Raw genomic sequence first — 144,179 nt, 5'->3', positions numbered from 1 at the left:
CAAGTTCATGAACCGCTGCCTTCACCAGGGATTCTGATTCCCATTGGGATAAAATATTGACAGTCTGGTGCATTTGAATTGCAACACTATCCAGAGGTGGATTTAAAGTGATTATTTGAAATATAATTGACTGCGACATCCATATGCCAACCAGGTACGAGTAGGGAATGACTGGAGCAGGCTCTGTAGGAAGCCCATTATTGCATTTGCATTTGTAGGAAAAGAAGTGAATTCTGTTCTTGCAACAATTTACTGTTTCTTTGTTACCTTTCTAAATGTTGCCCCTGTCAAATAATGCAGATGCGATGCATCACTCTTCTATATGTATACATTTTATACTTCATTCTTAATGCTGCTGTTATTTGCCAGCTATTTTCTTCTTCTTTAACCCTTTTGCTCTGAACACAGACTATAAAAAACCGGCGCTTGTAATTTTTCATGTCTTTTTTTATTCAAATTGTTCTGAGAAGTAAAATCGCTGTGATTACGCCTGAATGTTTGAATGTTCTCTTTTTTTTTGTGTTTGGAAGAAAACCTCTTTCACAGTAGCAGTGAGGACGGAGAGAGGCTGAAATTACATTCCTCTGCAAAGTGGCGCTGGAATTTTCACACAATGATTTTCCAGCAGAAAAGCTTACGGGATCATATCAAATGAATTTTGCCATTAGAAGAAGAGATCTGTCTTCAGGTAGGGAAAATAGATTTTAATTTGACAGAAGGCTTCAAGGGACTTGGACAGAATTCATTTTGTGGCAGAGATGATGTAGGTATCAGATAATACCATATTTCCTCTCAAGAACATTGTCACCTATTTGACATAATGTGCTTTGGACCCAGATGGGATTTGGTGGAAGTGACAGTCATTTTCTTGCCAAACTGGGCCACTGGTTCTGGTTAGAAAAACCCCAGTCTCCTGCTCAAGGCCAGGAAACAATAACAGGACAGACCTTTTAGACAGGGATGAATATGGGGAATCACCAACACTTTTTGCTTTTGATGTTTTGCACCATCTTTGTCACTCCACCGCGATCACTCTGACTCTATGAATGAGAGAGCAGTTCACCTTCTGCCTCCGGTTTTCCAGAGGGAACAGCCTGTGCAGCAAGCGCTGGATAAGGGACTGGCACTCAACAGACCGTGGGGCACAAAGTGTCTGTTCCCAATAAGCTGCCAGCTCTCTGCTTCTAATGGCAACTTCCACTCACTCAGTGAGCTCAGCCCCAGCCAGACTTGTGCCTGCACTCCATGTCTGGGTGAGAATGGCTGCCGCCTGCTAAAACACAGGCTGAACTGTTCGGGAGGAGGCAGGGAGTCAACACTCCTCTGCTTTCAACAAATATCAGCTATTGCAGAAACCATGATGAAAATGTCCCTTCCAGCTGGATCTATCCCTCACTGGAGCTGTCATTGCACCTCCCTACGCACCTGCCTCGTGTTGTCTTTGTTGTTTTCCTCTGGTTTAATTCTTTTTCTCTTTTCTTTTTTCCTTTTCTTTTTTTCCCCTTTCTTTTTGTGCTTTCAAGAGCCTCATCGAGCTAATTCTGTGCTTCTGCTTCAGTTTCATTTGGAGAGGGAATGAGAGAAGCATGGGCTCATCCTCTGAATCTTTGAAATAATCTTGTCTCTGGTTAGAGGGATGGGAGTCATAAATCACCTCTTCCATTGCTGTGGGTTCTGAGAGGACCAGGGAAGTATTTTTCAACAAAGAAACAAAAAGATTACATATTTATCTAATGAAAAAATCACCCTTTGTGCATAACAGACTTCACCATGGCTATGGGAGAATATTTACAGCATCTAGGCCAGAGAACAGCAATCTGATCAATGAATCCCTATGTACAGGATCCCCAAAGCAGGAACGAGAAAACAGCAGATACTTCACAGGAAAACCCAACAGCATCACAGTGACTTCATGAGCTTTTATGTATTTGGACTGGCACACTGAAACTTCCAGGGGGAATCTTCCAGTTCAAGGGCTCAGTGTTATGTGATCCTGAGTGCTACTGCAGTATTGTGAAAGGCCCCTGGCAGCAAATCAGTGGCGGAACTAAGGGACACCTCACCAGTAAAGAAAGTAACCCAGAAATGGAGGGTCAGAGGCTGCGAGCCCTGAGGACATTGGGATGGGGGAAGATTCCTACATGACTGCAAATGGAGGTGCCACCCAACAATCTCCAGGTGCTGGTGATGAGAATAAGCACATCTGCCACCAGTGCTGAGCTGTGCCAAGCCTTGGCCATAGGGACATCTGGCCCACACCTGGAGGAACATGTGAAGATGAAGAACCCCTGGAATTGTGACATGCTAGAAGCTCAAGTTGGCTTCTGAGTGATGCTGGATGCTTTCATCTCCTTGTCTGGCAGGGCTTTCAGACGGGGTAAATTCAGAATTGTTCTATACCTGATAGCAATGCAAATTTACATCAGCTCAATATGGCCTACGAGCAGCACGTGGTCCCCTCAGAGGAGGAATTCAATACTGTTGAGGATTGGGGTCTTGGAGGAGTGAAGGCAAAAGTCAAGAGGAGCTCCACTGGCTGGTGTGATTTCAACTGCTTAATAAAGAGGGCTGCAGCCATAGACAGAAAGAGGAAAACTACTGTAAATTTCAATTCCTCGCTTGTCAGTGGTGAAGAAAGAAAAGAGGTTGGTGAAGGAGACTTAAGAGCAAAGGCTGAGGCACCAGCCCCTTGTCTTCAGCAGATTAGCTTGGCAGTTGGGCATCTGCTCAGCCTTGATGAAAGGGAGAGCTCAAAATCAATGTGTGCCCATTATGCTGCTGAATTGGAATGCAGAAAACACATGAAATATGAAGTGAAAGTTCAGGCGAGTGCGTGAGCCGAGTGCACGTCTGCTGGGCTGCAATTAGCTAATTAACAGTCCTCTGCTCGGCTGCACTGGAATCTGTAATCAATGTCACATGGAATGTCCTGTAATGAACCTGTAATGGGATTCTAAACATCCACCATCACTTGTTAGGCACAGACAAGCGTGCGTGTGGAAGTCGATGGGCTCTAAGCAGCAGGAACCAGGTTCTTAGGCAGCACAGACTGGCCGGGTTCTGAGTTCCAAGTGAGGGCAACCATCTCCTTTAGCCCTGAGGACACCTCTGCTCAGATCATACGCACACTAGTGGAAAGCAAGGAGGCTGCAGAAGCAGTTGACACAGAATTGAAGGTATAAACCTCCCTATCTACATTAAGTGCCTTTTAATTCACACAGGGGTTCATTCTGTGAGGACTGAATTTGCCTTGATGGAGTCTCTGCAGGAGCAGCCCATGTGACATACAGCTAAGAGGTTATTTAAAGGTTTTCTTGCTAATATTCTTTAAATGTGCTTTTCCTACCCCACATCTTCCCTTGTTCAGTGTTTCAGTTGTGCCAATACAAGCGTTTTGGGGACTGCAGTGCAAACAACCATTGCAACAACCCGGTTGAAATTCAAACTGAAAGTTAGAGGGAACAAGAACACTTTATTTCTAACTTGCACTATTTCAGCAGTCTGGTTCCCAGGCAATCCTCTAGGTGATTCTAGTGGCACAAGTGAGCAAGGCCTGGGAGTGACAACCTTCACCCAGGAATGACAGTTCTCCAAGGCGTTCTGCTGCTGGAGAAGCTGTCAGCACCGAGCACCCTCCGACAACACCTATGGATGTGTTTCTCTCAGTGCAGCACACTGACTGTATGCACCGATTAGTGTTTCCTCAGAAATCGAAACGACACAAATCAAAATAGAACATCACACTGCAATATTAATGAAGAGCAAATTGATCCATCTATCCTTCCACTTCACGTTCACCACTGCTTTGGCACCTAAGCACCAATGGCAAAGTCATCGCTTATTCCTGTTGCTTCCCATCAGCTCCTGGCTTTTTAAGCAATGCCTTTGGGAACACTGCTACTGCTGCAGCCATCTGATTAATTAAAAGGAAAAAACAAAAGACAGTAACTTTATTCAGAGGCACAACAGCTTTAGCAATAGAGTCTTATTATTTGTCTATTTTTTTAATTTAGTTCTTCCAGCGAGCCTTCATTTTCATATTAATGTGGCAGGAGAACTCTCCTCTGCTACATGCCGCTGGGACCACCATAATTAATGTATCTAATGTGAAAGTTTAAGGTTCATTAGGTTTGGAATTTAGGCAGGTTTTTAATCAAGCATGTTACAGCAAATCATTAAAAGCTAAACACAATTTGTACAACACCGCAGTGCTGCTGAGCTGTGAGTTGGCTCTGGGGCAGAGGAGGTGGCTCTGAGAAACACTTTGCACCTTTGAGACCTGTCGAACCAACCCAGACAGAGGCAGACAACACAAACTGATCTTCTCTTTTGGCAGGGAACAGAAGAACCTGGGAAAGGGTCGATTTCCCTAATAATAGTAGCAATTAAGAGGACAGCTGAGTTAAAGCCAATTGTGGTAACAGTGATATCCTCTCCCTGCCATTACCATGTCACTCATGTGAGAAGAAGCAGGTCCTATGCAGTCAGGCCCCACATGCTGTTTGCTGGTATACCCAAGAGCTCAGGTCCACCCTGCAAGAGGTGCTGAGCATTCACAATTAACATTCCTGCAATCAAAGCAGGCCAGAGAGGCTGAGTAGGGATTGCTGTCCCTACTTCTATAGTGGGAATGAAGCACTTCAGTGGGAGGTCAGACACAATGTGATGCCCTCAGCAACGTCAGATGTTACTAAGCTGAAGGTTTGGATCATATTTTCAAGTTCCAGGTGAGTATGGCACTGAGCGATAACTCTGAAAGACTGTGACAGGATACAGACACATGGCTCCTAAAACATCAGGCTCTGCCAGCATTAATACCAAAGACACACACATGAGGTCTGCAACTGTGAGGAATTCTGTCACCCTGAAAAAATCATAGGCATGTGTGAAACCTTTAGTAGAGTGCTGATAACCCTGATAAAAGAGACTTCCATACACCTCCCAATTCCAATTATCTCCTCCCTTTGTTCTCTGCCTTGTTTTACTTAAGCTTCCTTTAAGCTTATAAGGTTATTTTCTTCCTTCTTTTCTTATCCTTTTTCTTTTCTCTTTAAATAAGAAAGCTCTTGGCAAGCAGGATTTACCAGGCTTCAGCGGCTTCAATTCCATTCCAAGGAAGAACGTTAACAACACAACAAGACTGAGACAGCTCGGATGGGCAACAGCAGGAACAAAGGAAAGGTTAGAAAGTGAATGTCACTCAATTGGAGGTGTCATTAATTAACTTCCAGCTACCCGTTGCAATTCCTTCCCCATGTGATCCATCAGTGGAGGCTCCAGCGCTCAGACACACCTCTATCTCCATGCTGAGATCTAAAATGCCTGGAAAGAGAATGGTTACTCTGGCTATCAAAAGGGCACACGAGGAGACACGGTGGAGAAGATTCATTGAACATTCTCTGAATTTTAAAGGTGAGAGAAGGGCAAAGCTGATGGGCTGGCTGGCAGCCCTGGAGCTAACACCATTGGGAGAGTGTTCAAGGCCAGGCTGGACGGGGCTTGGAGCAACCTAGTAGAAGGTGCTCTGTCCATGACAGGGGCTAGAACCGGATGAGCTTTAAGTCCCTTCCAATCTGAAACATTCTATGACTCTATAGCATCCACATAGTGCATCCTTCCAAGGGCTTTAAGCTACTAAGGTGCTTGCTGCTGAATCTGCAGTGGAACTAGTGAGAATCAGCCTCTTGTACACCTTCTCCCTTCCCTTCAAAGGCTCAACAGTGCTCCAAGCACCACAATCTCAGTGTGCATGCCTACACAGGAGACAGCCTGCAGCTTCTCAAACCTGCCTGTGAGGACTTCGCTGATAACCTCCAGTGCCTGATTTTTGTCCTGCATCCTCATAACTGTTTCCAATTGCGTGCTTTGATTCCTTAGGCAGTTTTTGGTGGCAGATGTTAAGTTTCAGTCAAATAGGTTTTGCAACATTTGATCTTCATTTCATCAAGTTGCTTTATTCTTCCCTGTCTCCTGCACATATTGTCATCCATCTGCTGAAACCTGGATCATTCGGATTAGAGTGCAAGTTAAACTCTAAATCTGATTGCATCAGTCCCTTTTGCCACTAGAATTTCTGGGACAATTAACCAGGCACAACAGATAACCCCTGCTTGCGCCAGACACTTGGAGTTTTAATGCTTAACATCAGCATTTGGGTTTAGAAGCAAGGTAATTATATTGGGTGGCTAATGCTTAACAACAGCATTTAGGTTTTATAAGCAGGGTAATTTTAATGCGGTGTGTCTTCGTTCTCCACCTACAGCATTTCATCTTTCAACACAAGAGTGAAAAAGAAAAGACTTAAAAGAAACTTTTTTGCCAGCTCTACTTATAAGCAAAAGCCTCTTTTCCTCATTGCTCCCTCTGCTTCTACATCTAGACCTTTCCAATACCTTTCAGTGGCCCTGACAACATCCTGAATATGCCTTTTAAACTGTGTTTCTTTCTCATCCAACTCAAAACCAAACGTGAGTTTGTTAGAAGTAGATGAGATTTGCAAAGGATCTTTCAGAAGCTGACCGTGCAGATAACGCTGATCTTATTTTATTAGTCCCCTAGAGACCACAGGCCTCTTACGTGTTTCTTTAATGCCACAAAAAGTTACAAAATGGGTTTAATCCCTGTTTTAGATGTAAATTACACTCAGGATTTCATCACCGCTCAGCAGAAAGCCTCTACCTGGCTGTGTGCACATGGTTCCAACTCCCTGCGACAGCAAAGTGAAGCCATAAAGATGTTTGTACGACTCGGGTTTACTCTGTTCGCAAGGAACGAGGAATGCACTATCAGTTACTGGAACATGGGCAAAGAGTGGTAACTGCTACCTGATGTAACTTCTAAAAGTCACACTTATTCAGCCTCTGATTATGCCACAGACTTAGAAGCGTTAAAACCAAATTCACACATTTTTGGAGCTTAATTCTTCTCAAAACAGGATCGTGTCCCATTACATATCAAAAGCACATTGCCCAGAGGGTGACCAAATGTCAGCTTTGTACACTGCCATCACCAATGTTGGTGAGGATTCCTTCCTCACTCAGAAATTGCACAATACAGAGCTCCTTCTCCCCAAGCCCACACAGCGCCTTGGTAAAAAGAGAACTACAGGCAGTGACTTAGAGCATACTTTAACCATTTGATACCGTGTTGAGCATCTGTTCTTTAATGTGTACTTCAGTACCAAGGAAATTTAACTTTAACAGTCTCTGTAGCATTTCCAAGGTCTTCTGCACCATTAAAGAGGGGAGAATTCCTTAAACTTTGACAATTTTCTTGTGATTAGTTCCATTGCTTCAATATATCTGAAAGAGCAGATTTCTGGAAGAAAAAGATCTGATTCATTATGGGGCACAGATCAGACAGGAGCAATTAGGTCATTTGTCCTGCCACAATGGTTGTTCCACCTCTAATTGCACAGTATTAACTTGACTAACAATAAAACACTTTCTCCTCCTATAATGCTGTACATACTTAACACTGGACCTCTTCAGTTCAGCCCAGAAAGACGAAAACACACAATGCCAAGAGCAGGGAAGAGAAAGACTTATGAATCTGAAGGTTATTTTTCTGCTCTCCTGTGGGACAACACTAAAAGCCAGGATTAGAAAGAATACAGCCCTAAAGAAACACTTTTAAAAGATCTGACCTGAAGCAGCTACTTATTTTGTGGAGCTGTTTGCTGCTTGCTGACACTCCGGTCAGGAATGTGGCTGGAGCTCACCATGCTTTGTGTGAGCTAATATAACAGATAACACCAAGAGGGACAGAAAGCGTGTTCCAGGAGCAAGGGGCAGCACAGAAGAGCATCTAATGATCTAATCTACTCAGCTTCTCAGCTTGGCACAAATGTGCCTTCCTTGAGTGACTTTTTACTGTTCCTTATCTATTATCTTCTTCCCAGAGGGAGAGCTGCTTACAGCAAAGTACTTACAAAGGCATTGGGGCTGAAAGATGTGCTGCGCTGATGGGTCTGACTGCCAGAGGACATGCTGGATACGTCTTCCCCACAGCTAGGCCAAGGTTCTCAATGGCACTTAAGCCTGAAGACAGCTGGTGACGTTAGAGCAAAGTTGAGCTCCTGCATGAACTCCTTTCTCCCAGCAGACCAGCCCAAACAGCAGAGTAATCTGTGACAGGCAACCAGGTAAACCTCATGTCCCTGAGCTACCAAGATACCATGAAACAAATACCCAAAGCAAAGGCACACCAGAGAACCACCCTGCTGAATACATGGGAAGCCAGAAATCTCCTGTCCCCAGCACCAAATCTTTAACTGCAAAGACAGCTCTCTTGTGAGAACACAGAGGTGAGAAACTGCTCACGGATGTTAAGACTGGAGCTGGATCAAGTGTCCCTGTCATCTCACGGCAAGACTTCCCCTCTTGTACACTGCACATATCACAGTCAGTTTTCCAGGTCTAGTTCTGAACCTGAAACTCTCCAGGTTTTGAAGTGGGAAGGAAGATCCTGGCTTTTTTCTTTCCACGCTGCCATATTTCACTACAAAACTCTGTATTTCACTCGCTTTAGAATCTTTTAACTAACTTCCAAACAAATACAGACTGAGCATTATTTTCCTGTAGGGGTTATGAAACACTTTATAAAATATGAATTGCCATGTACAATGCCATATGTCTTATGCAATTCAAATGCTTCTCACCCTCCTGGGCATAATTACAGGGAAGAAGGAAAAGAGGTTGCTTGAAACCATGCAATAGTTACATCCCAAGCCCCTCCTGGTGCAAATAAAAGCAATTTTGTCACTATTTCAGTTCTGATAAACACAGAGCAGATCAGAAACCAATCGGCACAAGGTTTGCTCATCTATGAGATGATTCCAGAGTGACATTACCTTGGTAAGGAGCTGCTATGCGGCACACATGAACTCAAGTTGGCTATCAAAGCCCTGGTACAAAACAGGCACATCTCTCAAACCCAACTCCAGTGTTGTGTCCCTTTCTCACTGGAGTGACATGGATTTGCAAAGTGAGACAGACTCATCTGAGTTCATTCCTGCTGATGCATTTCAGATCACCCTGGGGTTGCAAGCACAAAACCTGACAAGCAAAACATGCAGTCATCTACTTAAGTCTAGGCATGATCCAAGAGTGGAGAGATAATCCTTGGCTTCATATTAATCCTGCCAGTTCTGGATTGATGAACACTGAGACGAAGGCCCTTTCAGGGCAAGTTCATAGCTTCAGGAGTACAGCAAGGACATACATCCTTTCATGTGGAACCACAGGCAGTGTGTGATTTAATCAAGGGGTGGCAGTTCTGAGTGGTGGCTTGATGGTCAAAAGACCAATCTGACACCAAAAGAGAAAAACCCTGCCAAAAGGCATTTGTTGTTCATTATTTTTTACATCAGCTTGGCCATTTCACTGCTCTGAGTCACCAAGGACAGGAACAAGTGGAAGGACCAAGGTGCTGGAGGGAAAAATCTGACACTGCTTTCAAAGACTACACGAAAAACTGTCCTGGTTTCAGGATGAAACGCACAGCCTGAGGTCCATAAAACCTGGATTAATGTGAGCTGGGCCAGGCTGGGGTCTGGTCTCAGCCTCTTTTGGTCTTTTGTACCACCCAACCTTTTATTTTGTGAGCACTGGTAGTCAGTGACATTCCCTTCTGTCACCGTATACTGCATCTGCTATGATGAAGCTCTGCTGTGATGCCTTTGATATACAAAGGTGTATGATCTCCTCTCTTGAAGGCTTTGATACCTTCTGCAGCATGTGAAAAAGGCAGAGTGAGGCCATGAGGTACCCAAATGAGCAGCTCTCATGAGGTATCACCACTGCATCTCCAAAAGAAAATGTGTATTTTGTCATTCAAAATTACTCACTTTTCATATTCCCACCCACATTTTGTTTGAATGTTCAACTCCTCTTACACCTATTCTGTGACTATTCTGAACTTGTGTGATTTGGTCCTACCTAGTAAGAGACAATCACATCTGGGAATCTTGAAGGCTGCTGCTGACAGAACTGTCATCCACTTGTCCTTATGAGTTAAGGGTACTGAGAACGAGACCTGAACTCTGTAAACGGCTCATCACTCCCTCTTGCCACAGCCCCGATCTGCAGATCCAGACATGAAGAGTTTGAGGGTATGTCGTGGTTTAAGCCCAGGCCGTAAATCAGAACCACGCAGTCCACTTCCCCCCCCACCTTTCTTCCCTCCGCTCCTGGAGGGACGGGGAGGAGAATCAAAAGAATGCAACTCCCATGGGTTGAGATAAGAACAGTTTAATAACTAAGGTATAACACAAATCACTACTGCTACCACTAATAGTAATAATGATAAAGGAAATAACAAGGAAGAGAATACAACCGCTCACCAACTGGTACCTGGCCCCCACCCCACAGTGATCTCACCCTTCCGGGAACTCTCAGTTCTACATCCTGGGCATGACGTGCTGTGGTATGGAATACCTCTTTGGCTAGTTTGGGTCAGGTGTCCTGTCCCTGCTTCCTCCCACCTTCTCCTCCTCCCTGGCAGAGCATGAGACTCACAAAGTCCTTGGTCAGTCTAAACATCGGTGATATCAGCCCTGTTCCCAGGCTGAAAGTCAAAAACACAGTCCTGCAACAGCTACTAAGAAGGAGGAAAAATGACTGCTACTGCTGAACCCAGGACAGGGTACAAGTGAGGTGATCGCTAAGTTTTCAGGTGTCCTGGCACCCATGAAAACAGTTCGATGCACACATGGAACTCACAGTAAATGGTTTGAAGTGAGCAGCCCAGAGGAAGGGGTAATTACTTATGGAAAGTCCTGGTCTCCATCCTACCTTCAGCAACACTAACACTGATAAACCATCTTTCCAGGATGCTCCAGCTTAGTTTTTCTTGTTTGCTTGGTGCCAATAGTAAAGGTGAGCTCTTTGGGTCTCTCCAAGTAACTGATTCGGTCACTCCAAAGGGCTGATGAGGTCTAGTGAACTAAGTAGCCTTAACAGCAATGCTTTACTTCTCACTTTCTTCAGTAATGCTCCCTCCTCCCTGTTCTTAAAACCTCTTTAGCCATTTAAAACTCAGGACCATTTTTCTCTTCTTGTCAGGTTATTCACTTTAACCTCTTTAGTGTACTTCTGTGAAGCAAGTCATAACTTATCAAAGCTTTAGATCTCCTCTCTATGAAGCTGTGCTTGTATTTACAACCAGTGGGTCAAAAATAACAGCTGAAAGCACTGTTCTTCTTAGCTAACCAGTCTGGAGAACCTGACAGCCACCAGGATTTGCTGGAGGCTGGGGTGAAATTCAGGCTGAGGTACCCCAGTGAGACAGGGAGGATGGCACAGGCAAAGGAGACGTACCAGTACACCAGCCCCAAGCAGAGGGACTAAGGGACCTGCTCATGAGGAAACAGATGTGGGTGGGAAGTGACCCTACACTGTTTTCTTCATGTTATCACAGAGCACCTATTACGAAGTCTGTAGCTTAGAGCAGGACTAAAGAGCTACAAGATCTTGACAAATAAAAGCTCCCAGTGAAGGGAGTTACAGCTACAATTGTTTCAGATCATTTCCATAACATGGTATTAGCTGATGGGCCAGTCCTAGCTACTGTGGGAAAGGAAACCACAGGTTCTCTAAACTAGAGAAATCCAGCCAATGCACAGTGGAGGTCAGTTCTCAGCAGAAATAGGACAAGTAAAAGAACTATTGCTGCCTAAAAGCAAACACACAGTGCCCAGCATGCAGCTCCCTGTTACAGAGCACATCTGTATCCTGTACAGAGCTCCATGCTTCCCAGTGCAAAACAAGACCACAACCAAAACGTGTCAGGAGTTAGAATGCATTTGGGTGGGGTTGTCTCCACCTGACAATTCATAACCGAGTTTGGCCGTTTGGGTTTATTTCAGCTCCATTTGGCAGTTTTGTTACTCTTCTAAGTGTCATCAGGTCCAACGGTCCAATCTAGATTTAAATGAAAAAGATTTACATTATCAAAGTCCTACAGATCAATTCCATTTATCTCTGTGGTGATTTGTGCTTCTCCTATAGATACACCCATCTGACAAAGACTCCGGGGTTAACTACATCCTTTCTCAAGATTACAGCCTGCCTTTGGTGGAGTGGTCCAGCCCATCCTCTGGGGCAAAGCACAAACCATTCTTTTCAGCTTCTTTGTCACTTTTTAGCTTGATGTGGAAAGAGTTTTGATAGCCCCTGCAAACTTGCCATTACAAAGGCTGCCTAGGAATCTATTCAGTGACTATGTGCATCTAGTGAATTTTGCTGACATTCCCCCCCTTTTCCTTTAGATGACTGGCACTGCAGTGATGTAGCTTGGAAATGCACACAAGTGCAGCTGATTTTCAGGCTTGGCTGGAAAATCTACTCTTTCAGCTGGAGTTTTGAGGGTTTTGTTTTATTTTACTTGATTTTTTAATATCTCCCAACTAACATGAAGCAGCTTTTGAAGAGCTTTGATGTGGAAGACAGATTAAATAAGAATAGACACCTACTAAACACTGCCAGAATAGACTCTGTAGATGCAGTTATTGGATGAAGAATAAGAAAAGGTCAGATTGATGCTGGCTCTGCAATCAGTGAAACAGGTTTCTTGAAGACTAAATTATTAAAGGTCCTTTAGCACATCAGGATATTAAATTATTTTATAAACTCTTGTCCTACATTTGAATGCAACACATGACCAGTCTTTTACCCAGCTATTTGAATGGAAAAAGAAATGTCACCTTTGTCTGAGATTTCCTGCATCCCAAACCAGGCTGCCTGATGCCAGAACTCCTGCACAAAGCACCACTGTTCATACTCAGATCAGCTGTGTGCTGGGGGCCTGATGCATCCAGGGCACATCCGCTCCACTGAGCTGAGTGTGCTGACTGCTTTCCCCATTTTCCACCTGAAATGTGTGAGCATTGCTTTATCATGTAATATCTGAGCATGCAGACAAGCTACCGGGGGGAGAGCTCACAGGTAATTCTAGAGCAGTAGCTGGAGAGCAGAACTACTCGATCTGCATTTGCTTCCAAACCAGGCAATTTTACCCATTAATTCTGTTGCTTCAACTGTCCCATTTTTATCCCCTCTTTCCTGAGGGGTGAGGGAGTACCTGGCCAGGAAGCCTCCAGCTCACCTCAAACGCTGGGATTTGCAGTTTGGGTGGGTTGTGTGGGCTCCTTCTATCATCAGCAGAGATCAGCACTTCCAGGAGGGTAACTCATGCCCTTCTTCTATCACCTGCAGATGGTGCTGTGATCACTCACCTGGACAACATTTAAAGAGCTAACATTTGGTAAGAAATGTCCTCCCTCTGGCTCTGGACTAATGAACATTGTCATCCCACAACACTGCTCTCTCTATGCTATTAGCATGTATTATATTCCTATATCCCTAGTGATGACTCAGAGAAAACAGTTCTTCCTCCTCCCCTGACAGTGTTCAAGGCCAGGTGGGACACAGGGGCTTGGAGCAAGCTGCTCTAGTGGAAGGTGTCCCTGCTTGTGGCAGGGGTTGGAACTGGAGGAGCTTTAAGGTCCTTTCTAACCCAAATCATTCCATGCTTCTTCCCCTTCTGTCTTATTCCACATCCTGTCAGTGTAATCTCAAGATTGCTGCATATGAACCAAGGCTGACACACAATACCATCATCCGAGCTGAAACACTAATATAAATAAGGTTTACTATAATGACAAAATGACACTTGGAAGAATAAAGCACAACATTGTTCTAATGTCTCTTAGCCAGGCAGATCTCACCTACAATGACTGGGTTTTGTGCAGTGATTAAATATGTAAGGGGATTGTTTCAGTTCTTCCTATCTTAACTCCTGTCTTTACTCAGCATTAGATCTGCTGTGTGGATCCATTTCTCAGAAGCAGGTATCTTCTCCTAAGAATGTATCCCCTAGAACACCTCTTCTGTAGAACAATAACTACTCGAGAACAAGGAGGGGTGTTGGGTATGGGCTGGTGTAACACTCATGCTGAGTAGTGCTACCATCCTGGACTGGGGCCAGTATCTTCCATTCTGCTCCAGGGGAGAGTGGAGCTGGGTAAGAGCAAACTGAATTTGACAAACTGTGTTCTTAATTAATTTACATCCAATTAGGATTAATTAATTGCTGACTAAAGTATCAACCCATGTAATTATGTATCAAAATAAATAATCTTAAGCACTAAATGAGGCGGCTGGTTAGAAAGTGGTGAGACACCAGTGCTCACACAGCCCCGCTTCCCGCAGAGCCTGGGCTGTGCTGCCGAAGGGAGTCAAAGCAGGGAGGTGCCTCCAGTTGGAAATGGGCTGATTTTCACTTACAGCTCACAATGAGTATCCAACACCCTACTGCCTCTCCCCAAAGAGGGAATGATCTGAAGGGCAGGACCAGATCCTGCCCCTTGAGCCAGCGAGTAGCCAAACCACAGAGATCAGGTGACCATCAGATCTTCTGACAACCCCCTGACCCAAGCCAAACCTGATTCTGGAATTACTGCCTTTGCTCTTTGGAGATAAGTGGAAGTTTTCTCCAACTGCAAGCAAACGCAGAGGCATTTACACTGAGAAGAGTTAAATCTTCTGGCTTTCTATATGTGGCAACAAACATGTACTAAGATTTCACATGCTGGGGGTGTATGACGGACAGAAGGCTTGTCTCACACAGCTAGCTATCAGTGGGCTATCAGTCTGAGGCAGAGGTATAAGGGTAATGCAATGCAAGAGGCGTGTACACAAACAGGGCAACAGAAACAGGAATAACAGGAAAAAAGCCTCCTCTGGAAGGAATAAAGTAAGAAATGAAATACCATCTTAGGATGGTTTCCCTATCTAGCTTTAGCACTTCACTCTCCAGCTCACTGGTAGATACACACTGTTCGACTGAGCAAATTTAGTGTGACACTCACAGAGAAGTCGCTCATGAAAAATGGGGAGATTTTTGTCAGGTTGTATAAATGAATTAGCCAAAGTGACACTGCATAGGAGACACAACCATCTGAAGAAGAACAAAATAACCTATTTCTTACAAGGTCTAGATTTCTCCTTAAATTCAAATGCCAATTGGAAGTGGCATTGAGGGTAATGGACTTTGTGAGATGTTAAATGAAAAAGCACAGGCAGGATAAATAATCTGGAAGTGCCTGTGTTGTCAATACAGCAACAGTAAAAGCCAGGAGCTGTGAGATGCAGAAGGACAGGACTGGATGCAGAGCAGTTAGAAGCTTCTTTTTAATATCTCAAAAATGCAAGTTTGAGTCATACTTCAAGTGTCTGCTAAAAGATGACCCCAGCTTAACTTTACAGAGTTGGATAGCTAAAACCGATCAGGTCTGATCAAGCCATAGTGTTCCTCTGTGACTACTAAACTAAGGTTGCCTTAACACTGCTGCGCAGGTGGGATGGTATCTGATCCCTCTTCTGTGGGGCACAGGCCTCACACTGAGAGGAGCTGGAGGCAGAACAAGGTTGTGGGTTATTCCCTCAGAGCCCATTTCATGTGCCTGCCCTTATTTGCAAGGATGGACCCCAGTGAGCTGGACAAAGTGAGACTCAATCTCTTCAATCTCTCAGTCCCTTCAGCCCTGTGACCTTACAGTGATGGAAACCCAAGATGCCCTTTGCAAACAGCAGATAGTTCACACCATGCATGATGATATCCTGGGAGTCAAGAAACCAGATTTTGCTGCTGTCTCTAGAGCACATGTACGGAGTCTTTCCACCCAGCCACACTACTTCCCAGTTTCCCCTAGAGGTGATGCAAGCAACCTCCATCTGCTGTGCTCTGAGATCCGTGGAAGGAACTCTGTTTGCTTTAAAGCAACAGGACAAATGCAAGGCTGTGCTCTGCTCCTCTTAAACTCAACAAACAGCTCCAACCTTGCCCATGCATTTTGCTCAGCAGTGAATACCACTCTACAGGAATAATGCCTCGCCTGAATGCCTGGTTCTTTCTGTGAAATCCAATTCTATGAAAGGGGAGAAATATGCCTTGAAAATATATTTACATCTAAGTGTTCTGAAGAGCCCTGTTGTAGATACGAGGAATTTGCGTAGGCCCAGCTCTCCTAACAGTGACCATGCAATCTCCCTGTTATCATCTAAATACCTAATACTTGTTTAAACAGATCTAAAATTACTCACAGTTCTCATACAGAAGAGGATGTCATCCCTGTTCTACCTAGGAAAATAAGCACTTGAAGCAGAAGAGAAAGGGAACACAGCAAGATCCCCTGTAGTTCCTCCTGAATTAACCACAGGTAGTGTCTGAGTACATTCTCTATTGTGCCTCAGCTGCCGCTCACCTCTGTTTAGCTTCATTTCCTTCTTTCATTGCCTGGGTGCTCTATGTTTTGTCTGATTCACTCAGTCTGCATCCCTGCCTGGTCTGTGCAATTTAGCTTCAGAAAGTCTCCAGAGCGCCTGCTGCGAGGTGGTCCTTGGCAGTTCGTTTTCTTCCCGATTTGTAGTTTGAGTATCACTGCTGCAAACTGCATCGTGTAGTCCATTGCTCTCCAGGCCAGATTTCCAAAACTATTCAGGCACCTAAGAAGGAGCAGAGCAAGCACTGGGCTTCTCAGAACTGCAGGCAAAGCTGAATGCTGCCACCGCAAGGCTGAAGGCATTCCTGGCCCCAAAGAGACAACCTTATCCTCTAACAGGGAGGAAAAAAGGTGCAGGGATGCAAAAGAATTTCTCAATCCTTATCTCATTGATAGGAAAAGGCTACAAAAACTTCCTTTCCAAAACCCAGAGGGAATGGCAGAGCCTAGGCTTGGCTTACACACAGCAGGGCTGTGCCTCCCTGTGATGGGCCTGAAGAGCTCACACAGCCTCAGCATGGTGGCCCTGCCAGGGAGGAAGTTTGAGGAAATCATTCCTTCACTACCAGCTTTTTAGTTCCCTTCTCCATACAGCAGTCATGTGCCAGGCCTAAGGCGGGAATTAAGTGTCCAGCATGCTTACATGCTCAGGAAAATCTGTCCCTTTACTTCTTGCCTTGGGTCCCACATTTTCTGCTTGTATGAACCACAGTTCTCATCTCTCTTTTCTTTTTTTCTATGGCAATACCACTTCTTTTCCTCATTTCATTCTTTCCCATGCTTTGAAAGCATTAAGGACTGTTAAGAGGCCATCACACCTCGGGATTTCATCTGTCCTCATGATGGAGGCCTCTCCGGGCTCCGGAAAGACACTTCCTCTGGCAGCAAGGAGCTAAGGACACTGCCGAGGCTGGCAGAGTGGGAGTAAACTGATGGAGCTCAGTAACTTCAGCGCACCTAAAGTTTCCAGCATCAGCCAGGGGATCTGACCCAGGACTGGCAGAGCTGAATGCAAGGGCAGGAGCTGTACAGTGCTATCTCTGCCTCAGCAGCACTCTTCATAGCTCCTCACATCCAGAGCACAGCAGTGTGAGTGGCCCCTGGAGAAGCAAACAGGACAGTTTGGATCCATAATATCCTGTATTAAAGCCTCTACTGTAGAAACATTTGTTCTCTAACAGCATCATCAGCTACTTATGAGACAGAGAAGAGCAAAAGCTTTTTCACCTACTTGTTACTTTTTTAGCTTTAGTAGGAGGCATTCATCTCGCCCTGGCTCTCTGTCAGGTATGAAATGAGAATGTGCAGAGAGACTTCTTCTTGAGGTAAATTACCTACATCCTTCAATAAAAACAACTAGAAAGGACCCTCTGAATCAGTCCCTGGCAATCACAGGAACAGGTATCTAAAAATTCCACTTCATCTTACCACCACAACATATATTGCTCTGAATTAAGATTAAATTGTTTCATATCCCAAGGCCAAGAGCTATTTAAACTACAGTGTGCCATGCGAGGAGAGCATGGAAGACTGTCTGAATTTACTTTACTTTGTTACTACCTATAGAAGAAAACTGATGTTGCCCCACAAAGTACTGGGCTATAACTCTTTGCACTATGAATTCACTACTTTATATGTAGGTTTGTTTCCAATTAAATCATTCCTTGTTCATGAAATGCAAAGATCCAACACACAGGCACAGGTTTTGCTCTCAGGCATTGATTCAGATGGGGAAGAAATTAGCTGTGAGCACAAAACGCATGATACTGCCTTCTACCAAGGCTAAGTCCTTGCTACAAAGGAATGGCATAAACACAACCAAGGCTGACATTTTTCTCTGGTGGATGGGCTGCAGGTTATTCCCAGGGCTGGAGAGGTAACACTTTCACTGCTGATCAAATCACTGTTACAAACCAGCTCCTAGGACCAGCCCCAGGCTGGGCAGATATTAAGAAAAGGAGATTTATTTCCCTTCTCAACCTAGAAATTCATCCATGTCCTAGGAAAGAAAGAAGAATCTCTGCTTGAAATGCACCAGAAATCCTTCTTGACAAGGCAGCTGAAGCCAGGCTATCTCTGCCAGGCTCTGGGACTGAATAGCAGCAACACTACGTCACCTCAGTCAAAAACTTTTCCACATCTTACCACAGACAGATGCTGCTGTTGATCTAGAGAAGCAGTTCCTGACCTCTCAGCACAGACTACAAATCTCTTTTCCAGAGTTTCACAATATTTACCAAAGTACCTTTGCTTTTGTTTTAGGAAGAAAAATGTTTCTTGGCCTCTGGGTAGCACAGAAAGAAAACCTGTCAAACGTAAACAGCTGCAGTAGTTGTCCAAAGAACTCCTGATTCCTATTTTCAGCTCGCTGCATGACTTTGGGCAAATCATGTTGTCTCTGCATGGTACCAGTTTAGCAAAACACGAAAGCACGTGCCTATATCCCGTGGAGCTTTAGTGCTGAGCTGAATCACAGCCAGTCTGCTCCAGTTTCCCCCCTCATCATATGAGAGCAATGATGCCACCTCTCTGCATAAAGCAGCCTTGGGACTTGGAGATTAACTTTTCCCTAAGGAGAAAACATTCATGTTAATCTGGCTCCAGCTGTGATTACTTCAAAGGTAAAGGTATAGCTCCAGAAATATTTGTTTCACTGTAGCCTGACTTGTGGTCCCACTTTAGTGGAACAGATCAAAAGAGATGCCTTCAAAATTGACAGAGCAGTAATAGCACATAAAACTGCTGCGAACCAGACTTGGTCCCAGTAGTGCAAATCAGAACTACATGAGCAGAACACCCAGCACTTCCCACAAAGAGGAGCATCATGAAGGTAGTACTGCTGGAAGTCACTGGGCACCACCAAGCTGCTTGAAACCCTCACACATAGAGCTGCATTCAGGATTTGGGCTTCAAGTACAGACCTCTGCCACAACTAAACCAACATCTTGAAAAGGTGTCCTTAAGTAAAACACAGCTGTGCGCTCTCTGGAAGAGTACACTCTTCCTTGCCCATGATTTGGGCTGAAGTATGGCAGGGATGCCTCCAACATCACTCTATTAACCAACACCTCTCCTGTCTCTTGATTTATTCCTCGTTTGCCAAAATAAACCTCCAAAACAAACTATGGAGATTATTTCTCCAATACACAGAGTTAACTTCAGCCTTGTTCTGCATTAAATCATGCAGCATACGGAGATGCAATTCCAAACCATCTGGATTATCATTAGCCATCAGGTGTTGTGCTCATTACACCTGTTAGAAAGAAAAAGGATAATTAAATGGGGGGGGCATATTCTGCTCACAACATTCCTGCATTTTATCAACACCTCCTCCCTGTCCCTTTTGCCTGTAGGACCAAAGCACTTTTTCTGCAGTCTGCAAAATAAAAACCATTTGCATGAAGCAGAAATAAAGATAAGTGAACCTTCTTAGCCTGAGCAGATGTTTTACATTAGAAAATAATTTGTCAAAAGGTAGAGAGACTCATGCAACTAATTTTCAGAACAGCTTCTTTCACTTTGGAGGGTAACTAGACTCAATTTAATTGCAAATGGGCTGCATGGTCCCCAGAATAAGGAAGGGAAAAGCAACAAGAACATGTGCTATTTTTTTAATCAAAATCACTCCCATAATAATTTGTGTCCTATTTTCCCTGGGACAATTGTTGATTTCTGATTCAGCCTCACAGCTACTGGATAGCCATCTTCTCAGATAAAGCAACAGTTTAAGGCACTAAAGAGAAATGACATGAAGAACTTTACTGCACCCATTTTATAAGTCCATGAGCTAAAAGATGGCTATTAATCCTGGAGAAGAGACAGTACATTTTAAGAAGAAATGGAGACTACACTGGGCAGAGACAGAACAAGCTTCCACATGGAGAGGTACAGATTCTGATCCTGCTTCTCATCTGCTGGGTGACATGGGACCAAGTTGGTCCCCTGCTTACCACCCTCTGGTATCATTAGCTTGTGAGCTGCTCAGAGGCAATGGTGGTCTCTTCCAGGGAACATCTGACACAATAAAACACTCTTCTCCATTAGATTCCCTCAGCAACAGCAAAAATGCAAGTATTAATAATTGATCCAGCACAATCAGCAGCTGGCAGATAGGAGCAAAACTAACACGAGGGAATTTGGAATCTAAAACTATGTTTCAGAGCTAAGCCCTGTGGACAGACCTGTATTTATGTGTACCATGCAAACACCTCACCTAATTTTGGTGGTGTACACCCCTTGTGCTGAGAAATGCTGGCACTGGTGGGCACAAGTTTGTTTAGCTGTGTGTGCCAACCTGTAAACCTGTACAAACACATCTATGTATGTGTATGTGACTTCTCTGTTCCCAAAGGAGTACACAACCATATACATAGTGTAAGCACTTGCTCTGTGCATTTGCTGATTCACAACAGTGCCAGGCCAGGGGCTGGTGTTTCTTCTCCTTGGTCAGCTACATAGAAATCAAATGCCAACAAAAAGAGCCAACCCAAAGACACAAGCACTCTGAGCTGAAGTCAAGGAACTGGGTGTAGATGGAAAGGACTAAGACTACGGCAACTGCTGGAAAGTCCAAGTCCCTGCTGCTCATCCACATGGAGATTTCTTCTTTCCTGAAACCAAAGACTGTGTGACCTCCATCCATAACAAGCCATTAAAGTCCCCACCAATTGTGGTGACAACCTTGACAGGCTTGAGCTGTCACAGGCTCACTGTATAACCCATCAGGGATGATTCTTCCTTCTTAAAATCACGAGATGGAGATAACAAGTCTCCCACTGACTTCCAGGAGCCAGGATTTCACTTCAGAACATTTTCAGGACATTTTTACACTGCAAAAGAAAGCACACCACTTGTACCAATAGAGACATGTACAACATCATCCCTGGTATGATTACAGCCCAATCTTGTGCATATGTTTCATCAGATGACAGCTATTCCAATGGAAAATGAGCATAACTCACCTGCTATTCTGCAGTTCTACTGTGGGATGAGCTTGTTCACCTTAAGCGGGTCTAGTTATAGCAGTACAGAAATAAAAGCACACAAGTCACTATTGCTCAGCTCAATAAAAAGTCATTATCCTTATCATCATTCTGCAGATTAGGAAACACGTATGTTGTCTGTGCCCCTGTTACAAGCAGCTTTTCTTTCCCATAGGATGCAAGTTCCTGTTGAAACAGAACAGAGCATGTGTCATCTGTCCACATCATTCTGCACAGCTGCACCTGCAATCATCAACATTGCAAAGGTAACAACAAATCTGTGATTTAAATGGCACTGGTTGCTCAAAGAGATGTTCTTTTAATAACAGCAGCTAAATATATTTGGGGATCCTTGCTGACCAAGGTAATCTGTAAAACAAAAAAGTACTGCTTGGACTTTCAGAGAATAATTCCAGTTTTCAATGAAGCTTCACATCAAAGCACATTGCATTGGTTGTTTATTATTAAAGGTGTGTGGGTATGCTTATTTTTAAAGGCTTTATCTTATAGTTTCAGAGATTTCTTCTGTTTTCTTATATTAACTTCTGAAGCTAGAGGTACACTTCAGGATGGGTTATTTACTCTAAAGGTGCAGGTTCTATTTCAGCATTTTATTTGAAAATGAGAATGTGTGTTAAAGAGGCATGAATTTTGTAAAGCAAACAAGAAACAGATAATTAGGGGAAACAGTGAAAAACGAAGCTTTCTGCATTTGTTGAATCTCCCCAGACCTGTCACGATGCCTCTGCAAACCGGTGTTTGCTGCTTCATCAACTCAGGGAGGTTTGGCAGGTCTGCAAAAGTGGGCCAGAAATCTCAAGAGCAAGTGACTCCTTATTGACATTTCTGTTTGAGTCTGGCTTGATGCAAGAACAGAGCTGCACAGAGAACTGACAGGGGAACAAAAACCCTCTGAACATTCCCCACCACTGCTAAAGTTCCATTTAAATCTGTACCCAGGTCTGAATTTCAAACTTCCTAAAAATCAGAGGTATTCAAATCATCTCATTATATATTTAACTTTTCTGCCATGTGTGAGAAAAACAACCAAAGCCATGTTTATAATGTCCAGGGGGCCTTCTTGGAAATGAACACAAAGCATCGAGATCTCAGAAAGAGTTTTAGTCTCATCCCAGCCCTGGGAATATGAAATAACTCCTCTTAATCCAGTCTTAGCAGACAGTTCTTTCCCTTTTCATGAAGGCTCCTGAGTCTAATTAGGGAAATAAACAGAGGAGCTTTTACTGTGAGATGGGGAAGGCTGGCACCAGGGCTGACACCTGGTCAGACCCTGAGCTCTGCCAGCCATCCCCACACTGTCAGTCAGCATGGCCTGACACCAGGCAGAGATCACCTTAACTCCCCCACCGCAGGATCCCTGGCTGCTCTGCTGTGCTGGGTGGTCCTTCCTGGGGCAATGCAGATGAGACCCTGTTTATATGGCTATAAATCAGGTATTTTTCTGTAAGCTATATATACACATAAGAAAGAAAAAGTTCTGTGAGGGTGCTGAGATGCTGGCACAGGGTGCCCAGAGAAGCTGTGGCTGCCCCATCCCTGGCAGTGTTCAAGGCCAGGTTGGACACAGGGGCTTGGAGCAAGCTGCTCTAGTGGAAGGTGTCCCTGCTCGTGGGAGCAGCTGGAATTGGAGGAGCTTTAAGGTCCCTCCCAACCCAAACGAGGCTGGAATTCTTTGATAAGTATAAAAGTAAATACATATACATGCACAGGTACAGAAGCATGGTATGTCCTAGACATAGACAGTATTTTTCTCCAAATCACTTTTGCACCTGTAGCTTCTTTAATTCTAAATTTACCTCCTCTGCTGCCCATTTCCTTCCTATTTCTGTGACTGCTGTCCTGTCCTCATTCTGCAAACCATTTCTGTCCCAATAGCTGCACTTTCTCTTACTTTGGTGAGGGTTATAGAAAGTTACGGATGAAGTTCGAAGAAACAGTTTTAAAGTGAGAGCAGGTTGAGTTCAAGCTATCAGGTTCTTACCTGTCTTACCCTGACCAGCTCCCTGACTTGCAGCTTACTGCATATGTATCACGCAGTGCACAATTTTCGGGAAGTTGGCTTTTTTTATCAGAGTCAATAGGCAAGCAACCAAACCCTACTGAAATCAAATGGATGTTGGCACCTGAGTTCCTTTGAGATGAATGTCAGTGCCTAGGAGTGAGGAAGCTGTGAGTAAGCCAACATCAGTCTGACCAAGAGCAGCATATGGAGAACTGCTTCCCAACCAACACTTACACCTCACTGCTGCAGCCCTCAAGAAACATCACTGCTCCCAGATGTTCTTTCTGCACATCCTCATTTCTTTCCAACTCTTGCAATACTTTCTTCAGCCCCTTTTGATGTGCCTACCCTGGCACTGAAACCCACACGGGTTGCCAGTGACATTTCTTATTGATTTTTAAAAAGCTTCTGCTTGCCTACACAATAGTGCTGGAATAGCACTGGAACTTCTTTATGATTTACTTTCTATGTCCCCGGCTGTTCTTGATGCACATCCTTCTAACTTATAACTTTGTCCTCCCAAAAATAAAATAAAATGGAAAACATTTGTAGCTGGAACTGTCAGTATTTATGCCTCACAGTTGGCAGATCTCCTTCTGATTGCTATTCAATGGTTTGAATCTCTTCAGAGACGTGTAGTAGAATTTCATTTTTAATCAGGTTGGAACTGCAAAGCATCCTAGGACATCACTGGCCAGATGCCCCCACAGAAGTATTTATGTTGTAAGACCATAATCATCCATCAAACACTAGATGTTAATAATAACACTAATTTGAAAATGGAGGTTTGCTTTTATGTTATTTCTGTGTGCTTTATGCAAACAGGAAAGGCCAATTATCTCCATTTAAGAGAGACAGAAACAGAGGACACTTTGCAGAGCAGGGATTTGAGCCTCACTCTGATCTTTGCTCACTGCCTGGCAGGAGCAAACCGTGTTTACTTCAGACAGAACAGACATCAAATGGCACCTCCAATTGTGAAACCTAGCCCCAGCTCTGCCACTGGGAGCTTCAGCAAGCCACACCACCTCAGCATTTCTCAACCAAAGCGGGCAGTAGTGCAGGGGAGATGGTACAAACAGCACCTTTTTGGTAGGTAAATAAACACTGCACCTACTGTGTTCATTTTAACTGCAACACTCATCTTTTAAGCACAATCTTTACAGCCTATTTATTTGTTTTCCCTCTTTAGCTTTTCTACATGGACACAGCATGGCCTCAAACCTTCCTGTTGCTGACTCCAATATTGGGTTTTTATGGTGATATCTTACTGCCCCTCCTGCTTTGGAGGGGCTAAAGCGTCTTCTCCTCCCTTAAGTATTTTCTGTAGTGCTGTAACGCTTCCTCTCCAACTCCAAACCTTCCTAAGCTGCTTTTGCTTCAACAGTGAGGAGAAAAGGATTAGCTGTCATCTGGAGGAATGGCTGCACCCAAGGTTTTGTGCAGCTGCAGCAGCAGGAGACAGCAAAGCTGGATTAAGAAATCTTGGCAATTTTTATTCTAGCTTCTTTTAGACTCAGATACAAAAATAAAAAGTAGCATCTCAACAAAAGAGAGCTCCTAAGGCTGCTACTGACTGCATGGTGTGAACTGGCTCCAAGACAGTCACGCTATTAAAACAAGTATTACAATTAATGAGGCCAAATCACCCAGAAGAACTGGACAGGGAGATACTTAATGATAAATCCCCATTTTCTAAAACCATTTGTACCCATGTATTTGGGAAAAGTGCAGAAGTGGTGTGTGCATGCATGTGTACAGCCAGCTGTGTATGACTGTGAATGACTTCAGGTGCAACTGCGTAGTGAGGATCAGCAAAAAACAGGAGCAATTTGCATTAGGTTCCTGCTCCTGTCCCAGAACAGCATGAGCTCTGCACACCATTCCTGCCAGGTATTTGTTTAACCTGCAGAATTCACTCCCTCCCTCCTCCTCCTCCTTTTTCCAGGGCTTTTAATACCTCTTCCACAAAAGTTTGCTTTATGTTTCACTTGGATCTTCCTTGTTGCAGACTGTGCCTGTGATTTCTTAGCAGCAGCAGATACGAAGAAGGCATCATTCCCCTTCTTGCACCTCCTTTTGTGTGTTATGGCTATTACCACTCTGTTTTCTCTTCTCTAAGCTATACAACCCAATTATTTCTCTCTATACTGCCAGCCACAACTTTACAGACCTCTTGATCATTTTATCAGTCTCCTCTGCAGTTTCCTCAGTTAATTGGTCTCCATCCCTGCTGAAGTTCAGTGCCCCAAACTGGACACAATATCCAGCTGGAGTCTCCCAGTCCTTAGTGAAGCAGAAGGCCAACTCCACACTCCTTGCAAGCTGCACTCGGGTTTTAGTCTGCCAGTAGAAGTCTTCAGAGAGTGGCAGCTGCATTTGGCCTGACCAGCTGCAAACCCAGCTTCAGGAGAGCTTGAATCATCCAGAAATTGCATCATATCAGAATTTCTGATGAGACTTTGAAGAGACTTCACAGAAGCTGCACTGCACTGAACCCTGTCAAACATCTTGGGAACTTGTTTCTCCCCAGAGTCTAAATCTGGTGTTTCAAACACAGTACCTCTGGGGCGAGATGTGCATTTTGGGATTCCTCCACTTCTGGAATATTGTTCTATTGCAGTAGCTCACCCAACCTCTACACATACTGATACAACATAGATCTGGATAGAAGCATCCAAGAGTCTTGGCCCATGGGAGGACTGCTGGATCACACTGCACCAAGTATTTAATAAGAGAAAAACAAAGACAAGCTTCCCTAAGGTTACTCAAAAGACACATGGCACTGTCCCCCTCTGTGTCACTGCACTGCCCAAACAGAGCTGGTTTATCAGCTAAAAAAGGATAGGAGCTGTTTCAGTGACTTCAAACTCCAAAGAATATGCCCTTAAGGTGTTTTGATCATTTCAGAGCAGCAGGGCCTGGCTATGGGAGTGGATGAGCTGAGTTAATGAACAGGATTTTCCCATCTTCACTTCTCTCTGACCCCCAGCTGATGAAATTAGAGGACATTTCAACACTGAAACCTAGAGCCCTACGTTGTTTAAATAAAGACTCTGCTTAGCATTCAAGCCATTGCTAAGGGATAGTGTTTATTTTATTCTAGAGTTTAATTGAATCCCCAGAAGACTGTTCCTAGGCAAACTCACCTGAGAGCAAGACTAAAAATAGCAAGTGTTGGGAAACATTTAGGACAAGCATTAGGAGAAGGTGACTTTTCAGAGCTAGAAACCCTATCCTCACACCCATCCCAAGCATAAGGGTCTGCATTACAGTGCTCCTGTAATGGCAGGACTCCTTTCATGCATCTATTCACACTTTCAACAGAGAAGCACAGACTGATTTTGACAGTCTTCCATTCATTTCACATCATTAATGCTATCAAACTTGGAAGAATCACTTCTGGCTTGTATCAGCAGAACAGAATTCAGTATCCCACAGTGCTGGTCATTATCATGATTATTCCATCTGGCTTAACATGGCCAGTAAAGGCTGGCTGATGGAAGAGGCTGTGCTTTGGAGGGGCTGGAAATCCCAAGCCAGCTATCATTCACCAAAAGCCCATGGGATTTTCTTTCTAAACTGGCTTGCAGTAGAAGACTGCTGATCAAATCCTAAAAGTGGTCCATGCAGAGACCTCCTAGCAGAGGCTGAAACTTGTTCAGGCCCCTGTGTGAATGCTCTCATTCAAGATTGAAGCACTTCATTCAACCCACACCCATTACTCAAGCCTGAAAACATGCATATCCATACTCTTCAATTTATAAAAGATAAATTGTTTTTTCACTTCTTTGCCTGACCTGCAATGACTGGCCTGGAGATCGTCCTTCAGAGGGGACCCCCAAACTAACAACACTTCCAGCTGGGAATTGTGACTTGATCAGGATTGTCCACTACATAAACAACTAATGACCCCAAGGCACATCAGATGCATCAGGAGCTCCAAGACCCCATGTCTGAGAGCTTAGGCAAAGGATTGCAGCCTCTTCCTGCAACGATCCCACAGAGTTAATTCCTGCCACAGACCTGGCAACAGCCCTGGGCTTTTTCTTGCCAAGCACCAGTCATTGCATTGTAACTGACTAGCTAATGGCCTGGCAGGATGCCATGAGCAGACCTGGGGTTAATGAAGACTTCCATCAAACACCCTTTGCATGGTGAAGGCGACAGGGAGATTTAACACACTGTATTTGTTTGGAAGGGGCTGACGATAACTAAAAATTAAATGAGCTTTCTCCATTCTGCATTCATTATTGACAGCTCTGTAGTAACCAGAGATTTCAATTAATAGTTCTTTACTAATGCAACTTTTCTAGCAGCTAAACATATCAGAGCTCATCGCTAACACCCCTTCTATCCTCTATCTCCATGTACTTTCAGTCTGCAGCAGAATTCCAGCCATTTCAGAGGATGCTCTTGCTTAGAAACACTTCGTAGAAAAGCAGCAGAATGCTTCAAATAAAATATTCCTGCCTCTGTCCCAGTCCATCTTTGTGTTCCTTAAAGAACAGAACTAACAGAAACCAAGATTATTCTTTCCTCTACAACCACAGGACAAACTGCCGCCATGATTCTTTCACAGAGCCTCACATACATGCTAACTCAGTTCAACTCTTTTGTTAGGTATCTTAACACTGCTTTCAAGCTTTACTGATCAAGTTGCTATTGTTGTTAACATTATTTATAGCTGCAGCCTAATCCTGAACCAGATGAAGCACCTGGTGACCCTGCTGTGTTTCACAAATGCTTACTAGTTTGTTTATTCGAAACAAAAAGAACCCCCACAAAAATACTTATGGAAACCTTTGAAATAAACATTTCCCAGTTTTTACACCACTTTTACTTGGATATTGCCATCACTTTTACTTCACAGACTTTTGAGATGGGCAAAAACACACAGTGCTTAAAGAAATGTTCCAATGTGCATTAAACAAAAGTTCTGAAGGACTAGAACCATCTCCTTTCCCTTCCACCAGCCACTGCAATAAACCCCAAGCATCTATTTTTCATGCCACAAGTGACTTTGCTCCTAAGGTCATTCTATTTGGATTGCCTGTGTAGACAGTTTGTTTCCCTCTTACATGCAGCACTCTTGGGTGCTACGGGCCAGGAAAGACCGGCACAGTGAGATCCAAGCCCAGGTCAGGGCAAGTGCTGGTGCAATAGCTATTTCATAGTCGATCACAAAGACCTTTCTTTTCCGAACACTACAACAGGTTAAGGGTGTTCGGCCAAGCACCCTTGGACAACGTTAAAGCATCCCACCGGGCCCATCAAGAAATCTCAAATACATAGAAACTCCCCACTTTTGCAAGAGAACTTGTTCTATCAGCAGTTCCGCAGCCACCCTGGGTAAATGCCATGTTCCCCAGTGGCAGCTAACAGAAACTCACAAAAATGGTAACACTGGTTCAGACTCCAGCTCTGCCCTTCAATAGGAAAAAACAAGAGTGGGGTAACCCGAGATGATGCCTTCCATACTAATTCACCAGCCTCCTGACTTCTTCAGCTGAGAGTATTTTCTGCATCACTATATGTTCCCCACTTCTAAATACCTACTATGGTATAAGCCCTTAATGGGCCCGCCAGGCAGCCCCACCACCATTCAAAATAAATGAGAGAAAAGTGATTGCTGAACACTGCTGCAATGCACTGACAGACTCGAGTAACTGTGCACACTCCTCTTGCTAGCAATGACACTTCAGATGCAAGCGGAACCCAAGCACTCACCTAAACACTGGCATCATGACTTTCCCTAACAGGAAGCCAACTGCAAGTCACCTCCATCACTCCCCACACTGGAAATGGCAGTGTCCGAGGACTCCTCTGCTGTGGTTTGCAATGAAGAGTACCTCAAACTAAACCATCATCAGAGACATGGTGAAGGCCCTGTGCTAGGTGAAACAACAGCTCTGGAGGGCAACATGTCCTCTTCACTCTCTATGGCAGCAACTGGCAACTCTCCAAACCAGCACTGCTCAGGTCTGTTCTTCTCTCCAGGCATGTGTAACTCCTGCTAAATTATTATAATAATAACACAAAACATTTGTAAAGTGTCCTTCATAAAATGGTCCCAAGGAGATTTCTTATTCAGGCATAATTAAACAAGCAGTGAACACAAGCCTCTTCCATTCAGAATTAACAGCAAAAGCAGATGGGGCTGTTCCCCTGTATCAATCCATATCAGACTGCACGTCAGGGATGTGGGGAAGCTGCACTGGGAAAGGAAAAGCAGAACTGGGGGTGTTGAGGACAGGTTTGGGGATTGCCTTTCTCTGCTGACCTGATTCTTCAGGAAAAAAAAAAAGAAAATGCTTTGAGGTTAGTTCTGCATCTGAAAAATATCAACCAAAACAGAGCCATGTGGAGCACAAAGGCCATGAGACATAGCCAGGGGGAGAGGAGGCCTGAAGGAGAGCAGAGAAGGGATAGAGGAAACAATGATTACAAGAAACATCCTTTTTCCCTTGAGCCAGGGATAGCCTTGCTCTGTGGTCACTGCGGCATGAGCACAGACAGAACCAAACTAGCTTTAATCAACCTTTAGAATGCCTTTACCCTTAATCTATCTTTAATTCCCAAGCCAACAGCAAGACACTTGCTTCATCATGAATTTCCCACTGTTATGGTTCCCAGTTCATCCCAGGGCCTCAGGTGGCTCAGAGAGGCTGCTATGACTACACAACTATTCATACCCTGAATAAAAGTGAGCTTCAGTACTACAAATGCTGCAGCCAAACCTCTGCTTGCACAGAGAGATACATCTCATCTGTTTGTTCAGGACCTGGCACACAAGCGTTGTGCATCTGACCTGCTTTACAGGGTTTAAAAAATGGTGTTCACAGGCAGTATTTTGCCCATGAAATGGCAAAGGCAGTGGGAAAAGTGCTGGAACACTGAAAAGGCTTAGAAACATACACAGAAACAGAGTGAGAGTCACAGGCCTGAGGTTTTAAGAGGTCCATAATCCTTCCAGAGAGTGGGAGTCTTGGTTTCTGTTGCTGTTGACACAAGGAGTGGGAAGAAAGGCTATTTACACCTTTTACTTAAGGTCATATGCGACTTCAGTCTCCAAGCACTGACATTTCAGTGCTTGTATTTCCTCCACCCACAGAAGGTGACTCAGGGAGTGAGCTCAAATATTTTGCTCAGTGTAAACAAACCAAGTGAGCTGAATTGATATGGGACCCCAAATATCCCCAGAGAGCACTCAGCAACACAGATATTTCAGGAGCAGGGATGAGAGGAGAGAGCTGGCATCTTATTCCTCCGGATTTCAAGGATAAAAGAAAAAGAGGCCCAGCCCCATCACAGAAAGAGGGACCAAGGCACTGAGAAACTAAGTGACACTACCAAGGTCAAACAGGACATCGACAGCAAAGGCAAGAGTTCAAACCCAGAAGCCAGGTCTCACCCCTCCCACCAGCCTCCTCTGTCTGGTATAGCACATCCTACACTCACACGGGCCCTGCAAAAGCCCAGACCATCTTTTTGGCCAAGCAGACAGCAAGATCCCTTTTGTTTCCAAGACATGAAGGGAAAGATGTACAATGCTATTCTGAAACTTCTTACTTCCACTGGAGAATATAAAGTTTGTATCTGCTAGCTGAGTAGCCTTCGATCAAATCCCTCATCATCCGTAATGCAGTTACTGACTGAGGCTTTCTGTTTAAACCCTGTACAACTCTGCAGTATACAACCTACCTACACCTCAGAAAAGCTATACACACATTACAGTAAGTGGAAAACTCAAGTGCAATACTGAATATCACACCTTAGCTATGCCAGAAGGATGATATTCCCCATAAGGAGATAAGTCTATCACCATCAGGAGAATTTATCGTACTTATTATGACTAAATAAATTAACATAACATTATTATTTTAATAAATTATTTTTATTGAAGTAAACTGGGTCAGAAGACATGTACAAGCTACCACTAAATTAAGCAGCTCTTAAGAGGTGGGTGCTCAAGATCATGCTGAATTTATTGCGTATAACCTAAAGAATCACAAGACAAAGACACCAGCACTAAAAATAAGCGTATGAAAAGCATCGATTCTAAAAAGAAAAAACATTAACCAAGTGGTAAAAAAGAAAGCCACAGCTACATAATAATATATTATTTTATATGACTGCTTCTAACATACTAAGCATAAACTACTAGTAAGGTGGCACTACACAGCCTGTAATTTACTTCTTCATGGTTTTTTGGACTCTTTTTTTCCCCTGCTGCCCTCTCTCCATATAAAAAGCCAGTGATACACATGCCTGGCAGAGCAATTCATTTAGGGATATCTTTGAAAGCCATTTTCCAGTCTTTGCTTCCAAACAGCTCCACAACCCCAGCAGTCAGGAAAACCTTCCAACAGGAGGTCCCAGCAAGCCGCTGAGAACTTTCAGTTTCTCTCTTGTCCTTTCACCCATCAAACCTCCATTGCCCTCTGCACCTTCCTAACTGCTGGGCACCCTTGGGGTGGGCGCCCACCCAAGGGAGGCCATGGCCCGAGTTTCCACGGCTTTTGAGAACCATCTAGTGGCCCTCGGCCGGATTGCAGCAGAGGACTCGGCAGAAATAACACCCGGGGCAGACAATACCTCCTGTGTTTCCTCATCAGACCGGGACGACATCGCAGGCTATGGTGTCATTCTTGCCGTAGTGCGGCTCCTCAAAGCAAGCTGAGATTCCTACTATTTTCACTGCAATGAATATTCCATGTCCCCATTCTCCCCCTGCCACTTCACACTCCAGTGTGTGGACACAAGATACAAGGCACGCAGCAGCCGGGCAGCTCCTCTAGGTGAAAACATGGCAGCAAGACCCTCAGTCCTGGAGGCACCGGCAGCTGCCTTAATGCAAAAGTCCACAGACAAAGCCTGCTTGATGCTCACAGCCATTCCCCACCTTTAAAGCCACCATCTCGCACACCATCTAGGTAGGTTTTCTTGCTGTCCTTGTAACTTAAGTTAGACCCCACACAAGCACCATGCCATCCCCTCAAAGAGAACAAATGAGCACTGCTCTATCAAGGTCTGGGGAGTCCTCGTGTCCAGCTGAGGAAACGACCTCACGGCAAGATTCGTTGGAAAAATAGAACAAACTCCCCTTTGCACGGTAACGGAGGGGCCAGGTGTCCTAGCACAACAATCTCAACCAGAGGAATTTTCAGTTCATCTAATTTATTGCCAATTAGCACCAAATTCTGATGACTTGACTCGCGAAGGGAACATCCATTATTAACGCTTAGTGAAGCGCCTTTCCATCCCCCTCCCCAGGCTCAGCCTCACTCACGGAGCTTCGCTCCCGCCTCCCCAGCCTCACCCCTGCCTCCCCCGGCCCTTCACCCCTCACGGGCCGGCTCCTTACCGTGTGCTCACAGCAGCTCCGCGCCTCTCGGGGGTCCCTCCCCAGCGGGTGTGGTGCAGGCGGTGGACTCTCGGTGCGGGGGGACTGCTCCAGGGTTGGATGCTGCTGGATACGGTCCCTCAAGGGCCATCCCTGCCTCGGCGAGGGACCCCCGCCGGTGTCCCTGCCCCCGGGGCACCCACAGGCTCAGGTAGGGCGCTCTCTGCCAGTGGCGCGGCGGCGGCCGGCCCCGACCACCCCCTCAGCGCCGGCTTCCCTCAGAACCTTTCCCCGCACTCCTCCCCTCAGGCGGTCAAAGGCGGCCGGAACCGATTCCAACCGACCCGGGGCGGTTGACGCCGCCTCACACACAGGTGCTGCGGGGGGCTTTTTGGCCGCCATTTCGCGGCCACGGCCCTGCAGAAGCCCCTTTTACAGGCCTCTGGGCTTTTATTGCTTTTTGCTGTTGCTGGTGGTACTAATGATCAACAGGTTGGAAGTGTGAACGTGTTCCTGATGGACCCAATTAAGAGAAAGAGCTCAACTGGGCTTAGTTTACACACGATCATGTAATCACAGACAGGTTTGGGTTGGAAGGGACCTTAAAGATGGTCCAGTTCCAGCCCCCAAGGTAGCTTGAGATGTAGGGGAGTATAATTCAGTATGATTCAGGTACAAAGCCTTCATTGGGATGAGAAGTGCTGTAAATGCTGCAGACTGCTTGTCGGGGATGGAAGACGTACAGTGGGCAAACTGAAGTCTGAAGACATTAAAAACACTTGGATGGTTTGGGTGCCTCTTTCAGGGGACCCAAATTGCAGGAGATGCTGTGGCATTTGCTCACAGACAATGGTGGCACCTCTGAGGTGGTGTCAAAACGTCCTTGTGGCGGAAGGGAGGGATAATCCGATGGGATCTCCGGAGATTGCCTGCTCCCACCTCCTGCTCGGAGGCATTCAGCTGAGGCTGTGTTGCTCCGGCTTTGCCTGGTTGCGTCTGGAAGTTGCTTTAAGATAAAGATGTTCACGGCTAAAATGAGCTGTTGGAAAAACACACAAAATGGCCTGATCCAAAGTTAGTTTTGCCCCTTTGCATTCAATTTCCTGGAGCTTCCCAGAAGAGTGCATTGTTCCAGCAGGATTAGTTTCCCTGCTTTGGAGGGGAAAGAGGAGAATTTTACTGGGTCAGAAAATCTCTTTTCCAGCCGGTCCCACTTCTGGTAGGGGCTGGGCATGGTGCAGGAGTGACCCAACACCAGCTAAATGTCTTGAGGTGGTTTATACTGAGGGTGCTGGATCTGCCCTTGGAAGCGGCAGGGCTCTGCTGCCACCCAGGGCTCTGCTCAGCTCCTAGCACTCCCCATCCTCCTCTGGGAAACTGCAGGATGCAAAGCAAAGGAATAAAAGTGCTGCCCCTTCCAGTCTCCTTTAATTGTTTTCTTTTGGCTGAGATGATTGATGATTCATGATGGCAGCGGGTGTGCCAGCCTGCAGCATTAAATACTCTGAGCTGATGGAGGTGTGCTGCTCCACGGGCAGCCCAGCTGCTCTCTGCTCTGGGGTTACCATGAGCACACGAACATTCAGGCTTCTTATGCCTGAGCACCTCGGTGAACAGACATGGCTCAGGGCAGCCCTGTCCTGTCCTGAGGATGCTCAGCCAAATCCAGATTCTGGATCAGAAGAGCCAGAATCTCATCTCACGTGCTGTGCTATTGTTATAACTGTGGAAGTGTTCAAGGCCAGGTTGGATGGGGCTTTGAGCAACCTGGTCTTGTGGATGGTATCCATGCCTGTGGCAGGGGGTCCCTTCCAACCCACCCATTTTTTAATTACATGAGAGTATATGAAGGCCCAACCGTGATCAGAGATATTTTATGCCAGATGCTATCTGCATTCATACACTGTGACATGATAATCTCCACCTTGAAGACTTCAAAAGACTGTGAGACCCAGTGTCATATCTTGCAGTACCAATATACTGGGAAGAAGTTGCATTTAGAGACCAGAGATTCTCCGTACTGGATTAACACTTCAGAGGAGTAAACATGGAAAGGCAATACCATTCATCTTAGCAGCTTCTCACTAACCATGTACAAAATCCTATTGAAAGTGGGCATAGCCAGGGAAAAAGAAGTAGTGCATATTATGCAGCCATAACACAGGGCATGGGACAAATCACCCAACCTGGACAGTGTCAAAGACATGTTCTGTGAAAGCCCATTCTTAACAGGAGGAACTTTCTTCTTTGAATATAACTTTGGAGGAATTCTTTGCAGCCAGTACAAAAGCAGCTGTCCTTAAGCTGCAAAGCTGCCTAGAGGTCTTGCACATTGTATTTATAGCTTCTAACCCCATGGCTAGTACTCATCCTGCAAAGCATCTGTCTTAAAAACAAGCGGAGGAGTTTGGAAGGAGCTTTGAGTTGGATTCCCAACTGTTTCACAGTGTGCTACATTTCTTCTTAAATCTTGAAAGGTAAGAAGTGGGTGACCCCATTAGACTTCAAGAGAGATGATGCAAACTGTTATCCCCATAGTCACTCTGACCTGAAGCTCAATTCTTTTGGAGGATTGGAGAGGTTCAGATCATCTTTTCCCCTTCACATTTCTCATGCTTCCGAAGAGCAGTACTGAAGCACAAGCCTGGAAAACAGGATGCCTGCATTTACCTTTAACTGCTGGCAAAGACCAAATATGCAGCCTCCTGCCAGTCCCAGAGGCAAAGGGAGGAAGGGTTGTCTTCTCCTGGGCCTGCCCAGTGGAAATCACCCTTTCTCAGATGGAGAAATGTCTCTAACTGCTGTAAGGAGGTCCCACTCTTCCCCTCCTTCAGCTATGAGGAGATAGGGAGGTTCTGCCCCGGGGCTGCGGATACAGGGAACGGTGTTAGCAAGGGATTAAGGGTAAAGAAAAGCCCCTCTCCAGGTTGTGTCCCGGGTAAAAACACTGAATCAGAACCACAGTCTGGTTTGGGTTGAAGGGACCTTAAAGCTCATCCAGTTCCAACCCCTACCACGGGCAGGGACCCCTTCCACTAGAGCAGCTTGCTCCAAGCCCCTGTGTCCAACCTGGCCTTGAGCACTGCCAGGGATGGGGCAGCCTCAGCAGGGTACCTGGAGCTGCGAGGAGGTAATGCACCCAGAAAGCCAAAATGTTTGCCTTTAGTTTGGTGTGGGAGGAAAACTGGTGTATCCTTTAACTGCCAGTCAGCAACAGTGGCTGGTTTATAAGCTCCAAAGAGCTAACAAACATGATCTGTGGCTGTGTTAATGATGTCTGAGGCAAACTGGTAGTTATGCTATAGTGAGGACGAGGGAGCTGGAAAGCTTCCAGGAAGACACAACCCTGCTGAGCAGAGGTCCTGGGCAAACCAGCAAATGTTACCGAAAAGATCCCACAAAGCTTGTTAGACTCACCCAGCCTCCAGCGCTTTGACTGCCACAGCACATTGTTCTGTGAGATGGATGAAAACCTTCATGTCCCAGAGCACCAGCATCATACCAAAGCAGAGAGGCTTTTGCCTGAAAAAGAAATGGAAAACGTAACTGATATTTTGCCTCTTTGGGAACTTTTGTGAGTGGTTTTTTGGCTGGGTTTCATCCAGGGCTGTGAAGTTACACGTAGTGATGTGTTTGTGGCTGTTCAGGCTGCATTCTGCACCAAATGTTAATTGAATCCTGTGGTCCCTCGCATGCCCTTGCAACACCAGCAACAGAAACATGTGGCAGAGCCAGCAGAGGTGCATCACAGCCCTGGGTCCAGCAGCAATTAAAAAGAGGAAGGGAGGGAGGGAAGGGAAAAAGCCAATTACTTGTAATTGGATTCAGTAAACTGAATTATCTCACTATTAAAGCAGTGCTTGTTTTTGAGATAGTGGGACATTCAGACTATCAAAAGCATTAATTGATTCATCCCTTTTTTCAAGTGCTTTCTCAACAGTACCTCTATTCGAGAGCTGCAACCTTTTGTTCACATGGGGAATGTGAATTATACAGACCATGTTTATATCTTGGTGAATCTATTCATTCTGACTTTTTTGTCATGTTGGTGTTTTAACTCAAAAATGAGCTGACAGTCCTGCAAAACATAATAGAAGGTTTATTTCTTCTTTTGTGGTGCCTTCACTGCTGCTAGAGGTGTAATTTAACCAGGGAGAAAGGGAGAGGAATGTTTGGAATCTCAGTCATTCAGGCCTCAGACCTGGGAGCTAGGTAGATGAGTAGGAAGCCAAGAGAAACCAGAAGCCTTCTCTGGTGATGTGCAGCTTGGCACATGCATGTTCTCCACAGTGCCAGGGCTGCACTAGGGCAGACTGTTTTCCCTATGCCCTCTACAGCCACCTTTCAATGAAGGATGATCAATGCCCAAAGGATTTCTGGGCCACAGCTGACCCCAAGGGCTCAGAGCAGTGCAAGGAGGAGATCCTTATGCCCATTGTCATTCACCAAAGAGAGGGTGTCTCCATTGGTAGGGATGCCAAGAGATTGTTCTGTGCCTACATGGTACATTTGTCACTGTACCCGACTGAGGACGAGGCCCCTACATCTTTCTTTCTGCCTTACTAAGTGGATACTGAACGCTGGGAAAGGCAGCATGAGAATAAGTCAGCTCCAATGAGTTGTTCAGGCAAATTGAAGGCATTATGTCAATGTGATGGGCAGCGTTTCAGGCCAGAACGGTACTATTGGCATTTTCTTCCTTCTGAATCAATAACTCCTAAAGGATTACAATTTAATTTTTAAAGGGTAATTCAATCAAGCATTTGAAAACAGAGGCCAGTCTTAAAATTAAACTTTAATCACATTTATTTATTTTTAAAAATTGTACTTGCAGAGAAAGAAGAGCCATTTCTGAACAGTCCTTCACCTTGGGCTTAAAGGGGAAGGTTTTTCTTATATCCCTGGTAGGAATCTGTCCCTTTGCTTACCTTCAGTTGCTCTTGTCTATTGCCAGTTCTATTCAGACATGTTTCCATTAATGTCCTGAGGAGACATCTTCCAAAAAACCCAGAGATGTGGCTCAGTTTTTCATTGGTGTCTGCCACCAGCATCAACTGATTTCTCTGCATCTGAGTCTCCCCACAGAAGTTGGACTGTCTGCCAGAAAAGCCCATTTGTTATGTGACAGTATTCCTCCTCTTTTCTATCTTCTACTGCCTCTTTGTCTGCAAGCTAAGAGCCAGTACTCCAAATAAATGCAGTTTCAGGAGGGACCTGGTGTCCAGGATTAACTACCTTCTGTTCACTTAGTTTTGTCAAAGGAGATTATTTGGATTTTTGGATAGAGCTGCTGATCAGAGGCAGCTGAGCATCAAACCCATCTAGACCTATAGAAATCCTGGGCCTGATCCCTTCAGCCCAGTCTTCAAACAAATTTAAGGCTTCTCTGGACAATGCAATAGTTTGAAAGCCACATAAGCAGTGCAAGAGTCAGGCAAACACTTGGATTGCTGAAGGTTCTAAGCAGGTCTGAATATCTGTGGTTTAATTCCTGTCTTACAGCTCTGCTGGGTACCTCAAAGTTTAGATCCCCAAATCATTGATCTGTAGGTGCCTAAGCCACGAAGCGCCAGAAGTCTTCAGATACCAAAGTGTGCCTTGACCTCCTTGGTCCCTCTTGATTCAGAGCAGCCCACGCCCAGAAGCATCCCTGCCTTCAAGTTCTACTTGGCCTGCTTTAGTACTGTGAGAGCACAGCTTGTAGGTGCAGGGCTTTTGGGGAGTTGTTTTGCACCTCAGCATCTTTGCTATTGGTGCTACACTTCTGCTAGTGAAATCCTCGTAGTTCCTAAATAGCAGATGTAAGGCTGCTGCAGCATCACAGCTGCTGAGCAGGGACACTCACACAAACTCCCACAGGAACCCATCCTCCTCTTGTGCATCCCTCCCGTTGGGCCTGTGCCAGTAACAGGCAGTTCCAGCCAGCTCTGAAACAGATTAGAACAACCCATTGCATGCCAGAACCTCAGCCAGGCACAGGAGCACAAGGTGCCTCTGCAGAAATATTTAGGAAAGAGTGGCAGCTCCTGGGGGAGTGACACAAAAGGAGATGTGTGGAGAGAGGACACATGGGATGACACAGTGAAGAGATGAAGAAACACATTAAGAGATGTGAGAGGAGAAAATGGAGAAATGGAGGGGATCTGTGCAAGGAGACACTGTTGGTGATCAGCTGATTATATCCTTTCAGAAGGAGGCACCCCATGTAAGAGGAGGTTCCTCTAAGGGGAGGAGGACCCTTGTCAGAGCAGGTACACCTCCAAAGCCATATGTGCTGTGCCTCCTTCAGTGACAGGGGAAATTGGATTAGGAAGTATCTGGATGGGGGCTTTAAGCACTTTACTAGTGCTCAATTGTGGGATTTAGGTCCTGAAAGTAGCAAAGAGCATTTACTGAGTATTTAATCTGCATCTATAGGCATCTAACTATGGTTCAAATGCCAAGGCTGTGAAGACATCTGATTGGTGAGCTCTTGACTTTAGCCGAGCTAAATGTGTATTAGAGCACTCACTGGGGATGAGAAGCAGTTGCGCAGTGAGCCCTTAGCAGTCGAATATGAGCTGCTGTGTCTTGACAGATGATGCAGTCAGGACTCAGGGGACGCTGATCTCATAGGAGTGTATGACATAGAAATGGCAAAGAGCAGTCCAGTTCTGGGAAGTGAAACTTTCCAGATCAGCCTGATCAGTTCTTCTCCAGGTCTTTCTATGACATTTTCATCAAGTGTTTCTTCTAATATTTTTCATAACTTGCTTCTCAGGCCCTCGTCCTGCTCCCCTCTGAGATTAAGAATCTCTGTCCATTCAGTGACAGTAAATCTGAAATCAAATGACTGACAATCACTACAGCTTTTCATATTGCAAAAGTCGCCGTGACAGTGCAGAAAGCAGCGGGTGATAAAATGCTGCTGCAGAATGCCCTCATCTCAGTGCAGCAAGATGTATTGTTTCAGAAACAATCCCTCCTTCAGATTTCATTAGAAAGCCCCATTAGGAGGACCCTCCACTAAATAATGTTCCTGGCACTTTTTGTTATGCAGCCACCCAGCGATCAAGGACACTTTTGGTGGAATAGTGCAGGAGGGTGACACACAGCACAAAGCAATGGTAGTGAAGATAATTATGAAGATAAGGTCCCTTTGGGAGACCATTGTACTAAATGCCTCAGAAAATCGCAGCTACCCAGAGGTTTTCCCATAAGCCCTCTTTTCATGGAGAAGTACTGACAGCCCCCAGAACACCAAGGTTAAAAATGCTTCCTCCTCATTATAGTAAGACAATGGTTTTCTTTGAAACTATTGTTTATGGACCAGATGGGCCATTGATGCTTTGCTTGAAATAGAGAGAATTGTGTGATTATAAAATGCAATAAAACCCCCAAACACCTCTCTGACTGAAATGTGATCAGCAGTAGTTTTTGTTTAAGGTGACATCTAAAGCCTGAAAAACTTGCTGTAATTAACAATGGAGGGGAAAAAAAAAAACCCCAAATGACACTGCATGTATTTTTTCAGGATTTGATGCTCCTACAATCTGAATTCAAACTGTAGAATAAGAAACAGATGGAACAGAATTCTTTTGCTAAACTAAGGGAAGAGAGTGGTCAAGCATTAGAGAGGACTTTGCCATAGTCACGAAAGACAGAGGAAAATGTCAGTGCCTTGCAGCAAGATCCAAGAAGAGAAGTACAGGCTTAGGTGGAATGAAGCCCACGAGAGTGAGCCAGAAGATGTTTGCCCCCGCAGCCACAAAACGCCACATGCAGCAGAATGATGCCTGTCTCCATACACTCAATTCCTGACTCCTTTCTGGTTTCTCCACTGAGTTGAACACTCTTCAGTAGGAGTGTCCTGGGTTTCTGCACTTCCTCATGTAAATATATCCAGAAACCATTCCCTACACATAAAAAAATAATAATTAAAAAATACATATTAGGATGAGGGAAGGGAAGGCCCCTCTGGAGCCAGGCTGAGAAAGTTGGGGCTCTTCAGCCTGGAGAAGAAGAAGGCTGCATGGCTTCCAGTATCTGAAGGGGGCTACAAGGATGCTGAAGGGGGGCTCTTCAGTACGCACTGTAATGATAGGACAAGGGGTGATGGGTTCAAACTGAAACAGGGGAGATTCAGGTTAAATATAGGGAAGAAGTTCTTTACTGTGAGGGTGGTGAGGCGCTGGCACAGGTTGCCCAAAGCAGTGGTAAATGCCCCATCCCTGGCAGTGTTCAAGGCCAGGTTGGACAGAGCCTTGGGTGCCATGGTCTAGTGTGCGGCATCCCTGCCCATGGTAGAGGATTGGAACTGGATGCTCATAAGGTCCTTTCCAACCCAAACCATTCTATGATTCTGATTTTTCTAATTATAAAGAAATGAAATTTTCAGCTCTGATTCTCTTTTTGCTTCATGTACTTGGCATTTATTATCTGCTAGGAAAGAAAGAATCATATATAGTAGTGATGTCTTTCTTGTCCATTTCTGCCTCTTCCTGATATCATAGTGTGGTGTCAATTTCTTGCTGCAGGCACTGTTTTGTCATAATCTTTTTAGAATAAGAAAACTAAAAAAAACCCCCCAAGAACAACACAATCTGAATTTCAATGATCTCTCCTTTTCAGTTAATGCCTCAAACAAGCATTTGATTTACATTTGTGGAGACACTTGCTGCAGGCTCATTAAAAATAACGTATTGGTGGCACATCATTTATTGAGAGAAAACAAATTGACAAAAGATAAATGAAGTCGCTGTGTAATTAACTAAAAACAAATCCACAGCTGAAATAGGAAATTAATATATACATGTATCAATATCTCACCCAGGACTGAATAACACAGTTTAAATCTCCCTGTAAAAAATAGGCAACAAGAAGATGTGTCTGAAATAATGTTTTAATTAGACCGTGACTTCCATTTGCATGCACTGGTGCAAGTGAGCCACAGCACTGCAAGCTTTCATGTCCTGAGACCTTGAACTTGTCAGACCAAGGTCTTCTCTGCTGCCCAGTACCAGATGTTTCAAGGAAGGGTTGCGGAAGGTGGTCAGTGAGCAACCTTCCTCCTGGAAATCTTCCTCCTGAATCCTAATAGTTTTCCTCTTGCATTCGTGAGGAATGAGGGTCTAGAGCCACTCCCCAAGTTGTTTTAAGAGGGTTTTAAGTGCAGTCAGTGGCAATTCTTAATACTTCCATTACATGGATGAAATGCCCACTCATTTAATTTTGTATGCATTTCAGTGCTGTCCTCATCACTGCAATATCCATGGATAATATTGTTTTGTATTAAGCCATATGATTAAAAATTGTCAAAAGTTTCCTTTATCTGTTTGATAGGAATTCATTAAAATTATCAGATATTTGACCAGGAAATCTGTCCAAGGGAAGACTCAATGCTGTGCATTATAATGAATTTGGCATGAGAGACATTGGGTGGAACAGTTCCACTATTGGCGTATTAATACAGCAATAATTACAATAGGATTGCTCAGCCTGAGGAAGGAGAAGCTCCTGTGCTGTGTGTCTGTGCACTTGAGATATACAGGGCTAAACTTAACTGAAATTCTCTGTGTCATGAAAAGAGGAGTAACATCAATCCCAGGAATCAGGTTAGGGAGGATTAGCAATAGCCAGACACAAACTGTGCAGCAGCTTAGAATCAGACAGCCCTGAGCAGGCCTTATGGTTAGGATCTGATGAAAGCAGCCCTTGGTGCTTCATGCCCAGTCTGTATTTTCATGGCTTAGAAAGGAGAAAACAGTATTTAGAAGCTGGATTTCCAGATCTACATAAGGAGGTTCTATCAGCATTGGTATTTGGATAGGATAGTCTCCCACCTTGTCCACTGAACAGAACATGAGCTTTGAATATCATATCAAACCTTTTCTGCTTCATTGAGCTTCTCTTTTATGCTCTGTTGCTTTCCTTTGGCTTTTCAAGGCATGGCCATTACTGAAACAGAATAATAACGAGTACCAGGGGTCCCACTTCAATTGCACATTCACACAAAAGCCATTGCTTTGCTCTTGGCAATTGTGTATAATTTGGAGAAAAATAAAAAAGAGGAAGAGAAAAATAATTTGTTATACTTCAGCAGGCAAATGAGAGGGTCCAAATGAGAGTGGCTTCCTAACAGCGTGACAGCTAACTTGGGAACTACTCATGAAGCCGATTGGGAATGGGCTGTCCCAGCAAGGTAGTGTTGTGTGCTGACCTCAGTCATTCACATAGGAGAGCTTTATTGCTGAACTCAGTGGGAGTATAAATGGCAGTGGATGGCAATGCTGCCAGCAGAGCCCCTCTGGCTGAGGAGATCAGCTCGAGAATAATTTGGGTGGGAATTTGAAGAGTGCCATGGGAGTACAAAACTGATTCCTGCTTTCAACTGCAAATGAAAGGAAAATACAGAGAGTTAGTAAAAATACCGCATACGTGAGTGCAAAGAGGGAGAACGTGGATGAGGATGGAGTTCTCTGGTATTCTGGCTAGCATTAAAAATTCATGCCAGTAACTTGTCAGCAAAGCCTGGCTCTGTGCTGAGCCTCCCACTGCATCCATAGTGCAAAGTGCACGTTTGGGGATTTTTTGTCCCTCCCAGGACAGAATGCCCCTAAACCTGTCAGCCCCACCCGTGCCTCCATGTGGAATCTGGGCCATGGAGTGTTCTTTGCCTTAGTTTCTGAGTTTTCTCATGCATTTCTTTTTGAAGATGAAATTATTGTTGTATTCCTTCTCCTTTTTCTCTTGGGAGGTCTGAGCTCAGCTGTTTATCCAAACTGAGCAGAGTCTGGGTTATTGTAAGGATCTGGAGGGAGAAAAGTAGTTGAATTTTGTAAAAACCACCCTATGTCGAACTAGCTGATTCTGGTACAACCCTACATCATTTTCTCAACCATCAACTCCACCATCCTCTCATAGACTCATAGAATCAACCAGGTTGGAAAAGACCTTGAAGATCAGCCCTGTCTCTGTTTTCAGAAACAGGAAACAGTATGTTTGTGGCAGAAAAGTTTTGGTTTGTTGGAGGGGGAAGATGGATTTTACTGTTTCAAACTGGTTTTTCTACTAAAAAAGAGCTTTGGAGTACTGAAAGAGAAACATACTTTAAAATAATTTTTTTTTTCAAGACTAAAAATATTTCAAGAAAATGTCAGTTTTGCTTGAAAATGCAGTTCTTATCAAGAAAAAGAGAGATTCAGTGGAGAATTCAGCTGAGTCCATTTGCTCTTGATCCTAGCTGTGAAATGTTGACAGTCTATGCCTACCCAATGGGTTTGATCCATCTGTTTCCATGTTCTTCATCCTCTGCACCTGGTATTTCCTACTGGCTATATCAGTGTGAAGGTTTAGAAACACCACAAATCAGGAAGCCAAACTGGACATTGCAGCTTTAGTCTAAGTCTAATGGTGCCATATGTCTCTGGGAATTTATATAAGCCTTATTCCCTTTCTGTGACTCATTCATCAGACTGACTCATCCTTTAGGCTTTTTTCCCTGTGGAAAACACAGCTTGTTTTCATCCAGAGCCCTACCTTCCATTTTATTTAGGGTCAATCTTAGCCTCTTTTTATCCTGGACCAAGAACACAGCATCTGGTTTTGCAGCTGTCCTTCCTCTAACACAGCTGAGCAGTTACCCTCCCTTGGGTACTGTTACAGCCACAGGCAAATGTCACTTATCCCACTGCTGATGCCTTTGGGTCTTTTCCATTCACTTGGTGTTTAGTCTCTTAGCTCTGCCAATATTCACTCCATCCTATGTCACTCAAAGCCTGTATCTCTCATTCAGAGGGACCCATTTCTGAGATAGAGAGGAATGAATCAGCTGTAGCTTCATGAGGTGCCATCCCTAGAACAGCAGAGCATGGAGCTCTTCTGCCCGCTCTGACTGGAGTTGACTAGCAAGTTGCCCAAGACAAAGTAGTCTTGAAGAGAACAATAGTGTTGTGCTGGGATCAAGACGTGGATATTAATCCAAGGGGCTGTTCCAGGGTCCAGGTGGACTCTGGGGATGTCAGGAAAAAGAAAGGATCAACTACTGTTGTGTCTCTTAAATAGGGGATGGAGTCACAAGGGTAATGTGTACGGGAGTGTGTAATCAGAAGTAAACACACCAAGCCCTACAACTTCCCTGTTCTGCTGCTGGTAGCTTGAGTATGGCATGACAGAGATGAGCAAGGTTGGAGCCACACTCAGGTAACAAACTTGCAGGGAGCCTGCCTCAGTGATTTCTTAGCATGTACTGTTACAGTGTGATTGACAACGTACCAGTGTGTGGAGAAACTCAGTGACCCAACACTGAGGGAAAGATCTACTGGCCTTGGTGATGCTGGTATTTCTTCCCTGTATCTGGAGAACTGTTCTCAAGGACTTTTTCTGGGGAAGAAAATAAACAAGCAAAGCATACAGTATACAGTCAAGAGAGCATTTCATTAGTATGATGATTAGATTGGGGCTGAAATCCTGATGGAAGCAGATCTTGAGAAGAGCTAGAAATTAAATCCCTGCAGCAGTTTTGTAATACAAGTATTTGAGGAGACCAAATAGCTCCAGGCAGCAGAGGCATGGCTATGATGAATTTAATAAGCAGTGGGAACTTTGTTTATATGAGCTATAGAGGGAACAGCCCAAAGCCAGGTTGCTGCACTGTATTGTTGTAGTACATTATTTATTATTGAGTGCTATATCAGAAAGAATTTTCTTCAGATCCTCCCTTTGCTCCTCATTTTAGTGTTCTCTCAACTGTTCAGCTCTCCTTGATGTTTGATACATTTTTCATCCTCTGCCTTTACTGGACTTTGCCTTTCTACCTCTTTTCCAAAGATTTCCTGGGTGGGCATGGTCCCTTGGACTTGGGGTTCTCACTGAGGCTTTGATGCAGGGGCATTTGAAGGTCTTGCTCAGCCTCTAAGAAGTCCATCCCACAGCAAACCATTAGGTTCAGTGGGACTCTGATAGTGCATGTGCCTTGAGCTAAATTTCTCTGAAAGGCCAAGTTCCTCCATCCTGAATCCCCGTAGAAGCTTCAGAGACTTTTTATATGAGTAGGAAAAAGATAATAGTAAAGAAATGTTACTGTTGGAGCGTTCAGGTCCACTTCAGAACTCAACCAAGGTTCTCCTCAAGATTCCCAGGAAGGAATATAAAATATTTTGGCTTTTAGGAATGGTGTCTTATTAGAGTCAATTATAACAGTGAACTTAGGAGTGGCTCTATTAGGAAGCTCACAGAAATTGTGACTATTTCTCACTTCATTTAGGGAGCACTAGCAACATGATAAGCACATTGCCCAAACACCGTGCTTTCAGCCTGCCTGCTGGTCTAAGCATATTTTATCCTGAAACCGTGGAGGCCTTTTGAACTCTGGATTTGGGAAAGACATCTCAAACTAATGGCCACTCTGGTCAATATTGGCAGCAGGTCATTGAGAGCTGTGCACTCTGGAAAACTTTGGTTTCCATCTACCATAGCCAAAGACTTTGAGCTGTTATAAATGTCTCCACAGTTCAGCACAATAAAGCCTTCATGCTGAAGCAACCAAAAGCTATATCCAAGTCACTCAAGAATCTATGAGATATAAAGTCTTTGCATGCTGGTAACATTTGCTGTGGATGGAAATCTGCAGTAAAGGTTAATACTAGGACAAATCCATCTACTTATGTACCAAAGAGGTACTCTTCCTAGAAACTAGTGTTCATGTCAAGAAATCACTTCTCTAAATTGCAACTCCAAGTGACATTTGGCCCATTAATACGCAGAGAGTTAAAAGCTGACTATGATCATTCTTTTATTACATTCTCTGGCCTCTAATATCTTTTAGTACTTTCAGTACTCTGACTATAACTGTGCCAGGGGCCAGCAATATAACCCTGCTATTACATCCTGGCATCAACAAGAAAGGGGCAGAAGACAGCAGCTGCATGAAAATGTGCTTTTTGCAATACAGAAGGACAGCTGGCATGTTACCAGTCTTCTATACGATTAAGAGTGGGCTTGAATCCAGATTTAATTTTGTCTGGCTACATGAGCATTATGGGTTCTGTCCCTGTTGCTAGCAGCTAGTACAACTGTGTCTTGGGCTGAAATAATTCACATGGAGATTTGGAAGAGTCCAACTTGGAGCATCTGGTGATGGACTGTGCAACTGCACTACTTGTGCTGGGTCCTGTACAAGCTGCCTAAATCAGATCTTTGACTTACCTCAGCACTCACCTTGCCCAAGAGCTTTCCCTGCAATTCAGGCTGAGCCGATCTCTCAATGCAGGCTTGTGGTCTTGTAATGTGAGTAATGGATCAATTGGTTTGATTTGGAGTGGGTTGGACTTCACTAACATTATCAATGAGTCTGATCATCTGATGACCTTCACCCAGCCCCACTGGCTCTTCTCTGCAGAAGAGCCTCGTGGCTGCTAGAGCCAGCACCCTGCGCACAACACATGGCTGTTTCCATGCAAGGGCATCATGAAGCAGGAGAGCACAGGGCCTCATGGCTTTTCCTGCTCCATCAGCAGGCTCCAGTAGTCACTGCAGGTCTGCAGGGAGAAGAGGAACAGGCTCAGCGCTGGGCTGCAGCAGTAGAGGTCAGGTCTTTGCTGTAGGTACATCCTCTGGGATTAATTTAGATAGGTGTAACAAGGCTAGCTCCAAGGCCTCTTGACCTGATACCTTTCCCACAGGGCAGGTGCCCTGCCGTTGCCTAAAGAGAAAAGATGAGATTTGTTCTTCTTTTGAAAGAGACTATTTCAAATCCGCTTCCAACACGCAGAGCCTTTATACTAAAGGCTATAAATAGCAATAATAGCCCAAAGATGTAGGAGACCCAGGTCTGATTCTCTCTGCTTCCCAAAAAGATTAAAACTCACTGTCTCTTAAGAGAGCAGCCTGGCTGCTGTAGAGATGTGGTGCATATGGAAGATCTCTGTCTGTTTTTAAGTCTGCATTTAGGCATTGACATTTCATTTACATGGGCCCTACTTTAGCTGATTAGTCTTCGTTTCGATATGGTACTTGTCCTACATCCTTTTTGCCTCAAGAGCTCCCATGGTCCATTAAAGAGTCCTTCTGTTTGTATCCTTTCAGCCAAGGCTTTGCTCCACCCCAAGTTTCCATCTCATTTCCTGCTGGGAGGTATCAACACAGCCATTAGGAAGTGAAGGTCATTTGTATAGCATGGTCCTGTCTGCAGCAGCAGTTGGGTATAACTGCAGACATTTGGGAGAGCATGGGAGAAATGACTGTAGTGGAAAATGAGCTTCAAAAGCTCTGAGCAGTTTATGTGAGAATGCCTTGTTGCTATTAGTGAAATAGATTTGTTATGACGTTGTAAGTCTTAGCTGTGATACCTGCAATATTTCCTTGGAATATCTGGCAGCTGTATCACTGCTTAATATATCTATTAAATACCACATCTAGATGTAGGAGCAACCAGTAAAACTTGTTTATTTATCTTTGAAACCTTTGACTGAGTAAAGCGTATCACTCTCTAGATAGATTCCCCCGTTCAAATCTACTCGATACTTGAAATGGCAGCAATAAAAGAAGAAACTATAGATTTTCTTTCCAGCTCTGCAGTTACTGTGGACAAAACAAAGATGATCAAAATGCATTTATTTATTTACCTATTGCTGCTCTCTTTTGAATGCACCAAAAGTAAAACTCAAGAGTTCCCTGATGTGCTTGCACAATTGCATAAAGTATCCAAGAGGGACCAATAATCACTGTCTTTACAGAGGGTTCTCTGAAATCAATCATCAGAAGAGATCCAGCATTTTGGTTTTATTGGCATTCATGGTCATATTTATTGTCCCTCTGCTGGGACAACTCCGGGCTTTCTTGGCTGGTGTGTGCATGTGCACACACATTCCTTCCAACGCCTTTCAACTATCAATTCACAAAGATTGCTTTCAATTCTGAAACTATACCATTTCAAACAAGGGCAGCTGAAATAAAACAGAACATTAAAGCAGCCTCGTGGGTTCAGGCAAGTGCACGGCAACCGGGCAAGCCAAAAAGAGGAATCTTTTTGCTTTCCCACTTGATGAAGGTTACAGTCTCCTCGTGACTTGTTTTCTTAACTTTAATATCATTTGATATTTTTCCAGCCCGGTTATAGCCAGAGCTTTAGACACTTGAAATAGCTTGTGCATCAGGAGGAGCAAAGGGCAGCTCGACCTTGTCTCCTGTCACTTCTCCGTCTGCCCAGCTGGAGCCAACACGCTATGTTAAATCACTGAAGTTTGGAACAAGATAAATCAAGGTGGAGGCTGGGAAAAAGAAGAGAGATAAAAAGCAAGTGTGTACTCCTGGTGATTCCCTTCAATCTCTCCAAATAACTGAAGAAACGCACGAACAAGGGAAGATTTGGTCTTTTTTTTTCATGACAAACAGAAAAGAGATTGTGATCTTCCCCAGGTAATGCTGTTAATACAGTGGCTAGATGAACCGGGCTTACTTCTGATCTGCAGCACTGAAGAAGCAGCTTATATTAAGACCTGAAATTGTTTCTTATTTATTCTCCCTCCTGGTCTTGTTTGTTTGTGTGATTTTACAAGGTGACTGCAGAAGGAAAGTTCACAGTGCAGCAGAGCCGAGGAGGCAGCGGGAAGGGGCTCCTCGTGTGGACCTGTAATGAGTAATAACCTTCCCAAGTGTGTCTCTCCAAGTAATTAGGCAGCATTAATTACCACTTCAGGCTTTGGACATGCTACATGTGTACATGTGCTCATTTACATGAGCAAAACTGCCATGTACATGGTAATTTTATAAAAGGGGAGTGAGAGGGAGTTTAGGTGTGATTCAGAAGAGAGAAAAATCTGTTTCTACATTTTTTTTCTTGTGATGATTAGTCTATAGAGTTCACAGAATAGCTATGTGAGTGTATATCCATTATACATCCTTACAGATCATATCATTGCATAATCAATACCTGGGAGTCATTTTAGCAACGTGCTTTGATAATTCCCATTTTGGAAGTCAATTTTATAATGAGAATGGCAATGAAGACAAAGTCGGTTTTATAGTAAGACTGAACGGAGACCAAGATGAACATGCTCAATCTATGTTATAAAGACTTAGAGATAGTAAGTCCAATAGAAGCTTCTGGATGAGATAATCACAGAAATTCCCTGAACAAACTCCACTGTTCCTCTAAAATGTTTCAGCAGGCATGAATGAGTTTAAGCAATAGCTCAAGTGTAAGCCACCCAATGCCCTGTTGAGATGCTGTTCCGCTTGCTGACATGGCAAATCTCCCCACAGGGCAGTGAGGCCACCACTGAGCTCTGAGGCTCTCCATACCTCCAGCAGTCTGGATTTGGATTGGAAAATGGGGGCAAATGCTGGGGAGAGAAGATCCAACTTTTCATTTATCGTGGTTTAAGCCCAGCCGGTAACTCAGAACCACACAGCCGCTCGCTCACTCACCTAAATTAGCAGGAGAACTGAACAGTTCTTAATAAAACTATTAGCTGTAGGCTGTAGACTATGGTTACTCTTTAGGGGCCAGATAGAGATCTCCATTAGAAGCTGAAATAATTTCCTGGCTCTCACAGGGCTTACTCTGGCTTACAACTAATACAAGCCCGAACTTCTTCACAAAGCATCGTGGTCACATTAACTTTTACAATTTACATCAGTCAAGGAGTTGACTCTCAGCATTTTAGGGTTTGGCCAAGAGAGAAGGAATACAATTGAGTTGGGGCTCTGTTTTTGAAACCAATTTCTAACTAATAGTTTTTTTCCCCTTCATTTTAATACATGATCCTCTCTTGTACCTATATCTGATTGAATGAAATATTACTGTGCTGTGTAATATCATTGCCTAGCCCCCTGGGTCATGCAGAAGGCATGTTACTGCATTTTCCACAATATGGGTACAACCTACCTCCCTGCACAGCCTGGAGGCTGAATCCCACAAGACAGGATGATGAGTGAGAGAGGACTACTCTTTAAAGCTTCTCTTTTAATAAGATATGGTAATTTTGAATTCAGCCCTGGGAAAGCAATAAATGAAGTGAGATTCATGGTGGTGTAGCTGTTTGGCGCTACAGAGGAGACAGTAAAGGTGCTTACACTGATGGTAGGAAAGGGAGATGCCTCTGCTGCTGATAGAGGTGCAGTGACAGCAGATTCACGGAGAATAAGCAATGTTTGCACTGGTAGTTTCTAATCTACTCCGTATGCAGAAGCAAATTGGTCAGGGTGCTCAGAGAGACACCATCATGCACAGCGCCCCTGAGACTGGTTTGCAGCTGGGAATGAAGTGGGGACCATGATGATGGTGGGAGCAATGGGTGCAATATTCTGTGGGAAGCAGGGTAATGGAAAAGCTGAAAGCTGGGTTCTAGAAAGGATCTTCAAGCCTCTTACGGAGACCACTAACAATTTGCTCTCCCTCTAGGGAAATGGGGATATAGGGCCCAAACTGTGATGCTAAGGGGTCCTTTCCCTTAAAGCCTAATTCTCTGTTCACAATGCCACATCTAAGTTAAAACTTTCGCCCAGACTGAATGAAGCAACTTGTTTTCTGGTGAACTTCTACCTGAGTCAGGACTTTTGATCCTGGAAACAAAGATTTGTGAGGAAATGTACTTCATTTTAAAGTCAATTTTGAGATTAAAACTCTCACCATAAAGTGAAAAGTAACTTCAAACTGGAGAATGAAAAGGTTGTATTAAAATAAAAGCAGCTTTAAAAGTGATATGTCAGTATTTTTGGATTTTTTTTGTAAGGTAAAATACTGATGATACCAACAGAATTCTGCATAATTTTCTATCCTGATGGGATTGCAGATCTGGACACAGTTTGCCTGTGTGAAGTTTTGTCAGCTGTCTCTGTATTTTAGCTGTTATATCTTTATTGAGCCCCTTGAAAATCATGCCATTCATTTTGATGCAAAAATGACAACTGTGCGGTTCTGAAATGCTGATGCTTAAAGGAGAAGGATGTTCCTCGTACCTGAGCCTGGCAGGTGTATCTATCATGTCTTCATGAGTCTCTATGGATTGCTTTAGGGACCAGACTGCTATAGGAAAGACTTCTTTGTACATGACTGCCACATTCAAACCGTGCTCTCTTTTCCCTTGTTTACAGTGCATTTGGGGTTTGTGGTGCTTTTTAATGTGAAACACCTTTAATGCTTTAAGCAGTGTTGACATGTGAGTCTTGTCACTTTATGAGGTGGAAAACAGTCACTGTCACCGACAAGTGAATAATAATAGAGATGAAAAATTAGCCATGAAGAGCAGGGCCTATACATTACTGTGCTAACAACAAACACGGGCACATTCATACATCAGGATTAATCTCTAATAGAAAGCGGGCAACGCTCTGTTGCATTTGTCACTGCAATGAGGGATATAGAAGCAGGGAAATCATCACCTACTGCTTTCTTAAAGCAAGTGGATTAAGAAATAGGTGAATAGGATTTGATTGCCATGATGCAAACCTTTCATTTTGGGCTGTGTCTGGAGCAAGAAACCTCTGCAGAGGGCAAACTGGGCAGCAACCCCATTTAAAGTCATCTTTTATCTATATCCTTTTGTTTCAAAGCGCAGAAGTGCGTGCATCTGAAAATCCTCATTCTGACCAGGTTGGCAGGGTGGAGATGGGAAAATGAGTGTGAGTTTCAGCTCTACTCTTTTCATTTTCTGGCCAGGTTAAAGATAATTATTTATGAATCTGACCCAACTTTGACAAATGCTTTTGGGCAAAAGGGAGAAAGGGAGAACAAAAAAAAAAGGGATAAAATAATACGTAAGAACTATAAAAGTCAGTTTCTACACTGGCAAAGTGAATACTCTGCCTTGGCTGAAATGATGTTTTCCTTTGATATTGACCTAAATTTTAACTTTTCAAAAGGTTTAAAGGGATACAGGAACCTCCAACCTGAGCTGCTTCATTTCAGTATAAGCCCAGGATACTTTCTGATCTATCAGGTTGTACTCAACGCTTGTCTCATTCCATCTAGAAGGTAAGCAACACTTTAAGTGACAACTTAATCATAAATCTGTTTCAGAGGTTTCTTCTTAGGACAGGAATAGGAGGAGGCTAAAGGCCAGGAATTGTCTTCCATGGGAACAATGTGCTATGCAGAATTACCAAGCTTACATGTGCTAAGGGGTGAAGAGCTTAGTGCAGGTCCCAGTTCGCACAACTCAATCTCTTGGATCAGAAGAATGGCTACAATAGTAAAAATCATCAAAATCCTCTTACCCCTGAATTTGACATCATTAGTGATTTTCTGGTGAGTAATAACAAGAAACAAAAGAAGAGAGAGGAAGAGCATTAATGTGAACTGGTGCAGGTTTCCCATTAGCTACAGATAATCAAACAGACAGAGCCCTTAAAGGTAATTATTGGAGCCAGCTGGAAATGTTTGCTGGAAATTGCATTCTGAGTAAAACCCGAGGCTCTTGCTGTATTTTTTGATTTGGGGGAAAAAATAAAAGTGCCTTAGTTTCAATTAGTCTTTGCCAGCATCAGCACAACTGCAGAGCTCCAGACCAAAAAGCCCAAATAAGCAGTTTCATTTGGAAGGATGGTGGTATCTGACTAACAGCTCTGTAAAACCTGCCTGATTCCCTTGACAGACAACGTAAAGTGAAGATACACTCAGAGTGGAAGGAGAACCGGCTGCAGAGGGGGACCCTGAGGACCCCCAGATGAAAGCAGTTCCTTGGGTGGATGTGGCAACGATTCATGCTTCAGCCCCAGAAGGCGGCTGCCCCACCAAAGGCTGCTGATACATTTGTTGTCAGACAAATGCTCTGTCATCACTGCATGTGATTTAAATTAATCACTTTTCTCACATGTCCTGAGGCAAACCTGTTCCCAACATAGGAATGGAGCTTTAAATCAGGGACTGCCTGCGATAACTGACAGCCTTCACTCAAACAGGGATTCAGGACATACAAGCAAGCACTGGAGAAAAGGAGAGGGAATTACAGGTGAGAGGATCACCAGGCTGTATTAAGCACTTCTGTCTGAACTCGAGGTATCATCATGATTTTCAGACCAGAGCCTGTGGGGTGGGTTTCTGCCTCTTCTAGTGTTAATGAAAACAATTCCATCACACGTAGCTGCCAAATACTACCTTGTGTTTGTATCTTGTGTACCAAATGGAAAAAAATTGACAGCTTGGATTCAGAAAGGGAAACATCTAATTGGCATTTGATGTAATTCTTGCATTCCCTGAATTGTGTCGACACTGGGGGAAGACTATTTGAAAATTACTGCCTTTATCGTTGTTCCTGGAAACAAGGATAAGATGGCAGACATCAAGGGAGATGCATTAAAACCACAAAGTTGCACCTAACCTTCCAGTTTGGCCTTCTCTGAGCCAGAGCCCAAAGGTTGCTCAGGCATTGGAACAGGCTGCCCAGGCCAGTGCTGGAGTCACCATCCCTGCAAGTGTTCACACATGGTGTAGACGAGGCCTCAGTGCCATGGGTTAGTGGTGGCCTTGGCAGTGGTGGGGAGTGGTTGGACCTGATGAACTTAAAGGTCTTTTCCAACCTGTGTGATTTTGTGGTTCTATGATTCTATGGTCATGGAAGGCACTGGATGAGCTGAGTAGCACTTCCGTATGCAACAAATTGGCAGGCCCTTGCAGACATTTACTAAGGCTTTAGTTCAGACTAGGTGCAGTACTAAAGCCCAGACTCAGTTTTAATCACTCAGCATCAGGAAGAAAGCTCTTACTCAGCACTTTGTCCAAACCCCTCCCTGGATCAGACGTTGTGGTGGAAGGTGAGGAGGAGTTTGGGCCTCTCTGCATGGTGGTAATTACAGTATGCTGACATGGTTGATCACACTGCAGCAAGAGCATCTGAAAACCCTCCCTTTGTACTGCTCTTCCAGCGAGGCCCTTGATAGCGTAAACGCCCAGGTGAGAGCTTGCTCATCAATTTGATATGCTACATGTCTGATCCATCTGCCCTATACAGACTCTCTGATCCTTGACCCTGCTTTCCTTTCATCGCTGCCTGTGCTTACAAGATAGCAGCTATCTCTTTTCAACATTGGTCTGTTACACTTCCCGTCAAAGCTTTGCTTGCTAACATCTTCCAGTGCTGAAGAGACTGGGGGAAACACTGACAACTTGCAAATGCTCTCTGTATTCTGCAAGAGCAAGACAGGCCTTTTCTTTCCCCAGGCTGCAGCAGTGCACTTCTGGAAACATCACGTTGGGGCAGGAGGCTCTCATGGTATAAGAAGTCTGAACTTCCACAAAAAAAACCCCTCTTGTCATTACATGCTTGAGCAAAACAAAGCAAAACTCTGCATGAATATTCTGGCAAGTACCAGAAGGGCAAGATTGATGCTGCCTTCACCCTCCCTGGCTTCTCATCACCCATGTAATTAATACTCACCACCCCATGATAGATGGGAAATTCAGTGCCAATTGTGAATACTAAACAGAGAGGGTGGGTAGGTGCCCCCTCCTCTCCCAAATTGACCTACTTAAAGGTATTCTCTGATGACCTGGGTAACTAGGAGCTTCTTGAGCTAGAGACAGGATAATGAGGTGCGTATCCACAAGCTTTATCGATCTGCACTGCCTGGGTAACCACAAAGCCCTGGTAAAGGCTTCACATCCCCTCTCCCAGCATGCAGTGGGAGCAAGATAAAACTCAAAAGGGATTGTCTGCAGACAGCATCTTCTTTGTATGTTTAAAGCCTGGTTAAGAATCTGCAAGGGTATTTCAAATGAAAGGAAAGAGAGATGTTCAAACCCTCCCATGAGCTGTGCGTTAGGAATGGAGTCAGAAGTGCAGGACAGGCAGTACAAAGTACTTGTCTTTAGTGCAGGAGGGGAGATTTCAGGAAGAAGAAGGTTTTCCAGGTGGAATAGGCACAGGAAGTGTGCAGTAGTCCAAATAGCATAGAACTGCTGGGCAGGTTTTGATCCAAGCCATGGAACAGAGGGCTTCATGGTGGCAGCACTGGCAGGCAGCTTTCACTTTATGTTTGGGTTTGGGGTTTTTTCCCCCCAAAAAAAGCTGTTTTTTTCCTGCAAACATTTCAGACCAATGCTGAGATCTAAACAGATTTTCAGGTGTAGAAATGTGGAGTTGAGTTGATGTTTGACTCTTTCAAAGTGCTCCCTAGGAAAGAACAACAAAAACCAGTATTTGGAAGCTGTAGCAAGAGAGATGAGCAAGATAACACAGGAGCATTGTGAATGATCAACCGCTGAAACAAGCAGTGGTTTGAAACAAGCAGTTTCGAATGAAAATGTGGCGATTAATCTGGAAGGTGCTACTCAAGCATCTGTCAGGTGTCCATCATTTGGCCCAAAATAAAGCTATGCAAGAGATCAGGCTTCTTTTAAAGCCTACGTTACCTTCGCTACTTGATTTCAGTCTATCTGGGAACTCACAAGGTCTGCAAGCAAGAATTTCTGAGCAATGCTGAAGACATAAGAACATATGAACAGGGAATCAACTCAGTTCTCCAAGCCCAATTCTTCCATATGGGTTGTTCGTGTGGGATCTGGACCTTTTCAACAGGTTGTGTTCTAGTGCCATTACAACTGAACATGACAAAGCATCAAGACTAAATCAAGCTGTTATTGCTCCTCCAAGACATATTTTTACCCTTGGAAGTGGGTTTTTGTGTAGCCACAGCAAACTCTATGGAATGTCTAACAGATGTGAACTTCTCAGGGTTCCAGCATCCTTGGTGGGATATGTCCCTTTGAACAAATGACAAAGTGCTCCATCTGTGCTAAGTGGATTGAAATGTCAGCCCCATGGTTGGGGTAAGCGAGCAGGATTTGTGTTTAAGCATTTCACAAGTATATTTGCTTAGCAGTTACCCTGTTCTGGTTTTAAATTCACCTTTTTTCTTACTGCTGCAGGATGCAATATTCATGTACTGTTAAATCAAATACTCCATTAACAGCCCCAGAGATAAATACTGAATTAATGGAATAATGCAGGTTAATAGTAGATTCACAGGATAATGCTGGAGAATACTGTGTATGAATTATGCTAGCAGCTGAATCACTGCCCCTTGCTGTGCTGTGACTGCAGGTGCAATAAAAATAGCCCCAAAATGCTAAGCTATCTGAGATTAAAATATTTACTGGGAGTGGGCAATAGGTCAGGGATGTGGGCAGATGCTTGGATGAAACTAGGACTGCCCATAAGCACTGAATGTTTCAGCCTCTCCCTTCCTGCTGAGAAGTAACAGAATGCACTGGTCGTCCTGATGTGCTGTTTACTAACTGGGCAGCGCTGGATGCAGTGCAAGTGACTGTCCCTTCCTGCCTGTGACAAAACCCAAGGGCACTCAGAGCCCACCAACAACTGAGTGGAAGGGTAAGGAGAGCCTACCAGGATGTGCTTTTAAATTGTCCTCATGGCTCTGTTCTTAATTTTCCTTTTGGACAAGCCTGTCGAGGCAGTTACTGTATTTTTATGCCTGGCTTCATGAATATTTCAAGTAGGAAACTCATCCTGAATTTGTTTCTTTTTTGTCTCTTCTTCCAGGAAATGGATGTGTGCAAACTCGCCCTAATTTATGTAAATACGGAGGCGGAAGAGTTTCACTTCATTGTTACAAATTAAAAGTTCCCTGACATTTCCAATTAGCTGGAGAGAAAAGCAACACAACTATAAATACATCACAAAGCTGCAAAGTCTGCTCTGGCATGAGCAGCACGCTCCCATCGCGACACCCAACGGTGAGGCTTTTGCCGCAGAGATTAATGGCCTGGTGACCCATTGCCCTGGGGAGGTAATAGAGAAATTGTGGCAGGGAACAGCTGAAAACTTGGACACAAGGGCAAGGAAAATGACGTTAGGGCTAAACCTGACTCAGTGTTGCTCCTCTTGGCTGATCCGAGGCTTAAGTGGGGAGAGGAGTAGGTTTAGGATATCAGCATGGTGATGTTTGACAGGCTTCCAAGGCAAAGTTGCTGAAATGCCCTTTCCTGTGACCTGCAAAGCTGCTGCTGTCAGGGTCAAGCTTACTGTGAACATCTCTGCCTGAAACACATGTGGGTGAGACAGGCAACTGCACTGAAGCAAAGAGATGGAGGCGGGTGGGTGGAATCCTGAAATGAGGGCAGGAATAGGACCACTGCCTTCCCACAGGAGCCCAACACCCCTGGTTTACCCCTTCCTTGAAATCCATCTTTATCTGGACTAGGGAGGGACCAGGAAAGGGTAGAAAGATGGACAAGTCTTTTTTACCCTGTGGTTTCTCCATACAGGAACCTGTCCTTAGCATGGATGATCATGGGGGGTGATCCCAGCAGATAGTGTAGTCTGTGCTAACCAAGCTCTGGAAGAATATATGGCACCCTCCCCACCCCAGAGTAAAAAGGGTGCAGGAATCGTATCAGTGGTGTAACCGCAGTTTTCCCTCTGCCCTCCTGGTTCAGTGTCTTCTACAAGGCACCTGCCTGCGTCACCGGACTCAGAGGCATAGCTACGGCTGGTGGGGAGGGGGTCAGGATAAAGTGAGGCAACAAGCAGGTGAGTAGTATAAATCTAACCCTGCATGATGGGTTTGATTGCTTTACACCCTTTGAGGTGGTAACGTGAAACATCTCATGCCTGATTGCCCAGCTTGGAGATCTACCTGGCTTCCCTGGGCATTAGGATGCCTGGGAATGGGCATTGGGATGCTCGGCATCCCCATCAGTACCCCTTCAAATGCAAAAAGCCATCGTTGAGGATTAATTCTCATAGTTCATGCTGCCTTGTTTCCCAGCAAAGGGCATCCTGCTTTTTGGTGCTGGATGCCTAAAATTCCAGCAACATCATTTCCCTTTTTACAAATCCATCAGGCTGCAGACACAGCCGGGTACAATGTGTTCAGACATCCAGTGCAAGGAAAACTAATAATAATACTGATGCTTTTTATTGGCTTCACACACCATAGCTTGTACTTCTTCTCCCCAGGGCCAAATAAAAGTTTTGTGGTGTTATTTAAGCAAAAGCCCATTTTGGCATCAGAGCTGGCAGAAATACCGAGAGCTTCATTTCTCCCCCTTCCCCTCCTTTTCCTCCTCTTGTAATCTTTGATAAAGAAAAAAGTGTGCTCCAAAAAAGGTATGTTAATTAACAATTAATTCTTTTATCTTATAGCACTGAGACTTTAAGACCTGAAAGAGATGTAAAGTAAAATGAGTGGTAATTAGCTTTTTAGAGCATTAAATAAACAGTGACATGAACGACAGAGAATTAATGTTATGCATTTATTTTTAACAATATTTATATAGGCAGTTTTTGAACAGGGCCCTGTGGCAATAGTTTCCACTAATACAGGCAAAACAACACTGAGAAATAATTACATTTAGCCTGCATTAAGACAGCAATATGCAAATCAAAGGAATAATGAAGAGAAGCCTGTTAATAGGGTTTTTGGAGACTCTATACTTGCATATAATATTGGGCTTTGTTTTCCTCTGAAGAATGCAGAAATTACCACCCTCCATCATCCCAAGCCCCAGGCCTGTGGCTCTGTGTGAATAGCACTGATACAGATGGGAGCTCCCAGCCAAGGTGAAGGTTCCTGAAGTGGTGCTTTGGGCTGAGCTGTTTGCTTCAGAGGGCACCCACTTGCAGGAAGCAGTGAGCAGAGAAGGATGCACTGGTCAGCTCCCCCTGCTCCCTTCACAAGCCAGCCCCAGCCTTGCAAAATGGGGCACAACTCAAGTCCCCTCCCCAGTCCCTGTTGAAACACCTGAATGAGGTGCCCTGATTTCCAGAGGGATTAACCCTGTAAATGAAGAGTGCAAAAAGGCTCAAGAACATGAATTTCAGCACTAACAAACCCCTTTTTTCTGACTGAATGTATTTATTCTTTGCTATTGCTGTTTTAATCTTTTGGGGCACCTCTGGGAGCTATTCTTCCCCATGTTAACATGCTCGGCGTGTGCTAACTGCCATCCAAACCACTTCATTAGTGACCCCTCTGCATGCACAGGCTTCACTTGCCAGGGTCATTGGCATAGAGGAAACCTCCCTTATCTGGACATTCATAACGCTCAGAAAGGGACAAAGAAAACAAAACTTTGGCTCCTAATCAGCTGGAACACCCACGGATCATCCATCTTCCATTATCGCTCCAGCAAATGTAGAAGGAAATGGGAAGATCTGTAAAAGCTTGTTTGTGTTACTCAGTTTTACTGCTAATAGGGTGTGCTAATTAAGAAAGGAGCCACAGCACATGAATCCTTGAAACAGTTTTTAATTAACACTCTTTCTAAAGTCACAGTCAGAGGGGAGAGAGGGGTGAGGCATCCTCCTCTGCTCTGCCTGCCCAGCACCAGGAGCCCAGTGCTGCCTGGTCCACAGGCTGATTTCCAACCTGCCTTCAGAAATGCCTGTCTTAATTAAAGGAGAAAAGGCATCACTGACAGTCTTCAATCAAGCGTTTAACGAATTGCTGACAGGGCACTTAATGCCATCAGTCTGTTGTCAGTCAATGAAGTGACAGCAGGACATATATTAATATCATAACCTTCATTTCAGGATCCACTGCGGGATGCTGAAACCTCCTGTCAAGGTTTTACAGGGCTTGGCATCAGGTATAAATCACAGGGTTTGAGTTATGCAAGGTCTGTGGGTGACTCACGGCAGAACAGGGACACCCCTGAGGGACTGTGGCTGCGGGCAACCCATGCTGGGACAGGGATACCCCCGAGGGGTTGTGGCCATGGATGACCAACGTTTGAGTGGAGGAATACCAGTAAAAACCAAACAGCATCATCAGCCTCCTGCCTACAGACTCAGATGCGGCTGGGGGAAAAGGAGGAAAGGGGGTTTAGCTGAGCCATGGGAAATGGGAGGTAATTTGTTTCCTTAAGTGGTTTTTAATTGTGTTCTCTGATCTGTTTTTTTGCTCAATACCCAAATCAGGCATCAGAAGTTGGTGTTAATTGGCAAGAAATCAAATTAAGCAAAAATTCCCCAAGTTGAGGCTGGTTTGCCTGCAGCAAACCTCCATTCGCTGCCACACAGCATGTGCTGGGCTCTTGCTCTGTCCTCCACCCAACTCAGCCCTTAGTCCCTTAGGCTATCAGCTCATGTACGTGCAATGGGAACTGGTTCTTACCACTCTTACTAACCTGTTTGCTCCTTCAGTTCAAATGGGAACATTCCTGGGCTCCTGGGTTTGCCCATGTAGATTGGGTTACAAGGCAATAAGGTTGTAATATCTGATGGTACATGATCACACCTCCTAAAGCTGATCACTCCCTGGTGTGACCATTGGTCACAGATGGGAAAACAGCAAAGTAAGGGCTCAGGGTGGGTGCATTTATATGTTAGCACTGCACTGAGACGTTTCTTCACTCTCCTTTTCCTGCAGGGTAAGTTTTATTCCCTGATGGACAGTCTGTAATGATACACCCCTTGCAGAGTGATTGCAAGGTACGTGATGACAGTTCAAACCCTTGCCTTGCTCTGCTGGTCTCCTGACATCATCAATGGGACTGCCAAGAGGGCGTGACAGTGTTCTTCACTCTCCACAACCCATTCAGAGCCAGCCTTCCCATGGAGCCGATCCCACAGCCCTACTTAGGCTCTAGTGGTTGTGATGACTATGGTGTTGCTGCTTGTCCTTTATCTTCAAACCCACCTGTCTCACTCCCATCTGGATCATTTGGTAGGAATTACAATCCTGTGACCTGTTGGTTGTGGGAGATAAAAAGGCCTATTTCTTCCAGCAAGGCAGAGCTCATAAAACACTCAATTCATGTTCATTTAGAGGCTCATTCAGGGAAATAGAGCTGTAGGTGAGACTCAGCTATATCACAAACAGAAATCAGATGGCAGAACCAGGCAGGCAGAGAAGCCTTTGTAGTGCCCTTTTCTCAGAAGAAATGCTGAATCACGGGGTGCCACTTAGGTCCTTGAACTGAATCAACTCTATTTTTTAACAGCCACAGCCTGAGGAGGAGAAATTAGGATGATGTGTCCATTCCTCATCTTGGAACAGCTATATTCAGCAGTATCGGATACAAGTTGCTGTGGAGAGGAGACTGAAAACCACTGTGCTCTCACCCACAGGTAAGGCAGGCTGAAGTCCTCATCCAGGGAGGAAAAGGTTTCCTCAACCCACTTTCCCTGATCTCTTTTTGCAAAACTTTTTAATCTCTCTTACACATTTCTCTGATTGATTCCTTCTTTCTTCCTACATGGTAAAGTTTGCTTCCTATCTCCCACCTGCAGCTGTGTGGCTGCACTTCTGCCAAGATCGCACATAAAACAGAATTAGGGAAGGAGAGATCAGCTAAGAAGCAGTTGGTATTCATTATGGGAAATTACAGCTTTCGTGTCTTCATAGGGTAAACTCCTGTCAGCTCTAAACTGGGGACCTGTTGCATCTAAATACCTTGCTGAAGTGGGTGGATAGGTTGAAATGCACTCCAAATCATTCCTCCTTTTAGCAGGAATTGCTGCTTCTGTCCTCAGTGGCTGGGAGTGGTAGGGGAAGGTGGACAGGACATGTTGTCCTCTGCTCTGTTTGCTTGCATTGTGACCTGTGGTGCCTGGTTGTTAGATCTTATATGGCACTGCCAGGAAGTGGCTTTCTCTGAACCTCCCCCTCATCTTCACCAGTGAGCAGCAAACACCTTGAGGTCCATTCTAATCCAGGGGAGCAACATTTTCGGTGTAGTGATGGAAAACAGAACACAGAGCTCAAACTGGATCACTCCAAAGCTCATATAACCTACATCAGCCATGGAGCAAAATCCCAAGAGCTCCAAAGCACATGGCTCAAATCTTGGGAGGGCTGAATGCTGTGGCTGTGGTTTCTCCCCAACTCCAAAGCATCACCCCCCCTGCAGAGATGGCTGCAGGACACGGATCCAACCACAGCATGTGATAATTCATTAGCCAAGGTTCCCAGTTTGGACTGACACACTTCATGCCTGGCTTCTCACCTAAGGCAATGCCACATCATCACAGCTTTTGGCCAGTGTCTCCTGTTCACCCACTGGGGCAGAACTAAACAGAACATTGTCAAAAACAAGGGCCCAGGTGATGCTGGCAAACATCAATTGTCTCTAACATAATGTAAAGCAGCCCAGCATCCCCAGGATGCTTGCTTCTATGTTTTGGCGCTCACACAGTGACTGAGGGAGAGTAGACAGTATACTAGGAGGGGTAGCTGTTGCTATGGTGCCCTAATTACCTTCTGGAGGTTACCATAGAGAAAAGCCCAGAGCTGTCTTTAGAAACAATAGCGCTCCAACTTTGTTTACACAGACTTTCCAGTTTCTAAATCAAACTTTACAAGAGCCAGAAATTGAGCCTTCAGCCCACTGCAGAGCAGGGAGGATTTTATCACTGCAGAGACGAAACAAATAGCTCAACATTTGTTTCTCTATTTCATATTGCACTGAAGCAACAGGACTGGGGGGAAGGTTGTTTGGTTGCTGGCTAGTGAATTGGTTTATAGGTTTTATTTTTTCCCATTGAGAAACCAGAGAAGTTGAGAGTTGCATCTAGGAAGAGACAGTAACAGTTTGGGTGATGGGCAGAGACAGTCTCTGCTGCAAGGACTCAGTTATAGAAATGGGAAAGCTCCAACAGAAGTGCATGAGCAAGGTCACACATCCAGAGCAGGTGACATGCTGGCAGCAAGAGCATTTTCCTGGAGCACAGAAGATACAAGTGCTATATATATACTGCATATAGTCATGACACAGCAGGGTGGCTTTTTTGGTGGAAATAACTTACCTTTACTGCATTAAAAATCCTTTTGTACTGAAGAAGGGGCATAAAGAGTTGTAGCAGTTAGAAGAGAGAGCCAGGTCCCATCTCTTAGTAATGGGTGGTTTCATTGTGCATGTTGTTAGGTTGGAAGGGAATTGAAGATGCCACTTGCGACCAGATGGCTGTGGAATTCTCCAAAAGGCATCTTGGGATCACTAAGCACCTCATCACCATAGTCAGAGGCTGCATCCCCACATCACTGTACCCATGGGCTGACACATGTAGGTTCTGAGACTCACCTTGTCCAAAACCTGGCTATCTAAAGGGTTGGCACCAGGATAAGCTAGTCATGCTGTCTCCCCTCACTTCCACCCCTCACCCACTGCATAAGAAGGTAGCATGGGTGACCTTCTGAAAGTACTGAGGTTGCACAGCAAGGGGCCTTTCTCCAGTTCCATGTAGACATTTGCAGTGCAGGCTGCTCTGATGCAGATCTGGTTGGGTAGAGTCAGTGCTGCCTGGGGTGTGTTTTATCTTGTCTTGCAATAGATGTCTATACTGGTTAGAAGAATTGCTCCTCACAGTGCCTGTCTCTCTTCACTGACTTTGAAAGGAGTCTGTAGGGTCTCTTTCAGCTGGAGCAGCACACTTACACTGATTTTTGTCTGAGTAAGATGAATCCTATCCTGAAGCGCTACCTTGAATTTGTTTTAAGATCTAAAGTGACAGTTCCTGTTAGCGATGAGGCAAACATGGAAACCCCACCATTCGACCTCCTTATTTGACCTCAGCACTACCACTGACAGTAGAAACTGAGGGATGTACATAGGTTTCAGCATTTTGAGAACAGCCAGATGGGGATGGCCACAGAGTTAGTAATGAGCTAAGAATTAAGGACTGATTCCCACAGAGCATCACTTCTTACAGCTTGGTACAAGAGGAAGTCCACAAGAACTCCTCCTGCTGGTGCAATGGTCTCTAGACCTTTTCAGAGCGCTGTCAGAAAGACAGAGAGTCCCATTCCCATTTTTGTTGGCATCAATAATATAATAGTTTATTAATTCTGCAGTAGCACAAGTTAATTGGCTGGGAATAAATTATGACTGTAGCAGGAGGCAGGGAAGGTCTGTATTCCTCTCACAATATTAATACATAGCAAGATTAAAGCAATTGCCATCTGATTCATGGCTCCTGCTTTCCCTGAAGACAAGTGAGGTGGACAAAATTGTCACTTTCTGCTTCAAGACTCAAGTATTTCCATCAACTCTGCACTTGCTTTCTGTCCGAATGAAGAGAGGACCAACAGTTTCTGCTACCACCCAAACCCAGCCATAGGTGCTTGGAAAAGCAAGAATCGACTCAGCAATCGTGGCATTGCTTTGGGAAAACCTGCTGTAGCATCTTATCTTAGTGGATCCGGTTTTAACAAAGGACAGAGATAAAATTTCTCATATAGGCTTTTTATATAATCTACATGTTAAAAAAGGTGTAAAAAAAGGAATAAAGCCCTTGGGACACATGGAGCTGACTTAAGGACTGCTGGTGAATAAAAGAGCACTGGTGCTGTTTTACGCTGTGTGCTGGCATTGAAATGCTAAATAACCTGCAGACAAGTGACACTTCCAAGATGCCCTAATCAGAGAGGCCATTAGCCCTTTTCAGAAATCAAAGGAGCAATTCAATTTGCAAACAAGCTGGAAAAGTTGGAAAGCAGAAGACCAAGGAGATCACAGGGGAAACCAACAAGCAAGCAGAGTCCTTTCTGCCCAAAAGAATGCATCCTATGGGGAGGCACCTTCTTTCAAATGGGGCAGAGATGGCAGCAGAAGAGAAAGGATCATTTTCCAACACTGGAAAAATGAAAAGCTATTCAGGCTTCCCAGAAAAATCCATGGTTTCCAGAGCACTGGAGGCAGTGCAGGATCACCTGCAGATGGGAGCAGATGTGAGGATATCGGGGGCTGCTGGTGATTCAGCTAGGTCAGTGGTCCCTTTCACCTGGGTTTGATAATAATGCATTCATTTTGCTCATTATTTGAGAGATATGGACCTGAATTAGGTGGTGCTGGCTTAGAGTGTGGTAGTATCTCCGTCTAGTAACTGCCCCTGGCAATGAGAATTGCCTCCAAGCTGTTTTGTTCTATTAAGTGATTTTTCCATTTCCCCGTAAGTACAGAACACTGGCTTTCACCCTGAGAATATTTGCTTTGATTCATACTGTCTATGCATCTCCTGTATGCCTCACTGCACCAATGTATCCCTGACTGCAGTGCATAATAATGTGTAGCAGTAGTCCTGGCCACTAAAGGAAAAATGTACATTGGATGGGAGCAAGAAGGCTCCAGCTCCATCTGTCCTGAGCTCACTGTTGTAGTTTACACAAGTAAACACGAGAACAAGGGAAATGTGAGTCATTCCACTCTGATTCAGAAGGGTTTTACACCCTGCCTGCGTGAATGGAAATGCCCCCAAAGAGCATCAGACTTAAGGTCTACCAGCCAGCCCACCAGCTATATAAATGCATACATCAGGTTCTCTCTCCATGTGTTTTTTTTGTAACACTTCACCCCAATTTCCTTTTCATAGCTCTGCAATGACCAGTGCTCAAAAGCTAGTAATTTTTTTGTCCTAAATGGTACCAATTGTTCTAATAGAAGCAGTTACTGCTCCCTGCAAACCTTGTCTCTGTGGAATCCTTTGACCATCACGGTCAAAGCACCACTACCATTTTCTCCTCTTGCACATCTTTCTTATTAGCACTCTTCCATCATACAGGTGCCTCACCACATTGTCCTCCAGGAGACTTCCAACAGCCCTTATCTGCAGACCTGTCTGCCCCTACTTTCTGCTGGCTCATAGTGGGTATCATTCACTGTCACATTTCCCTCCTCTATAGCCTGTGAAAGAGTATGACATTTTGTACAAAACTGCATATAAAGTCTGCTCCTGTACCTGCACTGTTCCCTCTATAGAATCCCAGACTGATTAAGGTTCGAAGGGACCTTAAAGCTCATCCAGCTCCAACCCCTGCCATGGGCAGGGACACCTTCCACTGGAGCAGCTGCTCCAAGCCCCTGTGTCCAGCCTGGCCTTGAACACTGCCAGGGATGGGGCAGCCACAGCTTCTCTGGGCACCCTGGGCCAGCGCCTCAGCACCCTCACAGGGAAGAGCTTCTGCCTAAGAGCTCATCTCAGTCTCTCCTCTGGCAGGTTAAAGCCATTCCCCTTGGCCTGTCCCTACAGGCCCTTGTCCAAAGCCCCTCTCCAGGTTTCCTGCAGCCCCTTTAGGCCCTGGAGCTGCTCTGAGGTCTCCTCTTCAAGAGCCTTCTCTTCTCCAGGCTGCCCCAGCCCAGCTCTCTCAGCCTGGCTCCAGAGCAGAGCTGCTCCAGCCCTCGCAGCATCTCCATGGCTTCCTCTGGCCTCACTCCAACAGCTCCACATCCGTCTCGTGCTGTTGCCACAGAGCTGGATCAGGACTGCAGGGGAGGTCTCCCCAGAGAGCAGCAGAGGGGCAGGATCCCCTTTCTCGACTGCTGCTCACACTCTCGGGGTGCTGCCGCTGCTATATTCCCCCCTAGAATTCACAAGGTCCCTTTGGTGCCCAGAGGTAAGTGAGCAGCTGCAATCTCTGCACCAAGGCCACCCAGGTGCAGCAACATTTGTCTGATTTTGCACTTTTCTTTAATCTTGTACCAGCAAAGAATATGCTTTTAGACACGAGATCTCAGCTCCAGCTACTCACACTGGCAGAGGCATTGTTACAATCAAATTCAAAGACATCTGCCCATGCTCACCACATGAGTTTGTTTTATTTTCTTCTAAAACCAGGAATCAGAGCAGTCAATGTTTCTCTGCGGAGCTGTAAATTGGAACTAAAGGGTAGATTGAAAAGGAGCCGCTTGTACTGTATAAACCAGTGACCTTCCCGAAGAACTTTAATGTTGGAAACATCCTAAAATTTGTTTTGAATCAATTCAATATCACCTCAGCACAAGGCAATCTTGAGATGTGAAAAAGGCTTCAAGGAAGAACAAGCTTGTCTAAGCCAGACTGGCAGTGTTGCAGGTTGGATTTTGATTACAGGACTGTAGATACCACTTCTGCTTAATGGGATTGATTAAAAGCTTCAAATGTATTATCCTTTATGTGGGGTCACTTTTAGCTAAGGCTATGCTTTTTTTCCCCCACTTCACAGGTGCAGGTTCATCACTTCTGCTGATGCTAATGGAAATCACACGTTCCTTTTGGCAACAGGGCCACTGAAAGTTACACAAATCCTTTTACCCTCAGGTTGGAAATGGCTTTGTCCAGGATTACAGAATGCATGTATCAGAAAATGCCCTCATCTAAAGAGGCTCTTGTGGTATGTTGGAGAGAATCCTGTGCTGAAAGAGGCCCATGGTGATTTAGGGTGAGTCATTTAGCCTTTGCACTGCAGGGGTTTTTACCTGTAAAACTGAACAACCCCTTTTTTTCCCTGCCCCTCTTTTCCTTTTAGCCATTTGTACTCTTCACCACAGGAGTCAGCTCTTTCAAGTGATTTGAATTGTACCTGATGCAAATCTGAGTCTTTCCAGCATCTCCACCCTCCAAGAACAAGCAGGACCTGCGCTATTTAGAGTTTTACAGCACGGACTAGTGCTCAGATATGATTTCTCAGGCATGACACCAGTATTAAAGAGCGCCCTGAATGGAAGCTCTGCCAGTCATGCTGATGCCCAGATTAAGTTTCCCAGTACACAACCAGCAACAGGGGTTTCTATAGGCCTGTACCAGTGGCTGCAAGATGCCATGATGTACATAGACCCTAAACTTGCACTGACACCAATGAGCTGATGGCCTGAGGTCACCAGGGCTGTTGCAGATGGATGCCATCCATGTCCCAGATGTCACTTATCCCAGTCACTGGGGAGCCAGCGCTGTCTGCAGACCCGGGTGACATGTTAAGAGTGGCTGTGCTCCTGTAATTTCCCCCTGCAAAGACAACCTCATGTTTTCCATTTTGCTTGCAGTAAACTTAAGCTGATTTTCTTCCTCTGCCAGGGAACATTTGGAGATCTTTGATTTCTGACCCTTGCCCATACCTGGATGATTTGTTCTTCCCTTGTACTTCCTGACAGCTTCCTCTTTTTGAGTCTGCTTCTGCCCTAGGCTACATCATTCTCCCCTTGGGCATCTCGGTGCAGAGGTGATGGGGTAGGAATCACTGATGATTAAACAGATCAGTATGAACACTTCTCTCCTTGTTCTTACTCTAGGTACCCCGATAGCTATCACCCTCATGAGCCAGGCATCCTCCATTCCCAGTCAGGCCTGTACTCTGGGTGATGGATCACCCCTCCAGGCAGCTAAACAAAGTCCTCCATTAGCTGCCAGAGCCATGGTAGTGGAAGAACTGTCAAACCGAGTACGTGGTCCCTGAGGCTGCTCTATGGATAGACTTCACAAGCAGCAAGGCAAGGGATGCCCTCGTGCTTGGAGGATGCTCTCCAGGATGGCAGATGGGAGGGGGGGGATTTGATTAATAAAAGAAGCAATTCTCACTCCCCCGCTCTCCTCTCATTACTGGCATTTGAAAGCTAGGATTCACATTTCTTCTGAGCTCTGGTGCTGTGTACAGATGTGAAGCTGTGTGTCTCGGGAGTGCTTCTGCCAGCAGAATTCAGATGGGAGGAAATGGGCTGGTGACACCCAGCAGACAATAATCTATTGGAAAGTATCCTCTGCAGATGTGCTTCTTCTTCATCAGCACTTACTATTATCAATAAGATTCCTTCCCTTCTGCCCCACGCTAAAAACTGATATTTTATCTTTTTTCTTTCTTTTTTTTCTCTTTTCCCAACAGGATGAAACAAATGAATGAAAGAAAAGAAAGAAAAAGTATTCTGGGTGGGACTGACTCCCATGCAGTGAAGATGAATGCAGACACTTCTGGGTCACCCTAGTTCCACTGAAGCCCAGACCCTAGCTTTGCTAGGAGACATCTCTGTCTCTTCTCCTTGCCCTGATTGCAGCTGACTCCTCTCCTTTGCATTTTGTAGCTGCTCTTCCACCACCACCCCTATTTCCAGAGGGACCACCCCTATTTCCAGAGGGATCACCCCAACCTCCTCAAGATGGAGATGGTGGCAGAAGGTGCTGGTGAGCAGTTGGGAACGGCTGCTGCAGCGCCCCCCCTCAGACCCCAATGTGAAGGACACCCATGGGAGAAGACACCAACCTGATGCTGAGCCGGTGCAGAGGAGAGGAACAGCACCCAGCCCTCTGCAGCCACCCACTCCACATGCACCAGGCCAGGGGGATGCTGCAGCCACCCCAATAGACGGTAATGGTCCATCCCCATCAAAAAGCAGGCGTAGGCAGAAAGAGCCAGAAAGCAGAAATAGGTTATAGCTTCGTATAGGAGTTAGTAACTGTGTTGTAGGTGTTGAAATAGGTTATAGGTTAACATAGGAGTAAGTAACTATATTGTTCTAAGTGTTGGAATAGCTGAGGTCCTGCAGCATGAGACCTTAATTCAAAGGCAATTCACAGTGCTAATCTTTATAACCAGTTCTCCTTTAGTGTCTGTAAGAAACCCTTACCCTGGTAGAGTTGTGGAGAGGATGATGGGCAGAAGGTGGGAAAGGCAGAGCTCTGCTGCCCTCGGAGATGCTTGAGCTGTGATAGAGCTCCTCTGCAAACTACCACCTTTCCCACAGAAAATGAGGCAGGAAAACCTTTTGTTGGAGATGTTTGAAGTGAGAGGGGTTATTTTGTTGGACTCTATTTCATTTTATTAAATGGGAGGAAAATGAAACTTTGGGGGAAAAAAAAAAGGAAAAACAAACCTAAAACTCCAAATGGAAACATTTGGCTGTTTCGACACATGGAAACGATGCTTTTTGTTTCTTTCAACCTAATCTGAGAATCTTCTAAAGCAAACCCCATTTTTCTGTGCTAATGTTCCTGCCTGGGGCCTTCCTCCCCACTGTCCTGCATTTACTGTATTTTTGTCTGCAGAAAACGCTGTTTTCCCCATTCCACAATCCCAAAGAAACCAGAGAGTTACATTCATTTCAGTCCAGAATTGTTTTCTGATGGTCCTTTTTAGGAAGTGGGTTTTTTGTTTTGTAGAAGAGTTCAACTATTTTCAGGGAAAAACAATGGCAAAAATTCTTTTTTAATAGAGAGATCCTTTTTATAAATACTTCATTGAAGAAACGTGTCTGGTGTGGTTTGATTTCACTGCATCTAATTTAATGGATTAAACCTTCTGAGCACTGTCTTTCATTTAAATGACCTTTTTTCTTTATTTGATTCAAGGAGGATTAGTGGGAAAAAACCTCCAGATTCTTTTTTGAGGGAAAAACTGCAGGAAAAGGTTTCTTTCTTGAGCAGAAGGAGATTCTGAATGCTCTTCCCCACCCAGGGAGTTCTGGAAAAGCTTTAAAAAGAACCCCAAAACAAAACAGGAAAAGAGCCAATCTCAGCTAGTTGTTTCTGTTTGAAATGGTTTGGTTCAGTTTGGTTTGGTTTGGTTTGGTTCTCCCCTGAAACAATACCAAGCCTCTGGCTGCCCAGACTACCAGGGCAGTCCTCATGTTTACAACAAATCAGCGCTGTCTCTGACTTTTGGAAGCTCCAGGAATCTGGGAAGGCCATGAAGACATAGAGAGGTCCTGAAGCGGAGTGAAGGGATACACTGGCTCCAGCTCTGAGAAGCTGGAAACCCTGGGGGTGCTGCCGAATGTGCATCCCCTTGGGTACCACATCCCCTTGGGTACCGCATCCGCTTGGGTACCGCATCCGCTTGGGTACCGCATCCCCTTGGGTACCGCATCCCCTTGGGTACCGCATCCCCTTGGGTACCACATTCCTTTGGGTGCCATGCTCCATGCTGGGGAGATGTAGGGCTTTAAACAGGACTCCACAGCTCTGGGTCCACAGCCCCAGCCTTTCTCCAGGGTTCTTACCTCTGGTACATTCAGCTGAGAGCTGCTCTGCACTTGAGCTCTGGGCCATTACTTGTTTCACACGGGCCAAAAGGCATGAACCATGTGCGTGGGACCCTGCTTCAAGTGGCCAAATTACCCGAGACAGGAAAGCTGGATTTTCTTCTCCAGTCTTTGTCCTCCTCTAAACCTCTTCACTCCTCTGCTCATCCACCTCGGCTTAAAGTACTTAGGTATTTCTACCCAAGACCAAGCAGATGATCCCCAGCAAGCTGAGCTCTAGCCTCACCACCATGTAATCCCTAGATGTGAGCCAGACACAGGCGGGTGACCTGGAGGTGAATGAGTTTGAATGCAACCCACGGTGCCAAGGAGCTCTCTCCTTCCTATTGATATTTTCCTATTTCTCATGCTGCTCGGGACGAAACAAAACAAACCAAAATGAGCCAAGCTGCTTGATTCTGCAATCTCCATAGATGTTGGAGGCAGAGACGGACGCAGAATAAAGATATCCTGTTCAGAGGAAATAAATAAGATGTTGATTGGCAAGCTAAATCCTCCACAGTGCCACTGCCTGTATGACTGGAATCCCAAATGAGTCAAACTGCAACACACGCGATGCTGTTTCTGCACTCCAAATGCTTTTTTCAATCTATTTCCTTAAGCCGGCAGGACCACTGTCTCAAATTCCACGTCCCATTTCTCCACTTGGACAGAAACACTAAATACAAGCTCTCCTTAGCGACAGCACCTTTCATTTCGTTTCTCAGATTTCTAAGCACATCAGAAGGGTTAGCATGTGTTAACAGAACCATTGTCATGAGATAATGGCCTGCTATTAGAGCATCTTCTTTTTTTTCCCCTTTCTGATGGCTGTGGGCGATTTTCCTGTGATGTGAGAAATGATGTCTTGCAGTTCCTGGACATATTACGGGATGAGCCTTGTCACACAGCCCAGTCACTTCTGTGATCTCTCTTTTGAGAGCCAAAGAGGAAAAATGTCCCCGTGGGACATTGTGTGCTAGCATGACAAAACCAGGCCGCTGAAGACGGAATGGCTGATCCCAGGCTGAATAAACCCTTAGCCCCAAGCAGAGCACTCGGCAAGAGAAGTGGGAGGTCTGCCGTGGAGTCACCCTCTGCCTTTAAACCAGAGCCTGTGTCCAAGGGATATAAAGCTACTTGCCCTCCTTTGCACAGCCAGGAGAAAGAGAGAGCATCGGCCTATACTGAGGTCAAAGTCAAAGGATGAGAACAGGGAAGGAGCTTGTCCCTACGGAGAAAAGAGTCTGTCCAGCAAGAATCCAACCTCTTCCCTTGAGGTCTTTCTTGTGCACTGCAGTTAAGGGTGCAGACAGGGAGATGAGGAGCCCTCCTGAAGCCTGAGAGGAGAGAATCTGGTTTTGGACCCAAAGCCTGCTGGCTCTGGTTTAGGTCAGGACGCAGTGCCTGCAGGGGATGCTGTAATGCCATTTGTCTTGTGAGGACACACTGCAGAGTGGTAGCAGCCACTGGGTAACATCAGGATCAGGCAGCAGTGTCCAGACTGCTGCCTCATAGGAACAGAGCCAGGAAGGGGTCTGGAGGAGGGATGTAGGACACAGTGGTTTGGATGGGAGGGCACCTCTGGAAGTCTCTGGGTCTGCACTTTGCTCAGAGCAGGACAAGCACAGAACGGGTTCAAGGCTGTGTCCAGCTGAGCTCTGAAGTGTCCCTCCCCTGACTCCTGCTGCTGAGCCTCTGAGGACTGAAAACCTCACATCCATCCTTTACCCATGGCCACCTCATGCTGTTTAGTTTCAATCCCTCCTTCCCTGGTACAGGCTACATCTCCCTCTGGCCATCCTTCTTTCCTACCTCTAAAACAGCTGTAGGGAATTCACACCACTTCTGCGCCCTCCTTTCCCTCACCTGGAGCTAAGATAACCCTGATTAACCTCAGGGTTCATTAATGCCCCTATAGCATAAGAGGTGAGATGGGATCTCTTGGTTTGGTGCAGTGCTTTTTCAGCAAGGAAGCAGCATCTTTTCCTTCCTGTTCCCCCTGAGAAGGCAGCAAAGGTAAGAGTCCCATCAGCCTGGTGGCGCACAGAGGATGGGGTAATAGAGCAGGGTGCATCAAACTGCAGCCAAGGAGTAAGCACAACCTCGGTGCAACCTTCCATGTTACCCAGAGCTGCTGTGGATTCCTCCTTGGGTGCTGCGCACCCCGCAGAGGTGCTTGTTTGTTTATTTAGCTGCTCTTTGACGCAAAGGTTAACCAAATCAAACAGCACTGATGCGGTGCAAGTGACAGAGGGCTAAGTGGTGTCCTCTTTAATCACTGTCGGTGTCAAGGAGGACACCCGGGTAGCGGGGGTGCAGGTCTGGCTCGGTGGGAGATGCCAGCTCGGAATTCGTATTCAGATGGGGCCATCTAGTGGCCGCGGGACATATTGCAAGGGTATGGAGCAACAGCATCAGCCCGAGCGGATAAATGTTGAGGTCAAAATCTAAGGATTAATCAGCTCCGGTTATGGTCTGCACTTGCCTCTCCTTAAGGAAATAAAGCAGCTTAAATGACCTGGAAATATTAAGTGGGAGATAAGCAGCCAGGTAGAACAAGACAGAGGAGGTGGAAAGAGGTTCATGGACACTGAGCATCCCTGCATGGTGTGATGGTTCCCTGGAGATAGGGAAGAGATGGGCTTGGTCCTGGTTCAGCATAATTGCCACCACCCCTCGCAGCCCAGAGCAGCACTTGGAGGGCTCAGGTGGTCCATTTTAAGCAGATGGAGTTTTGCTGGTTTAATGTCAGTCTCCCCCTTTCCTCCCCTTAACTCTGATTTTGGGGACCTTGAGACATGCAAACCCCCATCTTCCGGTCTGTACCTTTTCTCTGTGAGCTTTCTCACTTAGTTCAGTTATTACTAGAAGAAAATGGTGTGTGGATTTGGGAAGTTTCCATCACTCTCTTACATGGTAAAATGATTGCGCTTCAGTTCTGAATAGGCTTCCACTTCTGCTGTTGCACCTCACTTTCCACCGTCTACCTTAACTTTTCTTTCCCCTTACACCTGCTGCTATCAAGATCTCCTTCATATACATTTGAAATGAATCCTTTATTTCCCAAAGCAGCGCTTGCTATCGGCTCTAGTGGCGGTGCCAGTAATTGCTTCCTTCCTACTCCTATTAGTTGATGAGACACAGTGGCTAATTTGTGGGTACGCTGATATAAACCAGAATTGGTTTATATCAATCAGGTGATTACATTGAAGTTGATGCGTGAAAGGTCAGGAAGTGATTTCCCCCAGGGAGGTGCTTTTATTAATTTTATGCCTTTCTGATAGTGTAGCAAGAGTCCCTGAGACTCCTGGATCCCTGACACATCCCAGTGCAACTACTGCCATACCCATCCGTGTTCCTTGCTGTCTGCAGGTATCCTGTATGCATTAATTCACCAGGAGCTCTGGCACAGGACATGCCCATGCTACCTGTTGACAACCATGTAAGGTTGACCTGTGGTGCCAAAAACCCCATTTCCAGCTGACTGGTGGATGGATGTGGAGAAATTGCCCCTAACTCCTATACCCACTATATCAGAGGCTTCTTCCCTTGCTGTGCCTGCTTGCAAGGCAGTGGAAGTGCCTTGGGCATCCCGAGGCAGGATGGAGAATCAAAGGTGTGTGAGTAGGAAGTAATGCACCTCATTGCTCAGCTGTAAAATTACCCCTGTGCCTTGTCCTTCATGTGCCTCAGGTCAGCCCTGGAGAGCAAGGACTCTCCCTCCTCCTCCCTGCAGCACCTTCTACTGTAGCCCAAGCACTTCATGATGCTGCCTGCTCTACATCATGAGGGTTCACTTTGTCCACCCAGACAAAAGGGAGAGCAATCTGATCCCCACCAAAGAACACAGCCCCACCTGATAACGGATGAACTGATAACCATAAATGCTCAACAGTTTATCTGTTATCTCCAGTCTCATCTACACAGGGTGTAATAGTAGGGATAGGCCACAGAGCAGTAAACCACCACCACAACTGTAAAACTTGCAAACCACTTCCTGCCGAGGTGGGTGATTAAAAGATAAATAAATCCCAATGGCTATGTGAAGTATAAACCCACTTACAATTTATTGCCAGAGCTCTGATCCTAAGCAAGTTCATCACTAAGGAGATCGCATGGGGTAGTGTGCTCTGCCTTGGTGAAGCCTCTTCCCAAGTTGAACATAAAATGACAAATAATAGCACGCACACCATAAGTTTACCGGCACCTTAAACCTGTCTGTTCACTGATTTACCTGAGAGCACGGGAGCTGTTCACAAGGAACAGTAAATTCATAAAGCCCGAGACAGGTTTTGCTGCCTGATGTTGCTTGGAGAAAGATCATAATAATAACTGGTCTGCTACCTACTCATTCATTAGCAGCAATTATGCTGTATTAGTGGTGCAATTTGCTATTGAAAGCTGTTACCAAGCTAGAAGCCCTCAGTTTAATTGAAAGCACTTTTTTATTTGATTATTAATGGCCCTGTGTTATAATATCAGTGACCTGCATGAGGAAATTGCTTCCCCAGAGGGATCTGCTGGAAGATGGAGCTTCCCTCCTGCCCTTAGGAGCAGTGGAGGTTTCCATCTTTCCATGGAAGCCTCCCAGCACCCAAGGGGAGGCAAGGAAAAAATGGTCCAGGATTTTTTCCATTCCCAAAGGACAGCGTTTTGGCAGAAGATCTAAAGGAACTTGGAAATTGGTGGCAAACAAGAGAAGGGCTGGTGATGTGTAGGGTGCTGCAGCAAAGAGAGGGTGAAGAAGCTCCATGTCTATAGAAGGGTCATTTTAAAACCTCCAGGAAGGAGGCTTTCACTGTAAGCCCATCACTCCATAACTGGGGATATATGAGTGTTTGGAGGGGCTTTCATTGTGTGCAGCAGCTTTTGTTTCCAAGATAAGGATGTAATTAGGTGAAAGGAAATGCAGAGAGAGGCTCATCACAGGCTTCCATCTTGCTGCCATTGGCGATCCATTAATGAAGTCTAATTACAGCGTCAAAAGCCTGTGTTCTAGCCCAGTGACTAATTGACTTTGGAGATGCAAAAGCTCTGTTGTTGTTTTAAGCCAGGGGAAGGGAGGGAAATGAATTGTTAATTAGTTTAGTTCTGCTTTATCTGCAACACAAACCAAAATATTAGTTACAGCAGCAGTTCTCTGCCTGATGACAGATCTTGGCCCTCCTCCTAGTGCAGAGCGCTGGAAAAGCAGTCTGTTTATACCTGCAACAGTCCTACATTGTGTTCCTTGTGGAGGGCTCTACTGTGTGAAGTAGGCCTGGAGAAGGCAAAAGGTTTGCTTTGGATTGAGGCTTCAATGAGTAAGGACCATAGTGTAGAGGAATACAGAGATTGCTGCTTGACTGATTGGATGGATGGGCAGGAAAGATAGCTTGGGAAAGACAGATACAATGGTATGATCTCCATAAAAACTGAAGAGAAGAGCTGCTTTGTCTGCATGCACGGGTATTTCTTTGCAGCATCCAGGAGTATTGCTCTGAAACGAGCAACTTGGTGATTTAGACACCGTGTCTCCTAGGTCCTTCCTCAAAGTGGCTTGCTGAGGTTTGAAGGGCTTGGTGCACCAGCCCTTCACATCCCAGTTGGGGTCACGAAGTCCCTAGGCATAGTCCTACCTGGATAAGCCTCCCCAGAAAGGGCTGAGGATTGCTTTGCTCCTCAAAGAAATGAACAGCACTGAGTTTTATGGGAGTTGTTGGGTTAAAGTGGAGACGGGCAAGGGTAGGCTCAATGGATCCAGTTTCCTTGTGGAGGTGAAGATCCAGCCCTCACTTTAGATGAATCTATCCCATTACCAGAAAAAGCCAGGTAAATGGCTTAAACTGCAGAATGACAATAGCAATCTCTTATCATGTAGACATTTCCATGGGTGCCATGACAGGAATTAAAATCCAATCCATCTCTTAGTTCCCAAGACTATTAAATTTTACTTTCAAGGCATTTAAAGAATAAATAGGCATGGAAGAAAATGAGCTCCAGGAGCTCATTGCCATCATTGGCAAACTGATTATACTTGGGGAAAAAAAACCCATAAAAATAATGCTGTCATCATCGTATCAGATGGAAGTGAATTGCCTCTGATCAGCTGTTAAATTGAAGAGCCATAGGAAAAAATGGGAAATGAGAAAGCCAGAGTGAAGAATAAGCCCAGAAATATGTCAGGGAACCTGGATATTGTATTCCATGAGGACCAGATGAGTACTAGGCTGATGGAACATGGCAGAAACAGCAACTTTACTGGCCATAAAGTTATCTTGTCACAGAAGAGAACCATCTCAGCCTAGCTGAGAGTGATAAATGAGGCTCCCAGCTATCCCCATGGCTTCATCCCCACCTCAGGGTGGAGATGAGCCTGAGAAGCAGTGAGGTTTCCAGCCCCTGAGCTCTGTTTTCATGGATGTGTTTCTCAAAGCCCAGTTGCTTCCTGGATTTTCCTCTGCCCAGGAATTTTTATCACAGTATCACACATGATCTTAAGGTCCTTTCCAACCCTAACTTCGATAATTCTATGACTCTTCCCACGGTACTGGAAGGGGTTTTGAGCCCAGTGAAGCCATGGGGACAATTGTTTAATATTTCCATCATCTTTGATGTTTTCTGGGCTATGCTTGACCCCTGGTTTCAAACAGGGAGAGACAACAGGATCAACAGCAGGAAGGGTCTCAGGTTTCTCTAGGGACTGGAATGAAAGGTTATGCCAGAGAGGGGCTCTTCATCAGGGACTGTAGCGATAGGACAAGGGGTGCTGGGTTTAAACCGAAACAGGAGAAGTTCAGGTTGGAGATAAGGCACAAGTTCCTCCCTGTGAGGGTGCTGAGGCGCTGGCACAGGGTGCCCAGAGAAGCTGTGGCTGCCCCATCCCTGGCAGTGCTCAAGGCCAGGTTGGACACAGGGGCTTGGAGCAAGCTGCTCCAGTGGAAGGGGTCCCTGCCTGTGGCAGGGGGTTGGAGCTGGATGCTCTTCAAGTTCTTTCCAACCCAAACCATTCTATGAAACGAGATGGAGGATTTCCTACCACTGTCAAGCCGAAGGAGAGGTGTTGTTGTGAGGCAGCTACCTCAATGCTTACACAAAGAAAGAAGTTAAATTCCCTTTTACAACTTTCAGCAAACGTTTAATGCTGACCTGTGCTGTGGTGACAGCTCTGACCAGGCCAAGTCATCCTCAAAAGCTGTTCACATGGCTCAAGTATAAATATTTTGATACAAAAAATAAAGACAAACCCCTCCAAACCCAAGCCCTTGTGCTTGCGGTCAGTGATGCTCCATCGGGCCATCAATGAACACGGCCTCTTCCCTTCACCCTTAGCCAGGCTACAGCTGTAGAAGACAGGCAGCGTTGGATGCTTCCAGTCCACTTTGCTTTCTTGCCTTGCCAGTGCTGGGAATCCAGGAGCAGAAGAAGAGTCTGCAAGTTCTTGAGATGAACTTACTGGCTTTGAAGGTGCTTAGAGGTGAGGGATGAGGAAGGAGCTAGGGAGCCTCAGGTCAACACAGTGATGAGGGCACCACATCCACCAGCAGCAGTTCCCTGTGTTTTAGGTGCTCCTGATGTTTTGCAGCTCCAGTTGAGGATGTAGAGACCAGAGAGTTGAAGAGCAGGGGCACATCTCCTGGGGTTGGTGTTGACAGCACTGCCTTGTGCTGCACAGAGCCACGGCTGCTGGCTCATTGCACATTATCAGGACTTACCTAGAACAGGTCTAGCTCGGGTGCCAGCTCACTGAGACGTTGTGAGACCATTGGCAAGGGAAGCTGAGCTTTTCTTCTTCCTATATTGTACAGCAGCTATGGATAAGCCCACCTAGCAGCAGCACCCTACCCTATGTTGTCTGCAATGCACACTCAGAGCTTGTTACTATATTTCACCTACTGACAAATGCATCATGCTTACAATAAGAAGCTGATCAGCGGCTCTGGCATTTTACACTCAGCATCTGAGTTGATTTTAAAGTCACTTTGACTTTTAAATTAAATTATCTCATATCTCATGCATAGAAACAAAAGATGCAGAGGAACACTGCAAGGATTCACAGAACTCGTAATCAAGTACTTATTAACATATATATATTAAGCTTTAAATCAAAACCAAATCTTTCCACTTTTTAATATACGAATTCTATATGATGTAACACACATTAGCATGGTCTAGCTCTCAGTCACACACAGTGCTCTGCCTGTTATACAATGTCTGCTCTACTGTCCTACTTCTGCCCTTTTAAACAAATGCAGGTAGACTAGACTCTTTAAAGGAATAGAAGCTGCCATAGCACTGTGGCTGAGCTGCTGCCCGTTATGTCTTGAAGGAGTTCTAGTCTTCATCCATTAGGAAGGAGGGAAATAGAGTGTTTTGGGATCTTAGATGATCTTGTTCTCCAGGGCTTCGATCCTTTTTGCCACAGCTTCCAGTGAGCAAGAGTTAAGGGATAAGAAGGAGAGTGCACAGCAGTGATTCATTGCTCAAGTCATCCCCTGGCTTGCACAACAGGTAACCAATGGAGCTGCCTTGCTGGGAGCAGGTAGCACAGGGATGCTGCCAGCATCTGCTCTGGCATTTCCAGAGATGATGAGGCTGATGAACTTTTATTGAAGGTAGAAGTTCCTGTGTGCACAAACACTCACTTGCACCTCTACATTTACTATGAAAGGAGGAGTAAAAATGGTGAGCCTGATTGGAGTGTGTTTTGAGTGGTTGACAGAGAATTCCTGACCTTGAGCAGCATGGGTTGTGTGATGAGTGGAGCAGGGAGCTTTTCTTAGAGCTCTATGGTGTGTCACAATTTTCTGCTCTTTTCACTAATTGCTTTTCATGATGTGCCTGGGAGCAGCAACCCACTGAGTGAGAACTACTGATTTACTCTGACCTTTTGCATAACATAAGTCGTGGATTTCACTCAGCTTGAGTAAAGAGGAGAAAATACACAGAAATGTGTGAATACATTAAAACACTGCTTTTAAAATCTTATTCTTTCCTTATTCTCAGTAATGGAAAATCTCCCCAGCCCTGTGTGAGCCAGCCTCAGGGTTCACTAATTCCTCTCCCTGTGAGAACTTAGAATCTTATCTCAAGTTTTCCTCTTTTCCTTGTTTCTTATTCATGGTCTTTGTGCAATGTGACAGGACCCAGCACGCAGAATGCAGCCCCACCAGCTCAGGTCAGATGGGATCCAACTCACCTCAGTGGCCCTCTCCACCGGGCTATATCCAGACCACCACCAGTCAGAGGTGGTTTGCTGTAGAAGACCCTCCTTCTCTCCAGTGGTGTGCAGGGATTTAGGCAGCCAGCTCAGATGTTTGCATTGTAGACATTAACCATCATAAACAGGATCCCACCCATGGGGCTTTAATGACTGGGTGATCAGCTGCATGCGTGCACCAGTGGTTGGTCTGCTCACAGCCCAGTGTTAGCTCTCAGCCCTCACATTCCAGCCTGCTTCACAGGACAGGCAGCTTGCAGAGGGAGCAGCAGCATCCCGTGCATGATTAAGCATCTGCCTAAAACCTGACCTAGGTCTTGGTGCCTACAGCTCATTGCTGCCTTCCAGTGGTTTGCCATATTCTCCTTTGGGTCTACTTCTTTTTGGTCTACTTATTCTGTGTCAGACCATTCAGTCTGGTGCAGGGACTCTTGTTGTATGCGTTCATAACCTAAGTAAGTGCCTTGTTTCCCAGCTTCCTGAACACCCAACCTCCTTCCTCCATGAGTAGACTTCCCTCACTGGTCCCTCCAGAAGGCCCATCCCAACCCGCTGAATTCTGACCAAACACAGCTTCCAAAGGATATATTTCCTCTGCAATGAATTTATGAGGTCTTCTACTTTTGTCTGGAACTTCACAATGGATTTACATTCACATGGGTCTTCCTCTGTGGATCACAATATCAAGAAGATGAGTTAAGTGGCAGAGAAAAGGGATTAGATCAAAATCACTGAGGCATGTGAAATAAAGCAATTTGTGTTTTCTTTATCAGAAGCAGGAAGGAAATCATAAGGTTATTCCTGTTATTTGAGTGATCACTTCTGGCTTTAACCTCATATGACTGGAAAATACCACATTTTCTTGTTATATAGGCCAGAAATATTGCTACGTTGTTATATAGTGCAGAAATCATCCTTCCTGGATTTCCATATTCCCAAAATCCCACGGAGTTCTACCACTGATGCTTAACGTTTGCCCCCAACATTTGAATCGGAGCAGATAGAGTGCTCAAAGCAACCTCTGTCCTCTCAATAGCATCACCGTGGTGGGCCATACCCTTAGCCCTGTTTGCCATTTGATAGTCAAGACTTGTTTGAGCTTTGCTCTCAGTACTCCATCTCTTTAGCCGGCAGAGCAATGTGCATGCATCAGTTTGCTAATCTAGGTCAATAATTTGCATATACTCTTCAAGGCAAATTAACTTAAACTGGAATAGAAGCAAAAAGGGGTACGGGGATGACTGGGAAAGGAGAGGAGATGTTTACAAGACCACAGTGAGTCAGCCCAACTGCTTAGCAAATGGAAGGAGGAAATAGGAGAAGGACTTTTTGAGGGAAAGGACATGACTTGCACAAAAGCACAACAGGATTAAGCCAGTTATGAATAAACTAAAGCTGGATATTAACAGGAGATTTCTAGCCATCTGTTGATAAATACGAGCTGGCACTGGAAATCAAACATACACAAGTATTTCCTTTCCTTCCTTTTTTTTAACTCAAATGTTAAGCTCTTCACCAAAACTGATCTTTTGGCAAACAAACACTTTCCCCAAACTTTATTTTAATTATTTATTCATTTATTTGTGTGAATGCTGAAGCCTTGAATGTATTTGCTTCCTCAAAGGACATTTAAATGCAATACGTTGGGGGGTTTTCATATAGCTCCCATCATCTTGTTCTTGGGTCCACTCCTACTCTTTAAAGCAGCCATGGCAAAGAGAGGTTCTATCTTGCAAGCCTGGCTTCCAGGCTCTGCAGACACAGCACCCCGGAGGGTGTTGTCCCTCAGCGTTCCCCAGGAGGAAAGGGAGGTCCCATCTTTAGGGATCTGAAGAACAGGGGATGTGCCCAGCATGGCCCAGCCCATCTGTAAGGGTGTAAGGGGCAGAATCCGATTTTCCTGAGGCAAGGCCCCTCACTTCCCAAGTGCTTTTTCTCTCTGTCATACACTTAAGGACAAACCCAGATGAGTCACCTACTGCTACCCACTAATATTTACATGGATATCGCTTGGCTTTGGCACAAATAACACTGTTAGAAATAGCAAAAAAGAAAAGGGAAAAAGGGGAGTAACATTGGGCAATGTTTATCGTTGGATCTGATTGATGTTGTAGCGTGTCTCCATATCCCATGACAGCAGCTCATAGGGGCCTATGGGGCACTCAAGCAGGTCTACACACTCATGGGAGCTAGAGCTGAGCTTGGCAGAGCTCTCTTGGGAACTGAATGAGCCCCATCAGAGCTGGGTGCAATAAATCTTGCTGGAAACTGGAAGGCAACGTTTGCCTTGCAGGATAAAACACTCGGAGCACCTGGACTTGATGAATGAGTGCCAGCTTCCTGGTGGGCCTGGCAGCAGAGCTCTCAGAAACGCTGCAAGGTATTCAATGCCTGGCATGAAGCTGGGGTGTTTGGATTCGCTATGATCTGCCTGATTGAGCAGATGCATTGCAAAGGGCCAATATTTCATAGGAGGCATCTGATTCCTTCAAAACAAAAATATAACTGGTAGTTCTTTTTAAAACCATTTTTAGACTCAAGTTATTTACAGGTCAACACTCCTTAAATGTTAAGTTATTCTTTACCTCCTCTTGTCACGCCTGGCTCCCACTCAGTCCTCTCTCAGCCTTTGTTTCACTCGGCTGTCCAAATGTGAGCAATGTAGCATTCATCTTACCCAAATCTATACACCTACAAGTCGTGTGGAAGATATTAGATGCTTATTGCAAGTTGAAATGTGTCACGCCTGGGGTGCCTGTTTGACTGCAGAAGCAGCCAGTGGCTGGTGAGCTGCAGCTCAGATGTCCGATTTTGTGATGATCTTCAAATTAAGCCGGAATAAGTCAACCCTTAGCTTCTCTTTTAAGAGCATCTCTCCTTTCCTTAGGTCATTTTTGGCTGTTCTCTGGCCCTGCTACATTCTGAATTCATAATTTCTGAATAAGGGAGAGAGGGGAAGGAAAGTAGAGAAAAAGGGAAGGAGAAGGCAGTTTGTGAGAGGGGGAGATGGTTGAGGTGCAGGAGTGGCTGTGGTTCAGGTACCCGCCTGAACTGTTGATGTCTCATGGTTCCATGTACCCTGCCAACTCTACACTGAGAACAGAATGCTTTTTCCAACATCCATCTGAAGGGGCATTTTTGTCCTCCTGCTGCCAGCCTTTCCATGCTGGGACTAAACCCCCCTTCTCCCCAATCCCCCACTCTCACCAATGCAGATTTTCATTTGTAGCTTCTTCCCGATATTGCTGATGGTTCTGAAGTCAGCTGTGTAGAAGTAGTGCTCAGCTACTGGTTCTGAAGCAATTTCCCTCAGCTCATCCTCGACGGCGTTGCCAACTCCTACGGCAAACATCCTAAAGCCTGGAAGCAATGGGAACCTGTCAGTTGGACACCTAAGGAGCATCTTGCTGCTGCGGTACCCAGTTTGTGCATCCTTGCTCGCCTTCTGGACCCCTGGTCTCCACACAGCTCTAACTGGAAATCACCCCCTTTACCCTCTACTATCATAGGTTGCTTTCACCTGGGGTTTCAAAGTAGTTTTGCAGGCAAAGTCTTATCAGAATTATCTGGACAATGACCACTATCAGCACAAGAACAATGTTTTGGAGCTACAAGGCAGGACAGATGATCATAACGCCCTGACAGGATCATCCATCCAGCTCGTATGGAAGCAATAACACAGCAAAAGTAAAGAGTGGAAGTTTTCAAAGCAGCCTGCAGCCACCATTCATCAGCCCGTGCAGCTCCATCCCCTGTGCCACAGAGACCTTTGGGTCAGCAGAATTGCAGCTGAATCTCCTTCTGAAATTGCAACTTATGGTGTATGTCAAGAGCGACCCAATACTGCGAGGTGAGAACATGCTTCACTGCCAAGAAACTGGTTGGCCACCTCTGCCTTAAGCTTGTTTCTGCTGAGCTGAACTGCAGTTTTCCCATTGATTTGAATGGTGATACAGGTTAACCCCTGTTTTGAAGTATTTTCTCCACTTGTCCATGTCTAGACACGGGTCATGCTTTCCCCTCCTCCCCTTTTTGCCTTGTTTTTCTGCCTCTGGGTATATACAGCAGTTATTTTTTCCCCTAAAGTTCTACCTAATGAACATGTTTGCAGTCTCATTATAAGCATCTTATTATTCATCCCCCTCAAAGAACTTCGGAACACATTGGAGATTTCTGTGTAGGAACATGAGAGGAGGAATCAAAAAGGCATAAAGTTTTATCATCACGGGGGCCTGAATTCTATAGATACAGTTGATAAGGACCTTTTGTTTTGTAAGAGCTGAACATCCACATAACACATCAGCTTGCTTTGTAAACAGCAGCTTTTCATGAGCTTGCACCTGAGCTTTGTTATCACATGCTAGCCCTTAGTCCCATCTAGTGGTAGAGCCCAGAGTTAAAGGGAAATAAAGGATTTAGCAATTCATGGGCTGCATCCATTTACCACAGAGATGTCAGAAGACTGGGAACTTGCTCAGCAGGTCAGCAAAGGGGCAAATCTCAAGCTATTTATACTTCACTCTGTTTAGACATATAAATACATCAATATGTGGCCACTGTGCACTTTTAGTATTCCAGCGGAAGCTGCAGAAAGGTCCTCGAGTCCATGGATACCCTCTTAATCCATGTTTCTGCTTTGTTTATTATTTCATCTCTTCTTTTCCTTTTCCTTCAGGCTGATACAGCCGAGCCACACTTGGCCCTACAACTCCCATTGTTCTCTAAGGGATTCTCTGATGGTTGGCTTTGCCTCACCACGAGTGCCGCTGCTGCTGACCTGGCTTTCATTACCAGCATCAGACAAATCCTCCGCTTCTCCCTGCGGTTTCCTTCACATCTGTGTGAGGCATGCTAGGCCAGTCTGCATCCCATAGCAAATGTGTGCAACTCCATCCTGCCCAGCACAGAGACCTCCAGCAGGCTTGGATTGAAGACACAGAGGGGCTCTGGGAACAAAAACAGCTGCTGGCAAATCAGGATTAGCCTGAACCCCAGTCAGAGTTGCTCCAAGTTCTATATGAACATGCAACCACAGTCAGGCAGCATCTCGACTAAGTCACTATTTAGTAACATGCTTCTATCCTAAGACATATCTCCAGAGAAAGAGTCATACCTAGCATTATACTAGGTGCAATACCTGATCCAAGAGAGAAACAAGACACTGAGAATTCAAGACACCTACCTAAGTCTTTGGCTTTCTTAGCAGCATCAGTGATGTAATCTTGCGATCGTCCATCAGTGAAGACTATGCCCACCTTTGGGACCCCGGGCCTGGCTCCATTGATGATGGAAAAGGAACTGTCAATGAGATACTTCAGAGCCTGGCCCGTCATCGTTCCTTTCTCCATGTAGGCCATTTTCTTGACTGCTGCTTTGATGTCCTTCTTGTTCTTGAACTGCCCCAGTGGGAACTCCTGTCTGACAGAACTGGAGTACTGAACCAGGCCAACTTGAGCCTGTTTGTCCGACACCTCCAGCGAGTCCACAATTTGGTTGATGAATTTCTTCACCAGCTCAAAGTTCTCAGGCCGCACACTCTTGGAGCCATCGATCAGGAAAACGAGATCCAGAGCAGATCCTGACCCACCGCTGCAAGCTGAGAAGAGGGCAAAAGAAAACAGCAACCAAGACCCCAATTAATTATGCAGGAAGATATTACCTGAGTGTCATTTTATTGCTAATGGAATAGGTTGAATGAATCAGAACTCAAACCACAGTTCATACTCATGGTTTCAAAAGAATTCTTGGTTATAAGTGAACAGAACATGTCTACCCTGTCCCAGGTCTGTCCCCACCATAGCATTGCAGATCACAGCTCGGCTCCATGCGAATGGAAATGATTACATACCACTGCAGGTCTTTCCATCGTTGTTCAGTGTGAAACCTTCTTTACAGGCACAAGTGTATGCTCCTGGGGTGCTGATGCAGATCTGCTCACAGTCGTGGTCTCCAGTGGCGCACAGGTCTGACACCACTATAAGCAAAGGTGGAGATTAAAATCAGAGACCATGCCAAGGCTTCTCAACCCAGCTCATGCACAAAGCATGATATTTGTCTGTACACTAAGGATAACTCAATCCTTTCTGCAGCAAGACAAAACAGCAGAGGAGAGTGACTGAGATACAAGGAGTAGTTTACAGAAGTCTCCTGACTAAAAGGCATAGCCAGGACTCCATTCTGAGGGCAAAACCCATCTGTCTGTTGAGCATATCACAATATACTTCACTCTCCAGAGCTACTGAATGAGGTTTGCTACCATCTGGGCTGGCCAATACCCATTTTTTCCAGCTATGCCATACAAATATGATTGGTGAGATCAGCCCTGTGTACAGTTGTCTTTCCTGGATGGGATCCACATGCAAATATTCACTTCCGAGCCACCCTCACACGTGCAGCTTTCAGATTCACTCTACAATCACTTCTCCTGCTGATCTTAACCTGGATCTGACTCCTGAGATGCTGAGCAAACAGAAGCTGGATCGCAGCAGTCTGAGCCAGCAGCATTCTGCGACTGACAACACTGTCACAGCTACCTCAATGGTGATGGAAAACAAACTCAGAAGTAAACAGGTCTGGTTGAAGCAAGTTCATTTACAAATACCAGGGAAATCTGTGCAGAAAAGCGAGCATTGAGGCCTATCAAAAGTCAAGGGGCTTCTCTTCATTATTTCAAGTTGTTTGTGTTTTACTCTGCATGTGTTTTGTACTTCTTCTGGCCTTCCCAATCCACGTGTCTGCAGATTGTGCCAGGGCTGGTAGATCTTTCCTGCATATATGGAGCTCGTATCCTTAGGAATATCACTAACCACGCAGATGGCTGTAATGCTGGCCTCTCAGGTTGAGTTCTCTGAAGCCTACAGAGATCTTATTAGTCAAACTAGTGATTAGATTGCCAATGGTCTCCCTTTTTCCCCATGTGTTTGTTGAGCACTATGGGAAAGAGCTCGGATTTTGCAGCACAGTCCTTCCTGCTGTCAGTACCCACAAACCGTGCTTTGCAATAGCAGGTGGTGTTTGGGTACATCTCCAAGGATGGTTTCATGCAGCTGCTTGCATAGCACGATAACAGCCCACTTGGCAGCTAATGTGCTGCTCTTCTTTGTTAGCTGTAATAATCCTTAGTGCAGCGCTTCCCTTGGATGCACCTCTGAGGGTTTTTACCATGGGGAGCACTTTGTCGTCTGCACGTTAGGAACTGGAACAGCAAGGCACAGAAAGGGGTTTTTTCCTCTTTATCTTTTGGAAAGGCATCAGTGCCAGAGCTTCAAAACACTTTGCCAGCCCTCTCTGTCTCAGGCTGACTCCAGGGCAGCCAACACAAACTCCCGCGAATACTCATGGCCTGGATCCCACCTTCTGAAACTTCGTCTCTATCCCTGTAGTATGAAGTATTTGTTCCCCTCTTTCATGAGCTGCTGCTGCAGTGACACCTGATTGCAACACACGACTCACTTTATAAGCAGAAGTTTCCTCCTTCCTGCAGAGGAGGAAATTTTCCTCCACAAGAAGCTGCTCCCCCCCCATCATTTCCAGCCTGAATCGTGAGATCTTACACCTCTGGAAGGAGCTGGAGTTTCCCAGGTCCATCTGTGTGGATGTGTTTGCAATGCCTTGCCATAGGCACCCTGGGGTATCACACCTTTTAAGAGGTGTTGCCACACGAGATGGGCGTGCGAACCCCCCCAGGCCTCTCTTGCTGACACATTAAATGGATATTTATAGGCCACCTCCTACAGCCTTGTGGGTACATTTGAAAGTAATAAAGCTTTCTCACTCCGTTCCCTGGTTTATGTAGGAGTGAATGTGTTTGCAGGAGAGCCAGGCTCTTTATATGCTGTGCAGAAAGGCGTTAGGTACTGCACCAGCCAGGAGAGTCTCCTGCCTCCCAAGGCTTGCAAAGCCAATAGCGTAGTCAGCAAAGGCAGTTCAGCCTCTAGCAGGGAAATGAAACCATTCCTTGCTGAAGTGGGAATTCCAAAGACAATACTGGTGGGGAAATTACAAGCCAGATTCTCAGAACTGCCCAGATAGGCTTAAACATGAGGCCAATTATTTTAGCTCTATAAAGAACGTGTTTTCCAGGTTCTTTTTCAATGCCTCAAGGAGCATGTGGGTCAAGTTTACAAACTGGAGACTTCCTTAACTAAACCAGGCAATTCCCTAACCCAAACCTGAAATACTTGAAAGGCAACTTCAAAGGTCATCGGTCTTTCATGCTGCTTCTTGCTCCTGCAGACCCAAGTCCTGGGAACAAGGAAGCAGATGGATGAAGAATGGTCACCCCTACAACTCCCATGTGAAAAGCTTACAGCCCCTCGCAGCTCTTGGCTAAGAACGCAAGGGTTGTGTGGCAAGGACTTACCACAGAAAGCTTCTTGAAACTTGTGGGTCAGCTTCTCTATCACGCTGTAGCTCTCCACGTAGTCCACGTGGTCATCCTGGGGCTGGCTGGCTATTTGCCGCAGCGTGTGCATGTCCACCCGGCCAACCCCGATGGCAAAGATCTCGATGCCGGCTGCTCTGGCCCTCGCTGCCACATCCCGCACTCCGTCCTGGGGACGCCCGTCGGTCACAACGATCGCCACCTACACAGAGGAGGGCAGAGGCAAGGTGGGTGCTCGAACAGGCGTTGATGGCGCTATTGCTTGTGGAACAGGCGGGGTTAGGAAAGAAGGTTTCTGTTTCTAAAAGTAAGGAGAAAGGAAATGCCACCCTCTCCTCCTCCTCTTCCCGTTCTTCCCGAGATCACACAAGTCATTCTTCTATGTGGGATTTGTTTCTTTTTGAGCTGGAAAGGTTAAGCTGCCAGGGACCCGGCTGATTTAGCTAAGGGATAACTGGTGCATCTCGCCCCTAAGGAAACTAAAGTAAAGGTTACGTTCTTCAGTGGCAAGCAAATGCTCAAGCCAAACTCTAACTATCTTCATGACCCCCCTGCTGACCTAAGGACAACTTTAACTCAGTGTGGGGCTTTAAAGGATCTCGGGAAATGTCATGGAAGCATCATGAGATGAGGACTTTTTCCCATTTTATACATGGAGAAGCTGAAGCAGATGAAGGGGAAGAGATCCGCCTACGGTCCTGCTGTGTGTCAGTGCCCAGATATCTTGTTCTGCAGTAAATAACAGATGGAATCCTACCTATACTAACATCAGCATTAAAGTGACAACTGGTTTAAGTGGAAACTAGTTTTCACCTTGGATTAGTCAGAGCCCTGAACCAGTGGGAAACCTCCAAGAGTCCTGCTCCTGTTGCTTGTTTGTCCATTTTCCTCTTTCTTTTTCTTCTGATACGTGACATTGTCACAAAACCTTGATTTTTGTTCTTTGCCAATTCATCTGCTCCTGCCCCTTTTCCTCACAACTCTTTTACTGTGACACCGCTGCCAACCCCAAAGGCAGTGATTGGGCTGTAAGGCAGTGTGGAGAAATAGAACCAGCAGGAGCAGGTGAGCTGCTGAGCAGAAAAAAAAGCTCCACATTCCAGGCAAATACCCTCAGAAATACAGAAAGTAAAGAAAAATGAAATGCAAAATCCAACTGGCAGCAACAGTGAGTTCAAGTGAGCCATCATCTGGTCATTAAGGTGGTATTTGCTGTTCTCCTCTATATAAATCAGACCCACCAGCTGCTCAGTGTCATGGCTGGTTTACATCCTCAGGTGGATGGTCAGGAGTGGGGTTCCCTGCCCTACTCATCCAAGGGGTAATGACTCTGCAGGTGAAGTGGCCTCTTTCCCTCTCTGCCTACCCTTCTGCTGAGGGACGGATGATGGATGGATGGATGGATGGATGGATGGATGGATGCTGCAGTCATCTGTACGAAAGTACCACTGCAATACTAATCTGGTACCCAGTTCAGATCTTTTCTTCTATGCAAAACCTGGGTGAAACAGGAAAAATGTAGAGCTTTTCAGTCTGGTGCAGGGCTCTAAGTTCAGGTGTGTATCTGTGCATCCTAAAGGCTACAAAAGCAAGAATTCCTAGTAGGATCACAGTTCTGTAACTAGCTGATTCCAAGGGAATCAAGAAATACACTCAAGTATTTCTCTTCTGCTTGTGGCCAAAATAAGGAGAAGCGTCACCTGTGGCAGATGGGAGTGTGTGATGTAAAGGTGGAACGAGAATCAGACCAAAAGAAGCGCTGGGGTTGATCCTGGACCATCAGCCAAGCCAAGGAGCAGAGCCCGCCATGCAATCATGCTTTCTGCCAGGAGAGGGAGCCCTCGACTCAGCAGCTCTGCTGCCTGCATGCACCCAGCAGCTCCGAGATCGGGGCTGCGGATTAGAGCTTATCAAAAACCGACCTGTCAGGAAACAAGATGTATTATCAAGCAGCTTCTGCGAGCAACACCGCCCTGTGAACAGGTTTCTGTCAGTAGCTGCGTATCTTCCTTGTGGTGTTTGTCACAGGATGAGGCGTTGCATGTCCTTCTCTGTCTAAACAAAGCGATTCTCCAGGTTTAACCAGTTCCTTTCATTCTTCCCATGAGGGCGGCATCTTCACATAGGCCTGACCCTCAGATATGACCCAGGTGTCTGGTAGCAGCATCCACATGTGGGTCGGATGGAAAAGATCTTCATAATTCATCCATGTGGAAATCTGCTATAGAACACTCAGAATTCATGTTGCTGTTGGGGAAAACAGAACTTCTGGGTACAAAGAGTCTGGATCAGGCATCAGGAGTTCATCAGTGAACCCATGGCTATAACGAATGGAATAGTGATGCAGAGCAAGCACCAACCAGCCAGGGAGCCTGCCTGTGACCAGGCACTGGTGCTTACAGAGTAAGAAACAGAACAGGGACAACGTGATCTTGTTTTCATTTGTAGTAATCTTGATAACCAGGAAATCCTGATTTTTCCCTAGCATTCCCCCTGCAGACACCTGCCCTCCCTGCCCGCCTGAGGCAGGGAGTTCTAGTGTGGAAAACCCCAACATCCTGGGGTTTTCTAACCTACCTCCAAACCCTCTGCAGTCACAGGATTTGTGTAGTTCTCTCTGTTGTGACCTTGTCTCATTTAAAAAGCTGAGAGTCCTGGAATGTGCCTGGTTTGGTGAAGAGAAAAGGAGCAACCGCTGCACCCTGGAGAGGCTGACTCTGCTCTGCAGCAGGGGGCTTGTGCTGGCCTCAGCAGGTAGCCATGGGAGAGGAATCAAGAAAGGGAGAACACGTTTGTTCTCTCAATGAGCTGAACAGGATCTGCAGTTTTTCCCTAAGGAAACTCTTAGCATTTTGCTTTTCAAGGTCAAAGCTTTTGCTCATGTTAACCACCACCTTTCCGTTTCCCTTCAGTCCCTATCTAGATCCTTCATGTATTACTTCTGTCATAGAGCAATCCCCCATGGTCTCATGACACAATTTATTCTTGGTTAACTAAGACACCAGAGTATTCCCAGGCATCCCTAGGTATTCATATTCCAGGGTAGGCAACCAAACAGCTAATGAGCTAGCTGTGTCTCATTACGCAGTGTGTAATGTGAATGGTGCAGCAGCACTGAAAGGAGATTTGGGCAGAAAGTTGAATAAGTCCTTGATTTTCTCAGCAATTTGACAACCTATTTGCTGTTCTTCCTAAAGAAAGATAAAGGTATTTGGGCACCCCTGTAGTTTTTGTTGGGAGTGTGAACAACCTCTGCTCTGAGCTCCTACAGAGAGAAATGGTGCTTTTCCTTGTCCTGGGATGACATTTGCCACACGGAACACAGCAAGATCAGATGAGGATCTTGTGATGTTTTGACCAGTGTCCCACATGGTTGACAAACATGATTTTCACAAGGTCTTGCTGGATTTCTGCTGGGTGAAAGAGCAAGAACCATGTCCAGTGCTTCTGGAAGCTTCATCTCCCTCAATTACTGCATGACCCCAGGCAGACAACTGAGTCACCTTGGGCAGCATGAGGATGACAGAAGGGAAAAGTTTGCTGGACTTCAAGACATGGAAAAAGGCAAAAAATAACCAGGGAACCAAGGAATGCAAGTGGCTGTGGAGGCTTCCACCTTGGAGACACCCAAAAGCCATCTCAACAAGATCCTAGGCAACCAGCTCTAGGTTGGCCTGCTTGAGCATGGTCACTATGACTCCAGAGGTCCCTTTCTGTGATTCTGTCTCTTGGATCAGCTTCAAAGTGGAAGGGAAGAGGGAGAAGCAAATAGTGATTTTATTTGCTTCTTCTTTAATGCCTAAGATAAACCAAACCTCCACTATTCTGCTTTCTCAGATGTCCGGGAAGTAAGGTTTTAGGGAGAGAAAGCAACTTCAGAGATCTTTGTACCACCGTCCACACAAGCATTGATGCTTTAGCCATCCACAGAATAAATGAGATTTGGGTTTTTAAGAGTTCAGATACTTAAGCTAAAGGCTTGTTTGATATATTAGTAGGACGTAGCAGCTCTTATGTGCATTGAGAGGACAGGAAACAGCAAGGATTGAAGGAGCATGTTGGATGAGCTGTCTGGCAGCCCAGTTGAAGAGTAGACAAGAGCAGGAAGACAGTACATGAGGAAATGGTTGCTTAAATGGTGTGGAAGAGATGAGTTAGATAAAGATCCAGACATTTGCATAGACAGCTCAGTGAAAACGTCTTCAACCTACCTGCATGGAAGGGGTCAGACTGTATTAAGAAAAGAAGTATTAAAAGACTATTGTATAAATCAGGACTGTGCCCAGTCCTGACCTAAACGTGATCTCCTTGTCTTAAAATGGACGTTGGGGAATTAGGTGAAGACAGGAGAGGATAAAGAAATATGGTGAGAGGGGCATGAATGGATTGCGTAGTGGTCCTAAAAGAAACTGGACCAAAAAGATCTCATTTGAAAGATAAACAATAAGAAAACCAGTGAAGTCAATGGGAGCAACAGGACTGGAGGTCAGACCCCTCCTTTAGGATCCTTCATTCATGACCCAGGTACTATCCTAGGCACAATGACTGGCCACAGGTTTCCTGTCTCTTGCCTTCCCTCATCTACTGAGTTAGGAGATCAGCTCAGTAGAGGATTCTGGGGGTGTTGCAGGAGCTGAGTCAGGGTTGTGATTGATGTGGGATAACTGCTGCCATGGAGGCCACTGGAATTACTGGAATATTGAAAAGAACAGCTGGTTTTCCCTACCAGTAAATCTTCTGCATGGATGAGGGTGGAAGGGATGGAGCCTGGGAAAGAACTACCTGGAGTTGTCAGATCCCACTTAAAGGCAAATTAGCAACAGCCTGAGATTTCTGCTGATGTGCAGTCCTGCAACAACTCCCAGCTTTTGGAATAAAGCCTTTGTGCACTAATTGGCACCCTTCAAGCACCGTTATCCACTGATTTCTTTCAGTGAACCTCAAAGAATTTGACCAAACAACGTTGCTCCTTTTGAATAAAACCCATGGCAATTAGGTCTGAGTTACCCTGCAAGAGCTGAGCTGATAGATTTTGCACCAGGTGACTCCTAAGCTAATGATGTGATCATGATGGCTCATCAGAAGAGCTTATCTTTCTGGACCTGATTGTCAAGGAGACTTAGTAGAAGTTTCTTGGAGTGTTTTTTTCTCCTATTATTACTCTTGTTTTTCTTCCTATTGCATCAAACCAGATTTAGGCTAAAATTCAGAGAATTTTCCCCACTGTGAGCTCCGCAATAAGAGACCATATGAGGATGGAATCATTTGTATTTGCAAGTTGCTGATAGTTCAGCACGGTGAGGGGGCACACAAGACCTAGTCTAGTGGAAGTTGTCCCTGCCAGTGGCAGGGGGTTTGGAACTGAATGTTCTTAAGGTCCTTTCCAACTTTAACCATTCTACGATTCTAAGACGTGCATTGATAACCCTGCATGTTCGTGCCTAGCTTCTCCCCCAAAGAATGTTGAGCTTGGTTTTCAAGAAGGGTTGGGAGGTTTCCACCTTCCAAAGGTTTGCCACCTTTGTCAATTATCCCCGTCTTGTCCCCACACAGCCAAAGCACAGAGAAAACCTCCTTTTCCCAGCTGCTCCATGATGAGGCACAATCAAAAAGGAGCTTCCAAGGAGCAGATCATTTTCTCACCTTATTAAAATTGGGAGACCTCACCCTGGCCCCTTCGGAGTCACTGAAAGCCCGGCTGATGGCAAACTGGATAGCCAGGCCAGTCATCGTCCCAGTGGAGAGCGGCTCTATCCTTCGGACCGCCTGCAGGAGCGCGGCTTTGGTTTGGTAGGTCTTGAGGGAGAACTCGTTCTTGACAGCGCTGGCATAGTTGATCACACCCACCCGTGTGGAGTTGGGGCCCACGTCCAGCCCCTCAATCACTCGGGACATGAAGACTTTGACCTTCTCAAACTCGTGCGGGCGCACGCTGCGGGAGCTGTCGATGATGAACACCAGGTCGGTGGGTTTGGTTCTACACAGGGAGCCTGGAAAGGAGAAGGAGGGAGGAGAAAAATGAAAGAAAAAAGAAGAGGAAAGGATCCTAGGAGGGAAAGAATGGTCTTGTCAGTGGGGAGAGGACCTGAGAGCTTCAATCCTTTCTCTGCCTGTCTCAGAGAGGCCAACTGAGTCCACTTTAACCTAATAATCCTAAATGTTCTTTTTCCTGTCATAGAAAAGCATCTGTAAGAAAAGCACAGTTACTGGTTGACAACGTGTGCTTCTGAGGGAGCGAGGTGATGAGATCCTGACACTGCACTTGCGGGAGTGGGTTACTCACTTGTCACCCCAGGCTATTGCTAATGTCTACATGAAACTTAGTTCACTTACAGCAGCACGGAGGGAGGAATAAAGCTGTGAACTGAAGCCTGTGTGTGCACTTTGTCATCAAACAGCATCTAAAAAGGAGTTATCACATTTCAGTCATAGATAAGCAATCCCCATGGATATTAATTAATGAGATTATATCTTCATCATGCATGACCAGAAGCAGGCATGGAACTCAGCCGTTCAGATTCAGCCGTGGATTGAGATACCCAGATTAACTAACCACCATACCATGAACCGGTCTCATTGTTCAGCTGTGGACTGGTAAATACTGTAACACAGCAAAGACCAGCACTGTTTTGTTTCTGTGAGCTGGTGAGGGACAATACAATAGAGAGATGTAGAACCACGTAATTGATAGTTAATCTCTACAACCCCATAATAAGACATGAATATCCGCTGTAAAAAGTAAACGGCACAAACAGGAAGCATTAGCATTGCAAAACGCTGAGTGATTTTATTTTGGTTTTAATTTCTCATTTTCATGCTGTTTCCATCTTAATTTTCAACTGTGGCAAAGCATAAAAAGGACTGGTATTTTTTATGCTTTTCTAAATGAATTGCCCCATTTCCCCCCCCAAATCTATAGCATTCTGTTCTTTTCATTTCTTTCTGTCATTTAGCTTGTCTCTGTAGGGGCATCGAGTGTTCTGTTAATATCTGATTTCTGCAGAGGGGGACGATATAGGTTAGATCATAAAGGAGATTTCTGCGGACAGATTTTTAAATGTGAGCTTTTGGGCCAACAAATCTGTTCCAAATGATGACATAAATATTACAGCTGGTCCTCGGTGTGAGATGTAATGGAGCTTTCAGTCTTTCAGACAGATAAAAATAAATACCCTGTGATAGCTCCATAAAGGATATAATCAGGTTAGTTTCCTGCGAGACACTAATGCTGAATGTGCTTCTGGCTCCCAGAAAGGTCTCTCTCAAAGATGCTGTGTGGGGAAGGGATGCAGGCAGTGCTTACTTCGTCAGATGCTCTAGTTTCCCTTAAAATGCAATATAACCTTTTCCCATGTGGGTGACTTCCACTTTGCCACCGTAATTCGTTGCAGAGGAAGGGAAAACTCAGTTGGCAATCTATCTGCAGCATTGCAAATCCCTTTACCAGGGGTTGCTTATGCCTATTTTACAGGTGAGAAATGAAGGTACAGAGAAAGGCTCAAAGTCTTGCAATCAGTTCTGTCAGAAATAAAGGGCAGATTCCCCTTTGCCACTGTAACTAATGAATCTCCTCTGGTTTTAGTGACAAACCAAGTAAGAAAAGTTGGTGGTTTTTTCCTAAGGAACATTGGGATCCAATAGAAGTTTTCCAGATTTATTATTTTTCTTTATGGAAGCTCAGTGATTTTGCCCTAAATAACTTTTTTAACCTCTTTTTATGAGAGTGAAGTTTATCTCAGGGCAATGAAGAGAAAAGAAGAGATATCAGATGGCAGCTTTGGGATTTCAGCCTGTCTGGTCAGAGCCCCAGTGCACACATCAGGTCTGCAGAACAGGCCTTGGTTATCTCCAGGAGGTGACAAGCACTCTTGCTCTGGTTGACATCTTGACTCAGCAGAGTTGATCTTGAATTAAACCAGAAAGAAAATGCTCCTCTATTTTTAACAACGTCCACACTTGGAGTAATTCAGGAGTAACTGAATTTCATGCACTGATTTAGCAGAAAATCTCTCCTAGGGCATCTCTGCCGTATTCATTAAAAGAACAGGAAACCTGCCTGGTAAGTCAGAATTAGAAGGTGTTTATTCTAGGAGCAGTGATTGCTGACGGTAGGGCTGAGTTGAATGACCAGTCTGTTTAGTTTCCTGCCTTCAGTAGTGCTTAATGGCTCTGCAGCAAAGATAACTCTCCCCTTCCAAATTACTGAGGAGAAACTGCTCAGTATGTCAGAAAACTCCCCTTCAAGAGCAACAGCTAACGCCGCAGTCACTGTCATGCCTGTTTTACAGTTGTCAAGCTGCCCAGGTGTATGCATTACGCATCATCATAAGATCATTCAAACAGTTTTAGAACCCAGCAGTAACTTTTGCCTTGGCCTCCTCTCCTGCACTGAGCTCCCCAGGCTGGCTGGAGCGCCGGCAGCATCCTGCTCCTGGCAGAAGGGAGATGCTTCCTCACCACCAGACCCTCCAGCCTTTCCCATTGTGTTTGGTGCTTCCTGATGCTAATCGCAGATGAGGAGTCAGAGACTGTGCGAACTACAGAGCAGGCAGCTCTTCTCCCATCTGGCTTCCCCACACCCCACTTGGAAAGACAAACAGAGCAGGATTTTGCTCAAGAACGGATGAGGGGAAACCTCGGGAAGGCCCATCCTCAGCAGCCTGACCCAGACCTTCCTGCTCAGTGAGGTTAACCAGAGCCCGGGATGTGGGGCCAACTCCTCCTCAAGCTCCAGGCAAAACCAGCCCTCTGCAGAGCTGTGTGGAGGAGAAGCAGCTTTGGAAGGCAGAGGAGAGCCCTTCTCCTGTCTAAGCCTCCTACAGCTCAGAGGCTGCTGCTATGCTGGGGGCTAAGGCTGACCTGCTGCCCCCTTTGCTGTGCCTCTGTGTAGACCTCCCACTATTCCCCTAAAGCAGTGTAAGGGATGGAAGCAAACCCATCTCCAGCTTTTGCTGCCTTGGGAAAACACTTGAGAAAGCTCCTTTGCTTCCTTGACTGATGTTGGGTGTTTCTTCTTCCTTCACCTCCTTGCCGGTCCCAAAGCAGGCTGGTGGCAGGGAGGTAGAGGACTGACACCGTGCATCCCACTGCTGAGCTCCCCACTTACCTCTCTGCTGTGGAGGTGTCCCACAAACTCCATAGCTCTGGAGGAGAAGCAGCAAAGAGAGCAGCAAGGCAGAGAAAATCCTGTCCATGGCTGCGGAGGAGCCAGTGCCTGGATGCAGAGTAGCAAGCACAAGCCTTGGCCCAGAGGTATTAACCTGCCCTTCCTCGGGGAGGCATGGGGCCAGCCCCTGACACGTGTGAAAGGCTGGGGGAGGCACCGAGGGGAGAGGGACAAGCAAGGAGGACTAGGAAATATTGCATGAAGATGGGGAAAAGGGGGGGAATGTCCAGCCCTGCCGGCCCCCATCCCCTCCACAATGGCTTCATTGCTGGTGAAGGGGATGGGAAGCTATAAAGAGACCCGCAACAGTATGGTATGTGGGGAATCTGGGACCGTAACAGTGGGAGCAGTGAAACCAGCCCTGGGGAACTGGGGTTAACCTGTCAATCACCAGCTCCCGCCTGCAAACCCTGGGCTTTGCCACTGTAAGCAAACTGCAGTGTGTCAGGCTCGTGTCCTTCCTCCGGCAAAGCCCAGGGAGGGGTGATGGTGGGAAGGGGGGCACGGGAATAGCATCACACAAATCATCCCTTTGCCAAGCGCAGGGCTGGAAACCAGCGTGAGGGACCAGGGGACTTCACTGCCTTGGCATAGGTTGCAGGCAAATCGTTGTAGGAGGAGGGGAGAGGAAGAGGAGAGCAAGGCTTGGGGAGGAGGCACGAGCAACGGCGTTGGATGCAGAACAAATTCCTTCCTGCGGGAAACAGTTACTTCTCTATGATGCTGTGCCCCTGTGCGGCGGAGGAGGGAGGGTGAGAAAGAACTCAGTAGCCTAAACTAGATAAATAGACAAGAAACTCAGCATAGACAAACAGATTAGAAGTTTGATTTATTTCTCACAGCCTAGCTTTTGGGTCTCTGAACATGAGGGAGATACAGCTCCTGCCACAGAAAGCCAATAATCTAAGCCAACAAATAAGACTGATGATGCTGCAAGTGAGCAGAAATCCAATGTTTTCTCTATGGCAGAGCAGCAGGGAGATTTGGTACCAGAATTTAATGATGGGTTCATCACAAAGCAGTGCATCTATTTTTTTTCTGAGTACCATATTACAGTATTGTCAGTTGATTGAAGCCCTTCTAAAGATGGATTAGTCTTTGCTCACCTTTCCAGCCACACACCCTTGGAGCACTCATCCGTTTAATCTGCATTGTGTTAGTGCAGTGCTGTGGCAAACTACCTTTAATTCAAAGCCCAGTTTCTCTTCCCGTATCCAGATTCACTCTTTACTCCCAAAGTGCTTCAACCGAGACTGAGCGCTCCTGTGAAGAAGAGCCCTTTGATTAGGAAAAGAAGGGACCTGTCCTTAGTGAAGCTGCCAGGTATTCTTAACTCTTTTAACAGTAAAAGTGTTAATGAAAATATGAAATGTAGCTATGTTCTCATGCAAAATCAGCACAGATTTGTCCCACTGCTATCTTCCCAGGTACCCACCATCAATCACAGGCCTTCATCTGTCTCTGGAGCTAGCTGGACATTTTTAGCCAGAAGGAGAAAATGGTCCAGATAAGAGGGTTTTTTTGCTCCCATTTCACCTCTTTCTGGTTTTGAGCCCCTTTTCCCAAGCTTTGTGGCATCTTACCTATTTGCTTATTATTTCAGAGCCCCTGGGATTAAAAGGGCTGCCATGAATGATGTGAAAGTTGCAGCTATGGTCATGGAGTAGCATAGAACACACACCCCCCCGCCTTCATTTGTACCTGTGCATGCACGAAGAAAGAGCTCAGAAAGAAAAAACTTCATCTATAAACTCTTATGCCTGTGAATGGATGCATAAATATATACACGTGACCATACACACACATAAACATGATTGCATATGTGTTTCTCTATATAAGTATGTATGTGTGCACATACATGCAGACATATAACTTTCCTCTATGCGTGCTTATCATGGATGTGTTTCTATATGCAATGGATGCAGGTGAGTGCTAAGATGCATAAATACTATTCACCGATATTCTTGTGCGCTTATATGCACATAGATGCATTTGCTCCTCCGATATCTAGAACAACCACGCTGGTACATTTACAACCATTAGGGAACAACATGAAATAAAAACATAAAATCAGGGAGATTTTACCTCCAGCCCTGTCTGCGATGGGGTTTCTCCTGTTGCTCTGCCATGCATACAAGGATCTATTGGTGCAGACAGTACTCGCTCGCCATGAATAGGGATCATTCAGAGCTCTCCATAAATGAAGTCTCTATGGCTGTTCTCGCGGAGGAAAATATAGAGTTTCTCTGTGTCATTTTGCTGTTAATTAGCAAAGGAAGATAAATACATTTCAGGTGAATATTTTCACTAGCAGAGCTTGTGGCACACAAGCAACATTAAGGCTTTGAGGAGGCGGCGAGAGGCGAAGGTGTGCTGGATACCAGAGCTCTGCATTTACGCCTCTGTAAAAGCCCTGTTTGTTTTGAAAATATGAAACATAATTTTTCCCCAGGCCTCTGAAAATGAAAACACCGAATTCAATATTTCGAGAGGAAAATATGCATTGAAAGCTCTTCCCGAGCCTGCTTGCACCGTAAACAGACAAACCATTAATGGCTGATGCTGGCCCCAGAGCAGCCCTGTCATTCTGCAGAGCCACTAGTGCTGGCTTCACACGTCCTGGCACAAGAAGGGTCTGCATTTCCCTCCAACGCAGTCCCATCCACACTTCCTTACTAAAAAAGGGCTTGTTTTAAATACTAGATCCCCTCTTCCCTTCCACAGTGGACAGGTCTAGCAGAAGACTCCACTGTGAAGCCGCTAGGCGCGGTTTATCCTCCCCAGCATGACCCGTTGGGGAAGCATCATCCGCTGGTACCCAGGCAAGAGAGAGGTTTTCCTTGTTTACTGTGCTGCATCCTCCTTTGGATCCTTCCTTGTCTTTCTAAAACTGTTTCCTGGTTTGTAAAATCCCGATGTTAAAATGCCCTCTGCTCGATGCCTTCATTCTTTGGACAGTCGAATCTGCCAGCCTTGGGATGGGCCAGGAAAGAGCAAAGCCCAGTTTGAGCGCTAAAAGTACTAAAAAGCAAGCACATCCATAATATGCATTACAATTGAGAGAGGTGGTAACTTCTTATTTGTCATAAACCAAGCAAGTCTGATAGCATAAACTGTACAAATAGAGATTATTTCTCTATCACTACATGCATAACATTTCACAGGAATCAGATGGGAAAAGCCAAGAAAAATGACATTTTAATTTCAACAGCGCAGACATGCTTTGTTTTGATTTGGCATTTTCCTTTTCCAATTTGCTTTGCTCGAGTTTTATTTTAAACCAGTATATTTGGTTTATATTTATGTATTTCCAATAAACATATCATGATTCCGTTTAATAGCTTAGGCTACATTTCACACTGCAGCCAACTCAAATGATAACATCAAAGTGAATCAGTCCCCCCGGCACATCCATATGAATGACCCAGAAGAATGTGATGGTTTTCTGGGGAAAAAAGGGAAATCAGACTTCAGAGATCTCAAGACATTTCCAGACTTCGAATAGAGTTCAAAATGAAGCACAGTGCTTGTAGCCCTGGACCATTCTTAGAAGCGACGGAGAGATGTTGGCCAAGTCACACCGGTTGAGGCAGCAGAGCAAGAAGAGGTTTGGGATGGGACAAGCAGCCAAATGCTGAGTAGTTTACTACTGTGTAAGATGTGTATGTCATTCTAAACAAACCTGGTTTAGCTCTAACAGCTTTCTCACCCTCCAGCCACCAGCAAACTCCAGGGTTTAGCAAAACGCTCAGTAACTTTCTTGTCTTTCTCTTTGATGTACCCAGGTGAGTGTTTCAGAGCTGGATTCACAGCCTCCATTCTTCAAATGCTCAGAGAAATGGTGACAAAAGCTGCCATTTAGTCAAAGCTCCAATTCTCATATTTTATCCCCATGGTGTTTCTATTTCAGGTTGTTACAGGGAGTGCAGGAGTCCCTCCCTGCCTGCTTCATTACCAGAAATGATATTTACTGTGCCACCACTATATAGCGAAAGTGGTATTTACAGCAGCAGGACCAGTGCAAAGCATAAAAGAAATGATGTAAAGGGAAAAAGACTGGGGAGGAATGAATGGCTTTAAATATAACCTTTTTGACAACTCGGGATCAAAAGAACTGCTGTTTATCCTTTGAGCTGCAAATGGCTGGCAAATATCCTTGTGCTTTGATGCTGTAAATAGTAAATGCTGTTTATGGGTAGGCAATGTTTATGCATTTTATGGGTCACATTTATTTCAGAGGGATCATTTTTTATTTGCTGTGTTAACCTTGCCCACATCTTCCCCTTGGGACTGAGTTGCCTCCTGGACGCTATTCCTGGCTCTCCTGTTGACCACCTGCAAAACCTTGGGCAGCTCATGTCCTCCCTCTGTGTCTTGATTTCTCCACCAACAATGCTGGCCTGGACCAGAAATCCTTAAGGTTATATCTGACCTACTAAATTGCTTGAATGAAACAGCAATATAAGGCTTACCACTTGTAAAGATCATGGGATCGCAGTATCATAGAATGGTTGTGGTTGGAAGGGACCTTAAAGATGATCTCTTGATTCTGTCAAGAGATGAAGGTCACTATGCAGGCAGCTCTTTTCTCTAAGGTGAATGAGCCAACATACCTGCTGGATGTAAGCAGCCATACAAAAGGGGGTATGGGTAGAAAGATGCAGCAATAAAGACTCTGGAATCATCCAAGAAGAGGAACTTCTTTGTAAAATAACTTCCACAGGCAGAAATGTTACAGGAATCCTATGGGCAGACACAGGGATGAGAGACCCACAGCTGGAGTCCCTGGGGGCATCTGGCCTGATGGTTGGGTGTGCAGACAGAAAGCAAACAGGAACAAAAGGATTTGGGCTGATGCATGACCATCCTGCCAGTTTCTGTCATTCTGGGCCCACCACTGGGAACAGCAGTTGCAGTGACTTCATTTGACTGGTACAAGTGAATAATCATCTTAATGAAGTGTCTGCAGGAAAGCTGAAATAAAACATGCCTTTTCTAATGATGTTTGATTTATGCAAGTATCATGGTGCCTGTCCCAGGCTCCAGGCACAGAATCCTGGAAGGTTTATAGGTGTCATTCAAGCCAAACCAGCAGGAGCCAAGGCAGCAAGAAAACCAAGAAGGGCAGCATTGTCCCTGTGGTGCAGGACAGCCTGCAGTGACAGGCTCCTGGAGAAATGCCACACATCCATCACCAGGGATTCCCTCTGCTGCTCCAGGGCCAGTCGGGATGTTGGCTTACATCAGCTCAAGAAGATGCCAGGGAATGCTGCCAAGTTGCTGTCTTTGCCCTCTTCAAGGTCTATTTATACCCAGTCATGGACATCAGAATACCCTTGGGGTAGGAGAGACCTTTCCATCATAGTGGATGCGATGACTTGATCCGCCTGGTTTTGAGCACTGTTGTTCCTGTTGCATTATGCATTCCTTTTGCCAAGTTGCTAGCAGCTCCATCATGTTTCTGGATGCCATTTCAAAGCCTGATAGAAGCCGGCACCAGAAAAACGCTTCCGATCCTCCCCGGGCTTTACTGACACTGTTCTCTGTCAGCCTCGGTGCTGTTTAACATCCAGGAGGATTTGTAGAATAAGGAATTTTATGGAGTTTCCATGTCAAAAAGCGTCTTACAAAAAGGTGTGGCCTGGGTTGCTGGAGCAATCCATGCTGGTTACCTCCACCAGGAAACATTGCCCATCAATGGACAGGTTTATCTAACAGTTGACTAAAGGCTGTGAATGGTGCACGGGAGCACTTCCAGCATGTAACTGGGGTTTGTAGCGTTGCTCAACACTGAGAGAAGGAGCCTCGAGCAGGCTTTCCTGTGTCAATAAAGTGAAACACTTCTGCAATGGCATAGAGCATCCATCTCATCCAAGTGTGAGGAATACCTACCAGTCCCTAGGGATTTCCTTAGACCTTTAGAAGTTTTTCTTGCCTGGTTTTGAGACAAGACCAGGATCATTCTCACCATTTCTGCAACTTCCTTCCCTTTTTTGACTGGTTCCATGATATTCTATGAGTTGTTTCCTTTTCCTTCATGCCTCAGTTTCCCTTCATCAAAGACTAGCTGCTCATTTCTCATCCGCATTGCAAAAGTAAAAGCAATGTGTGGACCAGCATTAAGCATATTTGTGTGAATTGGTTCTCAAGCCTGTATTGGAGAAATCAGTAAATCAGTTTAGAGAGAACAGTATAACAGTAGCATATTAAAAGAGTCTTTTATCAGTCTGAAAACCAGCATTGATAGCACCATCATCTGACTTATTAACAGGCTTGGAACAGCTTGTGCTCAGTTTGTGTTGGCCATATCATCTAACATTGCAGAAAACCAAAACCACTTCCCGTCTAGAACTCGGCCCCTGACCTGGCTGGAAACTCACAATAAATCTATACATTTTATCAGATTTCAGGGGCTTTTGAGCCAAACTTCCACAGCAAACTGTTCTGAGTCCTGGAGAGAAAACACCGCATGAAGCAGAAGGATCGTCTGGCTTAAGAAACACGAAACATCAGGTTCATTTAGAAGATCAGGTGTGTACCCGAAGGCTTGACTCCTCATACACATTGAAACAAACCCCATCGCTGCAAGCCAGGTGTTGAAAGTACTTTAGCTGTATTATCATAGTCAATTAAAACAAGAGGCTTAAGGAATGTTTAACCCTGCTGCAGTAATTAAATAGCCAAGAGCATTATTAATGGCAATTTAATAGGAGGTTGAATTTGAACCATTTAAAAGAGATGAAAATGGATTTTAAACACAATTCAGTTGGCTTAGACTGAGTAACCCTCTTCTGGTTAGAAGTGAACTAGATGCCCTCTAAGGTCCCTTCCAACCCAAACCTACCTATGATTCTAAGGCAGCAAGGAGAGCATCGTTCAGAAATAACACAGCAAAGCATTGAAGCCATTAACTTCTTTTTAATTAAAACTCATCTTTCAAGTCACACTAAAAGCAAAAAATAGAGGCAAGCACTCAGGTATAAAATGGCAGAGCAATACTGCGACAATCCCAGCTTCTTGTTGCGTACTCTGGAGTACGCACTATTAATCATCATCATAAGCAGACAGGATGAGAGCTGCATCATCGTTCATTTGAAATCTTCATTCTTTTGCTGATCCATTTCCCATAGGGTCCTCGTTAAAGGATGCTGGTTAGCATAGCTTCAGGGTAGGACTATCTCAGTGAAAAGCTTCTTGCTTGTTTTCCCCCCATTACACATCTTTAATGTCTCAGCTGCTGATTTAGATGTGAGACAGATGAGAAACAGCATCTTGCTGGCATAAAGCAAGGCTGACAAGGGATTCAGGCCAGTGCCTACACTTCACATTAGCCAGATGTCAGAGGCCAGTGATGGGAACCCCTGTGGTGCCTGGTGCCAAGTTAGTTAAAATTAGCACTGCAACTTGATAGTACCAAGTCAAAACTGCCAGTGTAGAACAAGTCACCAACTCCAGTGGGTCACCATCACTCTCTGTAGGCTCATAAAGAGAGCTGGACTGTAATAAGCATGGTATTGCTATAAAGTGAGGACTTTTCAATGAGACTGACTATCTGACAGAAGGGGTAAGAGCCACCAACAGCAATGCAGATGTCATCTCCTCTTCATGAGTGAAGCTTAGATTGCTGCATAGGGTGGTGGGGATTCCTTGGAAGGCAGCTCTAAGACTTCCTCATACGAGGGCAGCACAGCCTGAAAGAGAAGACCATTTGTTGTGGGGATCACATGAAGGGATTCAACAAGCGATATATTCCCATTTATCTGCTTTTCCTGAAGCCTGAGTTTCAGGTTCCTTGAAGATACCATTGGCATTGAAAGACTTTATACAAAAGTTAAAGGAATATAATACAATTGGAAACGGATTATAATTGGAAACCTATTAATGCACATTTGAAGGGCTGCACAATCTCTCAGATAGCTAAAGAAGCAAAAATAAGGACCATCATATATCTCATCAGTCTAAACCATGCCCTTTCATGATGTAAATCTGAAGCAGTCTTTACTCACCTTTTCAACTGCTTGTGGGTCAACTTTTACCTCCTCTCTCTTGCTGGCTTTAATGTACTTAAAGCAGCTCAGGACGCATTTGAACATATAGGCCTGGAAAGGAAAGGAAAGTCTGCCATCACATTGCACAGCAACAAGAGCATTTCTACTTTTGCCATCAGCCTGCTATTGTCCTGCTCTCTTCTCTGGAGGTAGAAGCGTGGGACCATGTGTCTCAGGACCTTAAGAGAGTTTCTCTTGATCCTTCACTAGAAGGATGACAACTCCATCTATTCAGAACAATACACTGGTGTGGGAAGTCAAGAGGACTGGTAATACCATTAAGTATAAAGCAAGACCTCTAGGAGTGCAATGTCATCAAGTAGGAAAGGGAAGCGTGTCTTTCATGTTATTGGATGTCTCAGAAAAGCACCCTGGGCACAACATTCACCTCCCAGAGATCCAAGGCTCCCTGGTCAACTAAGACTGACTTGAAAGGTCAGCTCATTCAACAAAATCCTATATATATCCTACCTTATACTTGCAAGAGTTACACTTTCCTGACAAGGCTGCCTTGCACCTCCCCGATGCAATAAATAGAGCTTTTCTGAGAGAAATGAATCGATTGACAGATTGCGGCAGAAGAAAATAAGCAAGGCCTGTGAAACACACCATATTGAATAAATATTTTCCCAACTCTGTGCAGCGAGGCAGAGTCGTGTGCCTCTTGTTTTCATTGGCCTAAGAGCCTGCTTTAAAAACAGTTGGCATTTTCAAAGGAACATAGGGAGTTATGCCCCGAGAGCAAGCCATAAAGCTCAGGACTTCTTAGAACAATGAGGACTGTTTGTCTTGACACAAAGCCAAGATAAAGAATGAGAACAAGGAATGAAGTATCTGAGCTGAAGGAATCCATCTCTCAAACAAACTTCCAGAGATGAGGAGGTAAATCCAAGTTTTGACCACCATTAGGGAATACTGCAGAACCCTTCCCTGTTCCAGAAGCCTCTCTGTATAGAGAGCGAGCTATTTCAGAAGTAATTATGCTAAAGCCTTGCTTTCATTTCTCATCAGAAAATGTTTTTTTCCCCTTGGTTTCTGCATTCTTACCACCATGGAGGGGGGTGGGTTTATGATATTCAGGTGAGATAAGGATGATGTGTGGATACACGGATCAGAAAGGGAAACCGCCCTAAAGGTGCTTTGTAAGCATCACTCCATCACTCTCTCTGCCCTGTGAATACTTTGCATCTCCAAGGAACTTAGACTTGAACAACTGATTGTATCACCATTAGGGATCTACAAGTAAATATACACCCAGCTACCACACTGGTAAGGAGCTCTGAAGTTGCATGGAGAGACTTCCACGTTGCAAAAAGGGTGGTGAAATGATGAAAGAAATGAGGAAGAGGAGCATTGCCATCCCCCTAGCACCATCAGAGAATCTTCTTCTAAAAGGGACAGCCAAGCCTTGCAGGTTTCATGCAAGGTCACTGGCAGGGGCGCTCAGTGAGGCAGGTGCCCCATCACTTCTCCATCTGACAGACCACCTTCTAGCTGAATTATGCTAAGGTAGTGGATGCAGAGAACTATTTGGGGACAGTAATTACCAGTTGGCAGGCAAACAGCACCAGATACACAGAAACAGCAATTTAGTGTTCGAGCAATAAATGCTTGTGATAGGTCATTAAACAAGTCAATTTATGCAGAGAGATCCTGGGCTAGTCCAACATATTTACATACCACCTTGGTGTGGGCATTGAATTGAAACCAATGTGCCCTAAATTGGCCAAATGGCCTTTTTAGGTCTCAAATGTTTTAGGTTGTTGCCACATTCCTCATCAGATCTTTATCACTTGGAAGGAACTCTCCAATGAAAAAGGTTTTGCTACACATGGAAGAGGGGAGGAATTGTCACTGAATTTAAGGGATGGGGTTCCTAATGACTTGTTTCAGGGAGTACTTACACTTGTCCATTGTTTCTTTTATTATCCTCCCCTCATCCCTTCTCCTGCAAACTCCAGCACAAGAAGCCATTGCGAGTTAAGCGGTCTTATAGCTAATGCTGTGGAAAATTCAAATCAACCAATTTGCCAGGTCAGAGGGATTTGTGCTGAAGACCCATGGTGCCAGCTGGGTTTCAGGGTTATCTCCACTCCTACTGCGCAGTTTATGCAAATATTAAACGATGCTAAAGTAACATCTGTGGTGCAATCATGCAAGACATTCCACTCCACCCTGCCTTGTCTGACCGCCTGGGAAGAGTCTGAATAAAATTGCTTTCCATCTAAAAAGTAGCATTTTTCACTGTGACAGAATCTGCTCAAGTACCTGGAAAGATCTGGTTTTCATACCTGGTCTGAAACCCCTCAGTGAAAACCCCGTTCTCTAATCCATTGAAGCAAGAAGAATAGAAACCATCTCACCAGTGGAGTTTCCAGAGATGTAAGCAGAAGCCAGCAGCTCGTGGGTTTTAATTAAATTTCAGGATATCAGTGTGCATCACTCTGCTTACATCAGTGCGGAAACAGCGACTTATCCAAGTGGAAGATCTAACCTGCTGCTTAATGATCTAATTTATTTTGGCACATGGTAGCAGAAGAGTTTCTTATATTTGTTTTCAAACATCCTGTTAGAGATGAATGGATGGGAACTTGCATCTGCAGAAGCATAAAACCAGTGATTTGAATATTAGACCTGCCTCAGATAATATGCTGAGGCATAGCTCCTATTATACCCAGGGAGAGATCAACAAGGCTTTCCAATGCCCTGGCAGATTTAAGAGAGAAGACCAGTTCTTCCTATCCCCCAGGCAAGAGAGCTTCATTTCAGCCTCACCAGACCCTGCATCCATTTACCTTCAGGAAGAGGACAGCAATGAACGCAATGGTGAAGGTGACCATCACTTTGGCGTATTCCTCTGTTGGTAACTTCTCCACAGCTGGCAATAAGCTCTGTGAAAAAAAGGAGAGGGACTCAGTAATAAATGCTTGTTCCCTCTACCAGGGTTACACAGCATGGTGGAGATCTCAGCAGGTTTCTCAGCCTGCCTCTCAGAAAGGTGGGACAGGCCACCTTCTTCTCCTCATTGGAAAAAGCAGGGATATTTTTTATCTCCTGCTGTTCACACTCCTTTGGCAAAGGTTTTCAGGAGACTATTTAAATGAGAACTCAAAGTATGACTGTTTAATAAAGATGAAAATTTTATGCATTTTCAATGCGTGCTTGCAGGCTCCATCCAAATCGTTTTGCTCTGCAATTTGCATCCATAAGATTCTCAAGAGAAAAACAAGGTGTACTTTTAAGAAACACCGGCAAGAGCAAGCTGTCAGTCAAGAACACGGTGTTGGTGAGAATATACAGAAAAATCTTCTTTTGTCATCAAACAGAGCAGTTCTGGGTATACCATATAGATCAGAGAAAGTTTACTCTGTCTTCACAGCCACTGAAAGGAACTTCATACGAGTTCTCAGCATGAAAACCCAGCTGAGCTTGCTCATAACCTACGTCACTGTCTGAAGACTTGAGGCTGAGATAGGTGGGGACCTCCATGTAAGAGCTGCAGAGAGTGAGAATACTCAGGCAGAAGTCCAGCAGCTGCAGAGCCAGGAAAGGGATCTTCGAGTGTCCCTGCTGCAAGAAGGGAACAGGAATTCGGTTATCGCTACGAGATTGTGACACTTCTATAGATCCTCCACGTTTTACACAGGGCCTGTGCTTTGCTCACATTGAACCTAAGCTATTTAATTTACCCAAAATGATGAGCAAACCATCTTGGTGGGCTGATTGATGCAAGCTCCACAGAAGAGGCCTCTAGCTGGGTGGTGATAATCCCTGCTTATCTTCAGAAATCCCTTCTTAGCATGGGCACATCCAGAATGACCTTCCCAAAGCCATGAGACACACAATAAAATCATCAGGAAGATTCCCAGACATGGGAAGCTGAACAATGTCCCAGCTGTCACTAGCTCTCCTTACACACCCTGGAGCCCCCAAGGACTGAATCCTGCCTCCAGCCAGTATAGAAACTACCTTGCCATGAAAAACCATGGCCTAAGATAATGATCCTTCATTCCTACATTATGCATTAGCTTCCATCTAAAAGAGAACAGATAAAACCACCTCGGAATTGAGCTGTTACCTACCACGCGGCTAAGGGAGGACACAGAAATGATCGCAGGGACTTGTATGTAGGAACTGAACATTGTTAGGAGGCTGAGGAGAAAGTCCATGACTTGTAGAGCAAGGAATGGGATCAGGAGACGTTCCCTCTTCTGAGAAAGAAAAGCAATGCCAGTTATTTCTATTCCGAATGGGAGAATGAGACCAGCTATCAATAAGTGAAAGGACATGTATATTAAAGCACTCCAAAAATAAAGTTTCCTGGAATTCTGCATCTAATCCCACATACTGTGGTGGCAACAGATTAGGAAAAAATGAAGGCCACCAACACTGAATTTTTTAATCCCCTTGGAGAGTTTATGTGAATTTTCACTATATGACATTAGCAATTGTTCCCATCAGCTGTCATTCAGCTGCCCCCAAAGTTCACTATGACAGAGAAGGCTGGGTTCCTACACCAATGCAGGGTTTCTTCTCCTGACATGGGGAATGAATCCCCAATGCAAGAGGGGAGTTAGAGTGCCCCTGAAGGATCCAACTTGGATCCTGACAGCAAGGAAATGAGGCAATAAAACATCACTTCGAAATCATAACCTTTCCATTCCTTAATGTGAAAAATAGTCTGGATGGAAGCATCACCCAGATTTGGTCAATCTGGCAGTTAGCAGCCTTGTAGAGGAGCTTGAGACTGCGAACCAGCCACCTTCCCCCTCTATAAAAGAGCAGATATATTACCTGCTTTTCTGATCATTCTTCAGCATTTCCAGTGAGCATCCTCTAGTCCCCTCCTCTAACACCTGCTAACTCAAAGAGGCCTCAGCCAGCAGCTAAATGCCATTGTGGAGAACATACCTTCACCACACCGAGGAGGAGGTTGAAGCTGATGATAAACAGCAGGATGATCAACAGGAAACTGGTGACAACATCAGCTAAAAGTAATAAAAGTAATTAGCACATTAGTAAAAGCTTATTATGACCATTATACTGCTAAGGAAGAGCTAAAGTGTGATTGCATATAGAATCATAGAATGGTTTGTGTTGGAAGGGATCTTAAAGCTCATCCAGTTCCAACTCCTCTGCTGTGGGTAGGAACACCTTCCACTAGACCATATCGCCCCAGCTTCCTCCTGAGGAGTTCCCAGGAGGCAGTTTTCCCTCTTAGTATTGCAGACTGCCCTGATGATGACTACCAAAGCCTTGTGTGCACTGTGCAGTATACTTACACATTTGGTCTTTGTAAGGGTCTAGACAGTGTGAGGAGTTTTGTAAAGCTGGATTGCTGCTTAAGAAAACGGGGCAGCTCAAAGCAAAGGCAAAATACTGCTATTCTCTTTATCTGCCTCTGCAGAACATGGAGTCTGTCACAGTGCTTCCTCCAGCTCACTCTCCAATTTATTTCTTATTGCTTTACCCGAACTTAAAACAGCAACTTGGGGGTCTCCAACTCCCAAGTGCTTGAATAAAGAGTACAATTTTATTAGAAAAAGAGCCAAATTTTTAGCTTTTCTGATATTTCTTAAGGCAACCGATGCCTTCCATAGGTACATTTCTCAAGGATCAGAGGTATTTGATTATTGGCTTGCTCTCCCTCCCTGCCAGTTTATCCCATGGCTATTAAATAAATCTAGTGCCTATTTTGTCCATTACCCCTTTTGCTTGCTTTCATAAAGAAATTGTGCTTTAGCCTGTTGGATTCCCGATATATTCCAGCTGCTCTGATATCCTTCACTGCTCCATATTGCCCATTTTTTCCCCATGAAAATGCCCCTCCGTTTCCCCAGCTTTGAGTGAGCATAAGAAGCCTCTTCCTTTCTGGGGCTCAAGCGAAAACCCCTTTGAGGAGGCTGCATCCCTCAAAGAGGATAGAGAACAGCTTATCTCAAGAGAGGGAGCAGCACTGCATGGGTTGATGCACATGGAGGTGTCAGACATTCAAGACTTAAGAGAGTGACCAAAAGCACCCAACACTTAACCTACATCAGGAAAAAAGAGACTAGAAAATAGCTTGTACTTATAGCCCCCACAAATACAGGATCCATTTAGCACAAAATAATGAGAATTGAAATGCAGGAGTGGAAGAGGTCTTGGGCCACAGCAAAGACAGAAAACCCAAATCCAGCAACCCCCGAATGGGAACAGAGAGGGCAACAGAGGTAGGGCTTTACGGCAGAAGAGGCTGCTCATAGCTTTGCAGCTCGTGAGGGTCATGGGAAGAGCTTCTTTCAAGGCAGACAAACCAAACACACCTTTCAGAAGCAGGAGGGTAGAGGCAAGGCTGAGATCTGGCTCACAAACCCCCACAGTTCAATAAAACAAAAACAGAGCTTAACAAAGACAGACTCAGCCTTTGCAGGAACCACTATAAAGGGAAACACTCCCATTAAACCCCAAACTGCCCAAAGCCATTTTCCCTGCTTTTCCTCCCAGAACCAACCAGCAGAAGCTTCCCCATGAGAGGATTTATCGCCTTAGCATATTGTTTCCTCCAATTCAACGCAGCTGTGTTTCTCTGTCTCTTCCTACATGCTCTCCTGCTCCAGCTCTCTAGGCAGGCTTGCTAATTAATAGGGCAACTGGCTGTTGCTTCTGCAGGCTAATTGCAGCAGAACCCAGCTGAACTGTCCAAGCAGAACCTACATTAAACCCCCCCAACCAAACTAACGAAGAAACAAAAGCCCACAACCCTCCAGACATGAAGGGATGGGGAGAAAAGGAAAACCAAGAGCAAACAACTTTCCATGCTCTCTCTACCTCCTATTGGGTCACAGCAATCGCAGTCAGCCTTTCTGCTGGCAGCAGATCTCACCCTTCCAGGGATGTTTTAGTACCAATGGATTTGATCTCAGTAATCAAAGAGTTCACTGAAACATAATGACTTCTTCCTTCATGGGAGCACAGTCAGCAGATGGGCTAGAAGGGGTGACTCCCTTTCATAGTGGAACCTTCTGGCTCTTTGTGCAAAGCCTCCATGAGATGGGAACGCAGTTCATGTTATAGAGAGGCCAAATGCATACGTTTCAGGCGGAGTGGCAAGAAAGCTTCAAGAACCAGCCAGTGTTCCCTGAAGTGGGAGGCCACAGCAGACCCTAGAGACTGTATTACTGCGACTAACAGGCTCTTTCCATGCCCAGCATCTGTTGTCCAAATATATAAGAACTTCATTTTTAAGTCTCTTCAGTATCTCCCTTCATGCTTAGTTGGCCTTTGCAGGATGAATGTTTCTCTCTTTTGGACTTAAAAACCCCCAGAAAAGAGCAAAATTTGGGAATATGGAACCAAGCTTGAACACCTGTGTGATCTCAAACACAGGGGCATCAGTCCACTGTTTCCCCCTCTGTTCTTCCTGCACATCCATCTGGGTGCCTGTCTCCATATTTTTTCTTCTAGAGCACCTTAAAAAGTACCAGAGTATTCAGGGTTTGTCTTTGTATAAGATGTGTGGGCTCCTTAAGGGCTGCTATTTCAAGACAAGAGGCAATTGTCAGAATAAAGGAAATTCGACATAGAAGGAAGGAAAAAACATACAGTAAGTGATGCGGTCTCGAGCAGGGATGCAGAGAGGTTGTGGAATTCCAATTTGGAGGAATCTGCAAACCTCAACTGGACAAAGCCATGAGCAAACTGCCCCAACTTTGGAGTCAGCCCTGTGTCAAGCAGGAGGTTGGACTGGAGATTCCCAGGGATCCACCTTACCTTTGCTCGGTGCTTACAGAATCAGGCAGGGAGGAAATGTTGCTCCTCACAAGGTCTGTTTCATTCCCATAGCCCTGGAATGTCCTACCTACAAGAACAGTTCTGTTCCACAGCCCCCTCCATGCTGGCAGTGGTACTTTACTGCTGGCAATGTGTGGTGAGATGTAGACCCCTTTGAGGTACACCTTTTCCCAAAAGCTTATAGGAATGAACAGGAGCAACAAATAAAGATGCTGGCTCTTAGGCTTCTTCTTATCTAATTCCTCTGAGACCACCTGAGTCTCCCAGAGACCCCAGGGAATTTAATGAGCAGGAATATAGATGTGCCGTGAAGTAAATGCCATTTTCCTTGGGGAGGTGGTGTAACCAGAATAGGGGCATATGACAGAGGCTCCGCAGAGCTGCACTAGATACTTGCAATGCTAGCAAGTAGTCCCCCGAAAACCCACCCATCCAACAGGAAAAGAGAGCATTGATTTGCCAAATGTCTGTTTTTTATTAACTTCGCACCAGGGTTTTTGCCCTGAATGTAGCCAGGGGGGACATTGAATGAGTCCTAATATTTCTCATGAATGCAAAGAAACCCTTTCTGTTTTATAGCCCAATAAACTGGCATGGGAAATACAAACAGGGCTCGTAAAGCTGCGGTATAACAGTTGCATTCACAGATTGTCAAGCATGGCAGTGTTTGATTCAGTGCTGCTGATAAGCTGCAGGGAGTTATTTCTGGACAGCCGCATTCAAACGATGGGCAGGACCAGCAAGGGAATGAAGCATCCCAGTCCCTTCAACCAGATTTGGTTTTCAGCAGAGAAGGAGGCAATATCTTTTGCATAGGCAATGGTATGCATAGGATATGGTATATGCTGTGCACACAGGTCTTCAGGCATAACTGAGGTGTTGTTCTTGGCTGGCTGGGCAGAAATTGGAACAACTTTTCCAGTTGTACTTTGTCCACAGCCTCCATTTTTATAGTCATTAATGAAAAATAAAAGTGATTAACATTGTGCATGGGCATGAATTGAAGACATCCTACAGAGCTGACCTACAGCAAGCAGTGGGGTGTAACGTTTTCAAGGCAGAAACCCATTCATGTTAGCAGCTTAGAATGGGTAAGGAGGCATTACTTGAAGTGTTTTTGAGGGGATTGCTTTTGGGGTTTATTTTTTCAGCTGGAAAAACTAGTCAAAGCTCATGGGCTTTAGGAATGAAGCACTGCCAGGAAGGCTTTTGCTAGGCAGACTTCTCACCTTCTCAGGGTGGGATTTCTCATAGACTGGAAATGGGAGAGGCTGCATGGCAAATGCTCATCCAGATTCCTGCTGTATACGATATACAGCATAGAGATGCGAACTGAATGCTTTCAAATTGCAACAGAATGCCCCCAATTAACCATGCAGCAGAGTCTGCCTGCTGCTCTCTCTGCTTGGCCAAACTAATCTTGTGTTATTTCTTAAATAGCAGTTAGGTGATAAATTTAGATCGACTTTAGATCAGCCAGCACCTTGGCATTGGCCCCACGAGGGCTGGGTAAATCATCTTCAAGGCTCCCAGAGAGAAAGAGGAACATGGGTCGCCTTCCCAATTTAATCCAGCTTTTTCAGCAGGCCTTATGTGAATTTCTTGGTCAGCTTTCATTGAGAAGCAGATTTCAGAGGAGCACTCTCAGTCCTGTGCTGCCTATGGCCTCTTGTAGCCAAGATGTGAGGAACAGCAGGCTGCAAGGGACAGAGCATCACTCTTCTGCTCTTCCAGTCACCCTTCCCATTACCCCAGCAGTCACAAAACCCTACAATCCCAATTCTCCTTCACATCCCTGACCATACCTGTGGAAGTCGAGGCGCATCCCATACCCTCTTTTTAAGGCAGCAAAACTTACTGCTGAGAAATCTTGAGGGAGCTCTGATTCCTTATAAAGGACTCCTAGATGTATTTTTTCCCTACTGTATCACGTGCAAAGCATTTTCCCATAAACCTTGTCTTGTTTATGTTCTTGGGCCATGCTTACAGTGTTAGCATTCTATATTCTGAGAGGTGCTTTAATCTGGCAGGATCTACAAATAGAGCAGCAGATGCTGAGGGCATCGACAGAACCTCTCCCCGAATTGTTCTCCAACTCATCCATCTGGGTTTTGAAGTCAAATTGAACTTTTTCTACTGATTTGCTGTATTGCTTCCCTGCTAGTTGCTGGGAATAGAAGGGTTGCACTGTGCTTATTCCAACTATAATCAGAAAATACAATCTCCCTTAGCAGAGCCTTTTGAAATGCTTGGCAAGAGAAGCCAAGTGGAAGTGCTGGGGATTTCATTAGAAAATGTTCCTTGTTGTGTAGGAGGCAATGGAAGAGGGGGGAGGGGGAAGACTTGTCATTTTGATTGTGTGGGAAGAGGGGGGGTGTTAAAAATGAGGCCAATTTCATTCCCAACAGTTTTATTCTTAAAGAAAACCTTCCAGATTCACATATCTTGCTTAGAAAGCGTCTAATGGCTTTCTATGGAAATGGTCTGAAAAATCTGTCTCAACAATTGGGTTTCTTTTTAGTTTAAAGAAGATTTTACTCAGATACTTGAAGAAAAGTAAAAATTATTGCCCTTGGATGATCTTTCTGCAGAAAAATAATGAAAAACAATTGTCATTTTTACATAACTGCTTCTGTAGGCAAGTAGACTGACTTGCAAATGTAATGGTTGGTTTTCAGCAGTTCAGATCGGTGCATTAGTCAGAATGCATGTGCAGACTCCATCACCAGGAAAAACTGTTTCCAGCTATGCCCATGGCCCAGTCAGGTACCAACAAAAAGCCAACCCCAAAAGAAGGCAGGAAGAGCTCAAGGTCACATTTGAATCATGTTCTTCAGTTTTCATCTGTAAAATTCAAACTAGAAGTGTATTTTACAGGAATGGAAAAGTGGCTTCTCCTATGTTGTGAGGATTCCAGACACCAGGAAAACAGCCGGGTTCTAGAGCCTGTTTGTGTATTGCATGTTGCCCTAACGGGAATGCTCCATAGAAAGCATTTTCCAAAGCAGTCATCATGGGTGCTGAGTTGAGCCACAGCTGCAGAATGACCTCTGTGGACCAGACCTAAGCAAAGTAACCTCCAACCCACCCAGACTGGAATACTTTGAAAGTAATGCCCCATGTGAAAGATGACGGCAGATCCTTGCTTGGTGTCCTACTGGGAGGACTCACCCAGATTTCCATTTTCTGCTCACTGTTGATGCCTTTTGAAACACCCTTGGTGGATCACAGTGGTGCCTCTTAAAACCCAGCTGGGCTCTTTTGAAGACTGCGAACCCATCTGTTAGCAATAACATCACCCAGACAGTGCCTGGTTTGGTTCTTTCTACTATGTCTAACTCCCACCCTGCGGACAAGTGAGATCTGCTACACTTGGTTTCCTTTTCCTCCACTTACAGGTCTCTTTGTGCATCCTGAAAGCCTGGGGAAGGACACACTGAGAAAGCAGGGAACAGGCAAGTCCTTACTGCTGTGAGTTGCATTTTTCTCTGTGAGCCTTCTCTGTAGGGAAGAGACAATGCAGGGTGTGGGAGCCTGGTTTCCGCCTTTCTGCATGCAGCAGAGACGGGTTGTCTCAGCTTGTGGTTTTATATTGAAAAGTGACTCAGAAAAGGGAAAAGTACCCTGTGTTTGTTGCTTCCAAACAGCTTCACACAGAATCAGCCTGGTTAAGTAATATTTGAGGTTTGGGGAGTTATATTATTTTAAACGGCACCCCACGTGAGTTATCTGCCAGGTCTATGAAAGCTAAGCTCGATCCTTCCAAGCTCAAGCCATAGGAATTCAATCAACCATGAAGAATGTGATGCCTGTGACTGTTTATGGGCTATGAAACAGCCTGGCTGCTTCATTCAGACAAGCAATGCTCTGCAAAAACACCAGGGGTTGGGAAAATCTGGCATGGGAGCCGAAGGGACAAAGGGGAAAAGGAGGTGGGTTGATGGGGTTCTCTGAAGTGCCTTCAGCTGTGAGGTGGGAGACCTCTGCATGGCATGATAGATAAGAGAATGGCTCTATGGCATATAGGGCAGGGCAGTGGCAATGTCAGGAAGCCCATTCACCTATGGGATATAGTGTGGGACTGTGATTCCTCCTCACTTCAGGACTCTCAGTCAGACTTGGTCCATTGAGGAGCTGGTCAGAAACTTCAGTGTTTTGCTGGAAAATGCCCAGTATGTGAAGGCAGTCATCAGTGTGTGTAAGGCTTAAATGGTCTACAGTTGGTGAAAAGAAAGAGAAGGGAAAACAAAGATTGTCAGATTAATGCAAAGTATATTGCAGAGGAAGTGGGAAGCTGAAGGAGTATGAGGGTATTGGAGAGTCTGAATGAAAGACAACTTCTCTGAGCTCCTTACTGGTCTCCAAAAAGCCAACACAGCCAAAGCCTAAAACAAAATCCAGATCTTTAGAGCCTAAATTTTGTCTCTGGGTCTGAGCTTTTGCCCATCTGTTGTGAATACCAGTTTCCAATTTTCTTTGATGAAAAAGAAAGAGGGACCAATGCAGGACCTTGGGCTCCCTCTCAACCCCATGGACCCTTGCTGCTTTCCAGCATCCCGGTAACCTACCAATTCTGTAGTAATCCTTGTCCAGGTCTTTGCAAAAGCCTTTTCCACTCGCCACCTCCAGAGAGTACTCAATCAGCAGCAAAACACTCATAACCTAGGAGGACAAAAGCAAAAGACACAATTCAGTGGGCCTTGGGCCAACTTCCTATCATCAGATTTGTTTCCAGGGAGCACACAGTGGCCACAGTCCTAAATGCAGGATGGGTTTCCAAGTGAGGCAGACACGAAGGGTTTCAAATCCTGTACAAGAAAATACTAAGGCAAAAGTTATAAGGTTTGAATGGCTTGGTTTAACTGTCTTTTTCTGCCAGCTTCTGAAGGAGAAAATACAGAGTTAATGAGTTTTGCTTCAACATTTCGTACCCAGAAAGTCCTGGATTTATATTTTGAACATGCATTTTGCTTCAGAATTGGGCTAAATGTAACATTAGTATTTTAGAGTGTAAAAAAAAACCCAAAAAGAATGAAGATCTCTCTAAGGTTAGCTATGCATTGACAAAAGTATAACTCTCCTTCTTTTCTTTATTTGAGAAAAATCTCCAAATGTGCTTTTTTTTTTTTTTTTCACATTGAGCCACAATGATTTCCTCCAAGTTTCTGATTTGGACAATCAAACCCCAGACCCAGTTCTTTCCATGCTGAGTTTAGCATGCTGTGAGATGGAGTGAGATAGAGCTGTGGTCTCAGTCCTAGCACTGGGAGCTGCTCTAAGGTCTCCCCTTCAGGAGCCTTCTCTTCTCCAGGCTGCCCCAGCCCAGCTCTCTCAGCCTGGCTCCAGAGCAGAGCTGCTCCAGCCCTGGCAGCACCTCCATGGCCTCCTCTGCACTCATTCCAACAGGTCCATGTCTTCACCAGCACCAGGTCCGGCACTGGGAGAACCTTTTCTGCAGACTACCAGGGACAGGAGCCATCAATAGAAGTACCATCAACAAACAAGAGGTTGTTGTGAAGAGATGAATGAGAGAAGCCATTTTATCTGGACTGCACAATCTCTGTTTGTGAGTCATCTGAACCCCACGCTGATGCAAGAAGCAAGTTTGTTTCTTCCACTAAGGTCAAACAAGCACAGGTACCATAGAGCTGAAGCAACTTTCCCAGAATAGCTGTATCAGCTTTTCATTTCAACAACCGCTTAAAGAAGTGATGCAGGCAAGCAGGAACTGGAACTGTTGTGGTCTGTGCCTGTGTTTGCACTCTTTCTGTATGGGAAACAGCACAAAACCAGCATCTGCAGGGAGAGGAGGCAAACCTGACTGACAACAGAGCAGAAGAGAGAATGGCTTTTGTCTTTGGATGGAGATGCCATACAAGATCCAGACAGAGCTCAGGCAGGAGTAATGTATAGTCAGATGTGCTAAGGCTGATATTGCATGCAAACTAAAAACATAGAGGCATGGAAAGGAAGGCTTTGCATTGCCCCAGAAATGGGGAAGCATGGCTGGGACTGCAGCAAAGACAGGAACTGAATGCAGGTTCTCCCACTGTCTCTGTGTTAGCTGCAGAAGACCTAGAAACTGGTTTTGACACCAAATTGATGGGCTTTCTGTGCCATGAGCTGCAAATGCAACTTCCAAAGGAGCTGTAGCACATCCCTCAAAGCCCTTTGCTTCTAGAGTGATCATCCACCAAGCCACACTCTTGCTGCAATGGGGACTGGGACCCTATGTCTCACCATGAGCCTTCCCTTTGAGCTTTAAGTCATGCTTTCTCCTGGTCTGTCTGGTACCAGGTTGTTCAACAGCTACATGACACACACGGCTTTTGGTTTTCATTTATTTGTCATGCAGTAAATGAACTTGGCAATCTCTAGATCTCATTACATGAGGACACAAGAAGCTTAAAGGGGATTCAGTTTAATGTAACAGCATTTGAAGTCCCATGGAAGCACTGAAACTTGTCAAGGATGAAATTGTATTGATCTAAAGTTTCCTTACACCTGATGGATCCCCTCGGGATGTGAAGGATCTCTTAACTAACTACACATGGAGATCACATGCTGACTTCAAGTGCCCTAACTCATCTGAGAGATTTCATGTACAGGCTCCCAAAGAGATTTCACTTCCCTTGTGGCTGCTGTTGGTCAAATCCCTCAATAGGCAACATGGAGAAATAGAGGAAGAAATTGCTTTTTCAGGTTTCTATTAAATAGAGACCTGAGCAAAATCGATGGTATGAGCTCTAAACATCAGTTTCGTTCCTGAAAGACAAGTGAGTTAAAGCAGGGTATCAGATCCCAAATACTCCCATCCCAGATTTACAGCCAGAGCAGAGCCAGAGGCTAAACTTCAGTATTGAGAACCATCTCTAATGTCTTATCAAAGAGGAGAACAGTAGAGTAAGAGAGTCTGTGGTTTCCTTGCAGGTGTTGAAATGAGCCACACAACCAGACCCTCTGCAGTCACATAGAATACGTACAAGTCAGATAGAGAACCCAAGCCCAAACTGAAAGTTAAGGAGAAGGCTTTTAAAGTGATAGCTGGGTTTTAAACTTTCTGTTTAAAAGAGTTTTTGCATGGAAAGAATGAGCCACTGAACAGCAACAAGATAAAACAGGCAATGATCTCTGGGCTTTTCTGTTGGCTCCCCAGCACAAATGCTACATGAGGACATCTCCATCACCTGCCTTTGCCTTTGACACGCTGCTGCCTGGCATGTGACAATCTCATTTATTCCTGTACAGAATAGACATGCAAGGTGATGAAACCTCTGCGGTGGGCTGCTCACCTCAATCTGAGAAGAAGGTAGAGGAAGATTGATGTGCTGTCTGCTCAGCAGTCCTTGCTCTGCAAGGCTGTGTAAATTCTCACTCAAAATTCAGCCTTCAGCTCCAGAAGAAACTGAAAAGTTCCCATTTCAGAGACAGGACTGCTCAGACAAGCATCCAGTTCCCTTTATTATTGCTATGTCACGACAGGGAAGAGGCAACTTTAGAATAGGAAGTTTTACCTCCCAGCACTCAATGTTCCCCTCCACCAGCCAGCCGTTATTTTATCTCCTACAGCCATAGCTTTAGGAGGACACTTCTCATCTTGTTGCTGCCTCTATGTAAAATGAGTGCTTCACATTTATTGATAAAAGATCTATAACACCAGAAAATAGTGTAGGACTGAGGTAGTCACTAAATCAAGGCTGCTACACTGGAGGTGTCTTGCAAAGCAGAATCTTACCAGTATGATGCATGCAGCCCCCGTTCGCTGGTGAATAACTGTGCTGCAGCTGCAGTAGGGTTAAACTGCTCTTAGTGATTCTCATGTGCTTTTTGCTCTCTGAAATACGTGCAACTTGATTAATCCGAATAATTTCTCCTTATGCACATGGCCTTGGTGCTTCTTTCTTTTTACTCTGCAAGAAGAGCTTGAAACCACAAGGACCAAGGGTCATTTGGGACAGGGACACGCTGCTCTGGCAGTGCATTGTGGTGCTGTGAAGGTTTCTGACAGCGGTCCACGCTAACAGGTGACATCCAGCACTCTGAGGGCAAATAGCACCACATATAAGTGCCTGTACTTTGAGAGCTTGTTTTAATTTACAAGTGGTTGTTGTGGCAGGGTAGGATGACGTGAGGAGTGCTTTTAGCTCCCAGTTGGTTTCCTTTCAAAACATTTTATCTTTTCCTGCCCGCTGCCTCCTTCTCCCTGCCTTGTTTGTGCCATAGAGATGCTCCCTGCAGCACAAGGTCTTCTGAGCATCTTGGGCCAGTCACAGCCTGGTGAAAGCGCAATGTGTTGCAGCTCTGTAACAATATGAGTCACGTCCACAGGTGAGGACTGGACCTGAGGAACATCCCGGAGGTGAGACTGCTTTCTCAGACCTCCTCTGGCTCTAATCAACGGCTGGTAGCAAACGAATTGCAGGTTTTGCACCCATTCTGTATGCACAGAAGCAACTTTCCAGCCTATTTCTTGAAGCTAATGTCACATAACTTGAGGTCTGTCCGTGCCTGGGAGGAGCTGATAAGCAGAAAGACAAGTTCCTCTATGCTTTCTTTGAAGTCACCTCACAACACACAGTGAAGCTTTGCTAAGCACACAACTCTGCTTCGCCTTCCCTATGTGAGAATGCCCACGATTTACTTCAACTGTCTACAGAGAGATCAGCAGTGAGACAAATCTAATCTATAGGAGGACAAGACATCGCCACAAAGCCCAGGAGCTTCTGTTTGATGGTATTACTATCACCCAGCATCACTATGATTCATCCCTAGGACCTACAGCAATAACTTATACTGATACAAACCAACAGTATTGATATAACAAATCATCCAAGTCACTTCCAAGTTATAAATCCCCTTTTCTTTTCCCTCCCCCTACCCAGCTGCAGCTACACGATCAAAAAGGTGGAGAAGAGGTAGGGAAAAAAGTGGTTGCTATTCTGTGTCGTCTCTTAAAGAAGACAAGACAACCTCCTCCAAAAATTAATGTTTTCCAAGGGGTTCTGTGTAAAAGAAGCCCACAGAGATGTTAAACTAGAATTTGCCAAACGTGAAAAGAAATGTTTAAGAAGGAAATGCGAGCAGAACAGAGCTGGAGGTTATCAAACACAACCAACAGGAGAGTTTTCATGTAACCTCAAGCTCAAAATGTTCTGACTGCAGAGGATGCATGGGGCAGGGATCATTTGGTACCTGTCCTGCTTCCAGTATCTTCTTCTCTGAACAGCTGCTGCTGTTTTCTGTTGGAGACAGGCTGGGAGGCTGCTGACACTGGGGCTGACTCAGGACATCCATCCTACGACTTCTGCCTTCGCCATTTTGCAGAGACAAGCAGCTTCTCTTGCCCACCCTCAGTGGACCTTTGAACCTCTTCTGCAGACTCTTTCCAGTGAGCACTGTGAGGGCTCACTCCAACACTCTCTGCCTTTTGCTGTTCAACACTCACCTAGTGCTTTCCACAGACCCACAGACCCTTAAATAGCACATCCTTCATGCGATGTCACTGGTAATGAAGCATTCAGCACTGAATGGTGGTGTCTCACCCTCCTCCATTGCACCCTGGTGCAAATCAGGAATCTCCATTGTTAGTGGCATCAGAGTGGGAGAAAAATGTGCCTCAGTTCAAAGCGTTTACTGACTTCTGAGAAAGACAAAAGAGGCTGTTTTATGATCCACTCTCCCAGCTAGGAAAAGCCATATTCATTTTCTCTCCTTCTGTTTCACCACTGATAACAGATCACTCACATCTCATGGCGTGCTCATAGCTCCCTGGAGACAACGTGTTGTAGTTCCCTGTCTTGTGTTTCCCACCTTTGCACAGCCCTTTAATTTTGCCAGCACCCCTTCAGATCTTGGCAATAATTCCTCCCAGGGTTCCATTTCTAAACAGTTCCTGAGCATCCCTCTGTGATAGCTGTATGTTTAATCGGTTGTCAGGAATTGCTTGTGCTTGTGCAGAAGTCAGCTTTGATCTGATTGATTTTTTTGTGTCTTGGGGTCATAAGAATGCACAAGAAATGCAGCAATTTCTCTTTCTTTAAAGCAGTGAGATGGTAAGATTTGAGCTCGTGGCAAAAGAGGTCTAGCCTGCCTAGGGTGTAATCTAGATGCTCAAAAAGCAGAAGGCAAAAAAAGCTATCAGATTGCATGATTCTTTTAACCAACCTTATAATATTTTTGAGGTCCCCAAACGATTGAAATATGGCATGGAAATGCTACTGCAGTGCCTGGTTTCAGGTAATGCCAGCGCAAAGATGGTGGTGGTTACATTGCATGAAGATGCAGCGCAAACCCATGTTTCTCTGTTCTGCTCTGGGCTGGCATAGGACTGTTTCCTATGGCGATGCAGAGGGGCTGCATTGCGCCCAAGCACAGCCACCTGCCTGGGTCACTGCCTCCAGCAGCTCAGAGTGCTGCTGATTCCTGTGTGTGCATGCAATCCTATCACTCATGGAATGCTTTCCCTTTATCTTACTAACCCCCAAAAAGCAACCATCTGATCTCCAGGTTTCTTTGCCTTTCATTTCATGAGCTGAATCCTCCACCAATGTATGGAGGCATGGCATCATGGAATCCAAACCCATGAAACCAGGATGTCAGACTGCTGCCTTGGCTTTGTGCGAGTGAGGTGGGGGCTATGGTGCAACAAGGATTTTCCCCGGCAGCTTGGATTGCTCCTGCTGCCCCAGGAATCAGACTGGTGCTGCAGGGAGACCATGGCATGTCCTTCCCATGCATGGCATGGCTGTTAAAGCTGCCACGCTCAGCACGTATTTGCAGGCTACGGCTCCACTTCTCCCGTACAAGGAGTGGATTGGGAGCCTCTGTTAGCGTTATCACCCTGCAGCCTCCCAACCCGTGACTCTGCACACTGAGTGTAGCACATGGGGTTATTTTAAGCGCCTCTGCTGTGCGAGAAACCACATCCTCAGTGTGACTTAAAGCCACCTGAAAGCAACCAGGCGGTGTGGAAGAAACGGCCCTCATGCTCCTCTGCCTCTGCTTGATGCCATCTGTGCCCACCCCAGAGCGGTTACACCAGCTGCCTGCCTGCTGAACACAGCCACAAGCTCCAAATGGAAACCGAAATGGTGCATATAGTGTCCAATTGGATATAGAGAGGGAAATGAGGCAGCTTTGTCGACCCACCCTTTGCTTGCCTGGAGCCCAAATCCCTCCCTGCAGTGATTCCTAATTTCAGTTCTCCCATTGCCGATGTGCTGCCCAGTTTTGAAACAACAGGTCCAGGGAGCCATGCTGAGCCCTGGCCAAGCTGCACACCCCTGCATGGGTAAGAGCTCTTGCATTTAGTTGAGAGGGAAAAACAGGAAGCACAGTGAATTTCCATGAGCGCCAGTTGGTAGAGCCAGGGAAAAAGTAGTTGAAAAGCCCTCCCAGTTCAACAAATATCTTCCTGCTCTCCCTTTCCTGCACCTCTTTTGCCCATCCCTCTGGAATCGTTGTGTTTTCTCTTTTGGGAACACAGAAAAGTCAACAGTCAGGAAACCTTGTGCTCTGCAAGGATGACACCTTCTGCAAAGCTCACACCTCTCTTTTCTTGTCTCCGTCTTCCTATCCCCCCCTTTCAGTCCTATGACTTACCATGTGGAAGATCCCTAGAGCCACTGTTGCTGTCTTGATGTTGAAGAAGCAACATTTGGGGGGCTCGGTGGTTGTTTGGGCGCTCATTTTCTGCTCCCTCTGCACAGCTGTGAGTTAAGGAGGTTGAACTCGCAGCAACCGCCCCACAGAAAAGCGAAGCGAGTAGTTCAGCTCCACTTCCTTCCTGGTCTGTAAATGTGTTAAGTCATCTACAAAGTCACATGAGGGCTTTGATTTCTCAATAATAAAGCAAGCAAAATTGTGTTGCTTTTCTAACAGATCTTTAACTGCTTGCATGTTCCAGATGGCAAATATAAGCACAAATGCTGCTTTGGACAGGTGGTGTCCAGCAAGTGAGGTATAGGGAGAGAGGAGGGATTTGAAGCAGGATGCAGCATTGTCCTACAAAAATCATCAGAAACAAAAGCAGAGGGCCAAGAATTTCACCTTAAACTTGACCCGCTGTGTTTGCAGAGCAGCATCCAAGTGCCTCAGCTTGAAGTGGCTTGTTTCCTGCCAGCAAAGTCACCATTCCTTGGAACTGCTCCTGGGAGCTGCTGCTTGAGCAGCCCTGGATTCTGGGAGGGGAAGAATGGCGAAGGGTTGTTGGCTGAGATTTGCTCCTGGTTCAGGAGGCAGCTGATGTGATTTATGTCCGTCAGCTCCTGGAAAGGAAAAGCACCAGAGAGATCTGAGCCTGGTGACTTTGCCACTGTGCAGGGTGTCAGACTGTCTATCCCTGCTTGAACTCCCTGAAATCTGCTCCTTGCTACATATTTACGGCCATTCTCATAAACCCCATGCTTCCTGGGAAAGGTCTGGAATGCCGCAGCAGGGTGAAGGCTCTCCAGCAGCCAGGTAAATGTGATGAGAGAGTTGGGCACACTCAAACAAGCTCTCAGGGGACTTGTGTGCCAGTGTACCTGGTCTCAGCCTCCCAAATGTACTCACTGAGTTGTTTCATGCTTCCGGGATTGTGCCCAGCCAACCTCAGAGCCCTGCAGTGTTTAGGCAGAGAGTTTTCTTGGTTGTTCTCATCAAACTAAATGCATGAGTTCTACCTCAGTGCCAGGATGTGGCTGTTCTGTAGCCCTCCAAATCCGTACTGAGCACTCCACGTCCAGCTATGTTATGGGAGCGTGCTGGAAAGCTTCAGTCTGGCTGAGTGGATGTTCCCAAATGCCACTGAACTTCCACAGGGATGTGTTTTTAGAGAAAGTCGGGAGTTCTGGGCAGCAATGGTAGGAAATAGAAGCAGCTGAATGCCCCTGGAGACACTGCAGCCAAGACAGGGTCAACTTGTGACTTAGATGGTCCACTAGAGATTGGCCATGCCTTTATGTCCAGGATGCCCTTCCAGAGCCAAGGATCTCTGCAGCACAGCTGTTTCACAGCAGGGCAGGGTCAGTGCAGTTGGGTCCTGTTGCATATTCCCATGGTTTTCTTTGGAATCTCACCAAATCTGACAGTTTATTACTGAAGTTCCAAGTTTTGGAGTCACATGGTTCTCTCTCCTTATTTCTTCTCCCTTTAAGGATGCTTCTGTGTTTTTCAGTCTTGGATTTGTGGGAAACTGTTTGCAAACAAGAGCAAAGTGTAGCTGAACAGAAGAATCTGGGGGATTCTCTCCTTTCTTATTGCACTGTTTGGTGATTTCACTGCATTTTAGCCAATCTCATAACAAGCTAGGGAAGAAGATGGACTCAAATTCTTCAAAACCCTGAGGAGAGCAGTACAACTCCCTCCCTGTGGTGGGCAGGAGGCTGAAAGCAGCTTGAGGAAGGAATGGGAGATAAATGATGAACAGTTGTTGTAAGTTTTAGTGGACTTCAGACTAGGTTTAGACTAAATCCTACCACTTTGCGGTCACTTCTAATCCAAATCAGGTCACTTTTGAACCAAATCACTCGTGGCTTATGACTGGTAAAATTCTGACATCACTATTGGTTGCCACCTTTATGACATGTGCTTTTCAGGCTGAAAATGAGGTGGGGTCAGCACATTTTTCAACATAGCCTCTACCTACTATTAAAAACCATAAACCAGCTGCAAAAATTCACTGGTGAATCCATAGTAAAACATGGAATTGAAATCTGTTCTCAAGCAGGGAAAGCACAAAGCCATAGACGAGCACTAAAGGCAGCACAAGTGATAAGCCCTGCATCTATCAGGACCCCCGGGGCAGCTAGAGCTACATCATGCCACAATAACCATAGGCTCCCAGACTGGTTGGGGTCAGAAAGGACATTAAGCTCATTCAGTTCCAACCCCCTGCCATGGGCAGCGACACTTCCCACTAGACCACGTTGCTCAAGGCCCTGTTCAACCTGGTCTTCAGCACTGCAACTCTGGAGCATCTTTTTGAAACAGGGCTAAAAATAATATATGGGTTTAGGAACGGATCAGTTTAAGCATCTTTCATTTACAAATCTATTGCAAATACAGGTTTTGCTTTATCTTCTCCACATGAAATGTGCTTTCTTTGGGGTTTTCTTCCCCTCAAAGCCATGTTGTGGACGCAGCCCAATGAAGGTGCAGGGGGATCAAGTATTTCCTGCTAATATGAAAAGCTGTGTTATAATTTGAACCTGATTTGCTTGGAAAGTGTACTTTCCCTTTGCAATTCCCCCTGTCCTTTTAGAGGCAGACAGAAGCTTGCTTGTGCGAGCATACCATACCCAAACTTAGCTCACAACATGTAAAAACAAATAGAAAGTGTGGCCCAGGCTGGGCTGTTGGCTTCAAATAGACCTCTGCTGCCTGAATGCCACTGCATATTTGGCTGACAGCATTATCCTGAGTGGTCTCTTTCAGTGGTCTGCATACCAGCCTCTTCAGACACCCAGACCGTTGCTGAAAGATCAACGTTGTAGGAAGTTGGTCTGCTCTAAGGAACACAGCTTGGGCTTTTTCATGGAGTTATGGGCATGTATTTTATATGCAGAGCCTTGCCCTGATTCCTTCCTGGAAGCAATCCCATGTGGGACCCATGGTGTTTGAGGGGTGTTGGTCCTTCAGCTTTGATTCACAGCGTGCTGCCATTGGAAAGCATCTCCCATCAAGACTTCTCCTTCAGAGAAAACACAAAGAGAGGCTGGAATGAGCCATGTGCTGCTCTCCTTTGCACCCGCGGCAGCAAAATGCTTCCTGGGTTTGGGTGTGCTGCTCCTTGATGAAAGCAGAGTCGAATGGGAGTGTGGGACAGCCACTGTGAATAAATCAGAGCTGCCAAATTGCCCGCGTTGCTCAGAAGGGTATTAACACAGCCGTATGCTCCCTGTCTAAATCTTTATGCCTAATTCCAACATAATTTCAGGCATGCTTTGTTCTATGGAAGGACAATTATGGAAGAGGTTAGGTTAGGAAGACAAAGCTTTTAGTCCAAAAAGCCTGTGCTGACTTCACAGATGAGGAAACAAAGTACAAGGAAATTAAGGAGCTTTCCCCACAGAAACAACCAGCCTACAACAGGGCTGACTTGTGCTTAAGCTTCCTGCACACAAACTTCTAACATCCTCCTTGTAACAGGCTCCCAGTTTCCATGCAGCCCTGATCCTGCTCAGTGCTAGGTCTGGCCCCCGCCAGTGGGAAATGTTGCTTCTGTCCTTCCTAATTGGCTTCCTCCAAAGCATTGCTTCATGTATTTGCACTTCAGAAGAAGCCAAACAACAATGTGAGAGCCTTAATGAGAGAAGTGCTGCATGCCAGCAGAGCAATAAATCTCTGGCAGAGGCTGGCACTGGGTCTGCTACCGCAAATTCTCGTTGCAAACCAGTTGGGCTCAGGCATCTGCTGCTGCCAGGAAAAAGGGAGAGTTGGTTAAGTGGCTGACAAATGGCTTCTGCTTCTGGAGTCTCCTAATTAAACTGAATGCACTTGCCTTTCAAATGTATTTACAAAAAGAGGTTTGTAAAGATGCAGCTACCAAAGGATGCAACAGAAGCGAGAACACGTGCACTTGTTGAATCCTCACTGCCTCTGGCCAGATCACAAATGAAAGCCCACATAGGAGCACAAGGGGTTTTCTCCAGAAGTCAGTGGGTCTTGGACGTTTGCACTTGCTTGTGAGCTGTGATGAGAGCTCTGTGTCATGGGGTCCTGCCTTGGGTTGAGGGGAAGGGTCCTCATAAGCCCAGGTACTCCTCAATCAGTGCGTTTTACAGGCCAGTGCTTTGTTACCATCTCTGCCCCAGTCCATTCAGCTGAACCCCACTGCAGCCCCACTGAGCTCTCTGTGGCAGGGGGTTGGAACTGGATGAGCTTTAAGGTCCCTTCCAAAAGAAACCATCTTATGAGTCTCACAGGTGGGCTATTTTGTGCTTTCCAGAGGCAATCACTTGGGTTCCTCCATTCCCCCTGTAAAGCCTGTTGTCTCCAAACAGCAGTGAAAAGGTGATACCTTGAATTCAGAAACAGCCACGATACAGCATGTGAATTACATCACCATGAGTTAAAAATACACTTTCAAATATGGTTTTAAACAAAGGTAAAAACCAATAGTCCAGAGAAGGTTAGCCCATGATGCTCTCTACCTATACCTTCTTGAGCTGACTCTTTCATCAGGGATATTTTGGGGAGCAAGTGCAAGTGAGTACCAAGGAGATGTGGCTGTGGATGGGGTTATTGCAACAGCAGCATAGCTGGGTTTTGTGATACTCCCAGGCTCACTCCCCCAGGATCTAAGTGCCATGCTGACTGGTCTTTCTCCTGCGTCTCCAGCTTATGCCTGCTTCATGCAAACCCTCACTAAGCCCAACAATGAAAGTTTTCAGCCTGACAGGATTTTAGACTTGATGATAATAGTGAAAAGTGTCAGAAATGATTATTTTCTGAGTAAGAAAAGTAAAAATCCCCTCCCCATAGCCTTGTGCAGGCAGAAGCTCTCTAAGGGCTCAGAAGAGAAAATGATCACTTTGCTTATTCTGGGCGACAAGAGCAATCTATTCATTAATGTGAGTTTTGACCATCAGTTCATTATGCTTTATGTCTATGCTGATGTGTGTTTTGCCATTTGCTACTTCTTTTATTGCCATTATGTGACGTGCTTTATTCATTGCACTGGGATTTATATCTGCCCTGTTACCTGCTTTATTCCTTCATTATAGTTTATATCAGGTTTGCTATGCTTGATGTCCATACAGCCTCATTCTAGATACACTTTACTGTATTTTATACATTACTTTACATGCCTGCTGCTTTACTCAGACATAAAAAATAATAATCTGGAGTATATTTGAGTGCTCACAAAGGTAAAAGACTGTTGTTCTCATTCAGCTGGGTAGAGGAAGCTGCTGTGTTGGCTTTTACTCACAAAGCTAAGCAAGAACAAGACTTTGGTGTAAAATAAGGCAGCATTTTCATCTAAATAGTCATTGGACAAGGATAAATTCATAAACCACTACTTCTGTTTAATTTTATTCATATGAATGGTTAACGGATAAAATGGTTAATGGTTAATGGTCCCACCTTGACCTAGCCTTGGAAAATTAAACATGGGATTAAACTTCCCATTAGGACACTTAAATTTAGGTTTCTACTTGTGTGCCTGGTATCTAACTTGCCAATACATTTCCTGAAGATCTGGCCCACCAATGGAATCTGGAAACTGTTTAGGTCACCTTAGAGCAGACACTCATAAAGGACCAGCTCCATCCTCCTCTTGGCTCTGAGGACCACAGCTCCATTTCTTCTCCTAACAACTTCCACCATCAGCACCCAGAGATATCCCCATCTAACACCAAAATGCTGCTCCCTAACCTAGAGCTAGATGCCATCCTGGATGTCCAGTCTGAGATACGTGAGATGATTCCCTCTCCTGAATGTAGGGGCCTGAATAAGCAATTTGGACTAGGTACCTTGCTCATAAATAGCTTGTTACCAGAGAGGAATCCTTTTAGCAAGGCAGTTGCAGCTGCCTCCACATCACTGAGGGAACCATGACCCACATGGCCTCCAAAGCGGGGCACACAAGAACTTTGAGGTCCTACAAAGAACTTGAGTCCTACAAAGCCTCTTGCCTTAGAGCTCCTGCAGCTTTGGGAGGTTGTGCTGGAGAGGTGGCTGAGACATGGGGGATCCACCTGCGTGCAGGTACAAGCACCAGCAATGTGCCACTGGAACAGCATGTCTCCAGACTCCTGCATCATCAGCACACGTATTTGTGAATGTCCATTGTACTCCAAAGGACTGAAGGTGCTGGTAAGTGCTGGTCCTCTTCCAAGACAAAGGCCAACCCAGGACCAGGTCAGGCCAGGAGAGAGAGGCACACTCCACAACAGCAGTCCACATCTAGAGCCAAATGCACCTTATTTGAGGGCAAAGGAGAGCCTTGTCCCACAGTTCAGACCTGGACCCTGCCCATTGCAAACCATGGGAGATTTGCCCTTTAGTGGGTAGCTGCTTGGCACAACAGGAAAAGAGCATATTTCTGCAACTTAGTCACCATATCTTACCCCTTTCACGTTTCCCATCCCCAGGTTTGTTCAGAACCTGCTCATTGTGAGCATCTGCAATTGCCTTTTTGTCCCTAGGCCTGATTTACTGAGGAAACAACAAACCCCCCAAGCAAACAATAGGTTATTTAGCTGCAAAAGGACTGCCTGCTGCTACATGTGCAAACCCAACAGGTTTATTAGGAGACACCAAAAAAGGCGAGTGTTTTCTGCACAAAGCTTGGCAGAACATACTGTATGAGTAACTGAATGACCTTTCAAATATTTACATGTACATAGGAGCCTGTATAGAGGCTGCTTCTGCTTCTTCACCCTCTCTCAAGCTTTCCACCCAAACTGACTTGCAGCAGATAGAGAAAGGCTGGATATGGGGCTTTTTTTAAACAAACCAGCCATGGCCAACAACAATAGCCAAGAAATGTAGGAAAACATGGACAATTTGCACAGCAGAGGGGAGCCTCCTTCAGCACCATGAAAGGCAATTGAAGGCTAAATGGAGCTTAGGAAAGCTAAGGAGTCAGTTGCACTGATAAAGGATTGTTCATCACTCCTGATGGAGTTGTAGGGACAGGGCAAATTTGGACCATAAGGCTCCCGTTGTCTTGATTGGAAAGGAACATTTGCATGTTAAACACAAGCTTCGTAGTAAAACTTCACTGCTCAGACTCCCAGTTTCAGGGGCTGTTGCTCTATAGCAGAATATGCACCTTCTAAAGTCAACAGAAAGGTTGTCCAGCGGAAACTCTTGAGAGAGCGTGCCAGAAGGGATGAGCCTCAGTCAGGAGCAGTGCGCTGCTGTTCTAGCGCTGTCCTCAAGACTTGGTACTGCCTGTACCCAAAACTGCCTCGTGAAAAGCAGGACAGGGAGGAAGTGCACACAGCCATTGCTGATGAACTGCAAATCCCAGCTCTGGAAATGTCACCGCTTCAAGGGATTGCCCAATTTTGACTCCTCAATTCATTTTCATGGATACAACTATGACTAAAATTAAATAACCTCTCAAATGACCAACCTCACAGGAATTTATCATGGCATTCTTGGCTCCTGGTATCCTTTTTATTCTTTAGTCATAAGATGAAGCCTTTGCTTGGCAAGGAAAGATGTGAAAAGCTATTCCTTCCCCTTAAGCATACATGGACGTGAGAAGCACCAGGCTATGTCTCAAACCTAGATATTGAGCGTTCAACCCAAGCTGGTCCTCCCTGGAGCACATGGAAAGTGGGAGAAAGCTGTCCTGTCAGAATGATCAGGTATAGTAGAATCATATCATAGCATTACAGGCTGGTTTGGATGGAACCTTAAAGCTCATCCAGCTCCAACCCTGCCACATGCAGGGACCCCTTCCACTGGAGCAGCTTGCTCCAAGCCCCTGTGTCCAACCTGGCCTTGAACACTGCCAGGGATGGGGCAGCCACAGCTTCTCTGGGCACCCTGGGCCAGCGCCTCAGCACCCTCACAGGGAAGAGCTTCTGCCTAAGAGCTCATCTCAGTCTCCCCTCGGGCAGGTTAAAACCATTACCAAAGCAGAGAAGGATTTTAGCTGGTGCCAGGTAGGGATCATCAGGACTGAGGGCCAGACACCCTCCTGCATCTCAGGACACACAGGAAGACAGAGGCCACTGTACTTTGGCGTGAGAAGTTCAGCAATGCTACCACTAAAAAGTGTATTTTCATGCTGTGCAAAAAGCTTTGGGAGATGAAGAGATGGCAGAGAGGGATGCTGGGGTAGAGGGAGTGGGGCTGAGGAGGAGGAGACCTTGCCAATCAGTCCTTGCACTATCACTGCTCTCATCTCCCAGGAAACAGAAAGAACAATCTGGTGCTATTGTGCAGTGTGCAGCAGCAACACCTGCCTGTTTTGCTCAGAAAGCCCCCTGTGAAGGCATTTCTCTAACGTTGTGAGACCCCTGCTCTGCTTCCCTTGGTCCAGGCATGCCTGACTCCAGATCCCACTAATTCCAGCCTCGCAGGCTGCTCTCAGATTCCCCTCAGCAGGTCATGACCCATCCTCTGTGGGACCCAGTAAATTGCAGCTTCTGGGTGAGGTTTTCCAGCAAAATCCCATCACAGCTCTGCAGCTTGTTCCTTAAGCCTCCCAAATCTGCCCCTGATGCAGACAAAGCACAAGTGCTGGGCAGTTCAGGGTTGGGATTGGGCATGTCTGGGCCATATCTCAGCTGTGCTCTGACCCCAGATACGTCCTTGAGCAAATCACTGCTCTCCTCAATCTCCTGCCTCCTCCTGAGAGATGAGCTCTGCAGAGCAGTTGTGTCTCCAGCACAGCAGTGGCCTCTTGATGTCACCATAATACAAGTGATCAGTTTGCTGCCTCAGATGGCTTTGGATCAGGCTGGGAGCATTTTTAAGGCAGTGGTGAGAAATCTTCCCAGTGTTTTTCCCCCATTCCTGGGAGGCAGCATCCATCTTACAGCATGGCAAACGTGACTGTGCCCAGTATCATTGATCTTAAAATATCACTGCAGTTTGTGTGCGTAAATCACACAAACATTCATCTTTTCTGCCAAAATGAGAACAATCCATTTTCTCCATATAGAATCATAGAATAGTTGGGGTTGGAAAGGACCTTAAGATCATCCAGTTCCAACCCCCCTGCCATGGGCAGGGACACCTCACACTAAACCATGGCACCCAAGGCTCCGTCCAACCTGGCCTTGAACACCGCCAGGGATGGAGCATTCACAACCTCCCTGGGCAACCCATTCCAGTGCCTCAGCACCCTCTCAGTAAAGAATTTCTGCCTTAGATCCAATCTAAACTTCCCCTGTTTCAGTTTGAACCCGTTACCCCTTGTCCTGTCACTACAGTCTGTCCACTATAACTATCCATAGAGACAGAACTACCTACAGAGACAGACCCTCTTGTGCAGCTGCTTCATCTGTAGCTTTAACACAGGAAAAGGATTCTTTGTCATGAGGAGAGAAAGGTGAAGTCCGAGATGCTTTTGAACCCCACAACATATCTGGGCATCAGCTGGAACCTTACACAAAAGTATTAAAACTTAGCAGAGTTTCAAACAATATCCTCCACCCACAAATTATAGTCTAAACGCAGGAACGTTTTCTTTTGCCATTTTCAAAAGGAAACATTTCAGCTTCTCAGGTTGAGAAAACATTCAGCCTCAAAATCTGTTTCAGTATTATGGGTGGTAAAAAAGAACCTGTAGCAATCAAATCGTTTCACTTGACCAGATTTGGACAGTCTGATCTTTCAAAACACCACGTTTTTGAATCCCTCCCTTTCAGGTTGATTGTGTTTTTTCCTTCCAACTTTTCCAACTGTCTAAGGACCAAACTCACAGTTATTCACAGATGTACTGTAATTAGCCAGAGCTTCTCTGTATCTCTTAAGAATCCAATCAATGATTACTCAAGTGAACTACAGAGGCCTTGCGGGAATTTAAGTAGGGTAGAGTCCTTAAGCTGATTTTCTGCATGGAGATTAATTTCATCTTGGTTAGAAAAAAATGGAATACATCCTGCTGTCTCTGTCCCCTTGTGACCATCCGTATTAAGCGTCTAAGCTTGAAATTCTTGGTCAGACCAGTCTCCCACTGAGTTAATGAGGTCTTCGAATGGGATTTTGAGTTCCTTATGAATACTTTGTTTGGAGTTCTGTGGTTTGCACAAAGAGCCCTTCTTTGTCCTCCTTGCAGAAGACCCTCACCTTGAATTGCACCCATCTGCCACCCTGTAATTCTGACATTAATGTCCCACTGCAAAACTCTGCAAGGATACCAAGATTTAGTGAACTGGCTGAAAGTGCCACCCTTCCCTGGGCTGGAGGGCACAGACTCTACTGACTCATTCCACATCAATTAGAAAGATAAAGGCCATTCTGGCACTTATTTCGAGAGGCTTTGCTAACTCTTGGGTGAAATTATCTGACCCAGCAGCTGAGCAACTTTACTCCAATGATAGGAAGTTTCCCAGCAGAGTCAATAACTGTATGGGACTGCTATTAAGTATTCAGTCATCACATCGGCATCTTTATCCGTGATGTTTTAGTTCATTCACCTAAGATAGCAAGGTGAGTACAAGGAAAATATGATTCGGTGGTGAATCTTGGGACAGGTCCTGTTCAGACAAACTCCAGCTGGAGCCAGGCAAAGTGAGCATATCAGCTTAGATACAGATCTCAGCTAGACAAGGGATGCTGTTGGAGCAAGTTCACAGGAGGCCAGGAGGATGATCAGAGGCTGGAGCACCTCCTGTAGAGAGACAGGCTGAGAACATTAGGGCTGTTCAGCCTGGAGAAGAGAAGCTGCATGGAGAGCTCAGAGCAGCTTCCAGTGTCTGAAGGGGGCTGTAAGGATGCTGGAGAGGGGCTCTTCACCAGGGACTGTAGTGACAGGACAAGGGGTGATGGGTTCAAACTGAAACAGGGGAAGTTCAGGTTGGAGATAAGGAAGAAGCTCTTCCCTGTGAGGGTGCTGAGGCGCTGGCCCAGGGTGCCCAGAGAAGCTGTGGCTGCCCCATCCCTGGCAGTGTTCAAGGCCAGGTTGGACACAGGGGCTTGGAGCAAGCTGCTCCAGTGGAAGGTGTCCCTGCCCGTGGCAGGGGTTGGAGCTGGAGGAGCTTTAAGGTCCTTAAACTTTTGATCAGAAGTTCTTTAAAATGTACAACAATTTTCTGCGATGCTTTCTCAATGGAGCTGTTGAACTATTCGGTTGATTGGATATTTTTTAAGATTTCAGAGGAGGAGAAGGAGAAAAATAGCTGAAAATGTTTAGCAATTACTGAACCATTCTTCTCAAGCCTTAGAACAGTACAAAATACAAAGCAACCACTTCCTCTCCTTTCTACACTCCAAGAAAAACGATCTAAGCAGAGTTTTATATAACCCAGTAGGAGAAAAGAGCAGAGATTCCGTTAAATTCACTGATGACTTCATCTATTTTATATGGATACAGTTTGGATGGCCTTGTGATAGGTCTCAATGGGGAAATTTCTATGACAAATAAAAAGATACATTCTTTACATATTCATTTGTTGTTCCCACGGATTTTAAAAGCACTATGTGGGTAGCAGCCACGTATGTTTGATGGTAACTGTAGAGGAACCCTATCAGCTGGGAGTTTTCTTTTAATCCTGGTAGCTCTCAACACATTACATTTATTTCCAAGTTTTCTTTTATGTCTTTGAAAGTCAGCCCAGAAGCCTCAGAAGAATTCCATTCTGGCCATACATGCTCTTTCAGGTCCCCTTTGGATCTGAAGAGGGGTCTGGATTTAACCAACACTTGGCATCACAGCCCAGCCTCTATGTCTGTTCCCTTCCCTGCTGGATACAGGGAATGATGGGAAAAAAAAAGTTTGGCAAACTTCTCCTTAAACTTTGGTTGTAGGGAAAAAGATTTTTCCCTCTAAACCAGCTGTGTCATGTAAAAATGGGATTTTTGTTATTTCCTGGTTTGGACTATTAGACTTCAGATCAGAGAGAACTCCCTAAAATCATTCTCCTGCCACCATTTATGCATCTGACTGCCTCTGTTTGCGATAGTGCCTCAGGATCCCAAAGGAATGGGGTTTTCTTGTCTGCATGCATCAACCCTTCGAGATCCGATCCCACCAGACCATTGCTCTGCTGGCACTGGTTATGTAGTGCAATACTCTGGATGCATATTCATCATACCAGCTTGGAGAACATCTGCTGAAGGCATATACCATCCTTACAAGTGTGTTACTGTCTATGAATTATGGAGTGAACTGTGTGGTCCAGTGGTCGAGATCATCATGAATCAGCAGCAGCTCTACCAGCTCCAGCAAGGGGGTAGGTGTAACTTGCAGCTTTCCTTGGAGGAAATCCTTGTTTACACCTGTAAGAGTCAGAGGAGCGTCTGCTCTGGGAGCTCCACCTCTGCCAAGTCAAAGAGTCAGTGTGTGAGCGCAGGGAATCCTTGACCTCTTCCTGCTCATCTAGAAGCTGCTCTCCAAAACCCAAGAAGAGGACACTCCTGAAAAGTCCCACTGACACCTCAGAGAGAGGATTAGAAAACCACATTGTATGTACTCAGAGAGAAGCCTCGGCCTCACCCAGAGCAGTGGTTTCCCATGAAACATGAGCAATAGCCTAGAAAGGAAGACACTACCACTTTTGCTGTCCTTGCTGGCCTCACAGTTACCTTGCTTGCTGCACACAGCCATGATTTATACCTCAAACTTGTCTAAGAGGTGCTTTTGAAGGGCCAGATTCTGCTTATTTCTTATTGATGTGCTTATGGTGCTTTTATTGGTGTTATTCTACCTCCGTTGAATCCAGGATTGTGAACACAAAGCAACCTCATTAAGTCAATGGTGTAAATCCTCCACTAAGAGTTGTTTTACTCTTGTTTTATGCCAGAATAACTGCAAACTCAATATGAATGCAAGAAAAAGTCATTTGTATTCCTGGCCAGCTTGACTTTCCCAGCTCTTGCCCAGAACAATTTCATATCTATAATGTTCTTCTGCAGCTGTGGGGAATAACAGAAAAACCTACTTCAAGGTACCAATGATATTGGCTCCACAGTGTTAGATTTTAAAGTGAAGGAATTAAAGACTGGCACTCTTTTTATGCTAACACAGAGAAGCAACCTGAACTTTCTCCAAATCTAAATTAGCCTGGTAGAAAGTTGAGAAATTAATAGAGTTTATTTGCCTATGCTAATGAAAAGACACAGGATTTGTTTCCAATCAGCCTTCCTAATTACAGGTAGGAGTCTACAAATGAAATCTCCAAATAAAGCAGTAAAGAATAATCTTACCATACTGAATCCTTGATCTTTTGCAGAATTGCTGTTATTCCCCTTTCCTTCACTTAGCAGATGTGTTGGGGAAAAAAAGAAAGTTAAAGTATGTAACCTGTAGAGAAGCTTTGATGTTCAGGATGATCAGAAACAGCTCCATTAGGTGAAATTAATTATACCTGCAGAGAGTGGGATTCACCTGTCCTAGCTCTTAAAAATCATACATTTCATCCTAGCAGTCACCTAAGATCTGGGGAAAGGCATGGAAGGGATGGAGGTGTCTGTTCCAGCAGCACAGAGCTCAATTTTGACCCATGATGGGGCAAGTGCCATAGGTTCGACCTTAAATCAGGTGAAAAAGTCCAATTCTCACTAAATCTCCCCAACTTGCTGTAGTCTCATTAATCATTAGTTTTCAGCTTTATCTTGCCTTTTTGTTAGAGCTATGTTCTAACGGCACCCAGACACAGAAAGCATCAAAGGCAACATTAAATGCTCTAGAGAGCGGCCATAAATAGGTTCCCCACCCTGGGAGCATTGGCTCAAGCTGCTCCATATAGGAAGATATTTGGGATTCCTTTTTCACAAGAAAATACTGCTTTTTCTAGTTTGCCCACCTCCACTTGTTAGCACTGTTGTGCGGCCTTGTAAAGATTTGGGCTTTGTAACTGACAGCCTGCAAATGAGATTTGTGCCTTTTGATTGCACAAAGCTGGAAATCTCATCACTGCAGCTAGTTTGGAGTTCCATTTGCAGACAACTCCTTGTGCAGGGGAGCCGAACAAAGGAGATGCAATAAGCCAGGCTCTTTGTTTAGGAAGAAGAGTGGGGATATTTATTGCTGTAGCATTTTTTTTTGACTGAAGAAATGGGACTTCAGGAAAATCCTTAAATCCGAGTGCGTGGTTCAGTGTAACCTGTTCCATCGTTGGCTGGTAGGAAACCCAGGAATGTTAAATACCAGTTTTTCTCAGCAGACACATGAAAATTACTAGATCTATTGTAATAAAAGCAGTGAGGAAAGGGCAGACAGGACAGAAGTTCAGTACCTGCTGTACTTGGAGCACGTAAGTATTCTAACAGAGCAAAATCTTTGGTAACTTCTCTTACAGGCTGATTTGACAGCAAGAGGACCATGGTGGTTGTCAGTGACCTTATCTTCGAGAGCAGCTTTTGGAGTACACCCCTTGAATATGCCCTTTTATCTCCTAAAACTACCTCAATTTACATACTAATTTATTACTTATGCAGTCTAGCGTCCCATACGACACACTTAGCGAGACCTCATTCTACTGGCTAAGATTACATTCATATCACTTCGACCTTGACAGCAGCGTTAAGACCACCTAATGCATCACTTTCAGAATTCACAAATATATCACAAAATGCTTGGTTCATCACAGCCTCCCTTCACTAATGTCTCATAAGGACACTTGATGCTAAAATAGTGTGTTATCTCCTCTCCACACACACTCTAAATTTACTAGCTAGTATAATACAAGATTAATTGCTTTCATTATTCTGCTATATTCATTTTCCAATGTTACAGTAAACATAATATACTTATTTCTACTCTATTTTCTAAGGAATTTAGCAAATGGTTTGGTTAGGGCAATTAAGATTTTCCTTGTTTAATGCCTATTCCTCCTTTGTCACCCTTGTTTTTAAAAGACTTCATCTAAACAGATACAGACAATGCCACAATTCCATGATCTACGCTGGGATTTAGGGAGTTTCTTTACAGTGAGGCTGAGAGGTGGGAGATGGAGGAGGCAGCGTAGGGCAGGCAGAGCACGGGCTCTTTTCTGTGTTTTACAGCATAGCAGAAACCTGGCTGCTTTCAAGGCCCTGGATCTTTGCTGCAAGGGGGCAGATGATAATTCAGCTGTCCAACTCCAGCTGTGCCAGACACACTGCATTTTCATAACCAGTTGCATCAGAGCACTGGCAAGTTTAGAAAGACTGCATATAGAGGTTGTACATCTATGATAGACAGCGTCTGGGACCAAAGCGTGGTTGTGTTCACACTAAAACCAGCCTTACACTGCTGCACGCATGAGGCCATCCTGCTGGTTTGGATGGAGTTACATCCCATTTGCACCGCTGCAGCTCCAGGCAGAGTCTGCCTCCCAAAATCCAGGCCATGGAGGAGAGGTGCAGAGCTTTAACTCTGAAGTTTCTTTAGCTGTGAAGGTAACGAGTCAGCCAGCGGCATGACGGCTCCTTCCTCACCTTCTGTTCCCTGTCATCTCTCAATCTGTCTTCATCTCTTCTGCTCTTTTACTCCTTTTCACATCTCCAACAAGCAAACAGTGGGAATCGCTCTCGTTCCTATGTGCCAGCACCAGTTTTCAACTCAGGACTTAGATCTGCAGCCCAAGCGGCCACAGAGCCATTCACAATGAGTGTGCTGGACACCATGAACCTGACAGCACAAGCCAAAACAAGCGCTGCCCCAATGTGCATTGTCCTCGTCAGTAAATGTTTCCTAATCTCACCATCCTGAAACCACAGCGGGGGGATTTAGGAATTAGGAGTTGCAGCAGCAGGAATTGTGCAGCTGGTTGTGGGCAAGCAGCATGCAATGGTAAGTGCTGCAACCAAACTGCTTGCTGTACCAGTGCTCAATCCAAAACGTCCAGCAACTGATGATGGAGAGGCACTGAGCAGTAGGTGTTGTTTCTCCCTTTACACATTTATCCCTGTGGAGGGACTCTGAGGGTTTGTAGGGTGATGAGAACAAGCTTTGCAGTGTAAATAAAAAACAGAGTGGTTTGGGTGCTGGTTTTCATTAACTCCAAACACATCTCCTGTCTGGAGGCACTGCAGAGATGCTGCCCATGTTACACTTGCCTCAGTCAGGCCCTGGAGACACAGACAGTGTGTGGGTGAGCAAGCTGCCATGTGTGACTGAGGAGAGATGGAAATCAAAGATCTAACTGAAAAAATCAGCTCATGGGCTTTCTTATTTGCTCTACTTCTATCTCTAACCATGCTCAGAAATCATAGAACCATGGAATGGTTTGGGTTGGAAGGGACCTTACAGCTCATCCAAGATTTAATATTGGGCTTTGAAAATGTCAGCATGACTCTATTGCATAGCTCATACTTTCAATCTCTTTACTGGGCATCTTCTTGGACTCAAATGCCTGCAATGCTTCACAATGCTTTTTCCTAAAAGATGGGAGGCCATACATCTTGGGATTTGCACGGGAACATGTAAACTCAGATGCAGAATGCAGAAAAGCAATGGTTCTCTAGGAAAAGCATATTCATTTCATTGAAAACCTGCTTTAGATGGAGCATTTGGGAAACAAGACGTAGCCAAGAGGCAGAGTAATGCAAAGGGTAATGTTTCTTCAACTTTTTGGGGCATCTTACATTCCTTTTCTCTCAGAATACTCCTCCTTCTCCTCTTCCTACTCCTCAATAGACTAATCCCACTGTTGCTTTTAATCCTGTTCAATGTGCACATTTATTGTAGCATAACTGACTGCATTTTAAATGGTATCGTAGCACCTGAATGTCAAACCAACAGGTTGAAAGAGAATCTTGGGAACACTGTGTGTGCTTGTGCATCCCTCTAACGACAAACCAGCTTTTGGTACCCAATTGCTAAGTTCCACGATTGTGTTTTTGTCTAGAAATGAAAGTCTCTTGCAACGATCCTCATGAGCACAGTGTGTCTGTCACCCTCAGCCTGCAGCAGTTTAACTGTAAAAAACCGGGATCTGTTTCATACCAGGATAAATGCTGGAATTCCATAAATCCCACCACACGCCTTTCTAAAAACAGGGGGTTTTGGGGTTTTTTGAGATGCTCCCGTGGGTTGGGTAGCATAGACACCAGTGTTGTGCTGGGGACCCTTGTGAGACTTCATAGCAGCCTCCCTGGTGAATTTTTCATCCTCAAGAAGTGATTCCAACCCCCTTAACCCTGCCCACTCAAAGACCCCCTCATAAGGCATGTTTGTGCACTGACTTTCAAGGCTTTTCTTTCATTACTTTTCTTATTTTCCTGGACCAATGACTAGATGTTTCTTCTCTAGCAGAGGAAGGGGAGAGAAATGTTTTGAGGGTGGAAACAGCTCAGAACATCTGACTGATTGTGATTTATTCTGATTCTGCCCCCGTAGCAAGGATCACCCACATCCTGAAGCACGCTGGGGACTTTAGCCCTGGGGCAGGCTGTGATGTTCTACCTCAAAACATTATTGATCTCTCAGGTCTCTGGATGGCTGAGGAGTTTCTAGTTCCCTCTACACCTCTGTTTCCCAATTTCAAAGGTTTTTGCAGAGGTTTTTGCCAGGCATGAAACGTCCACAGGGGAACGAAGGGATCTGGGCAGCAGGTACCGAATGGTTTCATCTACTTCCACTGCAAATTTCCGTGCAACCAACAAGCATCATTTTTCCCTCAAGTTAGATGACAAGAGATTTATATGAAAAAAAAAAGAAATAAAAAGCAATTAACTGCAAGGTGAAAACAAGTCAGACATTTCAGGCTATAATCACATCCGAAATGATTCATCTCGCACGGGTTTTATCAGAGCGAAGCGTACCATTCATCTTGAAACAAAAGATTTTGCATCCTTTTCCAGCTATTTTATGGTTTTCTTTGCTTGGCATAGGTTTTTTTAAGGGACAGAAGCACATTTTCAGTGGATAACGTTACCCAGCTCCTTCTACAAATGGAGCACTCTGTTTTCATTGTTTTCATTGAGCAGTTTGAACAATCCAGGTCTCAGATTCTAAGGTCCTGATGCTTCCTTTCGTGCTATGCAGCAGAACCCAGGTGAGGCACAACCTGAGGGTCTGACTTTGACACTTTCTTGGAATGAACTATTTTGATTTATGGCAGCATAAAAGAGAATAGATTTTCCCCTTCAAACTCCTCTTTATTTCGGCGTGAAATGAACTGAAAGCAGCAGCATTAAAGGCTAGTGTTTTTAAATATGTCACTTCATATATATTCATGCAATTTGCACCCTGAGGAGCTGCTGTGTCTGGATATAGCTTTCATGACTATTCAGTAGATTCTAATCACTTAAACCTTCACATCCCTCCATGTGGATATGTGTTTGTTTAAATGAACCAGTATTAAAAATATCCAAGGAAGCTATCGCTCTCCGGATTAGGAACTCTGTTCCCTCTATGGGGGCAGTGCCGAGCACAAAAGGGCTTTCGTCTGCTCCGAAACCCAAACTGCATCTGCTCCATAAATAGCAACTCCATAATGCTGCCTGTGTCCAGGCCTTCATGCTGTGTTTATTGCTGCAATGGCTGATAGAGAGCACAGGAAAACTACTCTGGAACAAAGGCTTCGTGGGTTGGATTTGGAAATATCCCCGCCTGCAAATCCTGCACTCCCAAACTTGCCCATTGCTAAGAGGAAAACAGGCTAAATGTCTGTGTAAGCTGTGAAATGGATCCCAAAGAGATGAAAGCCTAACAGCTTGATTTTCAGGTAGTTGAAGTGAGTGTATTTCTGGCAGCACAAGCTATCTCATGCTGAAAGCAGCTGGAAGCAGAGCACG

The 144,179-nt window shown here is 45.2% G+C and overlaps 2 protein-coding genes across 3 annotated transcripts; both read right to left on the bottom strand.

Annotated features, from left to right (window-relative positions):
* Positions 1-79,637: 79,637 nt before the first annotated feature.
* MATN1 (matrilin 1) lies at positions 79,638-98,053 on the bottom strand (the record flags this gene model as incomplete). Its single annotated transcript, XM_080632368.1, has 8 exons — positions 79,638-79,687; positions 81,064-81,144; positions 83,684-83,836; positions 85,659-86,072; positions 86,325-86,450; positions 88,839-89,061; positions 94,503-94,849; positions 97,966-98,053. 8 exons carry the CDS (start codon positions 98,051-98,053, stop codon positions 79,638-79,640), a joined length of 1,482 nt encoding a protein of 493 aa, XP_080488494.1.
* A 6,874-nt stretch (positions 98,054-104,927) lies between these two features.
* Positions 104,928-125,584, bottom strand: LAPTM5 (lysosomal protein transmembrane 5). 2 transcript variants are annotated; one of them, XM_080632235.1, is made up of 8 exons: positions 125,448-125,584; positions 118,415-118,508; positions 110,985-111,061; positions 110,156-110,284; positions 109,518-109,643; positions 108,869-108,964; positions 106,032-106,124; positions 104,928-105,716 (listed from the first exon to the last, which is right to left on the bottom strand). In XM_080632235.1, the coding sequence occupies exons 1-8, from the start codon at positions 125,532-125,534 to the stop codon at positions 105,642-105,644; spliced, it is 777 nt and encodes a 258-aa protein (XP_080488361.1). In that variant the 5' UTR covers positions 125,535-125,584; the 3' UTR covers positions 104,928-105,641. The 2 variants fall into 2 exon arrangements, with proteins under 2 accessions (XP_080488361.1, XP_080488360.1); XM_080632234.1 differs by lacking the exon at positions 125,448-125,584 and adding an exon at positions 123,039-123,142.
* Between the last annotated feature and the right edge of the window lie 18,595 nt (positions 125,585-144,179).

Source organism: Psittacula echo (genome assembly GCF_963264785.1).
Source record: "Psittacula echo genome assembly, chromosome: 21".
NCBI classification, from domain to species: Eukaryota; Metazoa; Chordata; class Aves; order Psittaciformes; family Psittacidae; genus Psittacula; species Psittacula echo.
This window is presented reverse-complemented; position numbering and strand designations above follow the sequence as displayed.

Bases quoted from the DNA above. Each gene is read 5' to 3' on its own strand.
- LAPTM5 (XM_080632234.1), bottom strand. From the start codon at position 123,140: ATGGATGTCCTGAGTCAGCCCCAGTGTCAGCAGCCTCCCAGCCTGTCT. The intron at 118,509-123,038 runs GTACCAAATGAT...TTGTCCTCCTAG, and splicing joins AGATACTGGAAGCAGGACAG to GTTATGAGTGTTTTGCTGCT. The intron at 105,717-106,031 runs GTGAGTAAAGAC...CTTCTCTTTCAG, and splicing joins ACCCACAAGCAGTTGAAAAG to GCTGTGCTGCCCTCGTATGA.